Source organism: Eurosta solidaginis, chromosome 3 (genome assembly GCF_040869045.1).
Source record: "Eurosta solidaginis isolate ZX-2024a chromosome 3, ASM4086904v1, whole genome shotgun sequence".
NCBI classification, from domain to species: Eukaryota; Metazoa; Arthropoda; class Insecta; order Diptera; family Tephritidae; genus Eurosta; species Eurosta solidaginis.
The window spans coordinates 88,157,670-88,301,848 of NC_090321.1; the positions used below are offsets into that span (position 1 = coordinate 88,157,670).

General features: G+C 36.1%; 2 protein-coding genes across 2 annotated transcripts; both read left to right on the top strand.

The window, feature by feature from the left end:
- The first annotated feature begins 3,791 nt into the window (after positions 1-3,791).
- Positions 3,792-108,901, top strand: LOC137244117 (putative sodium-dependent multivitamin transporter). Its single transcript, XM_067772685.1, has 3 exons — positions 3,792-4,029; positions 50,080-51,143; positions 100,840-108,901. The coding sequence occupies exons 2-3, from the start codon at positions 50,165-50,167 to the stop codon at positions 101,616-101,618; spliced, it is 1,758 nt and encodes a 585-aa protein (XP_067628786.1). The 5' UTR covers positions 3,792-4,029; positions 50,080-50,164; the 3' UTR covers positions 101,619-108,901.
- On the top strand, positions 73,962-76,159 carry LOC137244116 (uncharacterized). The gene is made up of 2 exons (XM_067772684.1): positions 73,962-76,063; positions 76,135-76,159. The coding sequence occupies exon 1, from the start codon at positions 74,008-74,010 to the stop codon at positions 75,847-75,849; it is 1,842 nt and encodes a 613-aa protein (XP_067628785.1). The 5' UTR covers positions 73,962-74,007; the 3' UTR covers positions 75,850-76,063; positions 76,135-76,159.
- Positions 108,902-144,179: the final 35,278 nt, after the last annotated feature.

Here is a 144,179-nt window from a genome sequence, read left to right on the forward strand (position 1 = left end):
GCCAAATCACAGGGCGTTCATTTTGAAAAAAAATGTGAAAATAAAACCGTGGAAGTGAAACACAGAACACCTTTAGTCGAATTCAAAATGATTTTGCTTGACATTCACTCGAAAGTGAATTACAGAACCTGCCTGTATGTCTTTACATATGTAGTTTGTACATATAAATATGCACATATGTAAGGTTTACTAGAAAATTAAGGAAATTATTTGTAAAAACCATTGTATACATAATTTATTCATAATTAAATATTATTTAAACAAAAGGGACGCGTTTCATTCATATAAAAAGCGAATTGACAGAAGGTAACCGGTACGGGTAACCGATAGGCCAGTTACCCGTGTTGTTGTTGTTGCATATGTTTTGGTTAGCGATAACGAAAACATACCTAATGAAGTAACTTAAAAATGTAAATAACATCGAGCGAGAAGGAATGTCGAAAACACAATAGGTAAGAGCGAGAAAGCGAGTCACGTACACTATTTTGAGAGAGCACATGCGTTACCTTTTTCGCGACAGCAATGTAAAAGTCATTAAGACGATAATTGGTGACCAAGTTATTGGTAACGATTAAGTAATCGATTAGGTAACGGGTACCTGTCTTGTAGGGACACTACTAATTTTTCGGCCTCATTTGCCCTTTTGTGTAGTTGTCTGGCAACCGTGCTTAAATTGCACCCACCACAAATCACACATACAAGATTGCGCATTCACGAGTTCAAAATTGCTTCGTTTTGCGCATCAACGTCACACTTGACTGCTTGAGCGAATGAAAGAAAGAGAGAAAAAAACCAGAGCTAAAGAAAAATGACGTAAAAATTGCCCATAAAAAACAGCTGACCTTTTGTTTACATGCGCAATGCGCAATCTTGTGTATGTGATTTGTGAATTGCACCATTAATCGATCACATTGGAGATGGTTATGGATATGGTTACGACTATGGCGTTATGGTTAAGGAAGTTTAATTAGCCCTTTATACGGATATGGATATGTCAACTTTGCCAGTGATTTTATTATCCCCAATAGCACATAGCATTGTGAATCAAACTAAAGGGCCCATTACTCATATTTAGCATAGACTTGACTTGAGAACTGTCACTTACAGTTCTGTTAAATGAACATTGCATGTTACTGATTACCAACTCAAAACTTAGCAATACTTATCTTGACTTAGAAGTCTGTTGAATTTTGATTTTCCATGTAAGTTCTAAGTGACGTTTACATTTTGAGATGCCATTTGTTTGTTTCCATTTCATTTTGACATTTTGTCATAGAAATTGACATTTATTATCATTTTATTTATTAATTCTTACACTCATAAATTAATTGTAGTACTCAAAATTAACTCTGTTTAAAAACTACCACTTTTTGTAGCAAATATTTCACAAGATTGTATGCGCTAAGTGGAGTATAATCTTGGCTAAGTTGCCAGGTTTACGCCAAGTCAAGTCTAAGCTAAGTATCAGTAATGGGCCCTTAGGTGTGATATCTTATCTGTCAACTGCCTGACAGGATGTTCAAATTGTCTAGTAAATCTGTCATTAAACGTGCGCACAGCTGATTTCACACATCACATATAAAAGGTAAATTTTATAAAATTTGTAAAAAAGTGTATTTATTAATTTGTTGCATTGTAATTTTTAGTTTAAAGTTAAAATGGAGGACGTAATGGATGAGTCAGCTTCAAATTCTTCAATTTCGTTCACCCAGTCGGTAGTAACACTGAAAAAAAGAAGCGGTAGAGAAAACTGACCGCAAAATGGACAGTCGAGCAAACGGAGATGCTAGTGCAGGAAGTAGAGGTGAGGGAAGGGACCTGGAATTTTCTTTCGCCTCAATACAGGGCCGCAATTTGAGGTAGGCTCAATGGCAAAATGTAGCGGATATTTTAAAGATGTCGCGATCTGAGGTATCTGCCAAGTGGAGCAGCCTGCGCTGCTCTTTCCGCGTGAGTCCTTTTTATACTCACCGTGCTTTGCACACAGAGTATATTAACTTTGATTGGATAAGGGTTGGTTTTACAGGTATAAAGAAATCGAGATAGATATAGACTATCCATATATCCAAATCATTAGTATCGAAAAAAATTTGATTGAGCATTGTCCGTCCGTCCGTCTGTCCGTTAACACGATAATTTGAATAAATTTTGAGGTATCTTGATGAAATTTGGTACCTAGGTTCCTGGACACTCATCTCAGATCGCTATTTGAAATGAACGATATCGGACTATAACCACGCCCACTTTTTGGACATCGAAAATTTCGAAAAACCGAAAAAGTGCGATAGTTCATTACCAAAACGGCTAAAGGGATGAAACTTGCTAGGTGGGTTGACCTTCTGACGCAGAATAGAATATTAGTAAAATTTTGGACAATGGGCGTGGCACCGCCGACTTTTAAAAGAAGGTAATTTAAAAGTTTTGTAAGCTGTAATTTGGCAGTCGTTGGAGGTATCATGATGAAATTTGGCAGAAACGTTACTCCTATTACTATATATGTGCTAAATAAAAATTAGCAAAATCGGATGAAGAACACGCCCCCTTAAAACAATTTTTTTTTAAAGTCAAATTTTAACAAAAATTTAATATCTTTACAGTATATAAGTAAGTTATGTCACTATTTGTGTGTGATGAAAGAAATCAAATACTCACTTTTAAAAAATCGTCTTTCAAAGCTTCAAAAATAGCACGATATGTCTCACGTATTGCGTGACTGATGGGAGTTTTTCTCAGCAGGAAAACAGTCATCGGGCTGGAAAAACTATCTCCTGTTGCCAAGTAACGTAAAGTTACTACCAACGTTTCCCCTATCGAGATAGCTTCCTGGAACTTTGTATTAGCTTTGTAAACGTATGGGGTTATGCGCTCCACAAGAAAGTCAAAGTCCTCCAGAGTCATCCTCAAAAAACTGTTACACCATTTTGGATCTCGCACGAACAGCTTAGAGCGCAGTGTAGCATAGAACCCACATGTTCCTCTATCCCGAAGCCCTGGCCTAACCCCTCCACTGCTTCCGCCCCCTTAGCTGGTTCCGCTTTCTTGTCCATGCCCTTAGGCTTGTCACAAAACAAAGAGTCGCAGCAGCTATCGCTATTTGTTTATTTTTCCAAATTTTTTTGTTTAAATTAATTATTTAATCGGATTTTACAGAATTAGTTCACTTTCGCACTTCTTCTATTTTAATTTTTCGTCTTTTGTTCAAAAGAATGTATCAGCTGATGTGCTGTCAAAAATATTTACTTAACGTTTGACATCAGTGGTGAAGACAGGATGTCAATCGACTGACACCACAATTTGATGACAGCCTGTGGCACACACTACTATATCGACTTCATGCCAGTTTTTAATATGTAATGGAAACACATTTGACACCAAATCTCCATGGTGACAGTTAAGTCAGTATTTGATGTCAGTGATTTTGACATAGTGAAAACCAAGCATTAGTTTGATTCACAATGGCAAATAGTATGCACTGCACAAGGGACAGGTGGCCGCCGGAAATCAGCAGATTGGTACTTTTTAGTAAGATTTTACCATGGCGGAACGATACATGGTGACAGCATATGACAGCTGATTATAAACTTTTTTTATTTGATTTGATACATCAACTTCCGGCGCTGTACGATTTTGACATTTGTACATCGAATTTACAAAAACAAAGTACATGGAAATTTTATTTATGTTTGTAGGTATGTCACCATGCTGCCACCTTGTATCGTCCCGCAATGGATTTTACACTTCAACTGCAGGCGCACTACGATTTTGACAGAAGTCCATCGATTCACAAAAACAAAGTACATGGAAATTGTATTTATATTTGTATGTATATCACCGTGCTCTGCACAGTTCCATTGTGGATAAGTACACAATGCACAGTTCTAGTTGGATTATCAAAAAAGATAAATGTGATTGAAACTGTCGGAAGCTTTTAATAACATATCCATATGAACATAGATAACATTCGCAAAGTTGAAAATCGGAAAGTGGTGCTGTGTGGTTTCGAAGTGGTGGTTGAATATTGAGTTCAAGGTCCGATTTTTTTTATTTTTACTAGTCCTTATTGATAAACAAATTTATTATTGGCAAAACACAGTCCTGTCATGACGCCTGCAGTTCATTTAGATTACATTTCTGTGTTCAGGAATCTATTCCATCATTAACTTTAGGTCATTTATTTAGTGGCTCACCTACGAAAAGCTTAAGTGCGCAAGTTTTGTTTATGAAATATATGTACATATATGTAGTAAAGTGAACATGCAATTTTTGAGTTCATAGTTAAATACATATTCACAATCATACATACATAAATATATGTATGTATATATTTATATCGATACCTATATTAAATTCATATACTTAGGAATGTGTCAATTTAAAATAAAATTACAGAAAAAAAACTTTTAAAAATAAGCTTTTATTATTGGTTAATAAAATTAGCTAAAAAGTAAAAAATAAATTGACTGTAAAGAAATATATCACTTTATAAGTTCATTGTAACCTTTAACGATAATTAGGCTTTTTCGTCTGCAACAAAAAAATTCCATATTGTACATAATTATATATTTTTAACATTAAAACTTTACACCTAAATTATTAATCTTACAGTTTATATCACAGTCCTAATTGTTCTAATAAAAGCGTGTTACATTGTGATAGCAAGGAAAGGAGGTCACGCTTTTATTAGAACAATTAGGACTGTGATATAAACGGTAAGATTTAATAATTTAGGTGTAAAGTTTTAATGTTAAAAATATATAATTATGTAAAATATGGAATTTTTTTGTCGCAGACGAAAAAGCCTAATTATCGTTAAGGGTTACAATGAACTTATAAAGTGTTATATTTCTTTAAAGTCAATGTATTTCTTACTTTTTAGTTAATTTTATTAACCAATAATAAAAGCTTTTTTTTAAAATGGTTTTTTCTTTAATTTTATTTTTTACTTTTAGTTCGTTTTATTAACAAGTAATAGAAGCTTGTCCTTAGAAAAGCTTTTTTCTTAAATTTAATTTAAATATGAATTTTTTTTAATTTTTAGTAGGGTAAAATATTGTTTAAATTAGTTATGTAATCTTTACTTAGTTATTTGTAACGTTTCTCATCCTATCCATTTCTTTTAATGCATCAACATTACAAGGTTTCTTCGAAGACAACTTTGAACAGTCAAGTTCTTCTATTCTAGTGTTAACTAACTTAAAATCATATTTTATTGTGACTTTGCCTATGTCGCGTTCAGTTTACAACTACTAATTGCAGATCTCTTCTCTGTTCCATCGCCAAAATCTGTAAAACAAAATCAAGTGCGCAGAAAAGTGTGCAACAAAAAGTATGCAACATTTAGCGATAACAGCCTAACTTCTACGTTTGTTGCATACACAAACAAAGCGAAGTTACCTGCGTTCTTGAGGACTTAGGCTTTTATTCCCTTGTGAATACAAATCTTTACCGATAACTCTGTTATCGATTAATTTATCGAATTCTGTCTTGCATTGTCATCGGAGTTATACATGTGTGCAAAATTTCAGCTCAATCGGACACCGGGAAGTATATCAAATTTAACTTGCAAGATTTGATTACAGACAACAGCCAAGTGAAAGTAAATAAAAGCTTATAAATTATAAAAAATACAAAATAGTGATATCTAAATAGCGGCATTACAAAAATGCGTTTTACCAGAGAATCAGGCAATATACAAGAGTGTCGTGTTCATGCAAAATCTTAAGATTTGAGTCGTTTCCAATATAAAATTTGATTAATGCGTAGCACATACGGCGAGTAGGAGACCTTTTGAACTGCCGAAATATAATAAAATACCACTGTTAATACACATCTAAATAAGAAATATTGAAGTGATCGAAACCCGTTCTAGTCGTTTCGTCGGAGTGGTCGTACGGGTCATCCTCGGCTCAACTGCACTTTTTCGGGCTTTTTTAGTTGGGCCGAAAATTTAAATAGGTTTCAAGGTTGGCTTTGTGTTTCCTTCTGGCGTTTTGGCGGAGTTGGGAGATGCAGTACTTCACTGACCTGGAGTCAGATGGTGGTTGCGCACTCCTAACAGGAATCAGTGAATTTATAATTGATCGTATTTTGAAATATTGAAATTTAAAACCTGACGTGGTGCCATATAAAAACCTATTCGCTTTATATATAACGGATCGTAACGGAACAGTGATTAACAAATGGCGACAGGCCATATATTGGAGCTAAAGAAAACTCTCGATATTATAATGCAGCTAACGGAAAAATTTACGGCTTAAAAAAGATAATTGATTGCATATATATTTTATGCTGAATAAGTAGCTCGTGTTACAAACTATGCAATACTCAGTGCATACATACATAGGTACATCAAACTGCAATTTTGATTGCACAAATTTAAGTTAACTTTTTGTGAACATTGATAAATAAATTTGACAAATTGAATATAACCTGGTGTGGTGCCATTGAAATACCAATCTCAATTGAAATTACGAACAATTACAAAAATTGATACAAATTCGCAAGCTACTACACGTGGTTCTGGCCTCTATGGTAGTACCATTGTGTACTAGTTGTGGAAAAATAAATATTAGGGGGACTCATGTAATCTTATAAATGCCTTATAAAGTGTGTAAACATATAAATTTATCTTGTGCGTAAACGAGCTGTCAAATTTTGTATGAACAATCATTTACACAATTTGTATAAATTTATGCGCACATTTCACTGTGTAAACGCGGTAAACTCAAAAGAATGTAACCTTGCAGAGATTACAGCAGGCATTTTCATCAAAAATCTCCAACATCAGCAGGTCCTTTACAAGTATATCTTACTAAAGACGTTTTAGTTTTGGTTTTTCACTTAATCTTGGCATTTCTTAATTTGTATAACAATCAAAAAATTTTTTTTTGGCAATAATACAGCTGATAAACAATTAACTTTATCAGGAATATTACTAGGTGCGTTCATATAACAGCGTGTGTAAATGGAGATAATTTTACACCTTATAAGTTTATTTGCTTTCATGAGTCCCCCCATTTAAAAACTTTACTGATTTTTTGACTGGCGTGGTGCCATGTAAAAACCTATTGAATTGAAAATACTGTCGGAATATAACCTGGTTTTATGAGGACCTTAAGAATCCCTACCACAGAAATTATATCTCTAAAAAAAAAAGAAGTGATTGAAGTTTAACTAAATATATTCACGAAAAATAAGAATAATGTTAAATAAATAATTGCTGCAAGTGTGAAATCAACGGTCGGGGGCATCCCTTTGATTTGACAAGGGTAAAAAGTGTTGCACTGTTGTGAAGTTGCAGTGCAGCATTTTGCGAAAACAACAAACAATACTGTAAAAATGTCGAGAGTACAACAAAGTAATATGACGGCCTTACCACACGGCAGAATAAATGCAACAGACTTGCAATTTCTTTAATTTAAAAGTGCTAATGGTAATACATTCTACAAGTCCTTCGGAATAAACAAAGATCTATAGGAACATATTCGCCATTGAAATAAAATTCAAATACATAATGCACCGGTTCCGGTTTTGGTTTCGTTCTTCAGCATATGCAGTCATATTTATTTACGTTATCCTTTTATATTGGTAGTAATGTATTTCCCTAATATAAAAAATTCCGACAATACAACAACAATTATTGATATTACATTGAGCTCCGAACGTGATACATTAAGGTATGATTGGATGGTTCTTGATAGACCATTCTTCTCCGACCATGCGTATATCAGCTTCAGCATCCCAATAAAGAGGGTAGAGAAGGGAGGAACCTTTAGGAAACCTAGGTCAACGAACTGGACGAAATTCCAGAAACAGGCAGAAACAAAACTGGCACAACCCAAAGAGGTTGCCAATGTGGAGGAACTGGAGGAGTCCAATGAATTCCTAACAAGGACGCTTATGACTACGTATAACAGAGCTTGCCCTCTAAAAAGATTCAGAGGAAATCAAAGCCCCCATGGTGGAGCAATAACCTAAGTCTTCTAAGAAGACAGGCAAAATAAATGTTTAAGCTAGCAAAGACCGCGGAAAACGAAACGTGTCGGAACGAGTACAGGGATCTATTGAGGATTTAAAAGCGTGAAATTTGCAGAGAATCTTACGGAAAAATTTCCGTGCGGACATAGAGTACTCCAACGAAACAGCACGGTTGAAAAAGCCTTAGCAAGTGGAAACATAGTCCAAGGACTAATAAAGAAAGAGAGCGGGGAATGGTCACGTAATAGTGAAGAGTCACTTGGGGTGCTTTTCGATACACATTTCCCATCGGGAGATGATTTAGAAGAGCCAGCAGACAGCACTCACACTTCGATCAGAGAGCGGCTAGTACCGGGCTTGGTGACCGATACCAAGATCAAATGGGCGGTGAAGACGTTTTCTAAGTTTAAATCGCCGGGCCCAGATTGTATATTCCCGCCCATGATATAAGTTTCGAGTAGAGCGGTCATGGAATGGCTTAAAATAATATTGAATGGGTGCATAAGACTGAATCATGTACCGCACTCTTGGAGAACTGCTCGCGTTGCTTTCCTACCAAAGGCGGGGAAGACCCGTCATGTGTATCCCAAAGCCTATAGACCCATTAGCTTAAAATCATTTTTGCTCAAAAACTTTGAGAGAATGATAGATGTGTACATAAAGTCCAACGCGGATGAAAAGCTGCTTTCGACAACACAACATGCGTACACCAAAGGAAAGTCGATAGACACCGCGTTGCAGAGGGGGTAATAAGCATAGAGAAAGAGAGAGAATATAAAGGATATGCTCTAGGAATCTTCTTAGATATTGCTGAATGTTTCTAAATGGGCGATCATGGATGGTCTTAATTACATTAAAGTACATCCAGCCTTAAACAGATGAATCGGTTGCATGTTAAATTGCAGGAAGATTACCTCACAATGAGCATTGTATGAGGCCACGAAATCAGTGGACAGGGGTGCTATCACCTCTGCTGTGGACGCTGGTCACCAACCAACTGCTCAGGCGATTCGATGAGGGACCCGTAAAACTTACGGCTTACGCAGATGACGTTGCAATTGTAATAAGTGGAAAGTGCCTTCCAACGATTAGCTCTTTGATGGATCGGGCGCTTCGCGATGTTCATACCTGGGCATCTAATGTCAGATTGAAAGCCAACGCGGGAAGGGGGATATGGTCTTTTTTACAGAGGGGTACACGGTCCCAATTGGAGCTGGAATAAGTTAGGAGGAGTGACCCTACAGGAGAAAAAGAAAGTCATGTAAGCTCAACGTGGTGGAGAGTGTGAAGAAGGCCTCAACGGAACTTTATGCATGTAAAAGAATGCTGGGGTGTACTTGGGGCTTATAGCCCTCTCTTTCTCATTCGGTTTTTACAGCGATTGTAAACCCTATTCCATACTATGAAGTTCGTGTTTGGTGGTAAGCCACACCAAAAACAACCTACCTCAAAAATTGGAGGGGGTATGTGGGCTATCACCGCTTAGCAGTACGAGAGCCCTGAAAATAACACCGACGGCTGTACTATATGCCATTCTGCACATTCCACCTGTAGACGTGGTAAAAGAACATAGCGTTAACAAGTGCAACCAGGCTCAGTGCATCGGGGCAGCTTGAGCGCCGACCATACGGCCATAGTAGTATAGTGTCGTCAATTACAGGACGAACACCTGATTCTATATCTGCGCTTCGAGGGAGATATTAAAGCCACAATAGAGATGGATGGTTGGCGCAAAGGTGCTAAAATGGCGGACGAGGCGATACATGTGTACGCAGATGGTTCAAGTAGTGTAAGGTGTAGGGTTAGCGGTATACTGTGCTGATCCGGAAATAAACAGATCCTACAAGCTGCCAGATCACTGTAGCGTTTTCCAAGCGGAAGTATTAGCCATAAGCAAAGCAGTAGATACACTGGAAGATAATAGCTTAAACTGCAGTCGCGTTAACCTTTATATTGACAGCCAAGCAGGAATTAAGGCAATAATATCGCGTGGCACAGCATTTAAAAGTGTGTTAGAGTGTAAGCAGTCTTTGGAAAGAATCGGGACAGGGAAAAGCATACATCTATATTGCAGCATACATAAAAACACATGAACTAGCTAAAAAGGGCGCATCCCTTGAATATTGCTCCGTAGACGTCCCAATTAGATTGGGGGAGATTAACAGAAGCCGAGAGGTGCACATGATCGGCCAAGCGGAAAAGGCGTGGGATCAAGCGGGGGGCTATAAAGTGTCGAAGATTATGTGTAGTTCTTACAACTTTAGACTAACAAAGTTGCTTCTATCATTAAAAAGAGAGGACTATAGACTCATGACGGGTATTCTGACTGTGAAAATATACTTCTGGTAACACCACGGACTCATTCAGTCTATGTGAGGTTCTCACGGACCGGCCAATTCAACCAAACCTAACCTAACAAAAACAATTCAAAGCAGACGTGTGAAGTATTTTAAAATTTACCATAAAAAATGTATGCTTGTAAAGTTTTCGTCGGTCCTAGATTTTGACTACCAATATAGAAGTATTAGATATCACTTACATTGCACGATAAAAACATTAAGGAAGTTCAGGATTTTGTGAAAATTGTCTAGCATCATTGCATCGTTATATGTAGTATGTGTTTTATAAAGAAAGAGTGTGGTAAGAGTCTAGAACAGGGGCAACAATAATCTGAAAAAATTTTAACTCCATTTGTATACAAAATTTGTTTCAGTGCACAACATTACAACAACCACATGCAACAGCAAATATCTCCAGACAGAGATAAAATTTTTCTTTTCCGCCTTCGGATTATTGTTCTCCAGATTAATACGCGTCTCTTGGCACCCCTCGATATTTTTGGACGCGTATTAGCAGTTGACCCCTGTTCTATACTTTTACCAAGAGTGTTATGTGTAGATTACAAATTCTGTTTTATTTAATTAATAAACTATCGTTTATATTTATAAAATATAAAATCTTAATAATTTGCAATATATTAACCAAATTTACCTATAATCTATTATCAATAAAATGAAATTAACGGAGAGACTATTTTTACACAACATGTATGTTTTTGTGCCTGGTGTGATGCCATATAAAAACCAAATCAAAGCTTCTTGAATTAATGTGGTGTGACATCATATAAATATGAAACAAATATTGAAAATATTAAATAACGGAGCTGGAGCTATTGAAACAACACAAACACTATAAATTGAAATTCACATTTGTACGAGAAATAACTAATTAATATATAATTAAATAACTAAGCTACTGTGAATAACGGAGCTATTGTGAATAATGGAGAGCGAAACACAGAAATTCAGATACTAAGAATATAATTTACGATTGGACTTACACATGGCAACAAGCCATATATTGGAACTTAATATATATAAACTAAAATAAAAGAAAATTCTCCATAATAAAAAGGAAAAATTTTTTGTGCTACGGGTTTGTACTTTGCGACATGTGTTAGCTGCGTGGGCACGTCTAAATTTTGAAAGTATATTACCCTTATACGTTTGTTAACGTGGCGCTTTAACTAGAAGCAACTAAGCCCTCTTGCCACCAATTGGAATTGGATGATTCGATACCCAAAACCACATATGTAATACTCCTATATTGCTACAAAAGGCTAGGTAAATTCCCAAACATCAGAGTGCCGATATATTGCTGTTTAAACGTTTTTGTTTTTGTATTCAATAATCGAATGTACCTAAATTAAAATTTTTTCTTGTCACATTTCTGCTGCTACAATCAGAAAAATTTTATAGGCTGTCTTGTTTTGATTTCGAATTTAAAACAAATTGCGAGCATTTTCTATTAGCAATATAGGAGTATATATGCCCAAAACCGAAAACAAATTTTGTTTTTCTAGGAGTTCTTGCTTCAAAAACTTGTAAACAAACTTATTAACCGTTTGTGATCTTATAAGATATCACCGTTTAGAGCTTTATTCGAGATTTAGCCATCTTAAAGGATTTAACGTTAAATGTTGAAGTTTTGTAATACAAAATTAAAGCTCGAAACCCAAAATCTGCAATCATTTCTTCATGTATGTAGGAAAATATTTTAAGGTAGGAGCGGTTTTTAAATTCATGTTTGATAGCGGCCGCTACATAGCGGAAGAGTACGTTGTTAAAAATGCTGCAATATAAAAGTAATTACGTGGAAATTAAGAAGACGGTGAAGATCACCGTAACGTAATATAGCGTTTATTACGGCCGTCGTGACGGTAAAACTCGTTCATCAACGTTTTTCACAACCGCTATTCTGAATGCGGTGAATATTTTGTCAAATATCTCAAAAATAAACAAATATTCATAATAAACAAATATTCACTTCAAATTTATTATTAAAAATCTATTTACAAAGGGGAAAAAGGATCAATTTAGTCAAAACATCATCGATAGAATCGGCTGGATAAGCCCTTCCAGCTTTACAAAAAAGCGGTGCCGCTAATTACGGTGAATATAGCAACCGTTCTTTAGCAGTCGTAATATAGCGGCACCGTTTTCCGAGGAAACCAAGCCTTTACATATATCCCAGCCCTAAGAACTAGATTATTAGCTGTAAAATTTTTACGTTTCTTTTATTTCGTGCCTAACAAGCCAACCTAACAAAACCGCACTGCGTTTTTTTAGCGCACGCAAACAACGGGCGTTTTTTGCCCTAACCCAAATAAGCATGCGTTGTTGCGACAATGTAAAGCAGGCATGCTTAACCAACGAAACGATATCATTTCGTTACGATAATCAACGTTAATAAACGAAACGAAGTCATTTCGTTTCGTTTATTAACGTTAAGATCGTCAAATTAACGAAATGATTTCGTTTCGTTTTCTGCCATATCAAAACGAAATCAAATCGTTTATGTTGATTATTAATTTCAAACTATGCTGGCAAAGCTGATTGATGACGGAGTCATTAAAGGTGAAAGCATTATCCAAGCTGATTGCAACTTTTCTCATGAATTTTGACAGTACGAACATTTCTCAGAGTATTTTTGACATTACCACCAACGAATTACACAAACAACTTACATAGAGTTTGTGTGTGTATGTGCGCTCGTTGTTGCCACCTTACGGCTTCACCATGGCTATAGCATTGCCAGCATAATTCAAACATAAAGTATCACGGTTTCGTTAACGTTTTTAACGTTAACGAAAGCTTTTTGTTTCGGTTAAAAACGAGATACAATTTATCTTGATAATTTCTTTATCGATAATATTTCGAAGTGTTTCAACGGAAACGGTGGAAATTTTTTGATAAACGATTAGCTTAACGTTAAGGTGCATCCCTGATGTAAAGCATGTTTGCAAACGTCAGATCTAAATGTCACGCAGAACAAAAATTGGAAATCGAGTTAGGTTTTCACGCAACACATTCAATTTGGGTTGCTCTCATATAAGTTGTATGTGCATGAGACATTTTTGACAGAAAATGACTTGCGTGCGTTTATATTAGGTTGGCTTGTTAGCCCTATTGGTAGTATTTAGTCTATGCATTTCTAAATTTTGTTCATAATAACCGATTATCGAAGGAAAAAATTTATATGGGAAATCTAGTTATTTATTTGACGATTAGGAACTAAGTACGAAAATAAAGATAGTCGCTATAGTTAAATAAACTATATTTTATTTAAAGAAAATATTTATTCACATTAATTGCAAAATTCGAATAATAATTATTTTACTTTTTTGAAGTATTAAAAAAATTTTCTTGAACAAAAGTTTATACGATAAAATAAAAAAATTTTCAAATTAAAAAAGTACAAAATTAACAAATGAAATTTAAGAGTAATATAAACCCTATATATACTCCCCCTCCAGTGAAACGAAAATAAATGTAAAAGATAATTAATTAATATTGAATGTAACTGTTTTTTTTTTTTCTCGGACGTTGTGGCAGCGCACTGCCCTCAAGTGGCCCGATGAAACCAGGCTAATCCTGTGTTTGGTTTTTTTTAATTCATACATACTGTTTTTTTTTTTTTTTTTTTTTTTTTTATGGCAAAGAGCGAGTCCGAAACATCAATTATTCTCGAGTGAGAGTTATAATCTTCACACAAACATAGAAAAGGTTCGTGTAGTTGGAAATTGCTTCTGCATTGTTTAAGATTATAGGTTTATAATGCCTTGAAACTCGGCATGGAACATTCAAGTTTACTTCGTTCAAAAGAAATGGGCTTGAAATCGATCCATTTAAAAGTCTAGCCATAAATAGTACACCTAGCATTTCTCTACGACTTGCAAGTGTAGGACGATTTATTAGTTTTAATCGATTAGTGTAAGGAGGAAGATTATACGGAGAGTCCCATTGAAGATTTCTCAAGGCGAAAAGTAAAAACTGTTTTTGAATTGATTCTAGTCTATCCACATGAACTTGATAACGCGGATTCCAAATTATCGATCCATATTCTAATATCGGCCCCACCAATGATGTAAAAATGGTTTTTGTAACGTAAGGATCACTAAACTCTTTTGCCCATCTTTTCACAAATGCTAAAACTCCTCTCGCGTTATTGACTGTGGCATTAATATGAGGGTTGAAACTAAGTTTGCAATTCATTGTAACTCCCAAATTGACAAAAACATCAACGCTTTCCAGAGTTTGGCCATTAATTGTGTAGGAAGCTGGCTGTATGTTCCCACGTGAAAAACACATGGATTTACATTTTTCTATGTTGAGAGGCATACAATTCGCATTACACCAAGTAACTAAACGATTTAAATCCGCCTGGAGTACAGAACGTTCTTAAACCGACGCGTATGACTTAAAAAGTTTTACGAACAAAGGTTTTTAAAAATGACTTTTTGAGTTCTACCGCAAAGATAGGAGGAGATCCAGCGAGTTAGGCCAGGTTGAAAACCAAGCAATTCGAGTTTATAAACAAGTAATGAGTGGCGTACTTTGTCGAATGCTTTGCTGAAATCAGTGTATATAACGCCGGTATGATGATTGTTTCTAAACCCATTTAAGACGTGAGTTGTAAATTCAAGCAAATTGGTTGTGGTTGATTTGGCTCTACAAAAGCCATGCTGAGGACTATCTATCAATGTAGAAATCGAAAATGTAAGGTGATTAGTAACGATTGCTTCGAAAAGCTTAGGGATATCGGAGAGCTTTGCTATTCCACGATAGTTTTCAATAGACGACTTGCTTCCTTTTTTATGGAGTGGGATAAGAAAAGATTCCTTCCAAGCCGTCGGAAAAATGCCATTTTTTAAAGAGAGGTTAAACAGATCAGTAAGGGGCTGGTAAATGTATTCCGAACATTTTTTAAGAAAACATGTTGGGATCAAATCGGGACCATATTTGAAGGATTCTTTTAGGGTCTTTAGATGTAGTAGAACATCTTCAGGCAGCAAATGTGGGGCATATATTGAGTTACTAGAATGGAGCTCATACGGATAATTTGTAGGTGATGAATCAACCACAGCAGAGTAATTAGAGTGAAAAAATTGAGCGAAGAAGTTTGCAATATCTTGATCGTCGCTGAAAATTCTATTTCTAAACTTCATGGCAGAAGGAAACCCGTTAGTTCTGCGTTTAGAATTTACGAAATCATAAAAAGATTTCGGTTGGCAAATAATGTTTCTTCTAATTTTACATATGTAAGCTTTATAACACTTTTTATTAAGTTCAAAATACTTATGACGGAAAATAGCGTACTGTACATAATGAGAATGTAAACCGGTTCCCTTATATAATTTGAATAAACGTGATTTCTTATTTTTTAAAGCTTTTAAATCTTTAGTAAACCAAGCTTGCACTGGTTCAATGTACGAGCATGTGCGTTAGAGCACATGTTTTTCAAATAAAGTATAAATGGTTTTATTAAAATGTAAAACGTTTTCCTCTACATCCTCTTTATATCGAGGCCACGTTATCTCAGAAAGCTCTTTATTTAAATTGTTGAAATTGGTTTTGGAAAAATCAAAGCATCTGGTAGAGACACGTGTTTTGTTAGTGCAGCCGACTTCGTTGCTTATGATTTCGTAAGTTATCTCAAGAGAAGGGTGGTAAACATCTTCTGGCAAAATAAGAGGTTCACACCGATTTATAGAGAATTTAGATATGTCGTCAACAAATGCTAAGTCTAAGAATTTTCCATACTTATTCGGAAAGAAGTTGATCTCATTAAGGCAAAGATCAGTAATTCCATCCAAAAAGTCATTGTTATGCATCTCGGATGATACGGGGACAATATTGTGATCAACGGTAGTCCAAGATATATGTGGCAGGTTAAAGTCGCCTAAAACAATCATTGAGTCCGTGGGCTTTATCATCCAGTTGACTGATTGTAACAGTGAAATATGGTGCATATACACTGATAGATCAGAAGACGGTGGAATATAGCAAACGGCTAAGTAAATATGACCCCGGCCTAGTAAGATTCGGATGCATTTAAACTCGATGGAATAAACTTCGGCTAAATTAACATCTTCAGATGGAATTCAAGAATGTACAGCTAGCAAGACACCACCTCCGGTCCTATTTAAGCGATCATTTGTATAGGTCTGATACTCACCGGAATTTCGGAATTTAAAACATTGGGTTTCAGCCATGTTTCGGTAAAAGCAATAATATTATAGTTACAGTGAATGGTTTTCAAATATAAGTCAGTTAATTTAGCCAGCTTCTTAGCCGGTGCTTCTGAATAAGAAGTCACAGATTGAGAAGTTACAGTTTCAGAAGTTACAGTTTGAGACTCTAAGGTTTTTTCCGCGGCCTTAGAAGTGGATGGAACCACAGCTTGCGGATTAGGGGAAGCCAAATCTATGAGCTCCACTTGCGGAAGATTAATGTTCTAAGCAGGATTAAGATTCAAAGCGTTAGGTGAGTCTTGAGAGTGTTGTCTTTTTTTCTATTTAAACAATGCGGTAACTCATCCAAACACTTGAAGGATTTGAACAAGCTATCGTATTGATTGAACTTTTCCGTGATTATGGAAAACTCTTTAGCAATTTCAGAAAACGCATTTCGTGTTTGTCTAAACAGTTTAAATAGGTCAACCTCAGTTGATCTGCATTTAATGCATGACCAACGTACTCCCTTCTCCCCATCATTGACAGTGTCAACAACTCTAGCCGTCAGTCCCGCGCACTTTCCATGAGCGAGCCCATCGCAAAGCCAGCAAGAGACGAAACGTTCGGATTCGCTTTTTACCTGACAGTTTTTGAAAATGCAAGTCATTTTTTATAGAAAGGTGAAAATAGACTAGTATAAGAATATAGAAATGGTAAAGATATGTTTGTAAATTACAAAGAAAAAACAGTTGAAATAGCACTGAGAATGAGAAAGGTTATATAAAGCAACTCTGAAAGTTTGGGAGCTTAGCGGTAGCCAGCAGCTTTAGAGTCACTGTCACTTGACACTTAAAAAACGACGCAAACAGCTGCGAAGACAGTAAATTGCGAGAAAAACAAAAAGTGTGCGCACAAAAACAAGTGCAAGGTGAAAAGGTGCCAATCAAAATTGCAATAAAAACACAAATGCACAATGACTCGGCAAACACAATATGAATAATAAGAAAACTTTAAAAATTCACAAAATCTTAACTTTTCAAAACAAACCAATTGTATTAAAATGAACTCTAGGTTTTCGCACTTATTTTTATCACAAACTAGTATTAAAATTTAGATATTATAATTTAAAACTCGCAAAATAAACACAGCAAAATAAAATGCAACTTCACAGCTATAATGACGTTTGCAACGTTTGTTTTGTTTCCTTATTTGAAAAAGTATTTGAATTAGAGAGTTTATTAGTAATAATATTTGCTGGTTTAAGTAAATCGATTGAAAAAGTTTTAACATTGTTTCCATATTGTATTTTAAATGTCTTATCGTGTTTTGAAATAATTTTGAAAGGTCCTTCATATGGTGAATACAAATTAGATTTATGAAGAACTTTGACAAAAACATAATCACAAATTTCTAAATTTTTAGGAATGAAACTATTTTCTTTATTATGATGTAACACTTTGGAACGAATTACAGAAAAATGATGTAGCAGTTTTTGGAGAATTTCATTTGAAGAATTATATTGTTAGAAACAACTAATTCACCAGGCAGTCGAAGAGTTTGTCCATAAACAAGTTCTGCGGAAGAACAATTTAAATCACATTTAATGGACTTTTGTAAACCAAGAAGAATCCATGGTAAAATTTCAGACCAATGAGTTGAGTCATTCGAAGCTATAATTGCTGTTTCAAGTGTCCTATGAAAACGTTCTATCATAACGTTTGCTTGAGGATGGTATGGAGATGTATGGATTTTATGTGGACCTAGTAATTTGGTTAATTCACTAAAATGTTTGGAAGTAAATTGGTCTACTGTAATGTTTGTGGTATACCAAATCGTGGTACATAATTTTCAACAAAAGTGGTTGGTATGGTAGTTGCCAAAATATTTTTAAGAGGATAAGCTTCTGGTCAACGAGTCTGTCTATCAATAACGGTTAAAATATTGCGATATTCTTTTGAAATAGGTAAAGGACCAACAATATCCATATGAGTATGTTCGAAACGTCCTGATGGTATTTGAATTTTTTGAATAGGATATTTGGTATGTCTAGAAATTTTGGATTTTTGACTATTAATACCCGATGAAGTTCAATCATAAATTTGTTTACGCATATTAGGCCAAAAATATTTTGTTTGAATCAATTTTATAGTTGTACGCATGATACAAAAAAGAAGGTAGTTCCACTCAACATTTTTTGACGTATTTGGGGATTTTTGAAGTTTCATAATGTTTGTTGTTTTGCCAGAAGGGTTGCCATACCGTTACTGTTTAAGGCGAAATTGTGGTTTTTTGAGATGGAAATTTCCTTTAGGATGACAACGCAATGGTCATCTGAGACAATAATAATATGCTTTAGCACGATTTATGTGCATATATATCGATTGAGAATACAGTAAAACATGCAGTTTTATTGAAAAATATTGGATAACGACTCATACATTTATGAATGACTCATATCTTTAAGGTAGCTTGACCCCTAGACAGAAAAAAATACACGAAAAATCCTGTTGTTCTATATAGCATGGCCCTATTATTATGCCCCTACAGTGGATATTTCTTAAGGCATGTTGATAAAAGTGTACCTCCAAAGTCTGCACATCTATGCCAATGCTAAAAGGGCACATAATGTGTATAGGCGGAGCTGCCCCAAGGTGACCCCTGGTACAACGGGCAAAAATACTCTCATAACTAGTGGCTAACCTGCAGGGCTACAGGGTAATGTTCTGCCTAAAAAATGGTTATCAATTCCCTCCTAATGCGCAACGCTTGATTTATACAATAAAAAAAAAAATGACCACTTGTAGCCAATTTATCAAGAAATTGCGGTGTCAGTTTATAAGGACCTCCTTTGAGCAAGCAATTGACAAATGTGTATGTTTTGTCAAAATGTTCTGAGCAAACGTATGGACACTTAAGAAGGCTATATTCCCTTGCTTTGCATAATTCGATCCATGTTTCTTCCACCAAACGAAAAACTTATTAAAAACCTTTTCTAGGCTGGTATTTCGTATTAAAATATTTCCTAGGCATGGGGCTCATTTTTGTTTTCTTTTTTATTTAAAATAACTATGAAAGTAATTTAGTCGTATTCGTTAATATGAAATCCATCAAAATTAGAAAAACTCGTAACATTTTTAATCTGGTAGCTTGTTTTTGGTGAAATTGTCATTGTCCCCGCAAAAGTCAAGTGGCTAACGTCACACTAAATGGAACTACCTCCATTTTTTGTATCATGGTTGTGCGAGTACTAGGGTGAGATAGAGAGTGAATTTTGTCAAATATAATTCTTCTCATAGAAATTGAAACATATGGCCGATACGATTTTTGTGAAATATTACACCAACTATTTAAATTTATGATTGGAATGTTTACTTCTTTTGAATTATTTTTGGAATTTGAATCAGATATGATTTCTTGTAAAATGTTATCTTTTTGTTGTTATTTAAATAAAATGACTAAATTTATATCTTGAGTTGAAATTTCATTTATTTCGGGAATACGGGAAAGTGTGTCGACAACTATGTTGTCTTTTCCACGTATATATTGAATATCATTAGTAAGCTGTACAATATATACAAGTTGAGGTAATTGACGAGGATATCTGTCTACTTTAGAATTTAAAACATGGGTTAAGGGTTTATGATCGGTATAGATGGTGAATGTTCTACCTTCAAGAAAATGTCTGAAATGTTTAACAGAATTATAAATTACCAAAAGTTCTCTATCAAAAGTTGACTAGTCATTTTCTGTTGGAATTAATTTTCTTAAAAAATAAGCTAAAGGTTCTAGTAAATTGTTGGATTTTTGTTGTAAAACAGCTCCTGTATCACAGTTTGATGCATCAACAGCTAATGATAAAGAACCATTTTTATCAAAATGAGTAATGTATTTTTAGTAACATTTTTTTAACGTTTTCGAAAGCAATGGTAGTTTTATCTGTCCAATTTAGTTCTTTGAATTTATTTTTAATAGAAAATGTTAACATTTCGTGCAGAGGACTGAGTTCTGCTGCTAACATTTTAACATAACGATGATAGTAATTGACCGTGTCTAAAAACATTTGTAACTTTTTTTAATTCAATTGGGTCTTTCAAAATTTGTTATAATTTCAATTCTATTTAAGGAGGGTTTAATACCTTCACTTGAAATTTCGTAGCTTAAAAAATTTAATTTATCTACACCAGAAATGCATTTAGGGGATTTAGTATTTAAATTGTAAGTCTTTTAAATATCATTTTTAAATGTTCTAAATGTTGGTTTTCATTATCACTAGCAATTAAAATATCGTCTCTATATGTAAAGGCAAAGTCAAAATCTGAAAATACCTCATTGATAAAACGTTGAAATGTTTGAGCACTCTTTCGTAAACCAAAAGGCATGCGAATGAATTCAAACATTCCAATTAGAGTAGTTTTTGCAGTTTTGTGTATGTCTTCTTCTGCCATAGGAATTTGATAGTAAGCACGAACTAGGTCAGTTTTTGAAAAAAATTGTTTATTTTTTAAATCGATAGTTAAGTCATGAATATGTGGTAAAGGATATCGATCTGGTGTAGTAATAAAATTGAATCTTCTATAATCTCCACAAGGTCTCCAATAATTTGGTTCTTTTGTAGGAAGGAGATGAAGAGGAGAAGCAATTGGAGAGCTAGACGGTCTACATATACCAGTTTTAACTAAAAATTCGAATTCAGTTTTATCAATTTTAAGTTTAATTGGATCCAGACGATGTGGTTTAGAAAATGGAAGTACACCTTTTGTTTCAATCCTATTAACCGTATGATGGTTCACTTCTTTTGTGTAATCTGGTTCACAGGTGATAGAAGGGAAATCATTTAATAATTTTGAAAGTTTGTTTTCAGAAATTGGTATTTTGAGAGAAAAAATGTCACAAGAACCTGATGATCCAGAAACGTTTAATTTTCTTGTCGAATCTATAATTTCTCTATTTTTAATATTTACTATAATATCAAATTTTTCTAGAAAATTCGCGCCTAGAATTGGTGTAGTTATATTCCAAATAATGAATGGAAATTCAAAATCTCTTTTTAAGCCTAAGTAAATTTTTAAAAGTTTTGTTCCAAATGTTTCGATAGAAGAACCCTTAGCAGCTGATAGTTTAAGATCTGAATCACGGTTATAATTTTTGAATTTTGAAAATGGTATTACAGATACTACTGCACGAGTATCAATAAGAAAATTAAGATTATTAAATTTATCTAAAATGAATAGGCGACGGGTTGGTTTAGATAAATTTCCATTATCCGTCACCGTCATAATGGAACGTTCTAATTTCTAAATTTTGTTCTGAATTTTTTTAAATTAAAATTGCATGGTTTTGTGCATTAAAGAGCATTATTTTTAAATTTCCTGTGATACCAACAAATATTAATTGATGGCCTAAAATTTCTTTTGTTGAAAATGTTTCTAGAACTAGATCTAGGTCTTTCTCTTCCTCTTGATCTAGATCTAATATTTAGTTCATTAATATCATTTGTAATTTTACTTAAATTTGGAAAAATTGCTGATGTTAATTTTGTCAAATTTCTAATACAATGTTCAAGTGTATTATTTTCAACACATGCTATAGAAGAAGGTTTAGAAGAATTTGATTTATTAAGAAGATCGAAAAGTTTATCTGCTAAAAGAATAATTTCACATGTATTTGAATTATTAGAGGATGTTAAATGAATTTGAATTTGTTGTGGTAATTTTTTAATCCACAATTTAAAAAGAAATTCACGGCTAACTATCGAATTCGAACCGATAAGGGATTTTATATAACGGAAAAGTTCCGATGGTGAACGATCGCCAATTTCTATATTCGAAAATAATTGTACAAGTCTCTTTTCTTCACTGAGAAAAAATCTCTCACAAAGAACTTTTTAATAGTTTCAAATTTATTAATAACTAGAAGACCCGGCAGACGTTGTCCTGCCGTAAATTTGGCCTCTCTGCATACATTTTAATAAGCTTTTTCCGTCTGACTTTGCCCTCCCCCCCTCTTCACTTTTCCTAATCCTTTTATTCACTCCTCCCTCCGTCTTTTTCGCTTCATCTATCTCCATCTTCGTTTCATTCTATCTCTTTCTCAATCTCCTCCTCCTTCTCTCTTTTCTCTTTTCTCAATTTCTTCTCATTCTTCTGCATCCCTTATTGCCTTTCCTAGAGGGTGGTATGTATTTTATTCCAGTCCCACTCCGAGTCTCAGTCCCAGTCCTTGTCCTAATCCCATTCCCAGTCCGTCTCTGGATAATATATTACTCTGTATTAAAGCCTTCATCAACAGCTTTCATTTGATATCCATATTGTATAAACACTGTCTAGGCATTCACTGGCCCACGTTTTGGCCTATATCTCGAGACCCTAGTCACCCAGGGGTATGAAAATTACCCTCTACACAACTAAAGACTCTGCTGAATCAAAAAAAAAAATGCCATAGTACCTCTAAATCGCAGGCCCCCTCAGAAAGTTAATATATTATTTGAATTGTTTAATTAACGAAAATATTGTTGAAAATTAAATGTTTAAAAAGTAAATTATTTAATTTGAAAATATAAAAGATATAATCTGAAAAATTAATGAATATAAATAAATAAACTAGGTTTAACACTTGCTGCGAACTCTAAATTTCAGAAAATTGATTGTTGTAAATGTGGTCAACAAAAATTTGATTGTTGTTAATAATAATAATTGTATTGTATGATGCTCCAAATTCTTGTTCTTGTACTTGATTTTTGTTATTTAAATTTATTTGTTGTAGATATTTTATTCTAAATAGTTTCTAATTTTCAACTACTTAGTTTAATTTTAAGTTTTAAATATCGATAATAAAGTTTTTGAATATTTGTATTTACGTACATAGATAGTTTATTTATATTTGTATATATGTAAATATATAAATATATGTAGTTGATAGTTTATATATTTGCATAATAAATTTTGAAATTTAGATTTTTGTTTTAGTATAATAACTTCTTTAGTTCACTTCATATAAATATTTGATGATATTTGTGCACAATTTTAGAAAGTTATTTTTAGATGAATTTCGTTTTAAAGTTCACTAATTCTCTATGTTTGGTTAGATTTGACGTTGTTCAAAAATAAAGTGTATATAGATATTTCGCACAGCGTATCACTCATATATTTATTATATATGTGACCGGGTCTATGAATAGGTGGCTTATGACTCAAAAAATAAATTTCGAGAAACAGCTGTTAAAGATAAACAATGCATTTCTTCAGTTTCTCCAAATTATTAAATACGTTATTTTATATTTGCATTTGTATCATGTTAAAAATTGTATTTGAAAGAAATCACATAAATTTTGTGAAGCACAAATATTTCAAAAATATTTGGACACTGTTGAAATTAGAATATATTAGCACTGCACGATCTAGGGTCGATCGGATAGGAAAAATAGTTTGCGAATGAAGTTAAAGTACATATTGAGGAATAATATAAACCCTATAGTCTCGTTATCTGTAAACTAGGTCTCAGCATATTGTCGGGTACTATATATATGTTTGATTCAAAACCCAGATTACGTATGCTAAATCGTTAAAAATGGATTGAAATGAGCACAGATTTTTAGAAAACATTTAATTGTATTACATTCGTTTATTTTAATAACTTTTTATGGAAGTAACAAGGACGTATCTTCTTGGTAACCAACATTGCCAGCCAAAATAATTTTCCCTTAGAAATCCCACGGAAAACCCCCCTTGCCTACAAGAGCTAGTTGTTAGCCTAACAGAGGTAAGACATAATTCACTAATAATATTAGACATAGGGCGAAAAATTAAGTCATACCCTGAATAGGGGCAAGACGAAGTACTTGTGTAAGGCTTCGTCTATATGTATCGATTAAAAATTTGAACAAAATCGGCGGAGTGATTTCGAAGTCCCCAAGTTATATATGTGCATACAGGTGGGTACAAGATGAGCTAAGTACTTTACTCACTCACTCTGCATCTGCGCATGTCAATCAATACAACGGCTCTTTATTTACTTATAGAGACGGAGCATCTAGAAATACTTTTAGCCCTTCAAACCACGGTTGCCACTTTTGGTCCATTTGGACCAAAAATGGTCCTTTCCAACCCCATTTGGTCCGCTGGTCCCTTTTTTTCCAATTTTGCCCTTTTTAGTCTGTAATCAAAGAAAAAATGTTCAACACTGCCCACAAAATTTTCCACACTTTCATTAACCCTTATATAATTTATAATTTACCTCAATGGATTTCTTACAAAAAAAAATTGATGTCAACAAAATGTAGCAGAACAATGACACTTCACCTAGCAGATAATTTAGAAAAGTGTTGGATCTTGAAGCAAACCAAATTTCGTTAATTTTTGGTGAAACAAGCGCTCAATCAGAAAATCTTGTTTTGGTGGCTAGATATTTCGATTGTTTATCAAAAACTTTTCGTGATAGACTTTTGTTTGAGCTTAAATAAGTTGTTGCAAATGCACGTATCTCAAAGAAATTTACGGAGTTGTCCGTCTTGTATTGGAAACAAAATAAAATAATGACACTAATTTGTTTTATATTAAGTGAACTTGCCACTGTTTTATGTTCAAGTTATGCGTGCAAGCATATCGATGGGTAATGAGAGTTTTTAAATTTTTCTCACACAGCACAAAACAAATTGATGAGTTTTAGGAATTCCAAGGCTACTATGTTCTTCACACTGCGATGCGGCTATATTTTCTATTTTTGTGTCTGGAAGTTAATAGCATTTCTGCAATACAAGCGTCAAATTGAATATCAGTTACAGAATTAAAATTTTCTATATATGTATATCCAAAATACTGGATATTTAAAAAATGTCAGTGTACATAATTTAGAATACTAAGTATCTTGACACAAGGCATATTTTTATTGGAAGTAAGGCAGGAATATTTTTGGAAAGCGATAACTTAACAAATGCTCAACGTAGATCAGATATAAACGCGTTGTGTCAAATTATTCCCGCTGGAAAGCAGAACCGCAGAAACTATAATAATAACATTGTTAATACTAACTAATTTCTCGTACATCGTCAAATGGAGATTCGTCCATTACTACACAGTTCAAACTTTTAAGAATTTTCAATAGTAAATCTGAGGACTATGGCTAGATTCAATTAATGTGAGTTTTGAAATGTACATTTGTCTCTAACACAAATTACATGGAAATAATGTACATTTCAAAACCCGCACTTACTGAATCTAGGCCAAAGATGGGAAAATTGAAGCGTGAGGGTGCACTGGTAAACGGAATAGTTAAGAATTAAATTTAAAACAAGTAAGGAAGGCTAAGTTCGGGTGTAACCGAACATTACATACTGAGTTAAGAGCTTTGGAGACAAAATAAGGGGAAATCACCATGTAGGAAAATGAACCTAGGGTAACTCTGGAATATGTTTGTATGACATTGGTATCAAATGGAAGGTATTAAAGAGTATTTAAAAGGGATGGGCCATAGTTCTACAGGTGGACGCCATTTCGGGATATCGCCATAAAGGTGGAACAGGGGTGACTCTAGAATGTGCCTTTACGATATGGGAATCAAATGAAAGGCGTTAATGAGTATTTTAAAAGGTAGTGGGCCTTAGTTCTATAGGTCGACGCCTTTTCGAGTTATCGTCATAAATGTGGACCAGGGGTGACTCTAGAATTTGTTTGTACGATACGGGTTTCAAACGAAAGGTGTTAATGAGTATTTTAAAAAGGAGTATGCCTTAGTTCTATAGGTGGACGCCTTTTCGAGATATCGCCATAAAGGTGGACCAGGGGTGACCCTATAATGTGTTTGTACGATATGGGTATCAAATAAAGGTATAATGAGGGTTTTAAAAGGGAGTGGTGGTAGTTGTATATGTGAAGGCGTTTTCGAGATATCGACCAAAATGTGGACCAGGGTGACCCAGAACATCATCTGTCGGGTACCGCTAATTTATTTATGTATGTAATACCACGAACAGTATTCCTGCCAAGATTCCAAGGGCTTTTGATTTCGCCCTGCAGAAATTTTTCATTTTCTTCTGCTTAATATGGTAGGTGCCACACCCATTTTACAAAGTTTTTTCTAAAGTTATATTTTGCGTCAATAAACCAATCGAATTACAATGTTTCATCCCTCTTTTCATATTTGGTATAGAATTATGGAATTTTTTTAATTTTTCGTAATTTTCGGTATCGAAAAAGTAGGCGTGGTCATAGTCGGATTTCGGCCATTTTTTGTGCCAAGATAAGATGAGTTCAGATAAGTACGTGAACTAAGTTAAGTAAAGATATATCGATTTTTGCTCAAGTTATCGTGTTAAGGGCCGAGCGGAAGGACAGACGGACGACTGTGTATAAAAACTGGGCGTGGCTTCAACCGATTTCGCCCATTTTCACAGGAAACAATTATCGTCATAGAATCTATGCTCTTACACTCAAGGATTGGTTAATTTTTGTTCGACTTATGGCATTAAACGCATTCTAGACAAATTAAATGAAAAAGGGCGGAGCCGCGCCCATTTTGAAATTTTCTTTTATTTTTGTATTTTGTTGCACCATATAATTACTGGAGTTGAATGTTGACATAATTTACTTATATACTGTATAGATAATAAATTTTTATACTCAGTTGAGCAGAGCTCACAGAGTATATTAACTTTGATTGGATAACGGTTCGTTGTACAGTAGGCCGGGTCGATTTGTGGGGAGGCAAAAAAAGCGCCCATTGCTCTGTGAAAATCATATTCTAGGGATCAAAATAAGAAATTTGCCGAAGGAACCATACCCCTAAAACGAACTCTGATGTCCCCCCCCCCCCCCCCCCCTTTGGGTCGTAGGGCAAATTTTGAAAAATCCCACTTTGAAATGCCTATGTTTTTATACTCAGTTGAGCAGAGCTCACAGAGTATATTAACTTTGATTGGATAACGGTTGGTTGTACAGGTATAAAGGAATCGAGATAGATATAGACTTCCATATATCAAAATCATCAGTATCGAAAAAAAATTTGATTGAGCCATGTCCGTCCGTCCGTCCGTCCGTCTGTCCGTATGTCCGTTAACACGATAACTTGAGTAAATTTTGAGGTATCTTGATGAAATTTGGTACGTAGATTCCTGGGCACTCATCTCAGACCGCTATTTAAAATGAACGATATCGGACTATAACCACGCCCATTTTTTCGATATCGAAAATTTCGAAAAACCGAAAAAATGCGATAATTCATTGCCAAAGACGGATAAAGCGATGAAACTTGGTAGATGGGTTTACGTTATGACGCAGAATAGAAAACTGGTAAGATTTTGGACAATGGGCGTGGCACCGCCCACTTTTACAAGAAGGTATTTTAAAAGTTTTGCAAGCTGTAATTTGGCAGTCGTTGAAGATATCATGATGAAATTTGGCAGGAACGTTACAACTATTACTATATATGTGGTAAAAAAAAATAGCAAAATTGGATGAAGAACACGCCCACTTTTTAAAAAAATTTTTTTTAAATTCAAATTTTAACAAAAAATTTAATATCTTTACTGTATATAAGTAAATTAAGTCGAAATTCAACTCCAGTAATGAATGATGCAACAAAATACAAAAATAAAAGAAAATTTCAAAATGGGCGTGGCTCCGCCCATTTTCATTTAGTTTGTCTAGAATACTTTTAATGCCATAATTCGAACAAAAATTTACCAATCCTTCTTAAATTTGGTAGGGGCATAGATTCTATGACGGTAACTGTTTTCTATGAAAATGGGCGAAATCGGTGGAAGCCACGCCCAGTTTTAATACACAGTCCACCGTCTGGCCTTCCGATCGGCCGTTAACACAATAACTTGAGCAAAAACGGATATATCTTTACTAAACTTAGTCCACGTACTTATCTGAACCCAATTTATCTTGGTATAAAAAATGGCTGAAATCCGACCATAACCACGCCCACTTTATCGATATCGATAATTACGAAAAATGAAAGAAATGCCATAATTCTATACCAAATACGAAAAAAGGGATGAAACATGGTAAATGGGTTGGTTTATTGACGCAAAATATAACTTTGGAAAAACTTTGTAAAATGGGTGTGACACCTACCATATTAAGTAGAAGAAAATGAAAAAGTTCTACAAGGCGAAATCAACAGCGTTTGGAATCTTGGCAGGAATACTGTTAGCGGTATTGCATATATAAATAAATTAGCAGTACCCGACAGATGATTTTCTGAATCACCTGGTCCACATTTTGGTCGATATCGCGAAAACGCCTTCACATATACATCTAAGGGCCACTCGCTTTTAAAACCCTTATTAATACCTTTAATTTGATATCCATATTGTACAAACACATTCTAGAGTCACCCCTGGCCCACCCTAATGGCGATATCTCGAAAAGGCGTCCACCTATAGACCTAATGCCCACTCCCTCTTAAAATGCTCAGTAACACCTTTCGTTATTTACCCATATCGTACAAGCATTCTAGAGTCACCCCTGGCCCACCCTAATGGCGATATCTCAAAAAGGCGTCCACCTATAGACCTAATGCCCACTCCCTCTTAAAATGCTCAGTAACACCTTTCGTTTGATACCCATATCGTACAAACATTCTAGAGTCACCCCTGGCCCACCCTAATGGCGATATCTCGAAAAGGCGTACACCTATAGACCTAATGCCCACTCCCTCCTAAAATGCTCAGTAACACCTTTCGTATGATACCCATATCGTACAAACATTCTAGAGTCACCCCTGGCCCACCCTAATGGCGATATCCCGAAAAGGTGGCCACCTATAGACCTAATGCCCACTCCCTCTTAAAATGCTCAGTAACACCTTTCGTTTGATACCCATATCGTACAAACATTCTAGAGTCACCCTTGGTTCACCTTTGTGGCGATATCTCGAAAAGGCGTCCACCTATAGAACTAAGGATTACTCCCTTTTAAAATACTCATTACTACCTTTCATTTGATACCCATATCGTACAAACACATTCTAGAGTCACCCTGGCCCACCCTAATGGCGATATCTCGAAAAGGCGTCCACCTATAGACCTAATGCCCACTCCCTCTTAAAATGCTCAGTAACACATTTCGTTTGATATCCATATCGTACAAACATTCTAGAGTCACCCTTGGTCGACCTTTGTGGCGATATTTCGAAAAGGCGACCTATAGAACTAAGGATTACTCCCTTTTAAAATACTCATTACCACCTTTCATCTGATACCCATATCGTACAAACACATTCTAGAGTCACCCCTGCCCACCCTAATGGCGATATCTCGAAAAGGCGTCCACGTATAGACCTAATGCCCACTCCCTCTTAAAATGCTCAGTAACGCCTTTCGTTTGATACCCATATCGTACAAACATTCTAGAGTCACCCCTGGCCCACCCTAATGGCGATATCTCGAAAAGGCGTCCACCTATAGACCTAATGCCCACTCCCTCTTAAAATTCTCAGTAACACCTTTCGTTTGATACCCATATCGTACAAACATTCTAGAGTCACCCTTGGTCCACCTTTATGGCGATATCTCGAAAAGGCGTTCACCTATAGAACTAAAGCCCATTCCCTTTTAAAATACTCATTACCACCTTTCATTTGATACCCATATCGTACAAACACATTCTAGAGTCACCCCTGGCCCCCCTTAATGGCGATATCTCGAAAAGGCGTCCACCGATAGACCTAAGGCCCGCATCCTCTTAAAATGCTCAGTAACACCTTTCATTTGATACCCATATCGTACAAAAAAATTCTAGAGTCAGCCCTGGTCCACCTTTATGGCGATATCCCTAAATGGCGTCCATCCATAGAACTATGGCCTACTCTCTCTTAAAATACTCTTTAATACTTTCCATTTGATACACATGTCATACAACCACATTCCAGGGTTACCCTAGGTTCATTTTCCTACATGGTGATTTTCCTTATTTTGTCTCCATAGCTCTCAACTGAGTATGTAATGTTCGGTTACACCCGAACTTAACCTTCCTTACTTGTTTCTTTTTGGAGTTTATTTTTCTCTTTAGAAATTTATTTAGTCAGAACATATGTAAATGAAAAAATGAATTTAACTTAGTAATAGAAAAGAAATTAAAAAAAAATTATTAGAAATTAGCGTTTTTACAACCCCCTTTTAAAACCAAGGCATCACTGTGACATCACGGTACATCAGAATTCATTTTAGAGGTATGGTTCCTTCGGCAAAGTTTCTTATTTTGATCCCTAGTATACGATCTTCACAGAGCAATGAGCGATTTTTAAATCGACCCGCCCTATTGTACAGGTATAGAGGAATCGAGATAGATATAGACTTCCATATATCAAAATCATCAGGATCGAAAAAAAAATTTGATTGAGCCATGTCCGTCCGTCCGCCCGTTAAAATGAACAATATCGGACTATAACCACGCCCAATTTTTCGATATCGAAAATTTCGAAAAACCGAAAAAGTGCAATAATTCATTACCAAAGACGGATAAAGCGATGAAACTTGGTAGGTGAGTTGAACTTATGACGCAGAATAGAAAATCAGCAAAATTTTGGACAATGGGCTTGGCACCGCCCACTTTTAAAAGAAGGTAATTTAAAAGTTTTGCAAGCTGTAATTTGGCAGTCGTTGAAGATATCATTATGAAATTTGGCAGGAACGTTACTCCATTTACTATATGTATGCTTAATAAAAATTATCAAAATCGGAGAACGACCACGCCTACTTTTGAAAAAAAAAATTTTTTAAGTAAAATTTTAACAAAAAGTTTAATATATTTACATTATATAAGTAAATTATGTCAACTTTCAACTCCAGTAATGATATGGTGCAACAAAATGTAAAAATAAAAGAAAATTTAAAAATGGGCGTGGCTCCGCCCCTTTTCATTTAGTTTGTTTAGGATACTTTTAATGCCATAAGTCGAACAAAAATTTACCAATCCTTGTGAAATTTGGTAGGGACTTATACGGGACGATAACTTATTCCTGTGAAAAAGGGCGAAATCGGTTGAAGCAACGCCCAGTTTTTATACACAGTCGACCGTCTGTCCTTCCGCGCGGCCGTTAACACGATAACTTGAGCAAAAATCGATATATCTTTACTAAACTTAGTTCAAGTACTTATCTGAACTCACTTTATATTGACATACAAAATGGCCGAAATCCGACTATGACCACGCCCACTTTTTCGATAACGAAAATTACCAAAAACGAAAAAAATGCCATAATTGTATACCAAATACGAAAGAAGGGATGAAACATGGTATTTGGATTGGTTTATTGACGCAAAATATAACTTTAGAAAAAAACTTTGTAAAATGGGTGTGACACCTACCATATTAAGTAGAATGAAATGAAAAAGTTCTGCAGGGCGAAATAAAAAACCCTTGAAATCTTGGCAGGAATACTGTTCGTGGTATTATATATATAAATAAATTAGCGGTATCCAACAGATGATGTTCTGGGTAACCCTGGTCCACATTTTGGTCAATATCTGGAAAACGCCTTCACATATACAACTACCACCACTCCTTTTTAAAAGCCTCATTAATACCTTTAATTGGATACCCATAACGTACAAACACATTCTAGAGTCACCCCTGTTCCACCTTTATCGCGATATCTCGAAAAGGCGTCCACCTATAGAACTAAGCCCCACGCCTTTTTAAAACCCTCATTAATACCTTTAATTTGATACCCATATCGTACAAACACATTCTAGAGTCACCACTCATTTTAAAATACTCATTAACACCTTTCATTTGATACCCATATCGTACAAACAAAGTCTAGAGTCACCCCTGGTCCACCTTTATGGCGATATTACGAAAAGGCGTCCACCTATAGAACTAAGGCCCACTCCCTTTTAAAATGCTCATTACCACTTTCATTTGATACCCATATCGTATAAACAAATTCTAGAGTCGCCCCGGGTCCACCTTTATGGCGATATCTCGAAACGGCGACCACCTATACAACTACCACGACTCCCTTTTAAAACCCTCATTAATACCTTTAATTTGATACCTATATCGTACAAACACATTCTAGAGTCACCCCTGGTCCACCTGTATGGCGATATCTCGAAAAGGCGTCCACCTATAGAACTAAGCCCCACGCCCTTTTAAAAGACTCGTTAGCACCTTTCGTTTGATACCCGTTATTGTACAAACGCATTCTAGAGTCACCCCTGGGCCACCTTTATGGCGATATCTCGAAAAGGCCTCCACCTATAGAACTAAGGCCCACTCCCTTTTAAAATACTCATTAACACCTTTCGTTTGATACCCATATTGTACAAACGCATTCTAGAGTAAACCCTGTCCACCTTTATGCCGATATCTCGAAAAGACGACCACCTATACAACTACCACCACTCCCTTTTAAAACCCTCATTAGTACCTTTAATTTGATACCCATATCGTACAAATACATTCTAGAGTCACCCCTGGTTCACCTTTATGGCGATATCTCGAAAAGGCGCCCACCTACAGAACTAAGCCCCACGCCCTTTTAAAATACTCATTAACACGCCCACTTTTTAAAAAAAAATGTTTAAAAGTCAAATTTTAACAAACAAGTAAGGAAGGCTAAGTTCGGGTGTAACCGAACATTACATGCTCAGCTGAGAGCTTTGGAGACAAAATAAGGGAAAATCACCATGTAGGAAAATGAACCTAGGGTAACCCTGGCATGTGTTTGTATGACATTGGTATCAAATGGAAGGTATTAAAGAGTATTTAAAAAGGGAGTGGGTCATAGTGGTGGACGCCATTTCGGGATAGCGCCCTAAAGGTGGAACAGGGGTCACTCTAGAATGTGCTTTTACGATATGGGAATCAAATGAAAGGCTTTAATGAGTATTTTAAATGGGAGTGGGCCTTAGTTCTATAGGTGGACGCCTTTTCGAGATATCGCCATAAAGGTGGAGGACGGACGGACATGGCTCAATCAAATTTTTTTTCGATACTGATGATTTTGATATATGGAAGTCTATATCTATCTCGATTCCTTTATACCTGTACAACCAACCGTTATCCAATCAACGTTAATATACTCTGTGAGCTCTGCTCAACTGAGTATAAAAAGGCGATGAAACATTGTAATTCGATTGGTTTATTGACGCAAAATATAACTTTAGAAAAAACTTTGTAAAATGGGTGTGGCACCTACCATATTAAGCAGAAGAAAATGAAAAATTTCTGCAGGGCGAAATCAAAAGCCCTTGGAATCTTGGCAGGAATACTGTTCGTGGTATTACATACATAAATAAATTAGCGGTACCCGACAGATGATGTTCTGGGTTACCCTGGTCCACATTTTGGTCGATATCTCGAAAACGCCTTCACATATACAACTACCACCACTCCCTTTTAAAACCCTCATTAATACCTTTATTTGGTACCCATATCGTACAAACACATTATAGAGTCACCCCTGGTCCACATATAGAACTAAGGCCTACTCCCTTTTAAAATACTCATTAACACCTTTCGTTTGATACCCATATTGTACAAACGCATTATAGAGTCAACCCTACCCCAGCGGGTTAGGGGGTCAGAATATTCCCGCGGTAGGTATGCCTGTCGTAAGAGGTGACTAAAATACCAGATTCAAGGGGCTGTGTAGCGCACCCTTCAGGATGCCAGCGCAATATACAGCTTCTCCAAACCCAATTGTCTACCTCACCTATTCGCGGCGAATCCTGTTTCACTGAAGGTTTAATGTGGCCACATAAATCGTTCCAGAGATGGTCGGGCTAGCACCTTAATGATGCTGTGGTACCGGAGCGTACCGGATCTGTATCCGGCAAAGGACCATTACATCTATAACACTCCCCAAAGCCTTCGGGGAGCAACCTTATCGCTACAACAACAACAACAGAGTCAACCCTGGTCCACCTTTATGGCGATATCTCGAAAAGGCGTCCAGCTATAAAACTAAGGCCCACTCCCTTTTAAAATACTCATTAACACCTTTCATTTGATACCCATATCGTACAAAGAAATTCTAGAGTCACCCCTGGTCCACCTTTATGGCGATATATCGAAATGTGGTCCACCTATAGAACTAAGACCACGCCCTATTAAAATACTCATTAACACTTTTCATTTAATACCCATATCGTACAAACAAATTCTAGAATCAGCCCTGGTTTACCTTTATGGCCATATCCCTAAATGGCATCCACCTATAGAACTATGGCCCACTCCCTCTTAAAATACTATTTAATACCTTCCACTTTATACGCATGTCATACAAACACATACCAGGAATACCCTAGGTTCATTTTCCTACATGGTGATTTTCCCTTATTTTGTCTCCATAGCTCTCGGTTACACCCGAACTTAGCCTTCCTTGCTTGTTCACATTTGGTATAGAATTATGGCATTTTTTTCATTTTTCGTAATTTTCGATATCGAAAAAGTGGGCGTGGTCATAGTCGGATTTCGGCCATTTTTTATGTCAATGATGATGTTTATGAGTGAGTTCAGATAAGTACGTGAACTAAGTTTAGTAAAGATACATCGATTTTTGCTCAAGTTATCGTGTTAAGGGCCGAGCGGAAGGACAGACGGTCGACTGTGTATAAAAGCTGGGCGTGGCTTCAACCGATTTCGCCCATTTTCACAGGAAAAAATTATCGTCATAGAATCTATGCTCCTACCAAATTTCACAAGGATTGGTTAATTTTTGTGCGACTTATGGCATTAAACGTATTCTAGACAAATTAAATAAAAAAGGGCGGAGCCACGCCATTTTGAAATTTTATTTTATTTTTGTATTTTGTTGCACCATATAATTACTGGAGTTGAATGTTGACATTATTTACTTATATACTGTAAAGATAATCAATTTTTTTTTAAATTTGACTTTTAAAACTTTTTTTTTTAAAAAGTGGGCGTGTTCTTCATCCGATTTAGCTAATTTTTATTTAGCAGATATATAGTAATAGTAGTAACGTTCCTGCCAAATTTTATCATGTTATCTTCAACTACTGTCAATTTATGGCTTGCAAAACTTTCAAATTACTTTCTTTCAAAAGTGGGCGGTGCCACGCCCATTGTCCAAAACTTTACTAATTTTCTATTATACGTCATAAGGTCAACCGACCTACCAAGTTTCATCGCTTTACCGTGTTTGGTAATGAATTTGTTGCGCTTTTTAGATTTTTCGAAATTTGCGATATCGAAAAAGTGGGCGTGGTTATAGTCCGATTTCGTTCATTTTAGATAGTGATCTGAGATGAGTGCCCAGGAACCTACATACCAAATTTTATCTAGATACCTCAAAATTTACTCAAGTTATCGTGTTTACGGACGGACGGACGGACGAACATGGTTAAATAAATTTCTTTTTTCGCCCAGATCATTTTGATATATAGAAGTCTATATCTATCTCGATTAGTTTATGCCGTTACGGTTTACCGTTATGCGAACGAAGTTAATATACTCTGTGAGCTCTGCTCAGCTGAGTATAAAAAGTGGAGCACCCAGCTATTGGAAACTTTTTTTTTTAACTTTTTGTCTGATTTTATAATAAAATTGATACAACCGAGCCCTGGAGAAATTTAGTTTAAAAATACGATTTTTATGTATGCGCCCACCGTGGTGTGATGGGAGCGTGCTCCGCCTACCACACCGAAGATCCTGGGTTCACGCCCCGGGCAAAGCAACATCAAAATTTTTGAAATAAGGTTTTTCAATTAGAAGAAAATTTTTCTAAGCGGGGTCGCCCCTCGGCAGTGTTTGGCAAGCGCTCCGGGTGTATTTCTGCCATGAAAAGCTCTCAGTGAAAACTCATTTGCCTTGCAGATGCCGTTCGGAGTCGGTATAAAACATGTAGGTCCCGTCCGGCTAATTTGTAGGGAAAATCTAGAGGAGCACGACGCAAATTGGAAGAGAAGCTCGGCCTTGGACCTCTTCGGAGGTTATCGCGCCTTACATTTATTTTTTTACGTAAATAAAACAGAACTAGTTTGGCTTACGGCACGGGTTTGCTTTAAGGTTTTTCGTTAAAACAATTATTTATATAAGGCTGTTTGTTAGAATGAAAGTGTGTGGGACTTTGTAATTTACCACAACCTGAAATCAAAGATTTTACAAAGAATTCGACACATTCGTGAATTGCCGAATTGTTTGTAAGCCAATTAAAACTACAAAAATTTGGTCCATTTGTTTGGGATTTGGACCTTTTTATCGATGAATTTTGGTCCCAAATGAAAACATGGTGTGGCAACCGTGCTTCAGGCACATACTACTTATGATGGAATAAGAGAACATACTACTGGCAAGGTGCAGGTACCACACAGAGGAACAAACGCGCCTTCTTAAAAGCACTTGTCTGTGCTGAAATGTCAATAAAATCTTTAGAACTCAAAAGTGTTTCGCAAATATGCGATGTGGTGAGTTGCTGAACGCTCGACCACAGCCTGAATGCACCGAATGCCTGCTATATCCTGGAAAACTCCGCTAACAGCATAACCTACACGGCAAACAATATTGTAAAAATGTAGGCACACAATCATAGGGCGCTGCAATTTTAAAACTGGTGTTTTTGAAATACTGTGGAAATATCTCAGCAATATTAAAATGTCCACTCTTTGCATTACTGTTTGATATCTCAACAATATTTTTTGAAGTATTTTCAAGTTTGTTATAAAAACATTATTAAAAGTACGTTATTAAAAGTATACAGTAAAAGAGAGATATATGTATACTGTGTGAGGTAATATTTGATAATATATTTCTCCTCCACGAAATGTTTATTTATTTTATTTAACATTTATTCAGGATTTAAAATTAGCACAATAAGATATTGAAATCTTTTTTAGCACAACAATGGATTAGTATTGAGAGTCGGTTTCGACATGCGTACACATATTTGAACTTAACTTCACGAATATTTTTATCAAATCATTAATTTATTTGTAAATTTCATGAGCATTTTTAGGTAGCGGTGTTTAAGATTCTCAACAAGGAAGTAAAATCAGTCCGTGGTTCATATATTCACTATATGGACTGTTTGTACTTAGGAAAATTATAGAATGGCTCGGAAAATTACTGCATATTTCAGTAAGTTCAATAAAGATGAAAACATTTTTAAAATAAGTCTGTTATATTTGTTGTTGTGCATGTTAATAAAATTGGTCTACGTTTCAGGCATTTTAAGTACAGTATTGTACAAATGTTTGAGCATTTCAGTAAATATATTCCCCAAATACGTCAGAAACATGTCAAAAACAAATATTGCAATCCAAATATTCCTGCAATAAATATAAGACTTTCTGAAATATTACACGCCATGTGGGAAGGCGTCAATATTCTACATCTCTTAATTTTTTTTTACGAATACGCGCAACGTTTTTGTTAACACAAATATCTAAATTTTCACTTACAGGACGGTTAGACTCTATTATTTACATATATATATGATTTCCGTAATTCAGCGGTAAATATTTGAGGATAATAAATAACCATTTCGGCCGTTTAAGTTGAAATGCGCTACAGAATTTTATGTTATCGAACAAAGTGTCAATATTTAAAATAAACAAATAAGAAATGCAAATTTGTTTTTGTTTAAGAAAGACATAAATATATATACGTGCAATTGAGAAATTGGAAATTGTCTTCATTCTGGAAAAACGTCAATAATGCCAGAAACAGCATAGACATGCACATTCTAGGTATTTTGTTTTTGTTATTCTATGTCAAAATCGTACTGCGTCAGAAGTTGAACAGTCAAATCATATTAAAAAGCATCAATCAGCTGATTTCCGGGCGTCACCTGTTTGGTCATATTTTTTTATCATGCATACAGTGCCTCCAAAAATTAAGTGTTGATCATATGATTGCGTACAAACACTTAAGGGCCAATTAATGGTGACTTATCACCAGAGAGCTGATGGAACCTACCTTATAGAAATCAATGTAATCGATTAATTCATACCTTAACGCTAACGCCATAACCATACCATAGCCAATCAATTAGTTTTTGGTTTTTAGCCATATACATAACCTAAAAATATTTGAGTTGGAGAATTTATTAACTTTTTGTAGATTTTATTTATTGTTTTGGGTACGTTTTGACTAACAGACTTATTTTTTGTGGTATATGTTTGTAATTTTATGCTTCTTCTTCATTTTTATGAAATTGTCACGATTTTTAGGTTAAGGCACCAATAACTCATGTCAATTTGATAAGTAAAAATGGCGTTAGGGTTACGGAAGTTTAACTGGCCCTTTATCCACAATGGTTATTTTCTCTTTTAAAGTTGTGGGATCAACGTAAAATTATTTCTTACATACAAATTTCGTATTATGATTATAAGAAAATAACGGTAATTCTATATGACAGCAAATAACTCTTAATATACGTATACGAAATTCGAAATTAAAGATGTTGCTTTCTTCAAAATATTCTCGCAAAAGACCAAAGAATGACCTTTAAGCCCTCCAAAACCGTGTTTTTTTTGCAGAACACCTTCCTGCATTGGAGGTCCTCGGCTGCTCTACGAAAAAATAACCTTGATGTGGGTCCAACATCGGTTTGGGGATCAAAATTATTTCTGCGCAGAACACTTTTTGTATAAATGTATGCATGATACAGATACAAGGTATATCCGTTTTCTCCTCTGTTCGGCCATGACTTCTTTGTGAAGGTTTTGCGCAATTAATGTTTAAAACAATAGGAAATAAAAAAAAACAAAAGATTCTAATTTGTGTTTGTTTGAGAAAAAGCATAAATATGCATATCTATGGATGTCCACTCCAAAATAAAACATTTACATCATACGTATGTAGTTTCGAGAAAATTGGCAAAGTGTATCTTACCATTGATACCAAACGAAAGTTGGCTTGTTTTATATGGAGCAAGTTTGCTTTTATAAGCATAAAACCCATATATGTAATACTCCGATATTGGTAATAGAAAATGCTCGCAATGTATTTTGAATTGGAGATCAAAACAAGACAGCCTATAAAATTGTTGTGTTGTAGCAGCATAAGTGTGACAAGAAAAAATTTAAATTTATGTACATTCGATTATTGAATACAAAAACAAAAAGGGTTAAACAACAATATATCGGCACTCTGATGTTTGGGAATGTACTTAGCCTTTTGTAGCAATAAGGAGTATTACATATATGATAAAACCCCTTCGCTTAAATGTATTTTACCTTTAGCAGAGCTGGGTAAATTAAATTGCATTACATTACCCGTTACATTAATTGGAAAGAGTAATCAATTCCTGTTCTGCACAGCGAAGAAATAGTTTACGTTTCAATTCCACAAAAAAAAAAATATATCAAAAGTAATTTCGTTTTTTGAGGCTCAAGTACAAAAAATTGTTTGTTTGTAATTGAAAAAAACCAAAAAATGCTTTGCGCAATTGTAATTTCTTTCCCAGTACTTTCGAAAGGAATGGGAAATGTAATCGAGGTTTCTTTCAATTACTTGGCAAGGAATGGAAAAAGTATTTTCGAATTACCCATTCCATTCTTCTAAGGAATTGTGAAAGTAATTGAAAAATTACAAGTTAGTCCGTGCATAAAAACTTACTCTGGTTGATGTAGGTGACTTTTCGGGTCACACTTTTCATTATGTCATAAAATGTTTCTTATTAGTGGTAACTGAACAACAATGAATATGAAATCATTATCCTCTTGAAGTTCTCAGCTAAGTAAGGGCATCTTTCGCTATACAAAGGGTGGTTGCTATAGGAAAGTAGCCAGGGTCGTGGAGAGGGGGGGAGTAGCCAGGGCAATTGCCCTGGGGCCCTGAAGGTTTTTGGGGGCCCGCATTTAGGGCAAGGCAAAGCAGTATTAACAGTACTCTAGCTAGGATTTCATAGATACATACATATTTTGTTGCTACAAAAAATTGTTTTAAAATTGAAAATCACTTAACTAAAATCATAAGCATCCGATCAAATGCTCGGGGGCATAGTCATAGTCGAAATAAAATGTGATTTTAAGTTAGATATACGTTTTTGACACAATTTTATAAGCGCTATCTGTCAAAAATGATTCAACTAACTTAAAATCACATTTTATTTCGACTTCCCAACGACTTAAGTGGTCGCCATTTCCTTCAAATCATACTCCATACTACTCTAAAAAAACGGAGAAAAAGTAAAGCGTGATTGGCTCGTTTGGAGTGCAACAAAAGAAGCATGAAAATAGTCAAAATCATAAAACTTGCTATATAGAGTGGCGCCAATATGAAATGAGAATTCGAAATGCAAGTTCAGTGGATTTTCTCTTAGCGGAAACCCTTAAAAATGAAGCAGCTCGCTGGAGAGAGATACTTCGCAGAATTCTTGATGTTGTTTTATTTCTTGGAGAAAAAGGATTGGCATTTAGAGGGGATAATCCATTGATCGGAAATCCAAAAAAAATGGAAACTTTCTTGGTATATTGTAACTGATCTGCAATTATGACCCCCTATTGCATGAACATTTGGAGAAGGTGAGGGAATCTCAAACGAAAAAGAATCGTCTCCAAGCACATTATTTGTCTGATGGAATACAAAATGAGTTCATAGAAATCTGTGCAAGTCAAGTAATTAGAAAGATAGAAGGCGAGAGAAAGTCCGTCAAGTATTACACAGTAATAGTGGATGCAAACCCTGATTCGGCGCATATTGAGCAGACTGTTTTTATATTGCGTTATGTTTTATTAGACAGGGACTCCGGAAAATGGAAAATCCAAGAAAGCTTCTTAGAGTTTGTCGATTGTAACGCAAAAACAGGAGAAGCTATCGCTGAGCTGATTTGCAGCACTCTAAAAAAGCACATTATTCCACTGGATGACTGCCGTGGGAAGGGTATGATAATGGCAGTAATATGAGCGGTCATTACAAAGGAGCGCAGAGTCATATCCTGAGAGATAACTCCCTGGCAATATTTGCACCTTGTGCTTGTCATAGTTTAAATTTATGTGGAGTGCAAGCTGCTGAATGTTGTGCAAAGGTCATCACATTTTTCGGTATTATGCAGAAATTGTATAATGTCTTTAGCGCAAGCCCTCAGAGGTGGGAAATTCTCAAGGAAAAAACTAATTGCTCCTTGCACAGCACGTCACAAACACGATGGTCTGCTCGTGTGGATAGTATGAAACCTTTCGCAACTCACATTCCCCAAATATTGAAAGATATGGGGAAATTTGAGTGTATCATCTTAGCCTCCATTCGGCTCAAAGTGTTGACGGTAATCAACCATTGAAATCTGGTACTGCAAGCTAGAAATGCCACACTGGACGTGGAAACAGAAAATATACGTAGGCTGATTGATGAGTTGAAGAAATTCAGGGATCAATGGTCAATCATACTTCAAGAATGTAAGGTTCTGGCAGGGAGTATAGGAGTTGTGAATACCTTCGCACAGAAAAGAAGGAAGATAATAAAGCGTCAGTTTGATAAATTACCTGGCGAATCACCTAAGTGTGATTCCGAAACTCAATTCAAACAGCAAGTTGTTTACGTTCTTTTGGACTGCTTGATTCGTAACATGACAAGACGTTTCGAAGCCCTAAATGGCATTGCGATTAAATTTAGTTTTTTGTGGAAGTATCAGGATCTGACGGAAGAAGAGCTCAGAGAAAAGCAGCGGCATTCTGCCCGATTTATGGTATCGATATTTCTACGGATCTAATAGATGAAATCATTTATCTCAAAGCCATCCACTTAGCAAATTTGGGATGTGATTCGCTGCCACCATTTCAACGTCTGAACAAATTTCATGACTTGAAGATGGAAGTATTATTTCCTAACATCTGCCTAGCATTAAGAATATTTTGCACACTTCCAGTCAGTGCGGCTGAAGAGGAGCGTTCTTTTAGTCTATTGTCTTGCGTGAAATTTTTTTACGTTCTACTATGACCCAAAATGGCATGACTAGCCTTGGAACATTGGCGTTGGAGTCCAGCCTTGTTCGCAGCATAAGTTTTGAATCGGTAATTTCCATATTCGCAGACCAAAATGCACGGAAGGTTTTCCTTGGCTGATTCAAGCTCTTAAAATGTACATATTTAGAAAAGGTTAATATAAGCAAATCAAACAATGGAATCTAACAGTGCTCCAGTAAACCTTATTTTATATGAAATACAACTGACAATGTGAATTGAAAAATTTATCTATGTTATGTTATTTTTTTTTTACTGGATTGAGTTTATTTTTTAGGGGAGCCTGTAAATGCGAACTGCTCCAGGGGCCCGGCTCGGCTCTCTGCGGCCCTGGAAACAGCATACATTTTAATTTTCTTCGATACTTTCAGCTGGCATAACGTAAACACCATGAGTTCCGGAAACATTTTGTTTTGTTTTGCCTCCTCTGAACCACATTGTAATAAATAACATTACAGCAGACAATGACAAAGAGTCGTCCGTATAAAACCTCAGAAGCGTTTGAAGTGAAGTGTAATTATGGTATTGCGCCACCAGTTGCAGCTACATTTGTCAATGCCAAAGGCTTCTTTATAATTAAAAGTTTTCATAAGAAATGATGCATCGTTTTAAAAATATTTCGCCTCCTTGTTTGAAAAGTTTCGTGGTCAGATATTCTTCTGTGCCTTATTGTGTTTAAGTCGGGATATTTGTATTTGCACTTCCTCACAATTCGAGGTTTGTGTTTGTACCGGGGCAAAGGACTAGTTTGCGCAGTTAATCATCTCTCATCCTTTTAGCAATAAGGCGTTATGTAAAATTTGTTAGTTTGTAGGTAATGAATGGTATATCCATTGTTCCTATCATACCTTCGTTACAATATATATGTACATATATCATATGCACGTGTGTGACTGAACTGAACTTCTCCTAAAAAACTGGACTAATTTTAATGAATGTTTGTGTGTATGTTCAAGGGGAATTGTGGATGCTTTAGATTTACAGCTTGGTCCGTTTTCTTCCTTATTTTTATAGGAAATGAACAAGGGGCCGACATATTCTAAACAAAATTAATTTATGGTGCGATTTCCTTGAAATTTGGTACAGGGGTAGCTCCTTGAGCAGCTTATCATTTGAGAAACTCGTGTGACCCGTTATCATCACACCCACAGAGGTTGAAGAAGCCACGAAAAAAGCCAAACCCTTTAAATCAATAGGCCTAATGCCAATACACCTTAGCGCTGAGGGACTAAGCTACTTTATGCACGTTTTCAAGCGTGTGAAACCGACTAACGAGGGTGAATCATAACGACCGGTATCCGTCCTTTCGCCAGCAGCGAAGACATTTGAAACCTTCCTGCTCCCTCAGTTTACTCCGAATCTTCGCCTAGTTACTCAGCATGGCCTCCGCAAAATGCATAGCACTACCACGCTATCAAAAGCTTTTGACACAGTCAACCACGGCACTCTACTCCAAGATATAGAAGGTTCGCCCTTCCCCTTTGTATAAAAAGATATACTGCAAATTATCTGAACCTAGCCAACCAAATCCACGGTCACTCTGTTTTTGACGTGGAATATTGGACGTGTACGTCGATGGTGTTACGCTACCGACTGTCAGTCATCCAAAGATCTTAGGGGTAAAATTCGGTAACACTTTCACCTTCAAAGCGTATGCAATAGAAGTTGTATCTAAAGTACAAAGCCGCAACAAAATCCTAAAGTTGCTTGCCGGCAGCACTTGGGGAAAAAGATAAAGAAACGTTGCTAGCCACGTACAAAGTAATTGACCGCTTAACAGGAAATCTAAACTACGATGATACAATCTTGCCATATTTGTCCTCATTTATGGCGAGGAGAAATGTATTGCAAATCATAGAAGACAGTGAGTGTGTTGTAAAAAAGTTGTCTTATGCTCCAAGAAGTTACTATGGCCTCATAAAATCACTGCTTGAATCGCTAGAATATTTTTAAACTAAGAATTTTTCAATTACCTTTGCAATTCGTTTGATGAATGTCAAATTATTGATTACTTTTGTCATTCCTTGCAATGTAATTGGAAAATTTTCAATTACATTTGCAATTCCTTTCGAAAGTACTGGGGCAGAAATTACATTTTTTATACTCGAGGCTGAAAAAAACGAAATTACTTTTGGTATTTTTTTTTTTGAGGAATTGAAATGTAATCAATTCCTTAGCCGTGCGTGGAGGAAAGGAAAATATTACTTTCCTCAAGTACATCTAATGGGGAATTGGCAGTAATTGAATACCTAAAGTAATCATTACTACCCGGCTCTGTTACCAACTTTGTTGCTTGCAATTATCACACGCCCGTTTACATTATATGAGTTTCAGATATTGACTCTAAAAATTGATCATTGTAAACGGCTTTTTACTTATTAACTAAGAATCAACCGCAATGTATGTCCTGCACGTAATGTGTCCTGAAATGAATCCAATCATCTTTTCAATTGTAATGTCGAACCAACGCCTAAAAAAAATATATATCTCTGGTCAGACCCTTTTGAAACAACAAATTTCCTAGGTATTCTGTTAGAGGATATCGATGACAATTTGTAAGTGATCGCGCCTATTCGATCGGGCGAGGTACTGTCACAAGAAGAACAAGTAAGAACGGGACTGTCTTCGGCTGTGCCGAAGGCTTCATACCTTTCATGAATGGGGCTGAACAATAATCTTATCCCGTTCGTAATCTCCGAATAATCGGATGTATAAGATAAGAAATATATAGTGAACAGATCTACATACCTTAACGATTTTTAAGATAAATATAAAATAAAATATAAAATAAAAAACGGGTAGGTACTTTGTGTGAGGATGCAAAGTTTCAGGTTTTTTGTGGTCTGCGTGTAAAAACTATGACTACGAATCACGTATTGCAAAAATATATGACGAAAACGTAACTATTTGATGAAATTTGATGAATTTTGAAGATTCTAGCCGTAAAAAAGGGGTCAAAATGACAGTTTATATGAAGTATATAATATATATACGACCGATCTCTATGATTTTTTCAGACAACAATATATGCTATATACGTAAGCATTTTGTGAAATTTGAAGCTTCTAGCTGTTAAAATGGGGCCGAAATCGTAAAAAAAATATATATATACTATATATATATACTATATATACCATCATATATATATTATATATATCACCGATCTCTATGATTTTTTGACACAACAATACATACTATATACGTAAGCAATCGGTGAAATTTGAAGCTTATAACTGTTAAAATGGGGAAGAAATTGCGCAAAGTTTCTTATCTGAACAATCGGTTGTATGGGATATATACTATATATACCACCGGTATCTGTGCTTTTCTCAGACAACAATATATGCTATACACGTAAGCATTTGGTGAAATTTGAACATATCTAAACGATTTTTAAGATAAATATAAAATAAAAAATAGGTAGGTAATCTGTGTGAGGATGCAAAGCTTCACGTTTTTTGTGGTCTGCATGTAAAAACTATGGCTACGAATCACGTATTTCAAAAATATATGACGTAAACGTAATTATTTGATGAAATTTGATGAATCTTGAAGCTTCTAGCCATAAAAAAGGGGTCAATATGACAGTTTATATGAAGTATATAATATATATACCACCGATCTCTATGATTTTTTCAGACAACAATATATGCTATATACGAAAGCATTTTGTGAAGTTTGAAGCTTCTAACTGTTAAAACGGGGCAGAAATTGCGCAAAGTTTCTTATCTGAACAATCGGTTGTATGAGATATATACTATGTATATCACCGATCTCAATGATTTTTTCAGACATCAATATATGCTATACTCGTAAGCAGTTGGTGAAATTTGAAGCTTCTAGCTGTTAAAATGGGGTAGAAATTGCGAAAAGTTTCTTATCTGAACAATCGGTTGTATGAGATATATACTATATATAGAACCGATCTCTATGATTTTTTCAGACAACAATATATGCTATATACGTAAGCAATCAGTGAAATTTGAAGCTTATAGCTGTTAAAATGGGGTAGAAATTGTGAAAAGTTTTTTTTTTTTTTTTTTTTTTTTAATTGCGAAAAGTTTCTTATCTGAACAATCGGTTGTATGAGATATATACTATATATACAACGGATCTCTATGATTTTTTCAGACAACAATATATGCTATATAAGTAAATATTCGGTGAAATTTGAAGCTTCTAGCTGTTAAAATGGGGCTAAAATTTGCGAAAATATATATATATATACCATATATATATACTATATATACCACCATATATATACTATATATACCACCGATCTTTATGATTTTTTCAGACAACAATATATGCTATATAAGTAAGCATTCGCTGAAATTTGAAGCCTCTAGCTCTTAAAATAGGGCAGTAATTACGAAAAGTTCCTTATCTGAACAATCGGTTGTGGGGGATATATACTATATATACGACCGATCTCATAAATTTTTTCAGGCAACAATATGTTCAATATACGAAAGTATATGGTGAAGTTTGAAGCTTCAATCTGTTAAATTGGGTAAGATATTACAAAAATCCTCTTTTTCTGAAAAATCGGTTGTATGGAGGATATATGCTATAGTGGTCCGATCCGGTCGGTTCCGACAAATGTCTAATCGGACACCCAAATACACCTGCTCACCAAATTTTATCAAGATATCTCAAAAATTGAGGGACTAGTTTGCATACAAACAGACAGACGGACAGACGGACAGACGGACATGGCTAAAACAACTCAGCTCTTCAACCTGATTATTTCGGTATACTTAATGGTGGGTCTATCTATTTTCCTTTAAGGACTTACAATTTTCGGTTTCGTGACGAAATTAATATACCATTTCATTTTCATGAAAGGTATAAAAAGTACAAGAAAACTTGCAGTTTCATTAGAGGCGTCGGTCCCACACTATAATTGAAAAGACGATTGGTGTCATTTGGGGATACATAACGTGCTGGACATACATTGCTATCACTTGATCGAAAAATTCCCCCGTTGACACGACATTTCTAAAGATCTCGCCTCAGGCGCCACCTATCGGAATTTTCCCTTCATTAAATGCAAATTGGGCTTTCGGCTACGAATCACGTATTAAGTTTGAAGTTATATGGAAAGTCGCTCAAAAACTCCGGCGATCATTCTTTCAGAAATCCGCAATAGAAATGTTGATAGGATACACAAAAAATAATGTCGCGCATTAAATAAAAAAGATTGAAAAATTGTTACCTAAAATTTACATATGTAATTCATTCAATAGAAATTTTCCTTAGTTAAAAAAATTCTTTAGGAACGGTTATTCTCATTTAACGTTTTTCTGAGTGTAATTTAACTTTCTGTACCCTTTGTATATTAATTCGCGACATTATTTCCTTATTGTTAATACATTTAGGGCAGATAAACTATTCCTCACTTTAAAGTCAACTTTAAGGATTTTCATTTTCTCATCTGCCCTGTAAATTAAACCTTGCATTTGATGAAGACACGGCAACGTTACATGAAAACTGTAATACGTTCATATTAAAAGTGTACTACTTTTTTTGTTGCATACTTTTAAGCTTGACATGATATGCTTTAATGCTGCCGGTAAATTTTTCCGTCCGGTAATTTAAAAAAAACTTGAGAAAACGAAAATTCAAAGGATAAAGTGAGCGCTAAAACTAAAGGCTTGATGAGAAAACGGCCCTTAGAGACCAATTGCAAAGCGAGCAGCAGGGCATTCATATGACTGATTGGATAAATAAATCTATCTGCCTTTACACTATTATAAATAAAATTAAAGACATTTTTTTTTAAATAAGCTTTTATCATTGGTTAATAAAATTAACTAAAAAGTAAAAAATAAATTGACTGTAAAAAAATATAAAACTTTATAAGTTCATTGTAACCTTTAACGATAATTAGGCTTTTTCGTCTGCGACAAAAAAATTTCATAAAAAAATAAATATAAGGCGCGATAACCTCCGAAGAGATCTAAGGCCGAGCTTCTCTTCCAATTTGCGTCGTGATCCTCTTGCTTTTCCCTACAAATTGGCCGGACGGGACCTACATGTTTTATGCCGACTCCGAACGGCATCTGCAAGGCAGATGAGTTTTCACTGAGAGCTTTTTATGGCAGAAATACACCCGGAGCGCTTACCAAACACTGCCGAGGGGCGACCCCGCTTAGAAAAATTTTCTTCTAATTGAAAATCCTTATTTCTAAAATTTTGATGTTGCTTTGCCCGGGGTGTGAACGCAAGGCATACGGTGTGGTAGGCGGAGCACGCTACCATCACACCACGGTGGCCGCCAAAATTCAAAATGTATTCATTAAAACGTATTAAAACTCTCGCAACATGATATTGCATTGTCATCGGAGTTATACATATGTGCAAAATTTCAGCCCAATCGAACACCGGGATGTGTATCAAATTTATCTTGCAAGATTTGATTACAGACAACAGCCAAGTGAATGTAAATAAAAACTTATAAATTATAAAAAGTATGAATGTTGGCGATTTCGAGTTCAATACGCACCACCCGAGAAGCTAGCTGATGATGAAGTGAAATTCAGAAACATGTCCTAGTAACCATCGCCGTTTGTAAACTTTGTAATTATACTCAGCGTTCTTTGCACACAGAGTATATTAACTTTGATTGGATAACGGTTGGTTGTACAGGTATAAAGGAATGGAGAGAGATATAGACTTCCATATAGCAAAATCATCAGTATCGAAAAAAAATTTGATTGAGCCATGTCCGTCCGTCCGTTAACACAATAACTTGAGTCAATATTGAGATATCTTCACCAAATTTGCTACACGAGCTTATCTGGACCCAGATTTGGTATTGAAAATGTGCGTAATCGGATGATAACCACGCCCACTTTTTATATATATAACATTTTGGAAAACACAAAAAACCTGATTATTTAGTAAATAATACACCTAGAATGTGGAAATTTGACATGTAGACTGATGTTGAGACTCTTAATAAAAATTTGAAAAAAAATTTTAAAATGTGCGTGGCACCTCCTACTTGCGAAAAAATCAATTTTACAAATATTATTAATCATAAATCAAAAATCGTTAAACCTCTCGTAATAAAATTCGGAAGAGAGGTTGCCTTTACTATAATGAATGTTTTGAAGAAAAATTAACGAAATCGTTTATGGACCACGCTCACTTTTATATAAAAGATTTTTAAAAGGGTAGTGGACGAATAAAATAAGCTATATCTTTGTAAAAAAGAGCTTTATATCAATGATATTTCATTACTGAAGTGGATTTATAAGAATAAATAGGAAAAACTTAAAATTTTAAAAAATAGGGAGTGGCACCGCCCCTTTTGTGACTAAGCAATTTTCTATGTTTCGGGAGCCATAACTCGAAGAAAAATTAACGTATCGTAATGAAATTGGGTACACAAATTTTCCCTATAGCAGGAAATATTTCTAGAAAAGATGGACGAGATTGGTTAAAGACCACACCCAATTTTTTATAAAAGATTTTTTAAAGGGTTGTAGACGAAAATAATAAGCTATATCTTAGCGAAAAAGAGCTTTGTATCAATAGAATTTTATTTTCTAAATTAATTATAACATTAAATTGAAATAAAATGTACAATTGAAGCTCACGCTGAGTATATAATGTTCGGTTACACCCGAACTTAGACACCTTTACTTGTTTTTCTCTAATATCAACTGCAACATCAATAACAATAACATAATTTTTTTTTCAGTTATATGTATGTCAACTTTAAAAACCTGCCTCCTGCTGGACTTCGTAAATTTTTTTTTTAAATATACTTATATTAAATATTCATAATGGAGCCCACTTTTGACGCTTGGGATTTCGCGGTATTGATTACCATTCTCATAATGTCGGCCATGATTGGTATATATTACCGTTATACGGGAGGAAAACAAAAAACCATTAAAGAATACCTTTTAGCCGATCAAAGTATGACCACTTTTCCGGTTGCAGTTAGTTTGGTCGCAAGCTTTATGTCCTCCATCACATTACTAGGAGTTTCTAGTGAAGGTTACCAATATGGCACAATGTTTTGCATAATCAATCTCGCCTACATACTCTGCACCCCGATAGCCGCATACCTATTTCTACCAGTTTTCTATCGCATGCGTACAATGAGTGTCTATGAATATTTGGAGCGACGTTTCGGCCATGCGACACGTCTTGCCGCCTCGATTGCCTACTCTGTGCAAATGATACTTTATATGGGTATCGTACTTTATGCGCCCGCACTTGCACTCGAAGCCGTTACGGGAATCAACAAAATTACGGCTATACTGGTTATAGGAATGATTTGTACTTTTTATTCAACAATTGGTGGCCTTAAAGCTGTACTTATAACGGATGTCTTCCAATCGATTCTGATGTTTGCTGCAGTTTACTCTGTAATAGTGGTATCAGCTGTCAAGGCGGGTGGCTTAGGAGCAATTTGGAGCGTTGCCGAAGAAAGAAATCGTTTCTATTTTACGGATTTTTCTTTAGATCCAAGAGTGAGACATACTTGGTGGAGTTTGCTTACTGGTGGAATGGTGACATATCTTTCGTTATACGGTGTCAATCAGGTACAAGTGCAGAGATTGTTAAGTGTGCGGAATTTGGAAAGCGCACAAGCGGCACTATGGTGGAACTTACCTATCTTGAGTACATTGAGTTTCAGCACTTTATTTAGTGGGCTAGCAATATTCCACTACTATAAAGATTGTGATCCTCTACTAGAGGGTAGAATACAATCAAGAGATCAATTGATGCCACTTTTCGCAGTGGATACGATGGGTAAGTAGAAAGGTAAAGGTCACAGCCAATTTTTAACTGTTTACGTTCTCTATACCAAGCTATCCTAAGCTAACAAATATAGTCATAAAAAACTTCTTCATAAAAATATAGATCAGTCGGCTTTGAATTTTGAAGCAAGGTGGATCGTTGAAAAATGAAAGTTTCATTAGGGAGAAAAAAAAAATATTAAAAATTGAATAAATTTAAATTGTTCTTTTTTTGTCGTTTTTTGTGATATATGTATACGGATTCTTTAGTGTTCCTTTGCATTGATATCATTTATCTAAACTGATTTTTGTGTTGATCTGGTGAGTTACTTCTACAGTTAACAATTCTGTAGTTGTTAATTCTGTTACTGGAGTTAGTGAAACAATTTTTGTTCATAATAATATTTCTAATTTGCCTGGTGAAGAAGTAATTGGTAAAGATAATTCCTTTATTAGTTTTATATCCCCCATCTTTTAAAGGAGATATTTTTGGTTTAGTGGATTCTTCATAGTGTACGGCGATGAAGACTGAGAAATTTAATAATGGGCTATCATTACATTGTTAAATTAAAAGTTTGAGATTTTCAGATATATAAACTATTACTGCAGTAGGGTTTTCTTCAAAAATTCTTTTGCTGCTATACTTTTGTAAAAGATAAAAGACTATTGAAGAAAGGTTTAAAGCCCTTTATTCCTAAATCAGCATTAGAACTTTATGGTATTATAAGGGGTGTTCCAAATTGTTACAATGAAATTGATATTTTAAAGGATGCTATTTCTGCAGTTCCGATAATTTCTGTAAAAAGACTTCGCGCAAAAATGAGAAGAATTAATATTATCCTATTACCTACTACCTACTACCTCGATTAAGATTGGCTTTCACAAAATTGAAGGTTGATTTTTATATTCCTCCTCCATACTCAAGTAAGACGCAAAGCTAAAAAAAGATGTATTACTTGTGGCAATAATGATTGTAATAGTTCTGCATGTCAAGGTAATGTTTGCATATTATGTGGAAAGTCAGGACATAATGCAAAAAATAAAGATAAATGTGAAATTTGGTCGAAAGAAGTCAAGATTAATCAGGTCAGAACCATGAAGAAGCTTTAAGGAAAGGTTTTAGATATTTATTATCCAAGGTCTCATAGGTTTAATATTTTAGCTGTTGATGATGATATTTTTCTGGCTCTAACTACAGAAAATGTTATGAATGAGTTTATTGATAAGGTGTGTTAATAAATAAGTCATCCAACGCTGATAAGCTATCAGAAAAAACAACAGCTTTTTCTCCCTTCTGCCTAGAAATCAAATTTATAGCCAGCTTAATCGATATAAGCTCCCCAGTAATAGATGAAAATTTCTCATTTAATTTATACAAAAAAGACAAGTTAGCACCAACTAAGTCAATATTCGAGCTGACGCTAATGTAAAGAGCTTAGTCAGCAATACGCAAGTTGATGGCTCAAAATACCTAATAATAATTTTGAAGCAAACAGGAAAAGGCCCAGACGCCTGATCAGCAAAAACACAAATATTGTGAACGACATCCGGAATTGAATTGGGAACAACATCCGCCACGCGCCGAACGAAATAATGCTGGCACAGGTAGAATTAAGTTATATTTAGAACTAATTTACCATTTTTAAGTCACCAGTATAGCATTAACTTTCAAAAAAAGTGCCACAATAGAAAGAAAGCCGGAAGAAAAAAACTTTCAATAAGTACCACAAATAATAAACCGGTAGAAAAAAACTTTCAATAAGTACCACAAATAATAAGTGCTACGAAAGAAAAACTATTCCAGTTTGTATTACTAAACGATACCTATAAGAAGAGGCGTGAAAGGGGTAGTGAAAACTTACAAACTTCCCGGACGCCCCAACGATACCAGCCAAGGAGCCACCCCCAGCAACAAGGTATAAGCCAGTGTACCACGAGTACCGCCAGGAAAAGGGAAGAATACACACTTATCGAGATGGAGCTGAAATTAATGTAAGAAAATATTTATATATTTAAGAAAAATATTTAAAACAAAAAATTCAAATCTACTAAATTTTGAAATTTTATCTTAAAAACGCATATTTGAAAAATTTAGAAAGTAACGAGCGAAAAAATTTTTATTGAAGGAAAAAGAAAAATATTGAAAAATAAGTAACTTTCAAAAAGATTTACAGTAATTAAAAATTATAAAAAATAAGAGAAGTAAATTACTACATAAAAAATTACAATTACGAAATTCGAATACTTATTGTGAAAGTCACTCAAAAATTTAAATAATTTAGAATTTAATAACTTAGATATTTCATTTTAAAAGTGAAAGTGTGGAAATAAAAAAAAAAAAAGAAAAAATTTAGGAAAATCCTTTTCAAGACAATAGTAATTTTTTTTTGTGATTTAAGAAGTCCAGAAAATCAAATCCCTTACCGAAAGAAAAAAAAAATAAAAAATTCCTTACAATGTCAAACCCAAACAATTTGATTAGACCCTCAATGCTTGGAGCTAACCCTCCTGCTGCACCACCAGCACCGCCAAGCCCTAATAACCAAATTTCACCAGACTTGGCCAATATGATAAAAAGCATGATATCCCTAGCCATAGAGGTAAGCGTGCCTAATATAGTACAGAGTGTCCTTAACAACACAACAAATCCTATCATAACTGATCAAACTATAGACGCCCAATTCCAAAATAATATGAGTGAAATGGATAAGATTCCAGATGTTGTACGTTCATTAAGAGAATTCTCAGGAAATGCCTCAGAGTTTAGCTCCTGGAAAAAGAGTGTTGAAAGAATTTTGAGAATTTATGAACCCTCAAAGGGCACACCTAGATATTTCGGCATTTTGAATGTTATTAGGAATAAGATAATTGGAAAGGCAGACATAGCCTTAGAATCGTACAACACCCCTTTAGATTGGACAGCAATTTCCCGCTGTCTAACTACCCAGTACGCCGACAAACGAGACATAGGCACTTTAGAGTACCAAATGACATGTCTCATACAAGGACGAATGTCCATTAATGAGTTCTACCAGAAGGTATACGGACACCTATCACTACTTTTAAATAAAATAGGCTGTATGGAGATAGGTGAAGAAGCAGTTCACCTGTTAACTGAGAATTACCGAGCTAAGGCCCTCGACACCTTTGTCAGAGGGCTTTCGGGTGATCTCCCCAGGTTACTTGGCATAAAGGAACCAAAGAGTTTGCCAGAAGCCTTACACCTTTGCCTGAAGCTCGAAAACCAAAACTTCAGGGCATACCACGCGAACAACCAGATGTCTAACTCCCGTCAACAAAGCTTTAATTCTCCGAATCCACGACAGCAGCCCTTAACGGTAAAATACCCCCAGCCGCAATCTTACCAACAACTCCAACCACAATCAAGGTTTTATCCCGAACTAGCACACATATCTCAACCTCGTCAACTTAGAAAACTACAAGCTTAAATTCTTCTTACTACCCACTCTCAAAACCTTTCATGCAATACTAGGCAATGACAGCCTAAAGGAACTCTCAGCGGTCATACATACGAAAGAAAATTTTATGGTTATAGCAAACATAAAAAAAATCTTTTTAAGACAATACAGTGTACAAAATGTTAACACAATACAAATTCGGGACCAACACATGACCACGGAAGAAAAAAACGAAATTAGACAATTAGCACAGAAACACCGTAATTTATTTTCAGAGCCAAACGAAAAATTAACTTATACAACAAAAGTAGTTGCCGAAATTCGCACAAATTCTGACACACCAATATACTCAAAATCATACCCATATCCCATGAGCCTTAAGCAGGAAGTTGAAACTCAGGTAAACAAACTGCTAGAGGACGGAATAATACGCAAATCAAGATCCCCATACAACTCACCCGTCTGGGTCGTGCCTAAAAAGGACGATGCCTCAGGGGAAAAAAAATTTCGAATGGTCATTGATTACAGGAAACTTAATCAAGTAACAATCGCAGATAGGTATCCAATACCCGAGATAAACGAGGTACTTTCCCAATTAGGAAAGAATCGAATTTTCTCAGTGATTGACTTAAAAAGCGGTTTCCATCAAATTCCTCTTAAGGAATCTGACGTGGAAAAAACAGCTTTTTCAGTGAACAACGGAAAATACGAGTTCACGAGACTTCCTTTTGGCTTAAAGAACGCCCCTGCCATCTTTCAACGGACACTGGACGACATACTTAGGGAACACATAGGTAGAATTTGCTATGTATACATAGACGATATAATTATATTTAGCGAGGACGAAAAAACGCACGCTGAACATATCGACACAATTTTCGAAACTCTGAACAAGGCAAACATGAAAGTCCAGATTGACAAATGCGACTTTTTCAAAAAGAAAGTCGAATTCCTGGGATTTGTCGTCTCTTCTGACGGAATCTCTACAAACCCAGCCAAAGTACAATCAATAACAGACTTCCCCTACCCCAAAACAATTAAAGACTTACGCTCATTCTTGGGTTTATCCGGATATTATAGAAGATTCATCCAAGATTATGCGAAACTAGCAAAACCACTGACATCCCTACTTCGAGGAGAGGAAGGAAGAATGTCTAAAAGCAGTTCAAGGAAAATTCTAATAAATTTGAATGAAAAAGCAAAAGAAGCATTCAATAAAATTAAAGCCACCCTCACATCCAAAGATGTTATCCTACAATACCCAGATTACAGTAAAGGTTTCGACTTAACTACAGATGCCTCACAATATGCCATAGGCGCAGTTTTGGAACAGAATGGCAAACCGATCACATTTATTTCAAGAACATTAAACAAAGCTGAAGAAAATTATGCAGTAAATGAAAAGGAAATGCTTGCAATAATTTGGGCTTTAAATTCCTTCAGAAATTACCTATACGGCACAGCGAAAGTTATTATACACACTGACCATCAGCCACTCACCTATGCCTTAAGCAATAAGAACACTAACTCTAAATTGAAACGATGGAAAGCAATACTAGAGGAATATAACTATGAGATACAATATAAACCAGGAAAGGCCAATGTAGTTGCAGATACATTATCAAGGCCATTTGAGGTAAATTCTTTATCAGTCGCGACGCACTAAAGACGACAGTTCATCGCACAACCTAATCCCAGCAGTAGAAGGACCCATAAATGCCTTCAAAAACCAAATTTGGATCTCGCTAGGAGATGAAGACAGCTATCAGTTTAAAATACCATTCCCGACCTATCATAGACACTTAATTTGTAAACCCCACCTTTCAACCGACGATTTAACAGCACTACTAAAACGTTACCTAAATCCTTCAGTGATAAACGGCTTATTTACCTCTGAAGAAATAATTGGAAAAATTCAGGAAATCTATCCCCTTCATTTTTCCAATTACAAAATTCGCTATACCCAAACAAAAGTACAAGATTTAGTAAACGAGGATGATCAAAATGAGGAAATATTAAAAGAACACACACGAGCACATAGAAATAGAGATGAAAACAAAAAACAACTAATACAGAAATATTACTTCCCAAAAATGACAGCAAGAATAGAAAATATAATTAAACAGTGCAAAGTTTGTAAAGAAAATAAATATGACCGTCACCCTAATAAACCACATCTACTTAAAACCCCAATTCCCCAGTACCCTGGTGAAATAGTTCACATAGATATCTATAATACGGAGAAACGCCTGGTACTAACAGCAGTAGATAAATTTTCTAAATATGCCCAGGTAAGAATAATACAGTCAGAGGCAATAGAAGATATCAGAGAACCTTTGCGACAAATACTCTTCGCATTTGGTGTACCTAAGACAATAGTTATCGACAATGAAAAGTCCCTAAACTCACTATCCATACAATTCATGGTAGAAGATCAACTTGGAATTAAAACCTTTAAACCACCTTCATACGCAAGCACAGTTAATGGTCAAGTGGAAAGGTTTCATTCCACCTTATCGGAAATTATGCGCTGCCTCCAAACAGAACGCACCCATCGTTCATTTCAAGAACTATTAGATAGATGCACATATGAATATAATTACTCCATACACTCAGCAACAGGAAAACGACCTATAGAAACATTTTTCGGTAGACGAGTCTCGATAGACCCAGAACAATACGAGAATTCATGGCGAGAAAACATAGAAACCCTTCGGAAAAGACAAGAAAAGGATTTAGAAATCCATAATAAAACACGGAAACCCATTAAGACATACACCCCTGGTGACATAACTTATGTTAGGATTAATAAAAGAATAGGATCAAAACTCACTGCTAGATATAGGAAGGAAATTGTGAAAGAAGATAAATCTAGTGTAGTAATTACTGAAAAAGGAAGAATAGTACATAAGAGTAACATTAAGACTTAATATGATTTTAGTAAAATAAGAAACTCCCCCTTCAAAATTCTCTCTTACAGACTTCTCGTGCACCTAGTGTACGCGGACTTTAAAATAATAGATTACTCCAACTCTCAACTTGCAACATTTAGTACGGGACAAACCAAAATTCAAACAGGAACTTACAAAATTATACAAAAAAAAGGAACTGGACGTATGCCAAAAGACACTAAATGAACTTAGCCATACCATTAGGTCCCAAACCAACGAAGGAAACCCCTCTTGCCCATTCTCAATAATGAATTAAGATCAATACAAGATTATTTGAATAGACTTAAACCAAGGAAATTTAAAAGAGCAATTAATGAACTAGGAACCATCTGGAAGTGGATCGCAGGAAATCCCGACCACGACGACCAAGTCATCTTAGAAAATGAAATAAATAATATAGTTGAAAATAATAACCAGCAAGTGGTAATTAATAAAGTAATTTTTGATAAAATAAATGAAATTACAGCAATTTCTAATAAAATCGCGAAATCCATACAAACGGATGAACACACTCAACATAATTTTGCTATTGAAATGAAATATAAGTTAAAAATTATCAAAGAAATAATTAATATAGACTATGCGATACATTGGGCTAAGGCCGGCATAGTCAACTCCTATATATTTTCAAATGAAGAAATTATGTTAATCAAGTCAATATACGAAAAAAACAATTTTACCCTAAGTAGTATAGAAAAATCACTAGAAATCGCAAGCGTAAAAATTGCAACAAACGATAAAATGTTATTTTACATAATAGGATTACCAATAACAAATGAAGACATTTGTGAGTCAATTTTGATAAAACCTATAGGAAAATTTATTAATAAAGTCCCTTACGAGGACATTGTAACATGTAATAATAACTTAGTATATGGAATTGAATCTAAATGTAAAGAAAATAATAATGTAAGAATATGTAACCGTAAGGATATAGTAGACATTAGCAACACTACCTGTGTCCCACCTCTACTGAGAAGCAAGCCAGCTGAATGCGTTTTTGTTAATAACCAGCACATCCCAACCGTAGAAAGCATCACTCCTGGCATCCTACTACTAAACCAATACAACGGTACCATAGATATCGACAACCAAAAAGTAAACCTGGCAGGGTCATACGCAATACAGTACCATAATTCCACAGTTCATATCAATAAACAGATATATTCTTTTAACGAACTACTAACCAGCAAACCACTACCTGCAATTCTCCAGTCAAATGTCCCATCAAAGCAAGAAGAAGAAATCCTAAGTTTGGAAATGATGAAGGAACTCCATATAAATAACACAAATCGTATAAATTCATTGCGCACAAAACACAAAGCGGCCATAATCACACATTTTTCTCTAACAATCATGATAATAATCTGCCTAGGAGGACTCATATTCGCACCAGTAATAAGAAGACATTTTACAAAGGAACCAGAAGAGCTATCAAGCTACAAAGTAAGCATCCAGGTAAACGATAACAAGGAACCTGTAGCATCCGAAATCCCTACCTTAACAAACGAGGACGTTCGTTTTTGGGGTGGAGGAGTTAGCACCAACTAAGTCAACATTCGAGCTGACGCTAATGTAAAGAGCTTAGTCAGCAATACGCAAGTTGATGGCTCAAAATACTTAATAATAATTTTGAAGCAAACAGGAAAAGGCCCAGACGCCGGATCAGCAAAAACACAAATATTGTGAACGACATCCGGAATTGAATTGGGAACAACATCCGCCACGCGCCGAACGAAATAATGCTGGCACAGGTAGAATTAAGTTATATTTAGAACTAATTTACCATTTTAAAGTCAGCCAGTTGTAAGCAGTTAGTTGTAAACGTTTAGTTTTAATTAGTGAATAAATAATAATAAAGGTCTTGAGACCCAAAAAAATTATTTTTTTAGTAACCTTAACAAAGGATACAATAATTGACATATTGTTATGTAAGTCATATACACCACACCCAACACAGTCACTAGAACAAGAAGCATCAGTAGAAAAGATATAAAAACCATTTCCAATCAACGTATTTTTCATTTCATTATACATCATCTTTACCTGGACATTCGAATAATTTTTTTTTGACCCAACAAGACTATGCTTTTGAAAAACCAGATTAGGATGTTTAATGAAACCTACAGTGGTGATAATTCTATCAAAAATATTTTTGAACTTATAATAAGTTATACTGTAACTGGTATTAATTTGTGGTTCATTAGCAACCAATACCCTTAAATAACAATTTTTCATCCACTGCTGAACCAACTCTTTACCAGTTAACCATTTAGATCTAAATAAGGGTGGCAGCTCACCTGCAATCACAAATCTACTATGAACAAGCGCACTTGGTGGCACACCTATACACCTTCTCAAGGTATCAGTAACAACTCTAGACAACCTTAGATTGTAACCACTTGGAGCATTGGCCCATTTAGTACATCCATACTCTAGTTTCAATCTAAAAAAGGCCCTATAAATATTATAGCAACTTTACGAGAAATACCAGCTTTTATAGAAGTTAAACGTTTAACAATTATTTGCCTCTACTATCTCTCTCTTAACCTTAATAACTTCATAATTTAAAGAACCACTAGAATTTAAAACTCTGCCAAGAAATTTAATTTGACCTACTTGTTCTATTTGACTCTCTCCAACCCTCAATGCGAAGGAATTTCTGTTACCTTTAGCCATATACATTAGTAACATTAATATCTAAACACAACTGATTACAAGATTGTTGAAAATCTAAAACCTTTGCCTGTAAATTTTCAAAAGCCCTAGCTTGAGACCTACCAACCGAAACAATAAGAAAATCATCTGCATATTGAAAAATATGAGTACTATCATCACTTAGAAGATGTAATTTCGCAGTATATAAATTAAAAAGAATAGGCGATAAAATACTACCCTGTGGCAAACCATTTTCAATGACTATTTGATTTTTTCCTAATATTAATGTTCTTCTGTGAAGAAAATTATATATCCAGCTAAACACCTTACGATCAACACCACAATTATTAAGTATTTCGATCAACTTCACTATATCTACACAGTTATGTGCATTCGATAAATCTAAACTACATACAAAAACCTTTTTTGTTATTTTTTTCAATACCAATAACCTGAAGGCATTCATTAAGACATACCGTTGTGGATTTATGCTTTCTATAGGCAAAACTTCTATTAGGAACAATGCCATTTTTCTCAACAAAACAACTCCTTAATAACCAAATTTATACTCTTAATCATAACCGAAATTAGGGAAATTGGTCTAAAGTTACCAATCTCATTTAAGTTCGCCCCAGCTGTGGGAATGGGCACAACTGAAATTCTCCTCCATGAGTCTTTAATAATATTAAGATCAAAATGACCTTGCAAAAGCTTTGCCATGTTAAAAAAGGTATCAGGATTAAGTACATTCAACATCTTATATGTTATCTTATCCTCACCACCAGCAGTCGACTTTTTGTTAGCAATTATCTCACTCAAACACATAAAACTAGCATCAAAATCAACATTCATAGCACATGGTAACAATGGTAATCTATAACATAACATGAAGAGAAGGATTTTCTTTATTAACTACTTGATAACCTAAAAATTCCAAATATGGAGCATTATTTTCAGACAACCACAACGAAACTGAACTAGCCCCAACATTCTTAACATTTTTAACAAAAAACCATGCCTTTTTTGTATTTGGTTCAGAATTCAACGACTCTACAGCCTCCAAAAAACTTTTCTTTTTTGCCTGTTTAACACATTGCTTCCAGTCCTCAAGTAATCGACAAGCCTCATCAAGATCATCCTTTCTTGATACTCTTCTTGCCTTACATCTAGCTGCATTTAGAGTCCTATATTTCCTTTCCAATTCATTATTCCACCAAACTTTAGGTATATGCTTAAAATGATCCAAATCAATAGACGCCTTTTCTATAGCCTCTTATCAAATTTATTTATTAAATCATCTCCATTTTCTATATTTTTAATCTCATTAACTTCTTTCAAAAGTACATTTTTAGACACAAAAAGAGATGGAAATTTGGAAATATCCCCAATATCAATTATAATCGGACAGTGATGACTATTTCCAACATACATACGTTTACAACTCCATTCTACATCAGACAAAATATTAGTAAAAGAAAGATCCGGAACACTAGAATACCCTTCATCCATCAAGATTGAGCTAAAATAATAGGTTTTGGACCCATCATTAAGTCATCTAAAACATGAGTTTTCCAAAATTTTAAGGAGCACTTTACCTTTGGAAGAATCCAAATTGTCACCCCATCTAGTTAGTCTAGCATTAAAATCCCCCAACAATAAGACATTAGATTGGGAGTTTAAAAAGACAATCAATTTTGACATTTCAGAATCAAAAACTGCACTAGGGATATTAGGCTGAAGATAAACACAACAAATCATCAAGTTATGAGTAAGATTTGTTGTTTTTGCAATAATGATATCACAATCAGTATTATATTTAACTCTACTAAACTTAAAATTTTTCTTAAAAGCAATTGCAACACCACCATAACCATCCCGTCTAGTTTTTGTTTAACTAATTTAAAATTAGATAATTTATGTTCAACTAAATTTTCAACATGGGGAAAATCTCCTGCAAAACTACAATATACACATTATTTTGATTTAAAAACATATCAATATTTGATTTATTCGTTTTATGATTGTTTCTAAACCTTTCCATTCTATTCTTCAGTGACTCAAGTCCCTCATTGTATTTTAAATTATCAATAACAGAAATAAGAGGATCATCTCTATTTAATTGGAATCATTCACATAAAGCATTTATTATCTTATCTATATCTGAAACCTTAGTCCAGCCAGCCCTTTCATAACAAGGAACAATTGGACTTTTAGCAAAACTTTTCTTTACTTCAATAGCTTTCACAACTTGCACAGACATTTTAGCCACTTTACTATACTTTTTCTTAACCAACCTGTTATTAATTTCATTATAATTACTAAGAACCTTTGGTTCAGAACTCGGTAACTCTGGAAAGTTAGCATCAAAGCCCTCTAACAACTCAAACCTATTTGAATTGTTTAATTGGGCATATGTATTAAACGCCTCTTTCTTACTAATTTTTTTAATAGTCATGACCTCAATAACCTCCTTCTCTTTTTGCCACCTGTCCATCCTGTTGATAGATACATGATTCCCATCACCACAGAGAATACACTTGGGATTTGTACATTTCTCAGCACACTTACCCTCAATTCCACATAATATACAACGAGTTTTAGCCCTACAACTTAACTTAGTATGGCCAAGTCTACCACAATTAAAACATTGCTTAGCTGGGGGAAAATAATGTAAAACTTTGAAATTAGTATAAAAAATTGTAATTTCAGAAGGAAGTTTACACCCTTCAAAGAAAATCTTAATTGTCTCAGTTGGCAAAAATCTAGTTTTATCATCTCTATCTCTTCTTTTAATCCTAGAAACACCAATTACATTGATATCTGAACCAATATTTTAAAAAATTTCCTCATCAGTTAACTCCTCAGGAATATTTCTTACATGTGGTGTAAGAAGGACAAGTCTGCAAAAAGGACTTAGGGATTAATGATATTATATTAGCCTCCCGCAAAATCTTGTTATCTAAACAAGCATTAGCCATTTCTACATTTTCAAAAACAATTTTGTAAAGCGTTCTTCCCGTAACAATAACATCCTTTACCCCAGCAATATCAAAAGTCTTAATTTTATTCCAAAAATAAAGTCTATTTTTAACATTAATATTTTTAAAAAGACTTGACTTAGAAGTATCAAGCAAAACAGCAGGCAAACCATTATAATTTAAAGGAAAGTAAATTACATCACGGCCTGGTTTATTATGAAAACCAACATTCCTATCATCATTTGTCTGAAGCAATTCACCCCTAACAAAATTACTATTTAAAAGGTTATAGTAGTCACGCTATTTCCACCATTTGAATTCAAAGCAACATTCAAACAATTTTCACCACTATCACCATCATTATTCAATACTCCATTTTCCATAACCACCATTTTTTCTTTTGAGTTTATGTTCACTAATTCATTATCAATGTGATTTTTAGCCTCCTTAGCCAAAAAACTTTTACAATTTATATTTACGCTACCATTTTCCATAGCCTTCATTTTATCATCAGAAAATGGATTTGAGGTTATGTGTGTTAAAACACTCTGACCACCAGAACAACAATTAGTGTTGTTTTCATCATTTTTATTACATAGAAACATACCCTTCCGTACCAGCATGCCTTGAAAAGCAGGCATATTACTACTTTTTGCAGCCCTTTTAACATTGGACATTTTAACGAAAAGGACTAGATATCAACTCCTCCATTAAATTGAAATCGTCAAACCGAGATCCACCAGTAGCCCCAACATCCATAAGTTCATTTCCCTCACCCAAAATCCTAACCTCACCACCACCAGGATCTCCACCCTCAACATCTCCTACACCAACATCATCCGACGCCGAAGCGTCCTCCATTTTGAATTACAAAATTAAACCAATTAATTTTTACTCACCGAGATTGATATTAATATTGTTATTAACAATAAAAATTGACAATTAAATGTATACGCATTTATAATCCACTTTGGACACACAAAAGACAACAAAAAATTAAAAAAGTCAAAAAAGTCTGAAACTTATCTTAATTTAGGAAAATTTTTCCTTGATAAGATGGCGTCGGCAACAGTTTTCACACGATATCCGTATTTAAAAAATTAGTCCGCTGTCTGCAACTGCAAATCGAAGAATGGTTTGGTCGTATTGCTTTTTCATTTTTGTAAAAGCCAGCGACATCTGTAAATACAGGCTGATAATAAACTAGAGCGTTAATTTGAACAAATTAGTACACTTGACTTGTTTTGCGAAGCGCAAATTTGTGCAAAAATATGAGTATGCCCGTCGATAAGCTTACATAGGTCTGTTTCGCGTTAATTGTTGCAAGCTTCGTATTTCTTTTGTCAGTGGTGCAATTATTGGTAGATTTTTTAATGTGCAGAAGTCATCACATTTTTCGGCATTATGCAGAAATTTTATAATATCTTTAGCGCAAGCCCTCAGAGATGGGAAATTCTCAAGGAAAAAACTAATTGCTCCTTGCACAGCATGTCACAAACACGATGGTCTGCTCGTGTGGATAGTGTGAAACCTTTCGCAACTCACATTCCCCAAATATTGAAAGCTATTGATGAAATCAAGCTTTTGAATCTGAGTTCAGGAACAGTAACGGATTTGAAAAGTATTGAAGCATATATGGGGAAATTTGAGTGTATCCTCTATTTGGCTCAAAGTGTTGACGGTAATCAACCATCGAAATCTGGTACTGCAAGCTAGAAATGCCACACTGGACGTGGAAACATAAAATATACGTAGCCTGATTGATGACTTGAAGAAGTTCAGGGATCAATGGTCGATCATACTTCAAGAATGTAAGGTTCTGGCAGGGAGTATAGGAGTTGTGAATACCTTTGCAGAGAAAGAAAGAAGATAAGACAACGCCAGTTCCATGAATTACCTGGCGAATCACCTGAGTGTGATTCCGAAACTCAATTCAAACAGCAAGTTTTTTACGTTTATTTTGGACTGCTTGATTGGTAACATGACACGACGTTTCGAAGCCGTAAATGACATTGCGATTAAATAAAGTTTTTTGTGGAAGTATCAGGATCTGACGGAAGAAGAGCTCAGAGAAAAGGCAGCGGCATTCTGCACGATTTATGGCATCGATATTTCTACAGATCTAATAGATGAAATCATTCATCTCAAAGCCATCCACTTAGCAAATTTGGGATGTGATTCGCTGCCACCATTTCAAATTCTGAACAAATTTCATGCCTTGAAGATGGAAGTATTATTTCCTAACATCTGCATAGCATTAAGAATATTTTGCACACTTCCAGTCAGTGCGGCTGAAGAGGAGCGTTCTTTTAATCTATTGTCTCGCGTGAAAAATTGTTTACGTTTTACTATGAGCGAAAATCGCTTGACAAGCCTTGGAACATTGGCGTTGGAGTCCAGCCTTGTTCGCGGCATTAGTTTTGAATCGGTAATTTCCATATTCGCAGACCAAAAAGCACAGAAAGTTTTCCTTGGCTGATTCAAGCTCTTAAAGTGTACATATTTTGAAAATGTTAATGTAAGCAAATCAAACAATGAAATCTAACATTTCATTTATGTAAGTGCTGCAATAGATCTTATTTTATATGAAACTAGCAGACCTGGCAGACGTTGTTCTGTCCTAAATTTGGCCATCTGCATACATTTTAATAAGCTTTTTCCGTCTAAATCTGCCCTACCCCTCTACTCTTTTTCCTAATCTTTTTATTCACTCCTCCCTCCGTCTATTCTATCTCTTTCTCAGTCTCCTTCTCTCTTTTATCTTCTCTCAAGTTTTACTCCTTCTTCTTCATCTCTTATTGCCAGTCCCAGAGGGTGGTATGTATTTTGTTCCAGTCCCATTCCGAGTCTCAGTCCCAGTCCCACTCCGAGTATCAGTCTCAGTCCCAGTCCTAGTCCTAATCCCAGTCCCAGTCCGTCTCTGGTATACTTCCCGGAAAAAAGCATCGTAAATACTAATATAGGCAAATTTATATACGAAATTTCAGGCAAATCGAATAGGACGTATGTAAATAGGTATGTGGGTATTATTAATTCTTGTCTTTATTTCGGCTTCGCATGCATATTTATCAGTTTTGCCCGGTTGATGCGACTAAATCGAATATCACAATGAACTTTAGAGCTCTCAGCAACAGCTTTCATTTGATATCCATAATACACACACATTCTAGGGGTATCCGGGTCCATGTTTTGGCCTCTATCTCGAGACCCTAGTCACTCAGCGGTGTAAAACTTACTCTGTATTATAGCACACATCAACAGCTTCAATTTGATACCCGTAATATAAACACACATTCTAGGTGTATCCGGGTCCACATTTTGGGCTATATCACGAGACCCTAGCCTCCCAGTTGTATGAAAATTATCCTGTACTATAGCACTCATCAGCAGCTTTCATTTGATATCCATATTGTATAAACACATTCCAGGGGTACCCGGGTCCACGTTTTGGGCCATATCTCGAGACCCTAGCCTCCCAGTTGTATGAGAATTATCCTGTACTATAGCACTCATCAACAGCTTTCCTTTGATATCCATATTGTATAAACACATTCTAGGTGTATCCGGGTCCACGTTTTGGGCTCTATCTCGAGACCCTAGCCTCCCAGTTGTATGAAAATTATCCTGTACTATACCACACATCAACAGCTTTCATTTGATATCCATATTGTATAAACACATTCTAGGGGTACCCGGGTCGACGTTTTGATCTCAAGACCCTAGGCACGTAGCGAAAAAAAGGTAGACGTTGGCCGATTCTCAGACCTACCCAATATGCTCACAAAATTTCATGAGAATCGGTTCAGCCGTTTCGGAGGAGTTAAGCCTCTAACACCGTGACAGAAGAATTTTATATATTAGATAAAACTGACAATGTGCATTGAAAAATGTATGTATGTTATGTTACTTTTTTTACTGGGTTGAGTTTATTTTTTAGGGGGGCCCGTAAACGCGAACTGTCCCAAACGCCCGGCTCGGCTCTCTGCGGCCCTGCTTATATGCACCCCGGTTATAAGCATTTCTCCGTTATAAGCACTAGAAAAATTGTAAAAAAAAGTTCCCCTACTTCAATGTGCACATCAAATTCCGATGTAAGCACCCCGCTTATTAGCATTTCCCGCTTAAAAGCACCGATTTTTTTCTAAAGTTTTGTAATTTTCCCGCTTATAAGCACTAAATAAAAAAATTCTATTTTAAATCTTCTCATACGCGAATTTATTTGGCTTCTAACTAAATTTACAAGCACTGTGTTAAACATTTATCGATTCTACAATGTAAACAATGAGCAAGCAAACAGCTTTAACGTATCACCAAAAAAGGCAATTATTTCAGAACTACAAACCACAATTAAAAATGAACTTTGTGTAAAATATAAATGTTCGTGATCTACTATTAACCAAATAATTCGCGAAAAGATAGATAGATAGGAATATAAATAGGAAAGGGGAATAGGTGCAGCAATTCGAGCGAGGTTGATAAAGCAGTAACAATTTGGTTTAACCAAATGCCTGCGTCCGGCGTTGTCATATCTGTGAACATGGTAAAAGAAAAGGCCACGCAGTTATCTATTAAAATGAACAAGAATTTCAATGCCTCCACCGGATGGTTATGGCGCTGGCAAAAACGGAACGGAATTTCAGTCAAACACCTTCGCCGAACGTTGAGGGTGCAAATGATTTTTTAGAATTGCTTCCCGACTTGATAAAAACTTACAGCACTAGAGACATGTTCAACGCTGACGCAAGTAGTTTCTTGTTCAAGTCACTGCCAAACTCATCTTTAAGTAAAAGTAATGATGGACCGAAAGTATACAAATTAAGCAAAGAGCGGTTGACGGTTTGCTCCTTATGCAATGCATCTGGAGACTACAAAAAAGCTTTCGTTATTGGTAAACCCAAAAATACTCGATGTTTTAAAAATGTAACTTTACCAGTTCAGTACTTTTCGCAAAATGAGGCGTGGATGGGTAAAGATATCTGAACATCGATACTGACATCTTTTGACGAAGAAATTACACTTCAGAAGAGAAAGGTTATTTTATTCGTTGACAATGCCGCGCTTTACAAGTTAGTGCCTTTACAAAATGTAGACCTCCATTACCTTCCAGCCAACACGACATAAATTTTACAACCGTTCGATCAAGGCATTATCCACGCATTCAAAGCTTATTATCGTCAAATCATTATAAGACACCAGATACTTTTTTTGGAGAGTGGAAGAACCATTAAAGAATTTAGGAAATCGATTAACTTGTTGACAGCATTCAACGGATAAATCGCGCTTGGTGGTTGGTTAAGCCCGAAACCATAGCTAACACTATCAAAAAGGTATGACCATCCTTAGTTTTTTTAAAAGAAAACTCCGAGATAGTGGAAGACGAACCAGATGAAGAAAACGTAATAATATTTGAAAGTGATGAGCTACAACAAGAGGAGTTCAGAAATTTCGTTAGGATTGATAACAACCTTGCCTACTACGGAGAATCTACTGACGAACATAAAATTGCAGAGGCCTTCCCAGGAGAAAATTCAATAATATAAGAATCGTCCTATGATGAACCTTCTAATAGTGTTGCAGATAATATTCCAAGTCGTAAGGAAGTCATTGATTCCATTGATACTATCCGTAGGGCACTTATGCCTGCCTACAAATAAATTTATGCTCGGGATCGATAAAATTGAGCAATACTATTTCGAACTCCCTAAATTGAACATTCAGTGGAAAGTTACAGGCTTTTTTTTAAAAATAATTAACAAATTCGTACATGTATCATATGCAGTACTTATATGTAAGTATATATGTAAAACCCAATGAATGATACAAAATTCAGTATAACTGTTAATGTATTGATCTCTGTACACTTGAAATTATTTGTTTTAAATAAACGAATTCTCAGTTGTTCCTTTTTATGGTATATTAACTTTGGTCCGATGTTTGTAACGTTGAGAAATATGGAAGATAGACTCACCATTAAGTATACCGAATTGATCAGCGCGACGAACTGAGTTGATATAGCCATGTCCGTCTGTCCGTCCGTCTGTCTGTTTGAATTCAAACTAGTCCCTCAAATTTTGAGATATCTCAATGAAATTTGGTACAAGGATGTATTTTTGTATTATATTAGACATTTGTCGGATCCGGTAGGATCGGACCACTATAACATATATCTCCCATACAACCGATCGTTCAGATAAGACGATTTTGGTCATTCCTGCCGCAGTTTAGAAAGTATAAATGTGAAAATCGGTGACATATATTCTAATATATCATAGAATATATCCTGAAAAATCACTTTGATCGGAGCTATATATAGTTGTATCCCATACAACCGATCGTTCAGATAGAAAGATTTTTGGTCATTTCTCCCTTAATTTAGAAAGTATAAACGTGAAACTCGGTGATATATATTTTAATATATCGTAGAAGCTTTTCTGAAAAAATCACTTTGATCGGAGCTATATATAGTATAGTATATCCCATACAACCGATCGTTCAGATACAACGATTTTTGGCAATTTCTCCCTTCATTTCCAATATAAAAACGTTAAACTTGATGATATATATTCTAATATATCATAGACGATTTCCTGTAAAAATCATTTCGATCGGAGCTATATATAATATATATCCCATGCAACCGATCTTTCCGATAAGGGGGGTTTTTGCCATTTTTTATTTTATACTTATCTTAAAAATCTTTTAGGTATGTACAGCTGTTCACTATATATTTCTTGTCTTATACATCCGATTATTTGGAGATTACGAACGGGATAAGATTATTGTTCAGCCCCATTCATGAAAGGTATGAAGTCTTCGGCACAGCCGAAGACAGTCCCGTCCTTACTTTTTAAATTGGTTGTGTTAGAGGCATTGGTAATTGGGTATTTCAATATAAGCACTCCCCGCTTATAAGCACAGATTCTCGTGCATTTTCTACGGTGCTTATATCCGGGAAATACTATAAATAATGAAATTAATAGTGCTACTTATACAGTTAGTCGTTCGAAAATTCCAAAAGCTTGATGGAATGGTGAATTTGCTAAAGCTTTTAGATTTTTAAAAATTGCTTATAAGAAAGTTAAACTTATTGCTACTATTTTTAACTTTGATGAGTTGATTCAACAACAGAAAAATTGGAAAAAGGTGGTTAAAAAAGCTAAGAAAAGTCACTTTAATAGTCAAATTGGTGACATTAATAAAGGTATTGGTAAAAGTGCTTGGCGATTTGTTAAATCATTAAGCGATGATTTCAATGTTAATAGAAATTCAGTATGGTGTAACGTTAATACCTAATTTAAATTTTTTGAATATGCTAACAGATCAAGTGACTCAAAATTCTGTGAGTATGCCATTAAATGAATGTGTTGAGATATATAGCAATTGGGCTTTTTCTTACGATCATAAAATTACCTATAAAATGATAAAAGCTTTTTCTGATAGCACTTTAAATAATTTTAAAACTGCACTTTCTGACATTTTTTTTAGTAACAATATTCCAGATAATTGGGGAAACATTAAAATTGTCCTTTTCCCAAAAAGAGATAATATTAGACCTATATCTCTTATTTCTGTTCTACTTAAAAAATTTAATGCTTGTGTTAAAAATAAAATATAATTTTCTTGATGTAAATTCTAAATTTCCAAGTACTTCTTTTGCTTATAGGAAAACTAAGTCAGCAACAATGTATATTAATCATATTCTTCATCAAATTAGTATATTTAAAAGTCAAGATAAAATATTATTCTTTGTTCGACTGATTTAAATAATGCCTATAATTGTGTTAATATTAGTATTCTTAAAAATGTATTTTTTGAGTTTGATATTGAGGTAGGTTATATTAATTGGATTATTAACTTCTTAGCTTTCAGAAGACTTAAAATTAATAATGATGTTGCTGAAAATTTTAATGGTTTACCACAGGGTAGTTGTTTATCTCCTATTTTATTTAACATATACACAGCTACATAAATTTCATGATTTAAATAACTGTTATACTTCCGTTCTTCAATATGCTGATGATTTCTTTATTTTATCTGCTGGTAACAGATTCGAAAATGCTAATTTAAATCTTCAAGATAAGTTAAATGAATTTGGAAATTTATGTTCTTCTTTAAATGCTTCTAAAACTAAAGTTATACGTATTAATAAAAGCTGTAAAAAGTGTGTTAATGTTGTGGTTAATGGTTCTACTGTATCTCAAGTCAATTCTATTCAAATTATTGGTCGTATTTTAATTAAGTCTCTTTCTGTAAATGATCATTATGATATGATTAACTAATATTAAGTCTGGTCTGCATCCTCAGAAGGCGCCGAATTTATACAAATCCCCAGTTAGATCTAAAATTGAATACTCGAATACATCTTTGGAGAATACTTTATCTTCTTATTCTATTAAGATACGCACTTTGCAAAATAAATTTCTTTATGCTTTATCAAATGAATTGCCGCCTATAGAACGTTCTGAATTGCTTATGACGAATAAGTAAAATCTCTATTGTTGATTATATGAATTTTAATTCTAGCTATTCTTCTGTTTATAAAGAATTAAGTCAATTTATGATAATATTGATGTGATTATTCATAATTTCTCTCGATCAAATGTGGTAATTTTTAATAAAACGTTGCCTATGAAAAAATCGTTGTTGCCAAATAATATTGTTAAATATCATTATAATGAAATTTTAAATGATTATAAATTACGTAGTTTTTCAATTTTTTATACTGATGCTTCTCTTTCTTATGATAACTAGAGTTCGCCCAGTGGTTGAAATTCAACCACAGGAAAGGAAAGGACAGAAAAGGAATATAATAATAGGAACATTCGATGGGTAATATAATGAATAAGTAAGCTCAAAATAGGGAAATTTTATATTGCTCTGGCAGGAAGGGTATGATTTAATCAATCTGCTTCTCGTAAACAAAAGAAAAGTAGAGGAATGGAAAGGAAAGGAATGGAAGGAAAGGAAAGGAAAAGAAAGGGAGGAAAGGAAAGGAAAGAAAAGAAAAGTAGAGGAATGGAAAGGAAAGGAATGGATGGAAAGGAAAGGAAAATAAAGGGAGGAAAGGAAAGGAAAGGAAGGAATATGAATGGAAGAGAAATGAAAGTAAAAGAAAGGAAATAAAAAGAAAATTAAAGGAAAGGAAAGGAAAATAAAGAAAAGGTAAGGAAAGTAAAGGAAAGAAAAGGAAATGAAAGGAAAGGAAAGGAAATAAAAGGAAAGGAAAGGAAGGCAAAGAAAAGAAAACAAAGGAAAGGAAAATAAAAGAATAGAATGGAAAAGAAAGGAAAGCAAAGGAAAGAAAAGAAATAGACTTGATGCATGATCAGCTATGTACTTTTGTTTACTTTTTATTGTTTACAAAGCAACTCCTCGGCCATGCTCACGATTCAGCATAGTACACAAAAAGCAAGTACACACACACAGCGTGTCTATAGTATGAATAAGTGCATGTGTAGTGGTGTGACTTTTATGTTAAATTTTTTATATTAAAATGATTTTTCAAATTTTCTTTATTTATGGATAACAGTGTAGCTCAAAATTTCCTATCAATACATATATAATTTTTTCATCTTGTCTATTTATATATAAGACACTGGTTGTGGAATTTTTAATTTAATAATGGATTAAAAATTTATTTTAATATATCATTTAAAGCTTCTTCTTTTGGTGAATTATTAGTCAATGAAGAAGTTATTGATATTACCTTTGTTAATAATTGCTCTAATATAGTTATCTTTACTGATAGTTTAGTTTCATGTCAAATTAAAAAAATTATAATAATATTAATCCTATTGCTATTAGAATTCATAAGAAAATTATTGAAAGTGAATTTGAAAACATTCATATTATTTGGACACTTAAGGTGTTTTCTTTTCTACACGAAAATGTCGCCTTCACGCCAACCCTTCAAAAAGTTGTGTTTTGTTGTAAAATCAGCTTAGCCTCAATAGAGGGCATCATTATCTTTTCTCAACAGCCTACCCCTAAAATTGCCCAAAAATGCAACATTACTTGCCCTCGCTGCCATTGACAGAAAACAGCCCTGTCAATTAGCTAATGAATCACACGAAGCTGAAGCGAATGCTATATATGTACGTATGCGTCGCATCATGCCTCACTCAAAAGCAATTTGTCATCACAGTTGACAGCGAACAACCACACGAGCTGCATTTTTTTGTAAAAATGGTTACAATTTTTGTTCTTTTCAAGTCATGCAGGGCGGCACTGAACATTTTAAGTGGCTATAATTTCACAGGGCGAAGTGAGAATCTTAAAAATGTTCGCCGCTGAAAGTGGCGACATTTTGATGTAGAAAAGAAATCACCATTAGTCATGTTGGCATTTATGGTAATGAGAAAGCTAATGAATTAGCTTAAAAGGCTATTAATGATGGTGTTTTTAAAAATGTAAAATACTCTGTTGATGAGGCTAAAAAAATATTAAGAAATATGATTTTTAATGCTTTTTATTTAAATTTTTAAAATTATTCAAAATTATTTTTGTTGTCTACGGCCTTTGAATTATAACTTTTTAAATATAAACGAGCTCTAGGCCAAATATTTGTATATTCTTAATAAAACACAATACGTGAATTTTTGATATACAATTATATTATTTAATTTGTCGATATTTCGACTTCAGTCTGAAGTCATCATCAGGACTAGGTACGAAAAGAACAAACATACATATTAAAATCATAAAAATACACATTTGCACAAGTACAGAACTTACATTTTTGAATGCAATATGTCGACTAGTGTAACAAAAATATAAGTTTACGAACAGTGCAAAGCAAATAACAATAAAATGTAAATAACACACAGCCGTTATCATAAACAAAAAATGAACATAAGCAGAAAGTTATCTAAATGAGTAATGAGCAGCAAGAGATTGAGAGGAATAATTTAACAACACTAATACGGGATCATCTTAAGAAACCCAAAAATAGCGCGCGCGACAAATTTGTTTTAGATACCCTACACTCGGCCAAAACTTTTCTAAAAAACAACAAAGACTTATTGGTTCTGAATGCAGATAAGGGTAATGTTACCGTGTTAATGGATAAGTCGGACTATGAAAAGAAGTTACAACTTTTGGTAAATGACATTTCGGCATACCGGGTATTGAAACGAGATCCCACTAATAAATTACAAGAAAAAAATAACGAAATTGTAGAAAAATTGTTTAAAAACAAAGTTATAGATTTAAAAGAGAAATACAAACTAATAAGCAAAACGTCCAATGCACCTAGATTATATGGCCTGCCCAAAATTCATAAAGCAGATATCCCATTGAGACCTATTTGTTCGTCTGTCAACTCCCCTTCGTACAATTTATGCAAGTATGTGGTTAATATTCTCACGAACATAACCAAATCGTCCAAATATAACGTAAAAGACTCAATTGAATTTAAAAACAAAATAAAAGATACATACATATATGATGATGAGAGTCTCGTGTCATTTGATGTCATCTCACTTTTTCCCAGCATTCCCGTAGATCATGCCTTAGAAATTATAGCATCTAAGTGGAACCAGATAAAGAGCCACACCACACTCACAAAAGAACTTTTTCTAGAAGTTGTTCGTTTCTGCATTAGAGATAATAGATATTTTAAATTAAACAATAAAATTTATGAGCAACGCTGCGGTATGCCCATGGGTTCCCCAGCATCCCCCGTCATAGCAGACATTGTAATGGAAGAATTACTGGAGAAATTTGAAGATGACTCCCCTTATAAGCCACGTTTGCTTACCAAATACGTCGATGACCTTTTCGCAATTGTGAAAACTGATACGGTGGAAGAATTGCTAAATATTCTAAATGAATACAACAGGAGTATTAAATTTACAATTGAGGTGGAGAAGGACGGAAAACTACCGTTTCTCGATACTCTTATTATAAAAAAGAATAACCAATTATGTTTTGATTGGTATAAAAAACCTACCGCGTCAGGTAGATTAATTAACTTTAATTCTAAACATGACAAATCTACAATAGTCAATACGGCCAGAAATTTTATCAACAGAGTTCTCTCGATCAGCGATGAAGTTTATCATAAAGAAAACATTAAAATAATAATAAATGTTCTAGAAAATAATGAATTTCCTACACGCATAATAAAAAACTTTATAAGAGATTATTATAAGAAACCCACTGCGAGGAAAAATGCCGAAAATAATAAAATATATAAATCGACTACATATGTGTCAGGCCTGTCTAACAGAATAAAATATTCAAATATTTATGACAAAGAGAAATATAATTTAGCCTTTACCTACAATAATACGTTGCGACAAATTTTCAGTAATACCAAGAGTAGAATAGATAAATATGAGAAATCGGACTTGATATATAAAATTCTATGTAATGGTGACGGGTCCCACGTATGCGACAAAGTATATGTGGGGACTACTAAATCGAAATTAAAAACGAGGATTTCCGGGCATAAAACGAATATTAAAAATCGCAACAACCCTAATGATGGCAAAACGGCGCTAACACAGCATTGCAGAGAAACTGGACACTCTCCCAATTTAGAAAATGTAGAAATTCTACAGCAAGAGAGGAATTACAACAAACGCTACATATTAGAGATGCTGCACATAATAAATACACCCAGCGACAAACGGATGAACTTCAAATCTGATACAATTGGTATTGCCTCTGCCTTTAGGCAGCTGATCAACAACAACAACAATAATAGATAAGAGCATATCCCACTGTTTACCAAAGAGTTCACCTGCAGGCTGCAGCTGATATCACTTGAGCGGCGCTCACTACTCATTTAGATAACTTTCTGCTTATGTTCATTTTTTGTTTATGATAACGGCTGTGTGTTATTTACATTTTATTGTTATTTGCTTTGCACTGTTCGTAAACTTATATTTTTGTTACACTAGTCGACATATTGCATTCAAAAATGTAAGTTCTGTACTTGTGCAAATGTGTATTTTTATGATTTTAATATGTATGTTTGTTCTTTTCGTACCTAGTCCTGATGATGACTTCAGACTGAAGTCGAAATATCGACAAATTAAATAATATAATTGTATATCAAAAATTCACGTATTGTGTTTTATTAAGAATATACAAATATTTGGCCTAGAGCTCGTTTATATTTAAAAAATTATTCAAAATATCACCCAAATTTGTTTGCTTCAATTTTCAATATAAGGAAACACTTTTGTTGGTTTCGTAAAATTAGTTTGTCTCCTTATGATATTAAGAGAATTAACAGAATTTCAACTGGTCACACATATGTACATATGATAAATCATATCTACACAAAATTGGAGTTTTCACTTCTCCTTATTGTAGTTGTCATAAGACTTTTGTTTGTCGTTTTTTTAATGAGATTAGAAGTTCATATAATCTTTTTATGCTCAGTTGAGCAGAGCTCACAGAGTATATTAACTTTGATTGGATAACGGTTGGTTGTACAGGTATACAGTAATCGAGATAGATATAGACTTCCATATATCAAAATCACCAGGATCGATTGAGCCATGTCCGTTCGTCCGTCCGTCCGTTAACACGATAACTTGAGTAAATTTTGAGGTATCTTGATGAAATTTGGTACGTAGGTTCCTGAGCACTCATCTCAGATCGATATTTAAAATGAACGATATCGAATGAACCACGCCCACTTTTTCGATATCGAAAATTTCGAAAAACCGAAAAAGTGCGATAATTCATTACCAAAGACGGATAAAGCGATGAAACTTGGTAGGTGAGTTGAACTTATGACGCAGAATAGAAAATCAGTAAAATTTGGGACAATGGGCGTGGCACCGCCCACTTTTAAAAGAAGGTAATTTAAAAGTTTTGCAAGCTGTAATTTGGCAGTCGTTGAAGATATCATGATTAAATTTGGCAGGAACGTTACCCTTATTAGTATATGTACGCTTAATAAAAATTAGCAAAATTTGACAACGACGACGCCCACTTTAAAAAAAAATTTTTTTTAAAGTCAAATTTTAACAAGAAATTTAATATCTTTGTAAAGATATAAGTAAATTATGTCAACATTGAACTCCAGTAATTATTGGTGTAACAAAATACAAAAATAAAAGAAAATTTCAAAATTGGCGTGGCTCCGCCCTTTTTCATTTAATTCGTCTAGAATACTTTTAATGCCATAAGTCGAACAAAAATTTACCAATCCTTGTGAAATTTGGTAGGGGGAATAGACCCTGTGACGATAACTGTTTTCTGTGAAAATGGGCGAAATCGATTGAAGCCACGCCCAGTTTTTATACACAGTCGACCGCCTGTCCTTCCGCTTGGCCGTTAACATGATAACCTGAGCAAAAATCGATATATTTTTAGTAAACTTAGTTCACATACTTACCTCAACTCACTTTATCTTGGTATAAAAAATGGACGAAATCGGACTATGACCATGCCCACTTTTTCGATATCGAAAATTACGAAAAATGAAAAAAATGCCATAATTCTATACCAAATATGAAAAAATAGGTGAAACATGGTAATTGGATTGGTTTATTGACGCAGAATATAACTTTAGAAATAAACTTTGTAAAATGGGTGTGACACCTACCATATTAAGCAGAAGAAAATGAAAAAGTTCTGCAGGGCGAAATAAAAAACGCTTGAAATATTGGCGGGAATACTGTTCGTGGTATTACATATATAACTAAATTAGCGGTATCCAACAGATGATGTTCTGGGTCACCCTGGTCCACATTTTGGTCGACATCTGGAAAACGCCTTCACATATACAACTATAACCACTCCCTTTTAAACCCTCATTTATACCTTTAATTTGATACCCATATCGTACAAACACATTATAGAGTCACCCCTGGTCCACCTTTAAGGCGATATCTCAGAAAGGTGTCCACTTATAGAACTAATGCCCACTAACTTTTAAAATACCCATTACCACCTTTCATTTCATACCCATATCGTACAAACATATTCTAGAGTCACCCCTGGTCCACCTTTATGGCTATATCTCGAAAAGGCGACCACCTATAGAACTAGGGCCCACTCCCTTTTAAAGAGACTCACTAACACCTTTTATTTGATACCCATATCGTACAAACAAAATCTAGAGTCACCCCTGGTCCACCTTTATGGCGATATCTCGAAAGGCGACCTCCTATACAACTACTACCACTCCCGTTTAGAACCCTCATTAATACCTTTAATTTCATACCCATATCGTACACACACATTCTAGAGTCACCCCTGGTCCACCTTTATGGCGATATCTCGGAAAGGTATCCACTTATAGAACTAATGCCCACTAACTTTTAAAATACCCATTACCACCTTTCATTTCATACCCATATCGTACAAACATATTCTAGAGTCACCCCTGGTCCACCTTTATGGCTATATCTCGAAAAGGCGACCACCTATAGAACTAGGGCCCACTCCCTTTTAAAAAGACTCACTAACACCTTTTATTTGATACCCATATCGTACAAACAAAATCTAGAGTCACCCCTGGTCCACCTTTATAGCGATATCTCGAAAAGGCGTCCACCTATAGAATTAAGGTCCACTCCCTTTTAAAATACTCATTAACACCTTTCGTTTGATACCCATATTGTACAAACGCATTCTAGAGTCACCCCTGGTCCACCTTTATGGCGATATCTCGAAAGGCGACCTCCTAGACAACTACTACCACTCCCGTTTAGAACCCTCATTAATACCTTTAATTTGATACCCATATCGTACAAACACATTCTAGAGTCACCCCTGGTCCACATTTATGGTGATATCTCAAAAAGGCGTCCACCTATAGAACTAAGCCCCACGCCCTTTTAAAATACTCATTAACACCTTTCGTTTGATGCCCATATTGTACAAACGCATTCTAGAGTCACCCCTGGTCAATCTTTATGGCGATATCTCGAAAAGGCGTCCACCTATAGAACTAAAGCCCACTCCCTTTTAAAATACTCATTAACCCCTTTTGTTTGATACCCATATCGTACAAACAAATTCTAGGGTCACCCCTGGTCCACCTTTATGGCGATATCTCGAAACGGCGTCCACCTATGGAAATAAGAATCACTCCCTTTTAAAATACACCTTTCATTTGATACCCATATCGTACAAAGAAATTCTAGAGTCAGCACTGGTCCACCTTTATGGCGATATCCCTAAATGGGGTCCACCTATAGAACTATGGCCCACTCCCTCATAAAATACTCTTTAATACCTTTCATTTGATACACATGTCATACAAACACATTCCAGGGTTACCCTCGGTTCATTTTCCTACATCGTTATTTTCCCTTATGTTTTCACCATAGCTCTCAACTGAGTATGTAATGTTCGGTTACACCCGAACTTAACCTTCCTTACTTGTTATTAATAATTTGTCTTTTAATGATATTGTAACGTATATAGGGAAATTCCGCTTATTTGCAACCTTCTGCTTACGTTCGTTTCGCTAAACTGTTGAATAAAACACTCCAATGTATGATTTTAATAATCGGGGATTGCCCATATTGTTTTTTTTTAAATGTATGAAAACATTTAATTGAAGCAATTTTTTAATTTTTTATAATTTATTTAATAATTTGGGAAAAATTTAAACAACGTGACATCAGGACGGACAAGGCGACAGCTGTTTCGATTATACCTTGTAAATCTCTTCAAAGTCTTTTCTCCCGGGAGTGGGAGTCGAACTCGCACTCCTACGATAGTTGAAATGGTGCGAGTTCGACTCCCACTCCCGGGAGAAAAGGCTTTGAAGAGATTTACAAGGTATTATCGAAACAGCTGTCGCCTTGTCCGTCCTGATGTCACGTTGTTTAAATTTTTCCCAAATTATTAAATAAATTATAAAACACTCCAATATTCTGTATTACAAAATGGTCTTTATTAGACTACTTTGAAAGTACTTCGCAATTAAACTTCACTTTGCAACTGATAGCGTGTTTAAATCAAACTCATCCCCGACTACATTTGTGGTGCTTTTATACTCTCTGCCCTAGAATCCTCTACGTGGCCACTAGCCATACGCGCGTGTATTTGTAGTGTGTAACCATATGCGTGTGTATATGTGAGTACTACTTCGCTGATGATGACATGTGTTTGCGAGTATCTCTCTGCTGCTTGTATGTATGTGTGTACATGATGATTAATGTGTGCAAATCTTTTTTCCGTTGTGGGTTGTATAGTAGCACCAAATCTCCTTCCCTAAAACCTTTCGAATTAATTGCTTTATCATATCTGACTCATAATCTTGGTTCGTTGCCTTACAAGATGGTGTATTTCTCTCATCTCTTCTTCCAAGACACAGGATTTCTTGGCATTTCTCTGCGCATCGGCATCTATCCCAAACTCCAAATCAGCTGGCACTCGAAGGTCATTGCCAAAACCTACTTTTTCGGGGGTTTGGCCCGTTGTCTCATGCACTGCCGATCGGTAAGCCATCAAGAATAATGGTATGCGTGTATCCCACTCTTTATGGAACTTGCCCACTACTTTCCTTAAGTGCTCCTCCAATGTTCTATTGAATCGTTCCACCATACCATCGGACTGATTTTTCGAATGCCCAATTTCTTACACATTTCTTGGAACACCGCTGTTTCAAAATTTCTTCCTTGGTCAGAATGTAACTCCATTGGTACACCATACCTTGCAACCCAATTGTTTATGAACACTTCTGGTACTGTTTCCGCTTCCTGATTTGGGATTGGGTTTACATCTGGCCATTTGCTGAAATAATCCATAACCACCATTACATATTTGTTTCCGCAGGTGCTAGTAGGAAATAGACCTGCGACATCCATAGCGATCCTTTCAAATGGCGCACCTGAGTTATATTGCTTCATCTGGCCATGACTCTCCCATACTCGATGCAAGCAACAGGATATCAATTATAAACTGCTCCACTGTGCCCAATATGACTTCGCAATGGGATCCTCTGCTGACATCTTCTCTCTATTTGGTCTTTCGTTTCGTTCGAGCCCTTGCATAACATGTGACAGATCTGTATCTTCTAGCTGACACTTCCTTAGTTGTTCCTTGTCCCATTCATCCGTACATGTTATAGTCATTAGCCGGACATCTATAATGCGTTCTTTAGCCTCGGCCTTTGAACAGTGCTTGCATTCCAAACTACATGGTCTTCGTGACATTGCATCAGCATTTCCATGGGTACTACCTTTTCGATGCTCAATGGAAAAATCATAGCTTTGTAGTCGCTCGATCCACCGTGCCAATTGTCCTTCTGGATTACGGAACTGCAAGAGCCATTTCAACGCTGCGTGATCTGTCCTGACGCGGAATCGCTGCCCGTAGAGGTACTTGTGAAAATGTTTAATGCACTCTACCAATGCCAACAGATCTCTCCGTGTAACGCAATAGTTCCTCTATGGTTTTCCAATTGATCGGATGTAATAGGCAACTACCTTCTCCTTTCCATCGACCAGTTGTGATAAAACGCCTCCTATAGCATATCCGCTCGCATCTGTATCTAGAATAAACGTTGCTCCTGGAATCGGATATGCCAACATTGGGGCAGTGCACAACTGCTCTTTCAATGTTTTGAATGCCACTTCTTGCACCTTCTTCCATTCAAAAGCTTTATTTTTTCTTGTAAGCTCGTGGAGGCTATGTGCTACTCTGGCCGTCCATGCCGTGATGTCATTTGAAAGATCAGTATTACTAGTTGAAACGTGTTCCTGGAGCTATTCACAGTTAATAACTACTTCAGCCTCTTGGCATCTTCCCAAAATAGCTCCTTTGGTTGGTTTGAGTGGTGACTTGAACTAATTGAGTACTCTTACCGGGATACGTCCATCATGTTTTGTTATAGCCAAGGTTTTTCCTACAAAAACGTTAGGTGCTGATTTGTTTGCAGCCTCAACAACCCACAATTTGTTTGTCCCACAATCTCCATCAACCTTTGCCCAGATGACTGCTCCGGATTTTGGTGGTATTTGCTGACTATCTTCCACCAGCATTCGTAACCGAAATTAAGTGGCACATCCGTGTTCTTATATCGCATCGTCTTGCTTTGCATATCGATACTGATGCCTTGGTCGGTTAAGAAGTCCACTCTAATTATGATTTCATCTACAATCTCTGCCACTATAAAATTGTGTAGTACCGTGACATTCCCAATTGCTACTTCACAAGCTACTTATCTTCTTGTTGAATAAATCCGATCGAATGATGGAATGAGATGTACCCGTATCTACAGTCAGTAAACGTTCCTTTCCATTCACATGTCCTCCGACAGCAAAATTGCTCCACCTCCTTCCAATTTGCGAGATAGATATTATGGGGCATTCAATTGCGGGAGCCAGCTGTCGCCCCTTGCGGTTGACTCGCTTTAGTTTAGCGATTCAGTGGATTTGCTCATCTCCTTCAGCTCTGCGTTTACGACTAGCCACATTGCTGGAATTATTAGGGTTGGTGCTGCAATAACGTGCATTGTGCCCGGGCTTTCCACACTTAAAACATTTGACTGCATCATTATTCTTCTGCTGCGTTCCCTTCAATGCTTCCAAAATTGCGTCTACTCACTCTGGTCTTTCCACTTCCGTACGATGGGCTTTGTATGCTGGTTTACTCAAAAGTGAGGCAGTTTCCTGAGTCAGTGCATGGGATACTGTTTCATCAAATGTTTGCTTTGGGTTTGCGTATGTAGCTCCCTTCCTTTCGACGTCCCGTATGCCATTTATAAAACTCTGAATCTTTACCCTTTCAGTGTGCGTATTACTCGCTGAAGCAGCCGGGCTATTAAGTTGAAATTCGTTTAGGACTAGCCACATTGCTGGAATTATTAGGGTTGGTGCTGCAATAACGTGCATTGTGCCCGGGCTTTCCACACTTAAAACATTTGACTGCATTATTATTCTTCTGCTGCGTTCCCTTCAATGCTTCCAAAATTGCGTCTACCCACTCTGGTCTTTCCACTTCCGTACGATGGGCTTTGTATGCTGGTTTACTCAAAAGTGAGGCAGTTTCCTGAGTCAGTGCATGGGATACTGTTTCATCAAATGTTTGCTTTGGGTTTGCGTATGTAGCTCCCTTCCTTTCGACGTCCCGTATGCCATTTATAAAACTCTGAATCTTTACCCTTTCAGTGTGCGTATTACTCGCTGAAGCAGCCGGGCTATTAAGTTGAAATTCCTGTGTACGACCTCTCAAAGCATCCACCTCTGCCTTGAATTCTTCTTCAAACTGCATTATTTTTTCGTCCATGCGCGCTTCGAGTTTTGATGATATACGCGCCTCTTGCGCTTCTAGTTGTACTGTTATGCGTGTCTCTAGTTCTTTCAGTTGAGTTGCTATATATGTCTTTTGTTCTTCCAGCTGTAATGAAATTTGTGTTTCCTGTGCTTCAATCTTGGCTGTTATCTGTGTCGACATTTCTGAAATACGCGTTTCTTGTGCTTCAATCTTGGATATTATCTGTGTCGACATTTCTGACATACGCGTTTCTTGTGCTTCAATCTTCGATGTTATACGTGTCTCCTGTGATTCCAGTTGGAATGCTATACTTGTCTTCTAGTTTTCCAGTTAAGATGACATTTCGTTTGATATTTGTGACGAAATTTGCTTCAACACTGCTAGTATCGCATTAGTGTCAACAATTACCAATGGATTCGGAGTCTCTATCTTCTCCTCCATTTTAGTCACTGACTCTTCCTTCCAACTCCATTACCTCTCGTGCCGTGCTTGAAGTTCGATCTTATTGCCGTTTGTATTCAATCCACGGTTCTCCAACTCCTTTTCAGTTGCTGGATCCTTAATTCACTTAACTTTGCCATGTCCAAGTTGGGTTCGAATTTTTCAGAATTTATTCAACAATTCCTCCTCTGACACCAATTGTAACGAATTTAGGGAAATTTCGCTTATTTGCAACCAATGCTTACGTTCGTATCGCTAAACTGTTGAATAAAACACTCCAATATTCTGTATTACAAAATGGTTTTTATTAGACTACTTTGAAAGTACTTCGCAATTAAACTTCACTTCGCAACTGATAGCGTGTTTAAATCAAACTGATCCCGAACTACTCAGCTTGTGCTGCTTTTATACTCTCTGCCCAAATGTCTAGACGTTTCTTCTTCTAGAATCCTCTACCTGGTCACCAGCCATACGCGCGTGAATTTGTAGTGTGTAACCATATGCGTGTGTATATGTGAGTACTACTTTGTTGATGATGACATGCGTTTGTGAGTATCTCTATGCTGCTTGTTTGTATGGGTGTACATGATGATTAATGTGTTTATGTAGCTTGCTTAAATGTTGTGCCTTTTGCCTTTATTTAATAACCTTAGATATGGTAATATTCGTCACAATATCTTTATTAATATGAATCTTACCAAAGTAACTCAATTAATCAACTTAAATAATATAATAATAAATAATAATAAATTAACTTCTTTAATGAAGCAAAAATTTAGTTTTAATAAATGATATTATTATTTCATTTTAACTTGCCAAGGAAATTATAAATTTTTTTCCTTTATCGTATCTACCTGTTTCTGTTCATTTGACCGATTATTATTATTTTTTGTTAAAATATATAAATATCATATTTCGATATTTATATATGCACTTATATTTTTGGACCGGTTTTTATGACTTTGGAGTATAATAGGAATACAAGGAGAACATTTTTTAATATGCAAGATTATTGGAAACATATCAAGCTTGCAATTTTTGTCAAGAACTAATCCTACTAATTTTGAATTATTTATCAAGTTTGAAGAATTACCTGGCAGTGGGATCAAACTTTTCCAGTCATTATATCAAATCTCAAAAAAAAAAAAAAAAAGGACGTGTGGCACTCGGGGACTGCCGCGGTAAAGCTATTGCATATTATCAACTTATGCAATTAAAATATTTATGCACCATTTTGTTTTCTTTGATATTAATTCAAATTTTGTCTTTGATATTAATTCAAGTTAACCTTTTTAAGCGTGGTGACCGATAAGAAAACAAATTTTTTACTTTTATTGAATAAATGAGAAGTTAATATTTAACTTTCACTTTAATTTTAACTTTATTTTTATACTCAGTTGAGCAGAGCTCACAGAGTATATTAACTTTGATTGGATAACGGTTGGTTGTACAGGTATAAAGGAATCGAGATAGATATAGACTTCCATATATCAAAATCATCAGTATCGAAAAAAAATTTGATTGAGCCATGTCCGTCCGTCCGTCCGTCTGTCCGTTAACACGATAACTTGAGTAAATTTTGAGGTATCTTGATGAAATTTGGTATGTAGGTTCCTGGGCACTCATCTCAGATCGTTATTTAAAATGAACGATATCGGACTATAACCACGCCCACTTTTTGATATCGAAAATTTCGAAAAATTGAAAAAGAGCGATAATTCATTACCAAATACGGATTAAGCGATGAAACTTGGTAGGTGAGTTGAACTTATGACGCAGAATAGAAAACTAGTAAAATTTTGGACAATGGGCGTGGCACCGCCCACTTTTAAAAGAAGGTAATTTAGAAGTTTTGCAAGCTGTAATTTGGCAGTCGTTGAAGATATCATGATGAAATTTGGCAGGAACGTTATTCTTATTAATATATGTATGCTTAATAAAAATTAGCAAAATCGCAGAACGACCACGCCCACTTTTTAAAAAAAAAATTTCTTAAAGTCAAAGTTTAAAAGAAAAGTTAATATCTTTACAGTATATAAGTAAATTATGTCAACATTCAACTCCAGTAATGATATGGTGCAACAAAATACAAAAATAAAAGAAAATTTCAAAATGGGCGTGGCTCCGCCCTTTTTCATTTAATTAGTTTAGGATACTTTTAATGCCATAAGTCGAACAAAAATTTACCAATCCTTGTGAAATTGGGTAGAGGCTTAGATTCTTGGACGATAACTGTTTTCTGTGAAAAAGGGCGAAATCGGTTTGAAGCCACGCCCAGTTTTTATACACAGTCGACCGTTTGTCCTTCGGCTCGGCCGTTAACACGATAACTTGAGCAAATATCGATATATCTTTACTAAACTCAGTTCACGTACTTAACTGAACTCACTTTGTATTCGTGTAAAAAATGGCCGAAATCCGACTATGACCACGCCCACTTTATCGATATCGAAAATTACGAAAAATGAAAAAAATGCCATAATTATATACCAAACACGAAAAAAGGGATGAACCATGGTAGTTGTATTGGTCTATTGACGCAAAATATAACTTTAGAAAAAAACTTGGTAAAATGGGTGTGACACCTACGCATATTAAGTAGAAGAAAATGAAAAAGTTTTGCAGGGCGAAATCAAAAGCCCTTGGAATCTTGGAAGGAATACTGTTCGTGGTATTACATATATAAATAAATTAGCGGCACCCGACAGATGATGTTCTGGGTCACCCTGGTCCACATTTTGGTCGATATCTGGAAAACGCCTTCACATATACAACTACCACCACTCCCTTTTAAAACCCTCATTAATACCTTTAATTTAATACCCATATCGTACAAACACATTCTAGAGTCGCCCCTGGTCCACGTTTATAGCGATATCTCGAAAATGCGTCCACATATCGAACTAAGGCCCACTCCCTTTTAAAGTACTCATTAACACCTTTCATTTGGTACCCATATCGTACAAAAAATTCTAGAGTCACCCCTGGTCCACGTTTATGGCGATATCTCGAAAGGCGTCCACATATACAACTAAGGCCCACTCTCTTTTAAAATACCCATTAACACCTTTAATTTGATACCCATATCGTACAAACACATTCTAGAGTCACCCCTGGTCCACCTTTATGGCGATATCTCGAAAAGGCGTCCACCTATAGAACTAAGGTCCACGCCCTTTTAAAATAGTCATTAACACCTTTCATTTGATACCTATATCGTACAAAAAAATTCTACAGTCACCCCTGGCCCACCTTTATGGCGATATCTCGAAAAGGCGTCCACCTATAGAACTAAGGCCCACTTCCTTTTAAAATACTCATTAACACTTATCTTGTTTGGTTGATTTTCCGACAGGGTGGATAAATGATGTATATTGGAACGATTTTCCGTCATCCCTTGTCAAATTTGGTTTTGAGACAAACCGGTTTCGGCGTTGTGCCATCATCAGTGTCGATTTTCGTTCTGATCTGTTGTTGTCATTTGTCCTGTATTTATAGTTCGTAGGTATATGAGCAGGTATTGTCAAATTGATGCTTGTGTATATTTAGTTATGTGTATGTGCTGTGTGTTCGTTCAGAACCGAGGGTGGTTTACTAATCGATTTGTGTGGCTGACTGGGGTAGGTAGAAATCTGTGATTTTAGTCGTTTGACCTTCTTTGTCGGTTTTTTGTTTTCGTGTGTTAATTGTTTTGTATTTATTTGTTGTTGTGCGTTTGTCTGTTGTACCTGTGTGATTAAGTTGTTTCCTGTAAACAAGTTTTAAAGGCTCGAATATTGTGTCAGAAATGGTGTTTATCTGTTCGTTTATTATTCTACCGTCGAATGTTTTCTGTTTGTAGATTTCCATGTTTTCGAGTACGTTGAGACGTCGGCCCTTTTCTTGTATGTGAAGAACCCTAACTGTTTTATTGATGTTTGCTGGAGAACATTCATTCTCGACCATGTGATTCGCGAAGTTAGACTCGGGTATAATGTTTGGATTCCGTATTTTTTTGTTGTAATCTCTAATATGTTCTCTGAACCTCGTTCTTATTTGCCGTCCTGTTTGTCCTATGTAACTATGCTGGCATCCGCAGGTAAGCTTGTATACGCCGTGGCTGCTAAACGGATCCTCTGAGTTAATGTTAGTTCTTAGTTTTCGCCCTAGATTGTTCGATGTTTTGAATGCTGTGTTAATGTTGTATTTTTTAAAGAAATTTGCCAATTTATATGTTGCTTTTCCAGTATATGTCATAGTCGTCCAGCTATTATTTTCTTTTTCATTATTTCTTTTTGGTTCTCCATTTGTCCTTCTGAGCTTATCTACTAGTGCTTTTTTATATCCGTTGTTTGCAGCGATATTATATATGACCTCAAGTTCTCTCTTATATGCCTCTTGTGTAAGAGGTGTTCTTTCAAGTCTATGTACCAAGTGCCTTAATGCTGCATTTTTATGATGTTGAGGGTGATTTGAGGTATTGTGTATTATTGTGTCGGTGGCCGTTGACTTTCTATATATGTCATAGTTAAATCTTTTGGCTTCTTTATCAATATTTATCGTGAGGTCTAGATAGTTGATTCCTCCGTCTTTTTCGGTTTCCATTGTAAATTTTATATTGCCGTGCTGTTTGTTGAGGTACTCCAGTACGAGCTCTTCGTTATTAGTAGTTAAAACGCGTATTATGTCATCCACGTATCTAGCATAAAATGACACGCCTAATTTGGACTTCAGCTCCTGTATGTACTTTTCTTCCAGATTTTGCATGAACACTTCCATAAGAATTGCTGATGTGGGGCTTCCCATTCCAAGACCGTTTGTTTGTCTATATATTTTATTGTTGAATTTAAAATAGTTTTGACGTAAAGTGGTTCCTAGCGTATTTGTGATTTGCACACTTTTTACTTTGTTTTTTGTGTTATGACCTATTGTTGAGCTAACTATGTCCAAAGTCTCCGATAGTGGTATAGATGGGTATAGATCTTTTATGTCAAAAGATACCAATTTGCTGTTTCTTGTTAGCTCTACGGTCTCGAGTCTCTCTATTAGTTCTGTTGTGTTAGCTATTGCATATTCGTTCCTTAGCTCCAGAGTGTCTATCAATATCGTTTTTAAATATTTGGACAGTTTGTAACATGGTGCCGATTTAAAATTAATGATGGGCCTCATTGGCGTGTCCGGCTTGTGGATTTTTGGTAGCGCAACCAGTGGAGGAGCCGAAGGGTTCATTTGGACCAATCTATGTGCCATGTTAGAATCTACTATATTTGTTGCATTTTTTATAGCAACTTTGATTTGTTTTTGGTATTCATCTGTGGGATCATCTCTCATTCTACGACATTTCATTTCCTCTATGAGATCCTCGGTTTTGGATATATATTTCTCTTTTTCGATTAGCACAGTGGTGTTTCCTTTGTCCGCTTTCGTTGTGACAATATTGTTTTTCCTTAGTTTATGCCGTAGATTCTTTATTGTTTTCTCCTCTGTATTCGGTTTTTGTCCTTCCTGTGCTTTCACCTCCTTTCTTATGATTTCTCTGCACATGTGTCTTGCGTGCTCCTGTTCTTCCTGTGGTATCAATGATATTGCGATCTCCGCATCTACAATCGCTTGCTCCGTTTTTCTTACTGTATTCTGGTCCATGATATTGTGCTTCAGGCCCTTTTCGAGAAGTTGTGCCTCTTCCTTGGTAATGGCCACTGTTGTGAGGTTAACGAACTTGTCATGAAACTGGTGAGTGTTTTGGTTTTGGTTACCCTCTCGTCGTCCTGCCAGCTTGTCCAATTTTCGGTTCAGCGACCTGTATTTTTGTTGTAGTTCCTGATCGACCTCTGTCTTAATGCGGTCGAAGCATTCCATTAATACAGTCGTAGGTAGTTGTTCTGCCAATCTTAAATGGATAGATAATAACTCGGCATTTATCTCATCCTTCTTCGAGTATAAGCTTTCCAACTCATATTTTAAAAAATCCTTTTCCGCTTTTCTAACTGTTTTCCTGCTAGATTTGGTATTTGCCTTTATTGTTATTTTTGCGAATTTCGGAGTAACATTCAATTCCAGGCATTGTTTGTTGAACCAAATGCTCGCCTTTGCTTTATATATTTTCAGTAGGCGTCGCTTGTAAATTGTTAGTAGTCCGTTCGCGTTCAAGTTAAAAGCCTGACAAGCAATAACTGACTTATCTTGTTTGGTTGATTTTCCGACAGGGTGGATAAATGATGTATATTGGAACGATTTTCCGTCATCCCTTGTCAAATTTGGTTTTGAGACAAACCGGTTTCGGCGTTGTGCCATCATCAGTGTCGATTTTCGTTCTGATCTGTTGTTGTCATTTGTCCTGTATTTATAGTTCGTAGGTATATGAGCAGGTATTGTCAAATTGATGCTTGTGTATATTTAGTTATGTGTATGTGCTGTGTGTTCGTTCAGAACCGAGGGTGGTTTACTAATCGATTTGTGTGGCTGACTGGGGTAGGTAGAAATCTGTGATTTTAGTCGTTTGACCTTCTTTGTCGGTTTTTTGTTTTGGTGTGTTAATTGTTTTGTGTTTATTTGTTGTTGTGCGTTTGTCTGTTGTACCTGTGTGATTAAGTTGTTTCCTGTAAACAAGTTTTAAAGGCTCGAATATTGTGTCAGAAATGGTGTTTATCTGTTCGTTTATTATTCTACCGTCGAATGTTTTCTGTTTGTAGATTTCCATGTTTTCGAGTACGTTGAGACGTCGGCCCTTTTCTTGTATGTGAAGAACCCTAACTGTTTTATTGATGTTTGCTGGAGAACATTCATTCTCGACCATGTGATTCGCGAAGTTAGACTCGGGTATAATGTTTGGATTCCGTATTTTTTTGTTGTAATCTCTAATATGTTCTCTGAACCTCGTTCTTATTTGCCGTCCTGTTTGTCCTATGTAACTATGCTGGCATCCGCAGGTAAGCTTGTATACGCCGTGGCTGCTAAACGGATCCTCTGAGTTAATGTTAGTTCTTAGTTTTCGCCCTAGATTGTTCGATGTTTTGAATGCTGTGTTAATGTTGTATTTTTTAAAGAAATTTGCCAATTTATATGTTGCTTTTCCAGTATATGTCATAGTCGTCCAGCTATTATTTTCTTTTTCATTATTTCTTTTTGGTTCTCCATTTGTCCTTCTGAGCTTATCTACTAGTGCTTTTTTATATCCGTTGTTTGCAGCGATATTATATATGACCTCAAGTTCTCTCTTATATGCCTCTTGTGTAAGAGGTGTTCTTTCAAGTCTATGTACCAAGTGCCTTAATGCTGCATTTTTATGATGTTGAGGGTGATTTGAGGTATTGTGTATTATTGTGTCGGTGGCCGTTGACTTTCTATATATGTCATAGTTAAATCTTTTGGCTTCTTTATCAATATTTATCGTGAGGTCTAGATAGTTGATTCCTCCGTCTTTTTCGGTTTCCATTGTAAATTTTATATTGCCGTGCTGTTTGTTGAGGTACTCCAGTACGAGCTCTTCGTTATTAGTAGTTAAAACGCATATTATGTCATCCACGTATCTAGCATAAAATGACACGCCTAATTTGGACTTCAGCTCCTGTATGTACTTTTCTTCCAGAATTTGCATGAACACTTCCATAAGAATTGCTGATGTGGGGCTTCCCATTCCAAGACCGTTTGTTTGTCTATATATTTTATTGTTGAATTTAAAATAGTTTTGACGTAAAGTGGTTCTTAGCGTATTTGTGATTTGCACACTTTTTACTTTGTTTTTTGTGTTATGACCTATTGTTGAGCTAACTATGTCCAAAGTCTCCGATAGTGGTATAGATGGGTATAGATCTTTTATGTCAAAAGATACCAATTTGCTGTTTCTTGTTAGCTCTACGGTCTCGAGTCTCTCTATTAGTTCTGTTGTGTTAGCTATTGCATATTCGTTCCTTAGCTCCAGAGTGTCTATCAATATCGTTTTTAAATATTTGGACAGTTTGTAACATGGTGCCGATTTAAAATTAATGATGGGCCTCATTGGCGTGTCCGGCTTGTGGATTTTTGGTAGCGCAACCAGTGGAGGAGCCGAAGGGTTCATTTGGACCAATCTATGTGCCATGTTAGAATCTACTATATTTGTTGCATTTTTTATAGCAACTTTGATTTGTTTTTGGTATTCATCTGTGGGATCATCTCTCATTCTACGACATTTCATTTCCTCTATGAGATCCTCGGTTTTGGATATATATTTCTCTTTTTCGATTAGCACAGTGGTGTTTCCTTTGTCCGCTTTCGTTGTGACAATATTGTTTTTCCTTAGTTTATGCCGTAGATTCTTTATTGTTTTCTCCTCTGTATTCGGTTTTTGTCCTTCCTGTGCTTTCACCTCCTTTCTTATGATTTCTCTGCACATGTGTCTTGCGTGCTCCTGTTCTTCCTGTGGTATCAATGATATTGCGATCTCCGCATCTAAAATCGCTTGATCCGTTTTTCTTACTGTATTCTGGTCCATGATATTGTGCTTCAGGCCCTTTTCGAGAAGTTGTGCCTCTTCCTTGGTAATGGCCACTGTTGTGAGGTTAACGAACTTGTCATGAAACTGGTGAGTGTTTTGGTTTTGGTTACCCTCTCGTCGTCCTGCCAGCTTGTCCAATTTTCGGTTCAGCGACCTGTATTTTTGTTGTAGTTCCTGATCGACCTCTGTCTTAATGCGGTCGAAGCATTCCATTAATACAGTCGTAGGTAGTTGTTCTGCCAATCTTAAATGGATAGATAATAACTCGGCATTTATCTCATCCTTCTTCGAGTATAAGCTTTCCAACTCATATTTTAAAAAATCCTTTTCCGCTTTTCTAACTGTTTTCCTGCTAGATTTGGTATTTGCCTTTATTGTTATTTTTGCGAATTTCGGAGTAACATTCAATTCCAGGCATTGTTTGTTGAACCAAATGCTCGCCTTTGCTTTATATATTTTCAGTAGGCGTCGCTTGTAAATTGTTAGTAGTCCGTTCGCGTTCAAGTTAAAAGCCTGACAAGCAATAACTGACTTATCTTGTTTGGTTGATTTTCCGACAGGGTGGATAAATGATGTATATTGGAACGATTTTCCGTCATCCCTTGTCAAATTTGGTTTTGAGACAAACCGGTTTCGGCGTTGTGCCATCATCAGTGTCGATTTTCGTTCTGATCTGTTGTTGTCATTTGTCCTGTATTTATAGTTCGTAGGTATATGAGCAGGTATTGTCAAATTGATGCTTGTGTATATTTAGTTATGTGTATGTGCTGTGTGTTCGTTCAGAACCGAGGGTGGTTTACTAATCGATTTGTGTGGCTGACTGGGGTAGGTAGAAATCTGTGATTTTAGTCGTTTGACCTTCTTTGTCGGTTTTTTGTTTTGGTGTGTTAATTGTTTTGTGTTTATTTGTTGTTGTGCGTTTGTCTGTTGTACCTGTGTGATTAAGTTGTTTCCTGTAAACAAGTTTTAAAGGCTCGAATATTGTGTCAGAAATGGTGTTTATCTGTTCGTTTATTATTCTACCGTCGAATGTTTTCTGTTTGTAGATTTCCATGTTTTCGAGTACGTTGAGACGTCGGCCCTTTTCTTGTATGTGAAGAACCCTAACTGTTTTATTGATGTTTGCTGGAGAACATTCATTCTCGACCATGTGATTCGCGAAGTTAGACTCGGGTATAATGTTTGGATTCCGTATTTTTTTGTTGTAATCTCTAATATGTTCTCTGAACCTCGTTCTTATTTGCCGTCCTGTTTGTCCTATGTAACTATGCTGGCATCCGCAGGTAAGCTTGTATACGCCGTGGCTGCTAAACGGATCCTCTGAGTTAATGTTAGTTCTTAGTTTTCGCCCTAGATTGTTCGATGTTTTGAATGCTGTGTTAATGTTGTATTTTTTAAAGAAATTTGCCAATTTATATGTTGCTTTTCCAGTATATGTCATAGTCGTCCAGCTATTATTTTCTTTTTCATTATTTCTTTTTGGTTCTCCATTTGTCCTTCTGAGCTTATCTACTAGTGCTTTTTTATATCCGTTGTTTGCAGCGATATTATATATGACCTCAAGTTCTCTCTTATATGCCTCTTGTGTAAGAGGTGTTCTTTCAAGTCTATGTACCAAGTGCCTTAATGCTGCATTTTTATGATGTTGAGGGTGATTTGAGGTATTGTGTATTATTGTGTCGGTGGCCGTTGACTTTCTATATATGTCATAGTTAAATCTTTTGGCTTCTTTATCAATATTTATCGTGAGGTCTAGATAGTTGATTCCTCCGTCTTTTTCGGTTTCCATTGTAAATTTTATATTGCCGTGCTGTTTGTTGAGGTACTCCAGTACGAGCTCTTCGTTATTAGTAGTTAAAACGCATATTATGTCATCCACGTATCTAGCATAAAATGACACGCCTAATTTGGACTTCAGCTCCTGTATGTACTTTTCTTCCAGATTTTGCATGAACACTTCCATAAGAATTGCTGATGTGGGGCTTCCCATTCCAAGACCGTTTGTTTGTCTATATATTTTATTGTTGAATTTAAAATAGTTTTGACGTAAAGTGGTTCTTAGCGTATTTGTGATTTGCACACTTTTTACTTTGTTTTTTGTGTTATGACCTATTGTTGAGCTAACTATGTCCAAAGTTTCCGATAGTGGTATAGATGGGTATAGATCTTTTATGTCAAAAGATACCAATTTGCTGTTTCTTGTTAGCTCTACGGTCTCGAGTCTCTCTATTAGTTCTGTTGTGTTAGCTATTGCATATTCGTTCCTTAGCTCCAGAGTGTCTATCAATATCGTTTTTAAATATTTGGACAGTTTGTAACATGGTGCCGATTTAAAATTAATGATGGGCCTCATTGGCGTGTCCGGCTTGTGGATTTTTGGTAGCGCAACCAGTGGAGGAGCCGAAGGGTTCATTTGGACCAATCTATGTGCCATGTTAGAATCTACTATATTTGTTGCATTTTTTATAGCAACTTTGATTTGTTTTTGGTATTCATCTGTGGGATCATCTCTCATTCTACGACATTTCATTTCCTCTATGAGATCCTCAGTTTTGGATATATATTTCTCTTTTTCGATTAGCACAGTGGTGTTTCCTTTGTCCGCTTTCGTTGTGACAATATTGTTTTTCCTTAGTTTATGCCGTAGATTCTTTATTGTTTTCTCCTCTGTATTCGGTTTTTGTCCTTCCTGTGCTTTCACCTCCTTTCTTATGATTTCTCTGCACATGTGTCTTGCGTGCTCCTGTTCTTCCTGTGGTATCAATGATATTGCGATCTCCGCATCTACAATCGCTTGCTCCGTTTTTCTTACTGTATTCTGGTCCATGATATTGTGCTTCAGGCCCTTTTCGAGAAGTTGTGCCTCTTCCTTGGTAATGGCCACTGTTGTGAGGTTAACGAACTTGTCATGAAACTGGTGAGTGTTTTGGTTTTGGTTACCCTCTCGTCGTCCTGCCAGCTTGTCCAATTTTCGGTTCAGCGACCTGTATTTTTGTTGTAGTTCCTGATCGACCTCTGTCTTAATGCGGTCGAAGCATTCCATTAATACAGTCGTAGGTAGTTGTTCTGCCAATCTTAAATGGATAGATAATAACTCGGCATTTATCTCATCCTTCTTCGAGTATAAGCTTTCCAACTCATATTTTAAAAAATCCTTTTCCGCTTTTCTAACTGTTTTCCTGCTAGATTTGGTATTTGCCTTTATTGTTATTTTTGCGAATTTCGGAGTAACATTCAATTCCAGGCATTGTTTGTTGAACCAAATGCTCGCCTTTGCTTTATATATTTTCAGTAGGCGTCGCTTGTAAATTGTTAGTAGTCCGTTCGCGTTCAAGTTAAAAGCCTGACAAGCAATAACTGACTTATCTTGTTTGGTTGATTTTCCGACAGGGTGGATAAATGATGTATATTGGAACGATTTTCCGTCATCCCTTGTCAAATTTGGTTTTGAGACAAACCGGTTTCGGCGTTGTGCCATCATCAGTGTCGATTTTCGTTCTGATCTGTTGTTGTCATTTGTCCTGTATTTATAGTTCGTAGGTATATGAGCAGGTATTGTCAAATTGATGCTTGTGTATATTTAGTTATGTGTATGTGCTGTGTGTTCGTTCAGAACCGAGGGTGGTTTACTAATCGATTTGTGTGGCTGACTGGGGTAGGTAGAAATCTGTGATTTTAGTCGTTTGACCTTCTTTGTCGGTTTTTTGTTTTGGTGTGTTAATTGTTTTGTGTTTATTTGTTGTTGTGCGTTTGTCTGTTGTACCTGTGTGATTAAGTTGTTTCCTGTAAACAAGTTTTAAAGGCTCGAATATTGTGTCAGAAATGGTGTTTATCTGTTCGTTTATTATTCTACCGTCGAATGTTTTCTGTTTGTAGATTTCCATGTTTTCGAGTACGTTGAGACGTCGGCCCTTTTCTTGTATGTGAAGAACCCTAACTGTTTTATTGATGTTTGCTGGAGAACATTCATTCTCGACCATGTGATTCGCGAAGTTAGACTCGGGTATAATGTTTGGATTCCGTATTTTTTGTTGTAATCTCTAATATGTTCTCTGAACCTCGTTCTTATTTGCCGTCCTGTTTGTCCTATGTAACTATGCTGGCATCCGCAGGTAAGCTTGTATACGCCGTGGCTGCTAAACGGATCCTCTGAGTTAATGTTAGTTCTTAGTTTTCGCCCTAGATTGTTCGATGTTTTGAATGCTGTGTTAATGTTGTATTTTTTAAAGAAATTTGCCAATTTATATGTTGCTTTTCCAGTATATGTCATAGTCGTCCAGCTATTATTTTCTTTTTCATTATTTCTTTTTGGTTCTCCATTTGTCCTTCTGAGCTTATCTACTAGTGCTTTTTTATATCCGTTGTTTGCAGCGATATTATATATGACCCCAAGTTCTCTCTTATATGCCTCTTGTGTAAGAGGTGTTCTTTCAAGTCTATGTACCAAGTGCCTTAATGCTGCATTTTTATGATGTTGAGGGTGATTTGAGGTATTGTGTATTATTGTGTCGGTGGCCGTTGACTTTCTATATATGTCATAGTTAAATCTTTTGGCTTCTTTATCAATATTTATCGTGAGGTCTAGATAGTTGATTCCTCCGTCTTTTTCGGTTTCCATTGTAAATTTTATATTGCCGTGCTGTTTGTTGAGGTACTCCAGTACGAGCTCTTCGTTATTAGTAGTTAAAACGCATATTATGTCATCCACGTATCTAGCATAAAATGACACGCCTAATTTGGACTTCAGCTCCTGTATGTACTTTTCTTCCAGATTTTGCATGAACACTTCCATAAGAATTGCTGATGTGGGGCTTCCCATTCCAAGACCGTTTGTTTGTCTATATATTTTATTGTTGAATTTAAAATAGTTTTGACGTAAAGTGGTTCTTAGCGTATTTGTGATTTGCACACTTTTTACTTTGTTTTTTGTGTTATGACCTACCCATATCGTACAAACAAATTCTAGAGTCACCCCTGGTCCACCTTTATGGCGATATCCCGAAAAGGCGTCCACCCATAGAACTAAGGCCCACTCCCTTTTAAAATACTTATTAACAGCTTTCGTTTGATACCCATATTGTACAAACGCCACCTTTATAACGATATTCCGAAAAGGCGACCTATAGAACTAAGGCACACTCCCTTTTAAAGTACTCATTAACACCTTTCATTTGATACCCATATCGTACAAAAAAATTCTAGAGTCAGGCCTGGTCCACCTTTATGGCGATATCTCGAAAAGCCGTCCACCTATAGAACTTAGGCCTACGCCATTTTAAAATACTCATTAATACTTTTCATTTGATAACCATATCGTACAAACGCATTCTAGAGTCACCCCTGGTCCACTTTTATGGCGATATCTCGAAAAGGCGTCCACCTATAGAACTTAGGCCCACTCCCTTTTAAAATTATCATTAATACATTTAATTTGATACCCATATCGTACAAACAAATTCTAGAGTCAGGCCTGGTCCACCTTTATGGCGATATCCCAAAATAGCGTCCATCTATAGAACTATGGTCCACTCCTTCTTAAAATACTCTTTAATACCTTCCATTTGATACACATGTCATACAAACACATTCCAGGGTTACCCTAGGTTCTTTTTACTACATGGTGATTTTCCCTTATTTTGTCTCCACAGCTCTCAACTGAGTATTTAATGTTCGGTTACACCCGAAATTAGGCTTCCTTACTTGTTAACTTTATCTTTAATTTTCACTTTAACTTTAATATTCACTTTAACTTTAACTTTAACTTTATTTTTAACTTTAACTTTAACATTCACTTTAACTTTAACCTTAACTTTACCTTTAACTTTAACTGTAACTTTAACTTTAAATATAACTTTAACTTTAACCTTAACTTTACCTTTAACTTTAACTTTAACTTAACTTTAACTTTCGCTTTAACTTTAACATTCACTTTAACTTTAACTTTAACCTTAACTTTAACTTTAACTGTAACTTTAGCTTTCACTTTCACTATAACTTTAACTTTAACTTTAACATTCACTTTAACTTTATGATTCGGGTGGGCGTGAGCTTAGCACCTGATAACAAGCCAACCTAATATAAACGCACGCAAGTAATTTTCTGTCAAAAATGTCTCATGCACATACAACTTGTATGAGAGCAACTCAAATTGAATTTGCTGCGTGAAACCCTAAATCGATTTCCAATTTTTGTTCTGCGTGACATTTAGATTTGACGTTTGCACACATGCTTTACATTGTCGCAACGCATGCTTATTTGGGTTAGGGCAAAAAACGCCGGTTGTTTGCGTGCGCTAAAAAAACGCAGTGCGGTTTTTTAGGTTGGCTTTTAAGCGACCATATATGTATACGATAAGCGATAGCACAACGGCTACTTCGTGAAAATCAACGACAGCTCTTTTAGTTTGATTTCGATGGTCGTATGGTAAGGGAGTGTCGCACGCGTGCTTAAAACAGAGTACCAAAGAGTGCATGTGACACATGTTCACCGTTCAAGCATTCAAATCAAACTAAATAAATAATTGATTTTGCTTTCGTACTCGCTACGCGTTCGTGTTTACTAACACATTCTCAATTTGGTAACCTGCCCACGGCTCATTATGATAGAGATCCAATATTATGTATTTGGCCTGTTGCTAACACCGAACCTTTTCGAACCTTTTCGAGCCTTTTCGGATCTTTTTTGACAAATATCCGTTACGGTTTTTTTTTGATTTAGTCGCCAAGCCCGCGATAAAATCTATGCAATAGCTTAAATATATATATATATGTAGGTCTTAAACCGAGAGGAACGTAGTAAAGAGTGGTGGATGTTACCATATAGAAGGAATGGGAAGAGGTACTCCTCGAAGATACTCATTATCTACTATGCTTGGTATTGTTTTTGCTGATATTATTATCCAAGATCTGAAATATAGAATTTGGAAAGTGGAGAAAGCCTCTGCAGCTGAACTGGCTAACCTTACTTATCAAAGGGAAGATCTTGAAAATTTTGAGCGAAATGGGAAGTTGAGCGGGTTTTCGACATTAACCTATGAATTACGGTGCATTCGAAAGCACATATGTATGTACCCTGCAGAGAAAATGGGAAACAGTAGCGCAAAGCTACAGCTCCGCACTATAGGTTTAATGAACTGGTATGAACTGATGCTTATCGGATGCAGGGCGAGACATTTGGCAGGCACACTTGTACCAACAGCGCTTAGGTCTGAGCTATATCTATTTAAATTAATTAACAAAGGCTTGCGACTATCTCACAATAACCTACCAGTTTAGAAAGGGTTCAATAAGTCTACTTATGGGGATAAATGCCAATTCGTAGGACATCACTATGTTAACAGTGATAGTTGAAAGCACTGAGAGGGTCAAAATTAGAACGAGTTCTGACTTTTTATCTATGCAAGCTCGGAGCTAATGCGATCCCTGGCCGTTTACTACTTAAAAAGGCAGCTAAGATAATTTATAGGGCTGTCAGTATCGTTGCATCGGATACATTTTCTTTGTTTCTGAGTACTCCATGGCATACCTACGAGAGGGTATTTTAAATAATTGAAATCGTTTACTACTTCAAAGCAAAGCAGGAGCTAGAGTAGCTAATCCATATTGAAGTACATACTAATAAGCCAAAAATGCCACACATGATCCATTGATTTTTATAGGGGCGTGTTGCGTTTGCTTGGTTTCAAAATACCGTAGAATCGCGAAAAAGTTCACCAAAATGTCCCAAGGGTATTAACTTTTCCAAGCGGTTTTCAAATTTGAAGTAAAGGTAATAAAAAATACAGTAATAAACATAGTTTTTTGGATATACACATTTAATTTATTTAAATGACTTAGTTTTAATTATTACAGTGCATAAACTTAGATTTAATTTGTACTGGCTGATTTCAAGTCCACAGAACATACATATCAATTTATTTATTTATATCAACGTGCCGTACGAAAAGTAACACTTTCAAATTATTTTACAAAGAAATCATATGAAAAACATTTGGAAAGTGTTACTTTTCGTATGGCACGTTGATATGTACTTATTAATTTGTAAGAGCTGGTTTAAAGAAGCAGTTGAGGCTTGTTTGTTTGTTTTTTTTTTCCTTTGTGTAATAGTTTTTGACAGGTTTCACCCGCACATTAATAAGATGTGATATCTGATTTGCATCATTATTGTTCTCATACCACTTTATCAATGTATTGATGAATCCAACTGCTTCCGAAAAACTCACTTTCTGTTGTTCCAAATCTTGCTCGATAGCTGATTCTTTGTTATAATTATCGGACAATTTGCAATATTCGTCATATTCCGAAAATTGATCGTTGTTCCAATTTTCAATGTTGTCAATGCTGACGTCAACACCATCCACCTTTGACAAAAACACAGAAATAGGGGACTGCCCGCTCTTACATACTTTTATTGCCAAACAAACGTTTGGATTTGAAAAAATTGATGAGCTCAGAAAAGTTAACTTTTTAGAGCGGGACGTGGACGCTCAAGCTCGGTCAACTTAGTCGAGCGATTAACTTTTTCGCGATTCTACTTTATGTCCTCATATAATATTTAACGAAATATGTACATATGTATGATCAGAATAAATTTTTATTTTCAATCCTCACAGGACAATATCCTGGTTTGTGTGGACTTTTTGTATCGGGTATCTTTTCTGCCAGCCTTTCGAGTGTTTCATCCGCCGTCAGCTCTCTTTCTACAGTCACGCTGGAGGACTATATAAAACCTCTGTACAAATGTATAACGAATGCACCATTGCACGAAACGAAATCAACCCTTCCATCCAAAATTATGGCCTGCATTTATGGCATTGTATGTATTGCCATGGCATTTACTGCTAGTTCCATGGGTGGTGTTCTGCAAGCATCTCTCACAATTTTCGGTATAATCGGAGGACCATTGCTAGCACTTTTTACACTCGGTTTATGCACAACAAGAGCCAATCAGCGCGGTGTACTGTTGGGTTTGTTGATCGGTTTAATATTTTCATTTATTGTTGGTCTTGGCGGACCAAAAACACCTATACCTACTTTGGACTTTAACGTAGATGGTTGTAATAATACTAGCACTTTCATAGCAGAGGCGCTCAAAGAATCGTACTATAAAAGATTCAATATTACGAGCACAACAGAGCTGCCTCTTACTACTGCGATACCGGATCCTGAATATAATTGGTTATATAGTCTTTCATACTTATGGTTAGCTGTAATTGGATTTTTAGTTACTGTAATTATTGGATATATATCCAGTTTATTGTTGGAAGCATTCAAATGGGCCGATAATAAGCAAATTTATTTAGATAATAAACAAATTGACGTTGACTTATTCATACCACCGTTAGCGCGACGGCTTAGGAAATATCAATCAGAAGAGTTGACGAAATTGTAAGATGTGCTTAAAATGTCGTTCGAATTAGAAGCGTAAGTAAATAAAATCATTGTTAATAGTTGTTGTACTTTTATATGTAATGAGAGACTGTTATTAGTGAGTTATTGAGTTATTAGTGAATGTATGTCCATATGTACGGGTCGTTCCAACTTAAGTCGAATATTTTCCATTTAAATTAAATTCAAATTGATATTTTGAAAATTTTTGGAACAGTTATTCGAAATCGCTTATTTTTTCCGATTTTGTTAAGGGAAACAAAAACATTTAAATTTAGTTCAGCATATTCCTGGAATCTAATTGATGTCCGAATCGGATTTGAAATCAATAAATACTTTTGCAAAAAGTTTAAAAAGCTTTAGTTTGCTAGTTGAATTTTGTTTATTGATTTCAAATACGATACCGATTACTACTGGATACCACAACGCCCGAGTCTATTATCATTACGAAGCCTAAGTTGAAGGTTCCATGCTTAAGTTTATTTCAGATGTACTTTAACTTACTATAATTTCTTGCAAAAGTCGATAAACTGATTTAATCGCAAATGTAAGATTATCATCATTAGCTGATTTGATGTGGAATGACCCATTCAGGTAATTAATTCAAACAAAGAATATATGACTCAGGAACATAAAGCTTATAAGCTCTATATAATTGATATAAAAATATACTTAACATGTCACAATCCCTTCAACATCTGTAACTTCAAAGCATTTATTATTTATTACACGAAAAGGCTGGTCTTTTTACAGTGTATATTTCGAATTACAGCCAGTTTGAAATTTTCACCAAAAAAAACCTACATGATAATTACTAACGCTCTAAATACAATTGCATCGCGAAAGTGTTGTAGCGTTATGATTGGCGTTCTTCGAAAATTCAAATTCGACCGCTAGCACATATTTAAAGTGAATCTGTTTGACAATATAAAGTCCAAATATTCAATTTATTGACGAAATTGTATAATACAGCTGTTCGATCGTGATCGTTTCCATAAAATTTTTGACATTACGTAACGCTTTGCGACAACCCGTTCCGGACGCAAATGTGTTGGGAGAATAATTTAAAAAGTATGTTAACTGAAAAATAAAATAATGCACATTTAATTAAAAAATGTATATTTTTAAAGTAGTTATAAGCATTTCATATAATTATTACTAAGGCCGGTTTACTCAATGTTCGGTTAACACTTCTCTGTAAAATAAGTTTAGGCAATGTGCGAAATCGAGAGTTGAGAAACTGCTCTTCAATAGAAGTAGGTATAGATTGACTGATTTATAATTTTTTTGGCCAAAACCGAACAACTTCAAAGTCACAACGAAACACCAATCATTGGATCGTATGCATAAAATAAGTTAACATTTTTTTCAAAGGGGTCAATTGGAATTTTAATATAATTTTTGAGTGATTACTATCAAAACTAGATTTCACTACATTTATTTATGCATATGGCCCAATGCATGGCTCATATATGTTTGGCTCATCTCATCAGCTGATTTTATTATTTTCATTTCACTGGCATAGGTATTGTTAAAAGGAGATGGCATACGCAAAATGTAACCAACACATTGACAATTCTTTACAGCCGTGGTGAGAATTTTTTTATTAAAAAATATTTTCACATCACTTTAAGTTATTTGCTTTTAGTAAATCCATCTAATTTAGCGCATTATTTTCCCACAACACAAAAGTTCTATGTTTTCTCCCTATTCCATTCGCCTAACTCCAACACGCAGATTTTGACAATCTGAACAAAGGTATGTTGTTGATGTAGAGATGAGCCAACCATATACTTGAACCATGACCCAATCACATACAATTTTAAAACTTCAAAATCACAACCAAGATACAAGAAAACAAGGTAGTTCTCCTTTGACGTATTTGACATAAGCTGTGTTAGTTGTGTGAGATACAATTTGTCAAATTCCGAAAAGCCCAAATAGTATATATCATTGTGAATGATGACTAAGTGTGTTATCCTATCTGTCAACTGCCTGACAGGCTGTTCAATATGGCTACTTTTCAGCGTTTTGACAGGCTGTTCAATATGGCGGCGCCTATCTTCAGCGGGTGATAGAAAGAGAGACAGAATGAGACAGCGATAGTCAAATACAAATCAGGTGATTCAATCACTTTGGAATTTTGACGTTTATGCAGAAGATATCACACTTAGTCATCATTCACAATGGTATATATTTGTTAAGAGGCGTCACTCGATACTTTTGTTGTTGCCAAAGCAAATTATGTACTTTTCTCAAGGTAGTCGTTGGTTTTTTTTGTCAGATGTATTTATAAAAACGCCTTCTATAAATTTTCGTGGGGTATTTGTGTTTATTTTATTGATTGTATTAAATTAATAAATTAATTCTCTTTCCAAAAATCGTAATTATGCAAAGTCACTTCATCGCATAAATATATAGGATGCAGTTAAATAAAACTAAACAAAACTTCCTTGAGAATCACATTCGACATGACAGGGTTGCTTTGGCAACAATAAAAGTATCGAGTGACGCCTCTTAGAAAAGGCTGTTGCTTCCTCAACAAAATTATGTTTCGGAAAATTTCAATTTTTATGGGGTATTTTAACTCAGCTATCAATATTTAGGATATAAATATTTACAGAGCTGGTGTAAAGTAAAGCAAAATCCGTATACTCCTTTAACCCTTTCGGACCTGTTGGGATACAAACATTAGACTTGGTTTATCCCCATACAAAAAAAAAAGTTGCTAATGTCCGCCCCTAAATTTGAAGATTATGTTGAAAGTGTTTCGGAAAAATTTAATTTTTATTTTTTTTGATCCTTCGAAATACAGCCAAAAAGGTTTTTTCGTTGTAACTTGGTTATTTGACGTCCGAATTTTAAAACTGATATGTCATTATTTTGGCCTTGAGAAGCTTCACATTTCCGTTTAATATCCTTTTAAGCTATGAAGTCGTTTTCACATGATTAGGTCAGCTAACAAAATTTTACTAAAATAATAAACAAAGAAGTTATACCACTGGACAAAACCCACTTTTTTGTAGAGATTGGGGCTTAAGTAAACAAAGTACTATCTCTGTTTTTCGAAGTTAGCCTCCGAAAAATAGATATCGGCTTACGAAGTTTAAAGTTCTAAATTCTACATTTCGAAATTTTATTTTATTTTTTTGTTAACGCGATCAGCAAATTGAACAAGTAAAAATGTGGGCGTGGTCCGCCCTTTTCCCTTATTAGAAGGGCTGGATTCTTTTTTTGAGAAATTTAATATAACAACTGTTATACGAGGTGAAAAGTTAGACTCTGACTTCTGAATACGACTTCTGATTCTGACTTATGACCTTTACTTTTTCAATTTGCTGAACGCGTTAACAAAAAAATAAAATTTCGGTTCGGAAAACGGAGATAATACTTTTTTTACTTAAGCATCAATCTCTACAAAAAAGTGGGTTTTATCCAATACCCAGAAAAAAAGTTGATTTTGTCGCATAGTGTTATTATTATAAATACGAAACAACCGGTTTGACTCACTTATTTACTTTGACTTCCCCTATTCATGATATTTGGCATATCTTTATTAACTTTTCAATGCAAACCCTGCAATTTTTCTTCCAAAAATATCATGATTTTCAGTTCTAAGTATAATAAGGATCAGGTAAAATAACAGTTGCAATAAATATTTAAAGTGCTATAACTTCTTTGTTTATTATTTTGGTAATATGGTTTCAAAGCAACTTTTCTTGGATTTTTAAGTACTTTCGTTTGGTAAGGAAAAAAACATTTTGTTAGCTGACCTAAACATGTGAAAACGACTTCATAGCTTAAAAGGACATTAAACGGAAATGTGAAGCTTCTCAAAGCCAAAATAATGACCAATTTTAAAAATCGGACGTCAAATAACCAAGTTACAACGAAAAACCTTTTTGGCTGTATTTCGAAGGATCAAAAAAAAAAAAAAAAAAAAAAATTTTCCGAAACCCTCTCAACATAATCTTCAAATTTAGGGGCGGACATTAGCAACTTTTTTTCTCGACCTACATCCCAGAAAGTTTTCTTATAACTAAAATCTTAATTTTCCATTTGAGCTCATTAAAAACTGTCCTCTCTGGTATATTGAAGTTCAGGTAACGGTTATATGTATCCCATTAGGTTTATTTATTGGTATAAATATGTCCCACATAGAGCTTGCCGACATTCTCTAGTAATTAAAAAAAATGTTTTATAAACCTGTTCCTGTCCCAACGGGAGCTATACGTCCGGCTCAAAACACCGAATGGGACACATATGTTCCACCCCCTCGACTTCCCTGGAGGAGGTAGAGACTCCACTTCAAAATTTTCTACTTTTAAGGCCTATACTAAAGCTAAAATAATCAATAAACCAGGAATTTTCCTGCTGGTTGCTTTCAGGTTCGAAAGGGTTAAGGAGAGCAGTGCTTCTTAAACTTCGACACCTTGAGTGGCAAGCTAGCAAAACATTGCTAAGCAGTTTGCTTGTCCTTCTCAAACATTTCGGGCATTGCTACTACGTCTTCGTTTTGCTTCTGATACAACATATACTTTGCGGAGTACAGATGCGGTTTGGATCATGCGATAGGTTCGGCACGTCCTCAGATTTCACCTCACATGGGATTCTCGCCCTTCTCTTGGATGTTTGGAAAAATTCTATTTATTTCATCTTCAGCCTTATCAACTTAACTCCATTGCTTCGAAAGATATCTGCCCATAGGAATTCCTGCATCTGTCAGCGTCAGAGTCAGGCACTGCTTCGTCGCTCCGTTCATCTTATGGACAAACAGAACCGCAGCATTTTCCTTCTTCAAGAATCTCAGAGTAAAACCGGAGTCTCTGTGTCACCACAATTTAGCTTATAACTCACTTTGTAGCATCAGCGTTCTTTGCCAATGCCACCATGACCTCGCAAGGGGGACAGGAGAAGGCTCTACTCAAATACATAACAATTCAAGGGTGCAAGCGCCTAAGCGACTCAGCCAAATAGTAGGATAAAGCCTTAAGGTCCGAACACATAAGAATAGCTCTTCTGTCAGCGCACGCTGCTGCAGTTGGCTGCATGTGTTTGTATGGGGATCATAAAATAGGTTATTCTTATGTGTTCGGGGCTTTAACATCAGTGACAAGCTGACTGTCCTTGCAATGTCTCAAGAGCCTCTAGAAAAGAAACAGATTATGTTTGCCTCCTCAGTTTGGAGTAACCGTATAATTAAGCCGAATACAAACGAGCAAGATACATATTTTCCGGAAGCTGCAGTGCTTGTATGAAGGGAAGGTTTTGTGTTCAAAACATCCCTGGAAGAGCTTGTTGAACCAAAATACTATACAAAAAAATTGAATTGAAGGGAATAGTGGGATTGCAAAAATAAAATATCGTTTTGGGACCTTTATTTTTATTTTTTTTCGTATATGGTAGCGCTGTTTCAAAAGAGAATGCCGAAATGCAGTTTATGTCGAATGAAGGCAATGGCAAAGAAGAAAAAGTAGAACTGCCTCTATATTTGTATCATGGACAAAATCATTATGAATTCCTACAAGTGAAGAATCCTTCTATTCTTTCATTGCCAAACCTACCTGTCAAATAAGGCTGACAGCAAAAATGGCTGTCACGAATGCCCAGAGAATGGAAGAAAGGTTTGTTTTTGCTCGCGGTAAATAAAGTGAATCGCCAGGAATTACCCATTTGTGTTCCAAACCAACTTTTCTTTTAAATGTGTCCAAAGAAAATTAGGCCGCATATAAATATTTCTTTATAAAATCTGGTTAGTAGACAAAATGTGAGCAGCCAATCAAGCAAACATTTCAAAATATATAAATAATTCAATATACCAGTTGTTTACATAAAGGTTTGAAAAATACTATACTATACTGATTTATGTAAGTAATCGAACAGCCATTTATCAAGTGATCGAGGCTGTTTACTATTGTGAACATTTTTACAAACAGGTGCCATTTGTAGGAATTCACAATGGCCACAACGAAAACCCCATCAATGCTTTAAAATTTTACGATTTTCGTTGACAAAAAACAGGAACGGGCAGATTAGATATGTTCGTACTAGTCTAGTCTTTCGGCAGAACCAAAACGATATTTTGAATATTGGATCGTTTTCTAGTTGTAAGCATATACATACATATCGTCCCGTTTCTGCGTTAAAAAAGTATCTAGAATAGACAATAGGGGTATTCTGTCTGTCTAGAATCGTTAGAAAACGTATACATTTTTGCATTTCTCTGTCAAAATTTTTATACACGCAACAACAAAATACGTTTGTGAAAAATTTTCTACGTTTTCTACATTTTCTATACCCATGCCTATGTTTATTTGAGTAGAAAATTTTTAAATAAGACTAGTGAAAAGATATTTCTTGTATAAGTGGTTCGTCTGAGTGTTGAATATTTGGTCTAGAAAACGCTTCTTAGACAGAGAGAATTTCCCTAATGTTTTGGGAAATCTAACTAAATAATTTTCGCGGTAAGTAAATGAGCTTAATGAGCGATCACCTTGCTTGGGCTATGCTTTATGAGAATCTTTACACCATAAATAGATTTTTTTTAAATTGTAGTTATATGTTTGACTAACGCAGAAACAAGGCTATATGCTCTCTAGCTCTAAAAATGTAAGTAAAAGCCCATGTGGTTTTAGTAAATATGCGGCGTATAACTTTAAAATAAATAGTAAAGTTGTAGTCAAGGATCTTAATTTTTAAACTCATTTGCTATTAAACAAATTACATTTTAAGCTAGTTTCTAAGAAATCATGTTGGATGATATATCAATATAGTACTCGAATATAGTGATTTTAACATTGTTCCTTAGCTAATTGAAATCATAAATTTCTTACTCAGGACCGTTTCACCATCTCCGCTTAACGGTGACCGGCATTTTATTTCACAGAAATCGTACCGTTATCTGTTAAAAAACTCAGTTTGGAAATAAACGGTGATGAGGAAACGGCCCTCATAATATGTATGTGCATATATCTAATATTTTCTGGATCAATTTAGAAAAATTTCCAATACATACATTCGGGGACGTAGCCGAGTGGAACCAATTAAAATATAAAAGCATTTAACTTTAATAATCAAAAGGAGACAGGACAATATAACTAATAAGAACAAAATTTTACATGTCGCGGATGTGGGACAACTTGAAATAAGTTTAAAATAATAAGGTCAAATTTAACTCGGTCTACGCATCTGCCCTAACCTCAAAAAAACAAAAAAAAAAAAAAAAAATAAAACCATTGGATCATACAATTTCATTTAATAAAATATTTTTATAAACAACAGAAAAAAGTTATGTATGAGTTAATCGGGGATTGCCCGTATTGCCTTTTTAAATGTATGAAAACATTTATTTCAAACAATTTTTAATTTTATAATTTATTTAATAATTTGGGAAAAATTTAAACAACGAGACATCAGGACGGGCAAGGCGACAGCTGTTTCGATTATACCTTGTAAATCTCTTCAAAGCCTTTTCTCCCGGGAGTGGGATTTGAACCCGCACTCCTACGATAGTTTAAATGGTTACAAACGCATTCAGCTACGTCATGCCTTAGTTGTTGTAAAGTTTTTCCCAATTGCCTTTTTTTTCCCAAATTATTAAATAAATTATAAAATTAAAAATTGCTTGAAATAAATGTTTTCATACATTTAAAAAAGCTATACGGGCAATCCCCGATTAACTCATACATAACAGACAACATTTGGTTAATTCGTTGTAGTTCTATAAATAGAACAAAAATATCAACAATACCAAGTTTCTCTGAAACCGCCTTACAAACATGCATAATTTCAACACAACTACATACGAAGTATGTGATGTGTAGAATATTAATATATGCAAAAGAAGGCAATTGGGAAAAACTTTACAACAACTAAGGCATGACGTAGCCGAATGCGTTTGTAACCATTCCAACTATCGTAGGAGTGCGGGTTCGAATCCCACTCCCGGGAAGAAAAGGCTTTGAAGAGATTTACAAGATATAATAGAAACAGCTGTCGCCTTGTCCGTCCTGATGTTACGTTGTGTAAATTTTTCCCAAATTATTAAATAAAAAAAGAAAAAAGTTAAACTACGCAAGTACTAAGTTTTAATCACATTAAGTCTTCCATTTTATAATAATTGTAGGCAAAGGAAGTAATTTGGGTTGGCTTTCCATTAGAGAACCACTTTCGCTTCAATATAAAGTAATGAATATTTTGCATTGAATATTACTTGGAATAGTTGCGAGGAATTTCAATATGTATTACCTGTGAATGGCGTAGACGGTGTTGCGTCGGCTTAGGGTTTTTATTTTGAAGCGTGTTGGAAGTCCGCCTACGAAAATTGTTGTTCCCGGAAATACTGTACTATTTTCTTGAAAATAAAATTTTTTGGTATATAAACTTTCACACTCACAAAAATATAAGGTTCTTGAAGGTGTAAGTAATACACAACCCCTACCCTCCCACATTTTAAAATTTTGGAAATCTGGGTTCCTTAATGGAAAGTGCCCAATAATTTATAGCTACAAATGACAAAAAATATTACGATAAAACAAACATACCTAAATGATAAAATATATGTAAATGTAGGTATATGCAATTTGTGCCCTTACAAAAATAACTACAGTGTTGTGCAAAACAAAGGCAACAAATTTAATGTAAATATATAATTGGCTGTTTTTTCATGCTAATAAATATGAAATAGTCATAGACACGTCAATTATTTATAAAACATGTAAAAGCCTTGAAGCAGTTACAAGTAACAACAACAAAAATGTGCAGTTTGGCGAGTAAGGTGCTGTGTCAAATTTAAACAACAAAACCATACTTTTATAACGACCTTTTCTCTTTGAGGATCCTAGTACATCTCCAAAATAACGGTGAGATTTTGCTTCTAGTAGTGATCTCAGCTGTTACTCCGCATTGATGCTTCATAAAGCGAAGTAACGGTTTTTTGACACATACCCCTGCAAAAATCGCGAGTACTCCATGCATGCATGTATGGAGTACTCGCTATGGATCAAGCGAGTGCTCCAAAATTAACCACAGTTCATACAAAAAATATGGTCCAATTAACATTGCGATGTCCTAGGACTGGACCAAATACTCCAGCTCCGCATTACATCAGAGTAATCCATGGAGTACCCACAGTCCACTAAACATAGTGTAGTGATTACAATCGTTAAAAACGAGCACTGATCGGCTTACAATATGTTCGTGTAGAAACATGAGTTGGTCCATTGCTGCATTACAGTGGAGTATAATGGTAAGTACTCCAGTGGACCACATGATCCAACGATTTTTGCAGGGACCCTTTAATTGAGAACTTTCTGTTTTAATAGCCCGATGAGCATATCAGGGGGATTCAAGGCTGATTTTTCAGAATGGTCTCTCACAGGCAGGAGAACAAGTTCATAGCATGATTTGGTTTTCTTGTTATGATATCTTAATTTGGTTTACCATCATATTTTTATAACACTGCTCTGACTAGCGTCGACTTTTACACTTGGCACATTATTTTGAGTAAATATGATATTGTCTCTGAGTGAAAAGTTACTCTATTTCCGATCTATCAAAAAAGTACATAATAAATAATGCAAATTTTTCCCTTTACTGAATGGTTCTGAGTTCAACACTATTATACAGTATAAACGAAAATAAAATACTGCGTGCAGATGTCGCATAGAACAATTTTACAACAACTAGAATGGAAATAACAATCAAAGTTAGTGAATTACCAATTAGGAATCATCGGGCTTAAAGTTTGTTATTCGTTGGCCCAGTAAAAAGCCTATAATCCCGTTGAAACCGTCTTGGGGCTATTAAAGCGTAGTCTTCCCAGTACAAGCTTATGTGGCAAGAAACCATTACATTGAAACATCAATGTGGGATGGAAGCTGAGATCACTACTTGTACTTACAGCAGCGAACAGAAAATAGCAGCAGCAATTTTTTATCATAATGTCAATTAAAATTTTATTTCGATAGTTTAATAGAAAAATCCAATGAAGTTTGTAACTGAAACTTTGCAAACTCGAGAAAATTTTACGAAAATTTCGAACTTTTTATTTGGAGTTCTCTGAATCTTTATCAGTACACACTTTTGTAGCCCATTAAATTCTAGTCTAACAAAGTAAAAGTTATAAGTCTATCAAAACTCACATTGATTTTTAAATCTTTTTTCCGAAGGGTATTTTAAATTTCTCTAAATACAAAGCGTGAATTTTTTTTACTATTACCTAATCGACACTACTTTATTTTCGTGTGTTTTTTTTCTGTATTTTTTCATACATTTTTTGTCGCCCTTCGTCCTAATATGACTTAAATATTAGTGTAAGTGTGTAAACTATATTCCAAAAAACTAACAAATTGCAAGAAAAATACAACCTAGTTCATTAAAAACAAACTAGTCCGCTTGTATCTCGTTAGTTTTTTCCGCTGTTTTTATACTCAGTTGAGCAGAGCTCACAGAGTATATTAAGTTTGATTGGATAACGGTTGGTTGTACATATATAAAGGAATCGAGATAGATATAGACTTCCATATATCAAAATAATCAGGATCGAAAAAAAATTTGATTGAGCCATGTCCGTCCGTCCGTCCGTCCGTCCGTTAACACGATAACTTGAGTAAATTTTGAGGTATCTTGATGAAATTTGGTATGTAGGTTCCTGAGCACTCATCTCAGATCGCTATTTAAAATGAACGATATCGGACTATAACCACGCCCACTTTTTCGATATCGAAAATTTCGAAAAACCGAAAAAGTGCGATAACTCATTACAAAAGACAGATAAAGCGACGAAACTTGGTAGATGGGTTGAACTTATGACGCAGAATAGAAAATTAGTAAGATTTTGGACAATGGGCGTGGCACCGCCCACTTTTACAAGAAGGTAATTTAAAAGTTTTGCAAGCTGTAATTTGGCAGTCGTTGAAGATATCATGATGAAATTTGGCAGGAACGTTACTACTATTACTCTATATGTGCTAAATAAAAATTAGCAAAATTGGATGAAGAACACGCCCACTTTTTAAAAAAAAATTTTTTAAAATTCAAATTTTAACAAAAAATTTAATATCTTTAATGTATATAAGTAAATTAAGTCAAAATTCAACTCCAGTAATGATATGATGCAACAAAATACAAAAATAAAAGAAAATTTCAAAATGGGCGTGGCTCCGCCCATTTTCATTTAGTTTGTCTAGAATACTTTTATTGCCATAAGTCGAACAAAAATTTACCAATCCTTCTCAAATTTGGTAGGAGCATAGATTCTATGACGGTAACTGTTCTCTGTGAAAATGGGCGAAATCGGTGGAAGCCACGCCCAGTTTTTATACACAGTCCACCGTCTGTCCTTCCGCTCGGCCATTAACACAATAACTTGAGCAAAATCCGATATATCTTTACTAAACTTAGCCCACGTACTTACCTGAGCTCACTTTTTCTTGGTATAAAAAATGGGCGAAATCTGACCATAACCACGCCCACTTTATCGATATCGAAAATTACGAAAAATGAAAAAAATGCCATAATTCTATACCAAACACGAAAAAAGGGATGAAACATGGTAACTGGATTGGTTTATTGACGCAAAATATAACTTTGGAAAAACCTTTGTAAAATGGGTGTGACACCTACCATATTAAGTAGAAGAAAATGAAAAAGTTCTACAGGGCGAAATCAACAGCCCTTGGAATCTTGGCAGGAATACTGTTAGTGGTATTGCATATATAAATAAATTAGCAGTACCCGACAGATGATTTTCTGGATCACCTGGTCCACATTTTGGTCGATATCGCGAAAACGCCTTCACATATACATCTAAGGGCCACTCGCTTTTAAAACCCTCATTAATACCTTTAATTTGATATCCATATCGTACAAAAACATACCAGAGTCACCCCTGTCCCACCCTAATGGCGATATCTCGAAAAGGCGTCCACCTATAGACCTAATGCCCCCTCCCTCTTAAAATGCTCAGTAACACCTTTCGTTTGATACCCATATCGTACAAACATTCTAGAGTCACCCCTGGCCCACCCTAATGGCGATATCTCGAAAAGGCGTCCACCTATAGACCTAGTGTCCACTCCCTCTTAAAATGCTCAGTAACACCTTTCGTTTGATACCCATATCGTACAAACATTCTAGAGTCACCCCTGGCCCACCCTAATGGCGATATCTCGAAAAGGCGTCCACCTATAGACCTAATGCCCACTCCCTCTTAAAATGCTCAGTAACAGCTTTCGTTTGATACCCATATCGTACAAACATTCTAGAGTCACACCTGGCCCACCCTAATGGCGATATTTCGAAAAGGCGTCCACCTATAGAACTAAGGATTACTCCCTTTTAAAATACTCATTACCACCTTTCATTTGATACCCATATCGTACAAACACATTCTAGAGTCACCCTGGCCCACCCTAATGGCGATATCTCGAAAAGGCGTCCACCTATAGACCTAATGTCCACTCCCTCTTAAAATGCTCAGTAACACCTTTCGTTTGATACCCATATCGTACAAACATTCTAGAGTCACCCCTGGCCCACCCTAATGGCGATATCTCGAAAAGGCGTCCACCTATAGACCTAATGTCCACTCCCTCTTAAAATGCTCAGTAACACCTTTCGTTTGATACCCATATCGTACAAACATTCTAGAGTCACCCCTGTCCCACCCTAATGGCGATATCTCGAAAAGGCGTCCACCTGTAGACCTAATGCCCACTCCCTCTTAAAATGCTCAGTAACACCTTTCGTTTGATACCCATATCGTACAAACATTCTAGAGTCACACCTGGCCCACCCTAATGGCGATATCTCGAAAAGGCGTCCACCTATAGAACTAAGGATTACTCCCTTTTAAAATACTCATTACCACCTTTCATTTGATACCCATATCGTACAAACACATTCTAGAGTCACCCTGGCCCACCCTAATGGCGATATCTCGAAAAGGCGTCCACCTATAGACCTAATGCCCACTCCCTCTTAAAATGCTCAGTAACACCTTTCGTTTGATACCCATACCGTACAAACATTCTAGAGTCACCCTTGGTCCAGCTTTATGGCGATATCTCGAAAAGGCGTCCACCTATAGAACTAAGGATTACTCCCTTTTAAAATACTCATTACCACCTTTCATTTGATACCCATATCGTACAAACACATTCTAGAGTCACCCCTGGCCCACCCTAATGGCGATATCTCGAAAAGGCGTCCACCTATAGACCTAATGCCCACTCCCTCTTAAAATGCTCAGTAACACCTTTCGTTTGATACCCATATCGTACAAACATTCTAGAGTCACCCCTGGCCCACCCTAATGGCGATATCTCGAAAGGGCGTCCACCTATAGACCTAATGCCCACTCCCTCTTAAAATGCTCAGTAACACCTTTCGTTTGATGCACATATCGTACAGACACCCCTGGTCCACCTTTATGGCGATATCTCGAAACGGCGTCCACCTATGGAACTAAGGATCACTCCTTTTCAAAATACTCATTAACAGCTTTCATTTGATACCCATATCGTACAAACACATTATAGAATCACCCCTGGTCCACCTTAATGGGGACATCTCGAAAAGGCGTCCACCGATAGACCTAAGGCCCACTCCCTCTTAAAATGCTCAGTAACACCTTTCATTTGATACCCATATCGTACAAACAAATTCTAGAGTCAGCCCTGGTCTACCTTTATGGCGATATCCCTAAATGGCGTTCATCCATAGAACTATGGCCTACTCTCTCTTAAAATACTCTTTAATACCTTTCATTTGATACACATGTTATACAACCACATTCCAGGGTTACCCCAGATTGATTTTCCTTATTTTGTCTCCATAGCTCTCAACTGAGTATGTTATGTTCGGTTACACCCGAACTTAGCCTTCCTTACTTGTTCTTAATATTTTCTTACAAATGAAAATTTGTTTTTAGTTTTAAAAGTTTGTGCATTAATACACAACTAAAATCGACTTTCTTGTGAGATAAGTAAATTATCAGAACGCGAAACAATTTTTTTTAGAAAGATATACAGGATGAGAGTCGATAGTCATTTTGAAAATCAGGTGATGCATTCTATTTGTAATTTTGACGTCTACGCAGAAGTTATCACACTTGTCTTATCAACAGTGCGGCTCTCTTGTTCTTGTTGGAACTAGTGTCATATAGGTACATGGGACATAATCAAAACAAACTAATAAAAAAAAATAATTGTAAGGCGCGATAACCTACGAAGAGATTTTAGGCCGAGCTTCTCTTCCAAGTTGCGTCGTGTTCCTTTTTAATTTTTCCTACAAATCGGCGGGACGGGACCTACTTGTTTTATGCCGACTCCGAACGGCGAGACAGATGAGTTTTCACTGAGAGCTTCTCATGACAGAAATACACTCGGAGTGCTTGCCAACCACTGCCGAGGGGCGACCCCGCTTAGAAAAATTTTCTTCTAATTGAAAAACTTTATTTTTAAAATTTGGATGTTGCTTTGCCCGGGGTGTGAACCCAGGGCATTCGGTGTGGTACGCGGAGCACGTTACCATCACACCACGTTGGCCGCCAAAACAAACTAGTAAATGTTTTAAAAGTAGTAATGACATCTGACTTATTATTTCAAATTTCAACATTAATTTAAATTGAAGAGCCTGGAAAATAGAGATAATTATATATTTGGATTGTATTTGTTGCTTTTAATTTGCACATCACTGTATATACCAATAATATAAAATATATATTTATTTATATACATACATATAAATTAATGTAAATATTTTTTACTAAATATACAAAATAAATATATTAAATTAAACAAATAGCATTGTTACTTTACATAAAATATATACATAAATAGCTTATATCTATGGCTACAAGCAATGCCTGACAAAGTTGATCTTTGCCAAAATGTAGTTATTGCCAGCATTGAATTCTAAACCAAAAAAAACTTTCAAAACTCTCCCGTGAGATAAAGTAAATAACGGATAATAAAAGCTAAAATCATTCTGTTGGTCGTTTTTTTAAAGATAATTAAAACTTTTTTCTAATTTTTTCGGTACTGTTTGTTTTAATTTATATTGGTGGCTACCGCTTTCAAAGTAATCAAGGAGCCAATGCTTGGCTACGGGTTGTCGCCAAGCTTTGCTTTATTGTGGTTGTGGTCTGTAAACGCCGTGTTGAATGTGATCAGCCCTAATACCTCAGCAAACGTTTACTGTCCAATTCGGAACAATTTCAGGATAACTTCGGAATTAATTTAGTTTAGTTATCATTTCGAGAATGCTTCAAAACCATTTCGACGCTGTTTTTGATACAATTTCGGGTCAATTCAAGCATCCTTTAGGGTATACTTCGGAATTTTTTTAGGCATCAGTTCGGAAAAATTTCAGCATAATTTCATGACTATTTCGAAAGAATTTCGGGACAGTTACATTATCTGTTCAGAATCGATACTATTTGGGGACCAACTGGTAACAATTTCAGGATAATTTTAGGATTATTTACTGTTTTCAAAGAGGATTGTAAATAACTCTCGCCATTTGTAAGTTTTTCGCAAGGTAGATATTGGAAATCGGAAAGAACGTTTTCAAATTTTTGTATGATACGCTCTAAAAAATATTTCTCCACATTCACGTTAGTTGGGTGGTAAAATAATGCGATTTCTTTTCGAGATTTTAATAACTTAAGCATTACCCAACATTAGCTGTGTTTTTTTACGTCTATATACGTTTACGCTTAAACTTTATAGGACTGCTAAGCGACAAACTTTAAATACACCTCTGAAAGTGCTGTGCATAAAATTTGTCCCACTAAATTTCAATACGCATTATACTCAGATGTAACTGAAATATGTGTCTTTAGCCGTTTTTTTAACACGCGTATATCCGTTTACGCTTAAACTTTATATGGACTGCTAAGCGCCAAATTTTAAATACACCTCTGAAATTGCTGCGCATAAATTTTGTCCTACTAAATTTCTATACGCATTATACTCAGATGTAACTGAAATATGTGTCTTTGTTTCACCCTCTACACTAATTCTATGTATGCTATTTGTGTCCACAATTCATCGCAACTGATTCAGCTATATGTTATACCCTATGGCCATCAGAGCGTTGTGTCTCCGCTTTTCGGTACACCCTGTTGCTGTAGCTAGTTGTTTAACCACAGCCGCTAGATGGGTCTCCTAAGCATTATCTGTGGCAGCTCTGCCAGCCACCTAGCACGGAGTAGTAAACGAACAACCACAAAAATACATTTTGACATTTCATTGTATCTTGCTATGTTATTATTCTTCTTATACTTTCTTAGCGACCAGACGTGTCGAGTAACTTGAAATTGAATTATATTAATCTTTGTAATTATTAATAGGTGTTGTTGAATAAATTGAATGAAACACCAAAGTGGTGACCCCGACGTGATCTTCAACAAGAAGATTTTTCAGTTTTCGACACGTTTGCAAAGCGTTTTAGCAACGATAGTGCAAAACCACGGAAAATTCCCAACACGAAATTCAACGAATTTGCGAGGAAGCGTATACACACATACATCGGCACAGAATATTTTGAAAAGCAACGTTCAACGAATGAGCGAGAAGCGAATGCACACATTAAACGTAGGAAGAACATTTTGAACGTTCTAGAATATTATCTTTTTGATGTTGCGGTTGAACGAGTTGTTTTCAATCGGCAATTTTTAACTCAAGCTAAATTAGGGTTATGCATGCCGGCCGATACGATTTGCGTAGTGCTACAAATAAAGATTCGAGTGAAGAAGATTTATTTCATGACAGTGTGATGGCGGAATTGAGCGACGAAGTAAAGCAGCAATTGCAGCAAGTTCAAACAAGCATTGAATCACTGCAAAACAATTACATGCCTTTGTCAACAAGAGTAAACTGGCAACGTATGCACGTACCAAATTTCAATAAACAGAATCCGCAGTTATGGTTCGCACAACTAGAGCGATCATTTCATTTGAGCGACATTACTTCGGACGCCGATAAGTTTGACTGGGTAACTATACATCTCGATCAAGAAATTCTGTTAGCAGTAGAAGATCATGTAACTCAACCCCCAAACGAAAATAAATACACCACTCTTAAAGGTAGGTTACTAGCGAAATTTTCTGAATCTTCAGAGAGTAAATTACGGCGATTGTTGCAAGGCGGTGGCACTGCGGGTATGAAGCCGTCTGAGATGTTATCGTACATGCAGCGCCTCGCACCGGACCCAGGCAGTGCAGCCGTTATTAGAACATTGTTTTTAGGACAAATGCCCAATTCTATACGCCCACTTTTAACAATATGGAAAGAAGACGATCTGGGAAAATTAGCGCTTATTGCTGACAAGATGTTAGAAGCAGTCAGCTCTAACTCTCTTAACATGATAGCGGTACAAGAAAACGTATCAAGGGCTGCTTCGTCTTCAGTTAACGCGTTGTCGAGCGACGGCAATTCCTTGGGGGAAATTGTCAATACACTTAAGTCACTATCTGAGTCGGTCAAGAAACTGCAGATCGACATCAACAAAATTAAGAATAATCCGACAAAACGTTCAACCTCCCGGGCTCGTTCCTCCAGTAGGAACAAAACAACAACTAGTAATGATGGAGGGAAACATCTATGTTATTTTCATAACAAATTTGGCGATAAAGCACGCAACTGTCGTCCAAATTGTACGTACACTAATTCGTCAAACTAGAGCCGCTGCTGCCAGTTCCGCTGGTGGGTAGCAGCGATAACAGGACCAGCAACAGAACTAAACCGAGTGATGATTCACTTCATGAAACAAGACTACATGTATACGATCGTCACAATTGCTTCCAGTTCCTAGTAGATTCAGGTTCGATTATTTCCGTCATACCACGTAAATTCACTAATTTAAAATAAAAGCCAAATGAGCTTCAGCTGTATGCTGCTAATCAAACAGTCATACAGACATACGGAAACCATATCCTCAAACTAGATTTAGGGTTAAGACGAGCGTTCAACTGGACGTTTACCATTGCTGATACTCATATAGCGATTATTGGGGCAGATTTTCTGACTCACTATAATTTATTAATTGACTTAAATCAACAACGTCTTATTGACAGGACCACTGGTCTTACCACAAGCGGAAAATTAGTCGACACTGCCGAGTTTGATATTTCTACAGTTAACAGCGCTAACGATTTTGCAGGACTTTTGACACGTTTTGTAGAGATTACAAAACCCTCACGTAAATTCAACAATAATAGTAGCGTTAATAACGTAAGACACCATATAGAAACAAAGGGAAATCCAATTGCCGATCGGCCGCGACGTTTAGCTGGGGATAAGCTTTCTGGTGCAAAGAATGAAATTAATTTTCTTCTCGAACAGGGTATTTGCCAACCATCAAAAAGTCCATGGGCAAGTCCACTCCACATGGTCGAAAAAAAGTCGGGAGGTTGGCGAGCTTGTGGGGACTATCGTAAATTAAATGCGATCACCATTCCAGATCGATACCCAATTTCCCACATCCATGACCTATCAGAGAAATTATATGGAAAACAAATTTTTTCTACAATTGACTTGGTGCGCGCATATTATCAAATCCCCATGTGCGAAACGGATATGGAAAAAACTGCAGTATGCACTCCTTTCGGGCTTTATGAATTTCTCTACATGCCGTTTGGGCTTAAGAACGCTACTCAAACCTTTCAAAGGTTCATGGACGGTATTTTTAAAGACATCGATTTCGTGTACGTATATATAGATGATATTCTGGTAATGTCCACGTCAGTACGCGAGCATGAAGATCACCTTCACACAGTTTTTTCCATATTACAGCGGCATGGTTTGGCAATTAATGTGAATAAGTGTCAACTTGGAAAACCTGAAGTAAATTTTCTGGGGTATGTCATCAACGGCGATGGTGTACGTCCACCCGCCGAGCGAGTAGAAGTCATAAGGAATTACAAACCACCTGACACAGTTTGCGAACTTAGCCGATTTCTCGGTATCATCAACTACTATCGGCGGTGTATTCCAAAGGCATCACAACTACAGTCGCAATTGAGCGAGTTCACACGCAACATGCGAAAGAATGACAAAAGTAGAATCAACTGGACTAGTGAAACTCTCAAAGCTTTTGATGATTGCAAGCGTAGTTTAGCAGAAGCTACGATCTTGGCTCACCCAGCTCCAGATGCAAAGCTTGCAGTGGTAAGTGATGCTTCAGACATAGCGATCGGTGCGGCGTTAGAACAACTTTGCGATGACATTTGGCAGCCTCTAGGGTTTTTTCAAGAAAACTTACTAGTACTGAAAGGAATTACAGCACTTACGATCGAGAGCTTCTGACTCTAACGTAGTAGCTGACACCCTGTCACGTCTGAATGCTATTTCAATGCCAACCAGCGTAAATTATTCGGAGCTTGCGCATGCACAGGCCAAAGATATTGATCTACCTCTACTTTTACAGGGAAGCACTTCGTTAAAGTTACAGATAATGCATTTCGAAGGCAACAGCGTTTACTGCGACATTTCTACTGGAAATATAAGGTTATACGTACCTAAAGAGTTGCGTCACAAAATATTTGCATCGGTACATGGACTTTCACACCCGGGTGGTAAGGCAACCCTAAAACAACTACGAAAAAAGTATGTTTGGCCTTCGATGTGCAAAGACGTGGCGCTTTGGGCAAAGGCTTGTTTACCTTGTCAACGAGCAAAGATTCATAGACACAACTCCATTTTACCGGATAAAATCGACATGCCGGACAACAGGTTTGATCATGTGCACATTGACATCGTTGTAATGCCCCAGGTAAACGATTATCGTTACTGTTTGACTATGATCGACCGATTTTCACGGTGGCCCGAAGCCGTTCCCCTGCAAGACATATCTGCGATTACTATAGTAAAAGTTTTTTGGACTCATTGGATCGCTAGGTTTGGCTGTCCAAAGACCATCACGACTGACCAGGGTACACAATTTGAGTCAGCACTTTTTAGAGCTCTCACGAACATGATCGGATGTCAACGCATACACACCACAGCCTATCATCCCCAATCTAATGGGATGATAGAGCGATGGCATCGATCCTTAAAAACAGCGCTCATGTGTGACCCAGCAACTCCATGGCCAGATCTACTACCGACCGTGTTACTCGGATTACGAACATGCTATAAGGAGGATCTTCGAGCTTCCACTGCAGAAATGTTGTATGGTGGTCCAATCAGATTACCTAATGAGTTTTTTGAAGACCTAGACAAAACTATCGATCCACAAAATTTTCTGGAAAAGCACTGCGAATATATGCGCAACACTCGGCCTATTCCAGCTACTCATCATAACTCGAAGAAAAGTTTATTTTTGCTCAAAAACTTATATGACTGTTCACACGTACTGGTGAGAACAGATGCAGTTCGAGAGCCCTTAGAAGCTCCTTACACCGGCCCCTACGAGGTTATAGATCGTCCCACTGATAGAGTTTTTAGCGTGAAGATGAATAACAAGAAAGTTGCTGTATCGGTTGACAGATTAAAGCCAGCTTTCATCATACGTGAAGATACAGATACCAGTTCCGATGAGGCAGCTACGAAACCGATCCCTAGAACATACGAGAAGTCAAGGCGCGTACGATTCCTGAACCAACAGTGACTTCGTTATTAAAAGGGGAGTACTGTGGCAGCTCTGCCAGCCACCTAGCACGGAGTAGTAAACGAACAACCACAACAATACATTTTGACATTTCATTGTATCTTGCTATGTTATTATTCTTCTTATACTTTCTTAGCGACCAGACGTGTCGAGTAACTTGAAATTGAATTATATTAATATTTGTAATTATCAATAGGTGTTGTTGAATAAATTGAATGAAACACCAAATATCTAAGCGAGGATAGGCGTTTTTTTACACGCGCAAACGAAACGTATACGCGTGTTAAAGAAAACACGGCTTTTATTTCACCCTCTACACTAATTCTATGTATTCTATGTGTGTCCACAATTCATCGCAACTGATTCAGCTATATGTTATACCCTATGGCCATCAGAGGGTTGTGTTTCCGCTTTTCGGCACACCCTGTGCTGTAGCTGTAGTTATTTAACCATTGGCGCTAGATGTGTCTCCTAAGCATTATCTAAGCGAGGATAGGCGTTTTTTTCACGCGCAAACTTGAACGTATACGCGAGTGAGAAAAACGGCTATTATAACATTAAACCTAGTAGCTTGAAATCAACAATTTTGAACATTCATGGTTTCGTTAAAAGGATGGCGATAAGTGTATGAACTGGCATGTATCTATATATAGTACTTATATGTATGTAGCTGTTTAAAGTGCATGAAAATCTCAAAATAATCTTAAGGTATACATAATAGTTAAAGTTTGTGGTTGAAAAGCATATCTGTAGTTCCTTTAATTTGAAAAAGGCTAGTACTGATAATGATTTGCAGGGCATCGTTACATTAAGCTATATATAGCTCTTAATATTTTGTAGTGTTATGGCAATACTGTAAACGAATTTATTAACCAATAATAAAAGCTTGAAAACAAATAAATACGTGGAAGTCTTTCAGTCATTTCAATAGGGAAGGATGGGTTTGTTCTACGTTCATGCGGCATCAAATCGCTTTCAATGTTTGGTAGAGCCGTTTTTTTGTTCTCTCATTTTAGTTTAATCCTCCTCAGCCGGATCTTTATCGCTAAAAGAAGAAGAGGATGTATCGTATACGTAGCGCATATGTGACGGCTGCAGCCATCTAGAACATTACTCTGAAGAACTCTCGTCCTATAGGGATTAAACTGTGAACTGCTAATATACATACATATATGTATGTACAAAGTGAGTGAATGTTATAAGTTCAGGAAGCTCCTCCCGATACATCCTTGTCGCACTCACCTCAACCAATTGGTCACACCTAGAAAATTTAAATCGTCCTTTCAGGGGAGTGGGGGCCACCCTCTTATTCTGCCTTCATAGGCGGGTTCCGATAAAAATACTTTATTAGTCGCGGCATCATTCATTTTCATAAAATAGTCTAGCCAGCGTAGCCGCTGCGTTTTAATTCGCTGGACTATGTTGATGTCTGCGTAAAGCTCGTACAACTCATCATTACGCGTAAACAATGCCCTGACGCCGCGAAATAAACGCGACGAACTTCGCCGTGTCAAAAATAGAATCCCCGTAATTACATGAAGGTGAACACAATGAAGGTGAAGAGCGAAATTTACGCGACGGCATTATTGGACGATAGATTTATTTCCATCGTCGCCGCCGGCGATGACGACAAAAATCCCAAGGGTTGCTGCTTTTCAATTTTTTTAAGTATAAAAATATATAATATCCAAAACAAAAAAGTGTTTTTTGTTTACATATAATTCTTAATTTTACCAAAAAGAATAAAAAAAGAGTCACCATTCTGCTACGAGTGGCGAGTAACTCGCTGGAAATAAAAAAAAATTGATGTCTAATGTTTTCTGTGAGGGACATTTTTAAAGAATGAGAATTAATTAATTAATTAAATAAAGTTGGAAATACCCCACGAAAAAAAAAAAAACCTGCGATTACCCTAACGAATAACATTACGCAAATTAACGAGCGATGTCTCTTATTATGTTTATCCTCTTTGATTTTACTGCCAAAACACATTAAAAAATTGGGAGGAATATCCAAAGACGTCTTTCGGTATCTTTATTAATAAACCGCCAACTATTGATTTATATTAATAAAAACTAAAAAGTAATTAGCACAAACATTTGCCAAATTTCAGTTTTTTCAATCAATGTTTTCATCTAACCGGCGTACGTGCGCTGTCAAAATTGTAGACTCATGCAATCTTATTTAAACGTATTGTAACGAATTTTACTTGCAAATCCTCTTATTTGCCCTTTTGCTTTGTTCGTATCGCTAAACTGTTGAATAAATAACTCCAATTTGTAATAATGCAAAATGGCCTTTATTAAAGTACTTCACAATAACACACAAACTGTGCAACGAATAGCTTGCTTAATAACCACACTGATTGATAGCTCAGTGAAATTCTACTATTCAAAATAATACTGCTATTGCTCGCTAGATATCGTCTTAATCGAAACTTCAAATCAAACTGAATTACAGCGCCTCTATATCTGTCGCCTTTTATACTCTTTGGTTTCCTCGTTCGCATCTTCTAGACGCTTCCAGAATCTGCTAGTCCAGTAGCTCTCAAACTTCTCAGCTGTAACTACAATTGCACAATTTTATAGTTTTTCTCATTGCATACTTATAGGAGTATCTCAGATATATGCATGTATTTGTGCATTGACTCTCTGCTGCTCGTATACGTACATGGTACATATATGTAGACGCAGTTATTGTTTCGTTTATGTAGATACATGATGATTGAATTATTGATGTGCACTCACGTCACTGCTTAGCATCAGCTTAGAGCTGACAGCACTCCTTAGTTTTGCTAATATTCGTAACACTGCCCTCCACCTACGTCTGATCGTCCCGATCAGACAAATCTCTCGATCTAAACGCTGCTAGCATCGCCAAATGTACCACTCTTCTACTCCGTGGTTTCTCAATGCTTTGTATGCGGCAGATGGCATCACTGATCTTCTTCACAACCTTGTACGGGCCTTCCCAACTGCACCGAAATTTGGATGGAACACCTTTCTGCCGGTGAGGGTTGTATAACCGTACCAAATCTCCCGCCAAGAAACCTTTCGAATTATTGTTCTCATGGTACCTGTGTTCCATCGTACTACTCAATACCCTGGCTCGTTCCTTCACACTCTGTTGTTTGGCCGATGAACTACTTCGTAGAGCTTGCGCTGGACGGATTTGCTTTGCATAATCAGTATCGTTCCCACGTTTCCCCACAGTAGTGCGCTCTGGCTTGAAACTACCCTCGCATTCTTTCTCGGAAATTCGTTGCTTCGTTTTCCTGCGTCTTTTAGGTTTTGTCAATGCCAGTGTTTCTCTCACAGGTACTTTTGATTTTGATTTATTTGGCCCATTCGATCTATCAACCTTTGACTTTGACTTTCGTGGTCTTTGTCGAGTCTTTTCCACCAGTACCCGATTACTGCTGAACCCTTTTTCCAAACTAAAGTTAAGTGGTATGTCCTGGTTCTTATAGCGCATAATTTTTCTCCGCATATCGATCCTGATGTCATGGTCAACCAAGAAGTCCACTCCCAATATGACTTCATCAACGATCTCTGCCACAAAGATTTTGTGTAGAACCATGACTTTTCCAATTAATACCTCACATACCACTTCGCCTTGGACTTGATTATACTCGCCTGTGACCGTACGCAACCTTGCTCCAGGTAATGACTTTACTCTCCTGTAGACCAAATCAGATCGAATAAAGGAATGAGATGCCCCCGTATCTACAGTCAGTACACGCTCTTTACCATCCACATTCCCTCTGATTTCCTTCCAATCTGCGACACAGATATCACAGGACATTCAATAGCCGGGGCAAGTTTTCGTTCTTTACATCCGACACGCTCTTGCTCGTTTCCGCCAGCTTTGCGTTTACGGCCACCCACATTGTTGGAACTATTAGGACCAAGATCGCAATGACGTGCAATGTGACCTGGGTTGCCGCACTTGAAACATTTAATAACTCCGGCATTCTTCTGTTGAGATCCCTTCAGTGCTTCCAAAATTGTGTCTACCCACTCTGGCCTTTCTACTTCCACACGGCGTGCTTTGAAAACTGGCTTACACAGAAGCGACGCTGTTTCCTGAATCAGAGCATGCGATACCGTTTCAGCAAATGTTAGTTTTGGATTCGCATATGTAGCCCGCTTCGTTTCCACATCTCGTATGCCATTTATGAAGCTCTGAATCTTTACCCTTTCAGTGTATTCCACGGGTGCATCCGCATTCGCTAAATGTGCTAGCCTTTAAATATCCGACGCAAACTCTTGCAATGTTTCACCAGGCCTCTGGAAGCGGTTCAGCAACTCCATTTGGTATATCTGTCTCCTATGCTCAGTTCCGTATCGTCTCTCTAGAGCGCTCATCAATGTTTCGTATTTGCTCCGCTCTTCCTCGGGAATAGTCTGTAGGATTTCAGCAGCAGATTCTTTCAATGCCACGAATAGTGCAGCAACTTTATCTTCCGCACTCCAGTTGTTCACTGCTGCGGTCTTCTCCAACTGAATCTTAAACACCTGGAAAGGAACAGAGCCGTCAAAAGTTGGAGTTTTTACCTTCGTATTGCTTGCTGAAACAACTGGGCGAATTAGTTGCAATTCCTGTATACGACCTATCAAAGCATCCACCTCTGCCTCGAATTTTTCTTCAAACTGCGTTATTTTCTCGTCCATACGCGCTTCGAGTTTTGATGATACACGTGCCTCTTGCTCTTTCAGCTGTGTTTCCATCTTTGATGTAATCTGTGTCAACATTTCTGAAATACGTGTCTCATGTGATTCCAGCTGGGATGCCATATATGTCTTCTGCTCTTCCAGTTGAGATGACATTTTCGACGACATTTCGGATATACGTGTCTCCTGTGCTTCCATCTTGGATGTTATACGTGTCTCCTGCGATTCCAATTGTGATGACATATACGGTTTCTGTTCGTCTAGTTGTGATGACATGTTGGTGGATATTTGTGATGACATTTATGTTATACATGCCTCTTGCGCTTCCATCTTGGATGTTACTGTCGATGTTTGAGCAGTTATTGCAGCCAATATCATGTTCAAGTCTGTGCTGGTAATTGTCTGCGATGTTTCGTTTTTCTCTTCAATTTTTGTTGTTGTCTCGTCCCCATCAGGATAAAAGACATACTCGTCCACATCAATTCCTTCTGCTTCCATTGCCTCTCGTAGCCGTGCCTGAAGTTCGAGTTTAACGCCGCTTGTATTCAATCCACGGCTCTCCAACTCCTTCTTCAGTTGCTGGATCTTCAATCCACTGAGCTTTGCCATGTCCAAGTTGTATTCCCAATCTTCGGAATTTACTCAACAATTCCTCTTCTGACACCAATTGTAACGAATTTTACTTGCAAATCCTCTTATTTGCCCTTTTGCTTTGTTCGTATCGCTAAACTGTTAAATAAATAACTCCAATTTGTAATAATGCAAAATGGTCTTTATTAAAGTACTTCACAATAACACTCAAACTGTGCAACGAATAGCTTGCTTAATAACCACACTGATTGATAGCTCAATGAAACTCTACTATTCAAAATAATACTGTTATTGCTCGCTAGATATCGTCTTAATCGAAACTTCAAATCAAACTGAATTACAGCGCCTCTACATCTGTCGCCTTTTATACTCTTTGGTTTCCTCGTTCGCATCTTCTAGACGCTTCCAGAATCTGCTAGTCCAGTAGCTCTCAAACTTCTCAGTTGTAACTACAATTGCACAATTTTATAGTTTTTCTCATTGCATACTTATAGGAGTATCTCAGATATATGCATGTATTTGTGCATTGACTCTCTGCTGCTCGTACACGTACATGGTACATATGTATATGTAGACGCAGTTATTGTTTCGTTTATGTATGATTGAATTATTGATGTGTATTCACGTCACTGCTTAGCATCAGCTTAGAGCTGGCAGCACTCCTTAGTTTTGCTAATATTCGTAACAGTATGAATGTGCACCGTATATATGCAAACTGTATTTTTTTTAAATTAAAGGGTTATACTATTAATGTTCGCCCTCTGGATTTAGATTCCCGACAACCAAATGTGTTTTTCGATACAGCTCTTAACATTTTGGCCATGTTTTAAGCTGGAGACATTGGTGCTTTATCGGTAACCGTATCGGTAACCTTATAACAGCTGATTCGACCAACCTTATGAGAATCAATGCAATCGATTATTGGTGCCGCTAAGGTCGTAACCGTATCGTAGCCAACCAATTGGGTTTTGGTTTACCGTCGTAACGATAAACAGCTGATTACGTTAGGGATACGACTACAGCGATACGACGAACGGCACCAATGACTCCAGCTTTAGCAGTCAAGTGCTAAAGCAAAGAATTAAAAAAGTTTGAATTTTTTTCATCCTTATTTATAAATAATGGCCACTCTGAATAAAGAGCGTCAATTTCGCCAGGCATTGTGTTTTGAGTAGACGAAATATCTGGGCGTAATTTGAATGTCATCGCCCGACGCGACGTATATCGTCGTCGCTCGGCATTGTGTTTCAAGCATTAAATCTTCTTTGGTACTCGCCGTCGCCAACGCATTTAAAAGAGACTTAATGTGAATTGACGTGAATTACATTGTCATTATTGTACGTTATCGGTATTTAATATGACTTTAACGAGTGCTTTGAACCCCAGGCGAGTTGGGAAAATATTTACGTAATGCAGCACAGATATGAATCTTAGCCCATTAAAAAACGTACTGGGAGAAATATAACGTACATGAGCTGTTTCCTCATCGGTCAAGGTAAAGGACCTCTTTATTCATTTCAATGAATACGTTTGTTTATAAAATAAGATGACCTTTAATATTTTTATTACCTATTGTTCTTACTTAAATTTGACATATGTATATGGGGTATTCCATCCCATTTCGACCAATTTTGAACCCGACCCCTTTAGAATTGGCTGCAAGTTTTTCCTTCTTTTTCTAGCTTACGAAAGACGTTTTTCAGAGTTTTTTTCATCCAACTCAAAAAAAGTTAGTTATGAATTAAAAAAAAAAACCGTTTTTGTTTTCAAAATGCTATAACTTTTTCAAAAATTGACCGTTTGGGATCTTTTTTTTTTTTTAATTTGTTTTTAAATGTACTTTTCGGAAAAAATGAAAAAAAAATTTTAAAGTTTTTTTTTGTTTAATTTTTCAGTTTTTCGAAATTTTTCGAATTTCGCCATTTTTTTTTTATCATAAAAAACTTCAATAAATTCTGCAATCATCCCCACTAATCCCGGAGTGGGCCGATTTTTTTTTTTTTAATTTAATTGAAAAAAAAACTTTAAATTTTTCCGAAAAGTACATTTAAAAACAAATTTAAAAAAAAAAAGATCCCAAACGGTAAATTTTTGAAAAAGTTATAGCATTTTAAAAAAACACCGTTTTTTTTTAAATTCATAACTTATTTTGAGTTGGACACCGTTTTTGTTTTCAAAATGCTATAACTTTTTCAAAAATTGACCGTTTGGGATCTTTTTTTTTTTAAATTTGTTTTTAAATGTACTTTTCGGAAAAAATACTAAAAAATTTTTAAAGGTTTTTTTTTTCAATTAAATAAAAAAAAAAAAATCGGCCCACTCCGGGATTAGTGGGGATGATTGCAGAATTGATTGAAGTTTTTTATGAGAACAAAAAAATTCGAACAAGTCTCGAAAAACTGAAATATTACAAAAAAAACTTTAAAAATTTTTTTGTATTTTTTCCGAAAAGTACATTTAAAAACAAATTAAAAAAAAAAAGATCCCAAACGGTCAATTTTTGAAAAAGTTATAGCATTTTGAAAAAAAACAACGTTTTTTTTTTTTAAATTCATAACTTTTTTTGAGTTGGATGAAAAAATTTGAAAAAATTCTGAAATACGTCTTTCGTAAGCTAGAAAAAGAAGAAAAACTTTCAGCCAATTCTAAAGGGGTCGGGTTCAAAATTGGTCGAAATGGGATGGAATACCCCATATGTATGCTGATGTATATTCGAATTCGGTGTGGATGTGATAAGAAATGATCACCTTGTCTATAAACAGTGACTAGAATTTAAAATTGAAATTAACATAAACATAAGTATGTGTATATGTATATGGGGTTGCGTATGTACATACATACCTTGCAGGGAAACCCAGTTGTGGTAAACTACCTCATAAATAGTATGAATTCTAAAGGTTGTGATTGCAGCAGCATAAGTGCCGATTACTTTATCACTGCGGCGCACAGAGTAACTTTTTTCACTTTTAGGATGCCAAAATTCCAAAAAACAATGTTCTCCAATCTCAAAAATATTTTGACATGCAACAGATAATAACCAACTGTTAAGAAAATGTATACAAAGCAAAGTAAAAAACCCACGATCACCATGATAAGCATTATGAAACTTGGAGAATTGAAACAAGTGTAAAAATCATTTCACAGTCCAAAATTATTGACCAACTTTGTGGCCACGTGGTAGATTTTACGATAACTGTTTTGACTTCAAACTATTTTATTTAACATACTTGGGTAGTTTATAACAGCATTGGTAAGTTTCAGCCTCGTAGACATTTTTTTAATTTTTTTTTTCTGTTTTAGACAGCCACTAAAAGTTTTGTAAGCTCAGACAATTTTTCGTTTTCAATAGAATAAAACTTGCCTGATTCCGCCCAATTCCATTGAACGAATACATACACATTAAAGGGAATTTCATAAAGTTTCAGATAAAAAAAAAACAATTGCGAAATTTTGCGTTTTTCTTTGTAATCGCCAACTTAAAGTCTCTATGCCCTCGGTCACGTACGAAGGGCAGTGACCTAACAATGGAATGTCCTCAATTCAAGTATGCTATACTTAGGCTTGCCATATGTCAGGCATTTCTCCTGATACACAGGCTTTAAACTCCTTGTCAGGCAATTAGGCCAACATCGTGTTTTACCAGGCATTTTGCGTACGCATCTTTACTTAGGTTTCTTAGATCGTTCACTAATTTTACATATACTCAGTAATGTTATCTAGTGTAGACGATACGAAGTATATGCTTTCTTCCATTATAGATAACTCCTTGCTACCTTTCGTTCAGTGTCATAGCCAATTCCATCACCTGATCTTTAATAATTTCCTAAAAAATATTAATTACAGATTTGCTTTTAAATATTTCAATCACCTAATTTGCAGTTTAGGTTTTTTTTTGTTTTGGTTATTTTTGAAAAGCTGTAAATGAAAGTTATTATTTACGGAGAAGTCGAAAAAGAAGTACGGCTTCCTTAAAAGCGAAAACATGGTCCGAGGAACGTGGTCGAATGTGTATTTCAGTTTTTGTGGAGTTGTTGAATATTCAAATAAACAGTGACGAGGACTGCTCGGCGTTCTACGGAAAAAAAGAACTAACATTCAGCTACTAAAACTGTTCAGCAGAAACGTATGAATAGGATACTAAAATCAAAAAATGGATTAAAAATAAAATATACGGTTTGTCGCGACTTTTATTCCTTAAACATGAGAAAAATGTTTGCTGATTTCTATGCTGTCTTTCAGTTTTATTTTGCGATACTTTTGAAATGAAATCACTGGACCTATAATACAAGCTTTAAACTCCATTTGTGAGAAGCAAGTACTGGTCTCTTTTGCTTTGTTAATTTAAATAAGTGACCTGCTTTTCTGATGTGATAAGTTTACATATATATATGTATATACATATAATGTACATTATATATATATATATCATGTAACTTGCAATTTTAAGGCTGTTAAATATATCTGAATGAATTTTGTTGTTTTTATACTTCAGAATTTTATTTGTTAAAATTTCACCTCAGCCAGGCCTTGAGTTGGAAAAATTATGGCAAGCCTAACTATACTAGATCCCAAAAAAGACAATTATACCTGAAATGGTAAAAATCCAGAAAAAGGAAGCTTGTGCACTGAATAGCCTTCATTGTTTGTCATATGAGTTTTCCCATAGTTGACGAGTTGTTCACTTATCCCATCAACTTATGTTATGTATGCAGGCCTACCTGAGGGTCGTCTATTATGGGTAATACTTCTAAGCAATTGAGTGCTTCGGGAATATACAGATGTATGTATACATCACATAAACGCCTACCTGAAGCTCGCTCGGAGTTTGAGATCTTAGGTAGATCTTTAAAACAAAGAAATGGGTAAGTATATTTTTGTTAAGCATTAGCAGGTATTATTTTCCCGTAAAACCCAGTTTCTTATTCTATGACCAGTGATATAATAAAACGCTTGGGCTAAGACTATATAAATATAGAACAAAGCTAAAAATGAATCATTACAAAGACGGACTGCATTGAAGTAAAACCAACTCCACTGTACCATACTTTCCTATATCATCAACTAGTTACGGCTATTTCACGAAATGCACTCTTTGAAGTTTCGCTAAAAAGCAAAGATGGAGAAACAGACAAAACCATACTAAACCATATTTTGAGTATAATTGGAAGAGATGTGGATCATTCAAAATAAAAAAAAAAATACATCATCAAGCTAACTTATAATATTCGTAAGAGATGGGCATGTTGTTTTCGATTTACAAGTAGATTTATTGAGAAAAACTCTGAATGGTTATCGGAAAATCTGGATTCTTTTGAAAAGGCGTCATACAATACTTTCATGAATAAGATGTGGGTTTCAAATAAATTCTGAAGTTTTTGACCATTATGTTGTAGCATTAGCAAAAATATAATCAGGTATCCTATGTGGTTGGGGCTTTAGTGGTACTTGACAGACGCGCGCATGACGGAGGCTTCCATTTTGGAACGCCACATGGCGACCGTAAGGTTGGAGCCTCGGTCATTTTATATTTGGCAGCGACGGTGAGTAGAGTGAAAGAAAGTGGTGGTACAGTGAATAAGAAAATTTTAAACATTAAATAAGATTGCTAACAAAATACCTTCAACTTAATAACAAATACAGAAGTAATAAAATTTTCTAATAAAATATCTTAAATTTATATAACAAAAACGGAAGTAATAAAAAGACTTGCAACTAAATATTTTCAAATTATAACAAAAACAGAGGTAACAATTTTTCTAATAAAACATTTCCAAAATTTATAACAAAACGGAGGTAATAAAATTTTTCTAATAAAATAATTTCGAGACTAATAAAAACGGAATTAATACAATTTTTCTAACAAATATTTTCAACTATATAACAAAAAACGAAATACGACATTTTCAAATTTATAACAAAACGGAAATAATAAAAATTTCTAACAAAATATCTTCGAACTTATAACAAAATACAGAGGTAATAAAATTGGCTAACGAAATACTTACAAATATATACAGAGAAATAATAAGAAAATTTTAGAACTAAATCTACGACTACAAATACACATTAAAAGAAGCAGAGATAATACAAATTAAAGAAACGGAAATAATAAGAAATCTATAATTCGAAAAACTTCATTCGCTTACTTAAGGGCAACTGTACCACCAAGCATCGATATTAACAACGGCATTCCTCTACTCACCTAGGAAGGTAGGTTGAATTGGCCGGTCCATGAGGACCTCACATAGACTGATTGAGTCCGTAGTTTTAACAGAAGTTTGTTTTAACGACCAAACTGAAAAACCCTATAAAAAACCAGGACCTATGTTATAAAATAACTCCGCCCTCTTGGCAAATACTAGAAGCGTCCTGGGACTTAAGCCACTTGCTGCTCTAGATCTGACAGCTGTATCACTCGCAATAGCTGGAGTCTTAGCCTGGTAAGTGCAGGGCACGAGCACAGAACGTGCTCGATTGTTTCTTCCTCAAACCCGCACTTCCTACATCTGCTATCACTGAACAAGCCTAATTTAAAGACATGTGACGCCAGAAGGCAGTGTCCAGTCAGAATACCCGTCATGAGTCCACAGTCCTTTCTTTTTAATGATAGAAGCAACTGTGTTAGTCTAAGGTTGTAAGACCTACACATAATCTTCGACACTTTACAACCCCGCGCTCGAACCCACGCCTTTCCCGCTTGGTCCATCATGTGCACCTCTGGCCTTCACTTAATCTCGCCCAATCTAATTGGGACATCTACGGAGCAAGCTTCAAGGGATGCGCCCTTTTTAGCTAGTTCGTCCGCTTTTTCATTCCCATCTATTCCCATATACTCTGGGACCCAATATAGATGTATGCTTCTCCCTGTCCCGATTCTCTCCAGAGACTGCTTACACTCTAACACGCATTTAGATGCTGTGCTATGCGAGATTATTGCCTGCTTGACTGTCAATATAAAAGTTAACACGGTTGCAGCTTAAGCTATTCTCTTCCAGGGTTTCTACTGCTTTGGTTACGGCTAATCAGCCCTATTCTGCATTTCGACTTGGATTGGAATTTTTTCGATTTGGCAATTTTGCTATTCTGTGTTCCAATCTCTTTCGATCCATCTTCGAATCTTTCGATTTTGTGTATTCTGCATTTCGATCGTAGTTCCGTTTTTCTAAGTTGCAAATTAGTTGGCGGAAAAATATTTTCTTTTTATTTTTTTATTAATTTATAACAGAATTTAAAAAAAAAATGGAAGTAAAACTTATTAAGAAACGTAGAAGGCTTGATGATGATTGTTTTTATATGTTTCCAGGTCAAAAAAAAACTTGTGGATGTCGAAGTCCTTGGACGTATTTGCCCCGCAAAAGTATCTAACACATTCTTGAAAGCATCCTTATTAAGTCGAAAGTTTATTTTGAACCTAAATAAGAAAATAAGTCATTAAATTTTACCACTTTTAAGTTCAATTTCTTACAATTCGTCACTCATCTCAAATAGATTACACAAATCTCGAAATATTTGCCTTTCCATTCTCGCCTGGCCTTTTTCGTATGCGTTGCTTTCCAACTCCACAAATTATGCCGCGGCTATTGATTCCATTATAATAGAATAGATTCCATTATGGGTCCAGTTATATGCCAAAGCAAGCTGCCGGAGTAGAGGAAGGTGAAGCGAAAACGTAAACAATCCTTGCGGAAAGAATAAATAAATCTTCATAAAGTATTTTAGGGCAGCCTTTAGGATCTGCTTATTTCCGGATCAGCGCAGTATACCACAGACCCTACACCTTCCACTACTTTGGAACCATCGGTGTACACATGTATCGCCTCGTCCGCCATTTGTGCACCCTTGCGCCAACCGTCCACCTCTATTGTGGCCTTAAGATCTCCCTCGAAGCGCAGATAGGAAATCATGTAGTCTGTTCGTCTTGTGATTGATGACTCTATACTACTATGGCCATATGGTCGGCGCTCAAGCTGTCCCGAAGCACCGAGCCTGGTTGCGGTCGTTAACGCTTTGTTCTTTGCTACCAGGTCTACAGGTGGGATGTGCAGAATGGCATACAGTGCAGCCGTCGGGGTTGTTTTCAGGGCTCCCGTAATGCTAAACATCGATAGTCTGCATACCCCCTCTAATTTTTTGAGGTATGTTGTTTTTGTGTGGCTTTCCACCAAACAAGAACTACATAGTATAGAATAGGGCTTACAATCGCTGTAAAAACCCAATGAGAAAGAGAGGGCGATAGGCCCCACGTACACCCCAGCGTTCTTTTACATGCAAAGAGTGCCGTTGAGGCCTTCTTGACCCTCTCCTCCACGTTGAGCTTCCATGACAGCTTACTGTCTAGGATGATTCCTAGATATTTTGTGCAGGGTTTCTCCTGTAAGGTCACTCTACCTAAATTAGGCCTGGTCCAATTTGGGACCTTGTACCTCTTTGTAAATAAGACCATATCCGTCTTCTCCGCATTGACTTGGAACCCGACATTAGATGCCCAGGTATGAATATCGCGAAGCGCCCGATCCATCAAAGAACTAATCGTTGTAAGGCACTTTCCACTTATGACAATTGCAACGTCATCTGCGTAAGCCGTAAGTTTTACGGGTCCCCATCGAATTGCCTGAGCAGTTGGTTGATGACCAGCGTCCACAGCAGAGGTGATATCACCCCTCCCTGCGGCGTGCCCCTGTCCACTGATTTCGTGGCCTCGTACAATCCTCATTGTGATGTAATCTTTCTGCAATTTAACATGCGGCCGATCCATCTGATTAAGGCAGGATGTACTTTAATGTAATTAAGACCATCCATAATCACCCATTTTGCAACATTATTGAAAGCCCCGGCAATGTCCAAAAAGACTCCTAGAGCATACTCCTTATATTCCAGTGATTTCTCTATGCTTATTACCACCCTGTGCAATGCGGTGTCTACCGACTTGCCTTTGGTGTACGCATGCTGTGTTGTGGAGAGCAGCTTTTCATCCACTTTGGACTTTATGTACACATCTATCAGCCTCTCAAAGGTTTTGAGCAGAAATGATGTTAAGCTAACAGGTCTATAGTCTTTGAGATACACGTGACCGATCTTCCCCGCCTTTGGTAGAAAAGCTACACGAGCAGTTCTCCAAGAGTGCGGCACATGATTCAGTCTTATGCACCCATCGAATATTATTTTAAGCCATTCCACGACCGTCCTACTTGAGACTTGTAGCATGGCCGGGAATATACCATCTGGGCCCGGCGATTTAAACTTAGAAAACGTCTTCACTGCCCACTCGATCTTGCTATCGGTCACCAAGCCCGGCACTACTAGCTCCGTGATCGAAGTGTGAGTGATGTCTGCTGGCTCTTCTAAACCGTCTCCCGATGGGAAATGTGTATCGAGAAGCACCTCAAGGGATTCCTCACTATTACGTGATCATTCCCCGTTCTCTTTCTTTATTAGTCCCTGGACGTTTCCCTTTGCTAGGAATTTTTTCAACCGTGCTGTTTCACTGGAGCACTCTATGTCCGTACAGAAACTTTTCCATGAGTTTCTCTTCGCCCTGGTAGTTTCACGCTTGTAGATCCTCAGCAGATATCTGTACTCGTCCCGACACGCTTCGCTTTCCGCGGTCTTTGCGAGCTTAAACATTTCTTTTACCTGTCTTCTTAGAAGACTCAGCTCATTGCTCCACCATGGCGGCTTTGCTTTTCCTCTGAATCTTCTTAGAGAGCAAGCTTTGTTATACGCAGTGATAAGCGTCCTTGTTAGGAATTCATTCGACTCCTCCAGTTCCTCTACATTAGCAACTTCTTTGGGTTGTCCCAGTTTTTTTCCACATGTTTCTGGAATTTAGTCCAGTTTGTTGATCTAGGGTTTCTAAAGGTTCCTCCCTCTTCTTCTTCTACCCTCTTTAGGGGGATGCTGAAACTGATATACGCATGGTCGGAGAAGGATGGTTTATCAAGAACCATCCAATCATACCTTGATATATCACGCTCGGAGCTCAATGTAATATCCAGAACATTGCTGGATGTTGGACCAATGTATGTAGGGACATTTCCCCTGTTGGCTATCTGCAAATTGGTTTGCAGGATGTAACAAAACAGAGATTCGCCGCACTCATTCGTATCTGCTCCTCCCCACGCATTTTGGTGCGCATTTGCATCTGCGCCTATGACCAACCGCCCTTTGCGCCCTTCCTCCTGTACTTGCCTTTTGCACTCCATCGGTGGAATCTCCGCAGCATGGGCCATGTAGCAGAACGCCAGGATAAATGCCTGCTTATTCTTTTGCTCAACGGCCACCGCTACGAGATCCTCAGTGGTGTAATTAGGCAGCATATATGAATGCAGCTGTTTCCTTACCATTACTACAGTTCGCACCCGTCCTTGCGTTTGCGGGTAGTAAACGCCAAACCCGCGCGCGCTAAGTCCAGAAACCTTTCCTCCCGATGAGAGCCACGGCTCCTAGATCTGCGCCACGTCAAACGAACCCTCCTAAAGGGTTAGGAGGAGTTCGCTCGACGCCACTTTACTGTGTTGGAGGTTTATCTGTAGGACTCGCAGCACCATTGGGCTGTTTGTCCCCCTCCAGCACCTACTTCTTGACGTCGTCGTCCTCCCCTTGCCCTTTTGGTTTAGAGTATTCGAGGCCCCTTTCAGCCTCTCGTGACTGTTGAGCCGGGTGTTCCTCTGTGCGAGTCACAGCACCATTTAGCGGTTGGTCCTCTTCTAGTACGTTCGTGGTGACGTCGGGGACCTCCACCTGTCTTTTTTCCCTTAGGCTTTGGAGGTCTTTTTCGACTTCGCCCACCCCTAGCGTGTTAGGGTTTTTATCCTCGGGACTTCTTTTCCTGAGTCGCATGTAGATTTTGCCAGTGCCAAAGGACATTTTGCCAAGCTGCGTGTACAAACTATCCTCCGCCTGCTTGTTTATTTGGAAGATGTAGAAGTGACCATCCTCGGTAGGCCGAGATACAGTAAGTACCTTCCAATCCTGTGTCGGTATGTTCGGATTCTGATTCTGCAGAAGTCGCAGTGTATCCTCCGACTTCATCACGCATGGTACCCTCTACTCACCTAACGGCAGAAAACTACGCCATATACAACATATATGCAGCAGCAGCAACAACACCAGCAGCGCATAATACTGGCAGCACAGTAGCAGCAGCAGCACCAACATCGCAGCAGAAGAAGCAGCGGCGACTAAGGCAGAACCTCGGAAGCAGCATTTAAGTATATTACTTACATATGTATATGTAGTTTTTTGTGCAAATTTTTTTTCTACATACACATTTACGTATATACATACATTTTTTTTGGATTTTGGTTAAACGTTGAACAACCAAATGCATTTTTGAATAAAGCGGTGCGTCCGTATAAACTTAACAATTAATACTTTTTCAGTTTTCAACAATTCTAAAATTTTCGAACCATTTTATAAAATTCAGCATTTGCAAATTTACATTTAAATTTTTCTCTCAAGTTTCAACTCATTTTACGAATTAACATTTTCTTCAAATTTTTAATATTTTCAAATTTCTAATTTAAAAACTTCCCAACTTATTCTACAAATTCCCATACTCCCAATCTTCAATTTTAATTTCAAATTTTCAAATCATTTCACAAAACTTTCATTTAAAGTTTCACATGTGTGTATTTCCGTTTCTCAAATTTTCATTATACTTCAGTTTTTTAATACATACATTCTCCATAAAATTTTCACCATATAAAACTGAGTGACCTAGATAAGCAGTTTACGTGTAATCTGTAAATTTTGGAATTTTGATATAAAAGGTGGTTGGTGGAAAACCAATTCAGAATTTTTTTATACTAGGTGGACCCGTGCGCGCCTTGCGCAAACAAAAATGGTTTGAAACCTTTTATTAGTCCAGGTCCAGGATTTTTAAAACCTTTTTCTCAAATTTTGAAGTTTCCTTCATACAAACTTACATATATCGAATTTCTGAAAATTTGAGAAAAAGTTTTTTTTTTATAAATATGACCTAATGACCACAAAACCACCAATCAGAAGTAATAGATATATGTATACGTTTGTAGCTATGTTCGATATGTACATGTATTTATTAACATAACATTTTTTTACAAAACTTCTTTAAATACAATATTCGATGTAAAAATAAATTCATTTTCAATTTTTTGCTTAAATGTTGCTTGGGCTGAAAAAGTGATATCTTCGAATCGCCTGACTCTAGAAAAGGCCACATATAACTGTCCATGTGAAAATACTGGGCTAGGTAAATATAAACCGGCTTTATCGAATGTCATAGCGAAAGCGACTTTTAAAGGAAACTGTTTTCTAGTCATCTGGAAGGGTACAGTGGGATCTGAGGGAGTTAGTTTAACTCGCGGTATGATAGCTATTTTTCCCAAATCAATTAATTTGACAGTTATTGCGTTCTCGCCTAAATGACTGACGACCATCCTGCACCATTTATAAGTCCTTCTTTGGCATTAAGATTACGAATCAACATAACGATTGTATTTTTCTTCAAAATTAGTTTATGTGGAGGTAAGCCGGAAGGATTTAGAGAATTAAGAAACTCAGTTGGATAACACTGAGCATTATAACTTTCATTGTTTTCGACTGTATCGCAACTTAGATAAACTTTAATATCCCCGGGCAATAATTTTGAAACTATATACTCATTAAAAGTTGAGCATTCGTCATTTTTTGAACATAAAATAGCTGTTGAGTAAAACTTAGATATGTTACTGTTATTTATTTCATTTGTGCCGTAAACCTTAGCAATTAGGTTATCATAATCAGCGTAGTATTGTCGTGGAATTTTAATAGTATCTTCGGATATTTCATGGTGGATTTCTAAGTCACCATTTCCCAGTTTGAGTAGCCAGTTTTTAAACTCAGGGTCATTATTGGCTCGCATATTTTGAACTAATCTACGAATTTTCACCTTTGACCACAACGGTGAGCGTTTAATGCAATTTTCAATAATTGAAGTTCTGGTGGCATGTCTAACAACTGGAAGGACTTGTCTAAAATCACCTCCAAATACAAATATTTTTCCTCCAAATGGCAAATTCACATTTGTTATATCTTTCAAAAGCTTATCAACAATGGTTATTGCATCCTTATGTACCATAGATACTTCGTCCCAAATAAATAAATCTGTTTCCCGTAAAAGCTGTGCCTCTTTTGAGTTTGGCCGCATAGATGACACTGAAGTATCTAAAATAGGCACAGGTAGCTTAAAAAGAGCATGTGAAGTTCGTCCCCCAGGTAACATATTCGCAGCAATGCCTGTCCATGCAACTGGTAAAACCACTCTATTTTCCCCTCGGAGGATGTGACATAGCGTAGTGTAAATAAATGTTTTTCCTGAACCACCTGGTCCGTCAATGAAATAGCAGTTTGGAGATTCATTTCTAACCGAACTCAAGACTTCTTCCACTATTGACGTTTGCTCTTGATTCAGTTTGCTAAAAGCTTCTTGTCCATGTTGACGTTCTTGTTCAACGTTGTAGAGTATGTTAGGCTGTTCAGCTATAGTTGGTTGAGGTAAGCACAAGTGTTGACACGTTCTGCCATGCATTTTAAAAATGTTTTCTAAATCTAGTAAAGCAAGATTGTAGGACTCTTCGCGCTGGTGTTGTTTTTGGTAATCCTCTGATAATGCATCACGAAATATATGCCAAAGTTCCAAAATGCTGGTTGGTGAACAGAAAACGCAAATAATTGCAAAAAGCCATCTCAACTGAGTTGGCATTTGGTAAGTTACAGCTTCCTGCAAACATTCTTTCCACTCAGCATTGTTACCTACTAAATGCAATTTTTCCGCAGCTGCTTGAAAACTAGCATAGACTACATCATTTACCGTACGTATTTCCGTGTATGACTTTGGTCCCTTGGTATGGAGAAGTAAAAGACGAAGGAAATACTTTTCATAATCCATTGGATTTACGGTGTACATCCGACCAATGCACTTACTGTTTCTCGCCCTTATGCACAATTTGCCTTCAGACCATACGTAGTGTTCGGGAATTTCGTGGTATAAATACTGACGGGCGTCCTCTTCTTCGTTGCAAAGCTTGAAAAACGCCATGAGTTTGGAATCCTTGTTAATATTGGTTTCAGCTTCGCGACCAGCTCGGAAGTAAATCATCTGTTCTTCTTGTAAATGGACTGGTAGCCGCTCAATAGTATGTGAACGATGAAAGAGTTGGCGCTCATGAAGTCGCCATATTGCCTCTGGAGGACTAACATAGCGACAGTCTAAGAATGTATTAACTTCGTCTACATTTACTTCCCTTTGCCCGTCAGAATTAATGCTCAATTTCAGTGAAGCACAGTCATGACCCATATAAACGTATTTGTACAAACACTTAACAGATTTAATTGAGGAACAATGCTCGACATTAATGTGGGCCTGATATTTTCGACTTAGGTAAGAATTATACGGTACGATCCAGCGATTGTCGATTTCCTGATTTTCAGTAGTTGCTGTAACAGAATTCTCACGACGTCTGTAAAGAGGGTAACCATTTACGTTTATGTTTGTTTCACTTCGAAATTCTTTGGGGAACCCTTTACTACACTGACCGTCTTTCAAACAGGGCCTGTTTGGATTTAAAATACCGCATGGGCCGTGCGTCATAGTTTGTTTTATAATTGTAAAAAGTTGCGGGTCTTCCTCATTATTTGGAAGTTCGGCAGAAATTAAGGAATCCACATCTTCAATTGAACGGAGCTTATCGACTTCTCGAAGCATAAGAAGAATATGCGCGTGCGGTAGGCCTCTTTTTTGGAATTCGATTACATTAACATACGCAAGAACTACACCTAGTACGTGCTTTTTTAATAAATCATCTAGAAGTGATTTGAGTTTTAAGTGAAATACTCTTGAGATTAAATAAGGCCTGTTTTCTGTCCTCTCATACGGCTTGAGTTCTGATGTTATTTCAATCCATTTAGGGTTGCAAGTAAATGTAAGGAAAATGTCTGGTTTGCCAAAGCGGGATACTATACTCATAGCATCTTGACAATTTTGAAGCATGTTTCTCGGACTACCAATAAACGAAGACGGAAGAATAACAGGAAGTCCTGTAGCTGCACCTCTTTGTTGAGCATCTGCATGAAGGAAATCCATTAACGCTTTATAGCTTTCAACTCTTAAATCTTTTTGATGTGACCTAATGTATGCAACTCTGGAGCCCTCCACTTTGACATAACTGTCTACAACGTATTGCTGAAATAATTTGCCTGAAGCTTGTATTATATTAAATTCACCTCTTATGGCTAAACGGTAACAATAATATTGCAATTGAGTAGTAACGGTTCGTATTGCAATTGCGTGGATGTCGACATGTTGCATACCTGGTCTCCATCCTGCATCTCCACAGGGAAAGAGCAGAGGATAGCACATTGGATCTGAATGGGGATTCAGATACGATATTTTACTAAGAGATCCATCTGACTTATAAGAAATTGTAAAGTCAAATGTGCCTGGTGGAACGCCATCTTGACCCAAAAAAACTGCCGCAACTTCAGATACAGTGGGTGTATTATATCTTCCGGGATGGAAAGCATTTTCCGTAGTAAATTGTATTTGCATATCAGAAATATTATTAAACATATCTTTGACACAATTGAATAAACTCGCATACGGATTATAGGATATAAGCATTGTTTGTAGTTGGTTCATAAGAAATTGGCAACAGCTCTTATTAACCTCTCGGTTTGTACGATACTGCAAAGCATCATCATTGTCTAAAATAAAACTGCCAGCATATGAGGGTGTTTCGCCCTCAGGTGGTTGTAAAGCTCCAATTCTATGATATACTTGACCGTTTAGCTTGAAACAAAAGGGGCCTCTTCCAGGGATGTTAACAAAGTTTACTTGAACTGATGCAAATGCTAGAGCGTTGTTAAATTTTCTTACGTTTTCAAAATAGTTTTTTGTTAAAGAATCATTGCGTTCGATTAAAGTTTTAAGTTCTTCACATACAGAAATTTCTGGCAAACTCACCTTCCCTTTGTGACAACAAATTGAAGAACTTCTATCGCTAACTTCACTGGCAAATAGTTTGGCCATACAAAATATACATTTTTGATCCATACGTCCAACGCTATGTGGTTCTTGAATGATTCCGAGGCGTGCGCAACAATAAGTTTTTGGAAGCTTTTCCTGCATTCTTCTAGAATTTGTATCGCTGCTTAACTTTAAAATATATGATGGTACCAAGTCACTCCTACGCTGGACTACCATTTGAGCACTTTGTTCCTGTCGGCGGTTACGCATTGTTTGCCTTGCATGGGCTAGATGAATATTTCGTTGCTGAATTGGTCGACTTCTTGCCGTCTTCTTCGCTCAGTTGAAGGATTTAAGGTGGCCCTAGGCATTATAGTCTAACAATATGAACAAAATGTGAGCACATGTAATTCATGTAAAAATGCACATTTTAGAACTTACCAATTATGTATTTTATGACAGGTGTGTAAAAAAGATTTTCAATTACGAAAAAAATCGGCTACTCTTGTGAGACCACAAAACATTACACAAATATGCCTAAACAGCTGTTTGAATTTCAATATTCAAGTGTAAAACTTGATGGCGCGCTCGCAGTGGGTTGGTTGAGCCGTATGATATTCACTACTGCCTTTAATTTCGCATTTCAAATTTCACGTGTAGATGGCGCGCTCGCAGTGGGTGATATAGTCACAATAGCGTT

Excerpts from the sequence above, each read along its gene's own strand:
- LOC137244117 (XM_067772685.1), top strand. The coding sequence starts at position 50,165 with ATGGAGCCCACTTTTGACGCTTGGGATTTCGCGGTATTGATTACCATT. Across the intron at positions 51,144-100,839 it reads TTTCGCAGTGGATACGATGG|GACAATATCCTGGTTTGTGT; the intron begins GTAAGTAGAAAG and ends CAATCCTCACAG.
- LOC137244116 (XM_067772684.1), top strand. The coding sequence starts at position 74,008 with ATGAGTAATGAGCAGCAAGAGATTGAGAGGAATAATTTAACAACACTA.